This window comes from Rhododendron vialii, chromosome 5a, assembly GCF_030253575.1.
Source record: "Rhododendron vialii isolate Sample 1 chromosome 5a, ASM3025357v1".
In the NCBI taxonomy this organism is placed as follows: Eukaryota; Viridiplantae; Streptophyta; class Magnoliopsida; order Ericales; family Ericaceae; genus Rhododendron; species Rhododendron vialii.
In genome coordinates, this window is record NC_080561.1 from 10,733,524 (window position 1) to 10,858,117 (window position 124,594).

The 124,594-nt window shown below is 39.0% G+C and overlaps 13 protein-coding genes and 2 long non-coding RNA genes across 22 annotated transcripts in view; 8 read left to right on the forward strand and 7 right to left on the reverse strand.

Annotated features, from left to right (window-relative positions):
* The window catches only part of LOC131327290 (probable E3 ubiquitin ligase SUD1), a 9,874-nt gene extending 1,466 nt beyond the window's left edge, over nucleotides 1–8,408 (forward strand). The window contains exons 2-9 of the mRNA XM_058360381.1: nucleotides 1,973–2,662; nucleotides 4,456–5,223; nucleotides 5,310–5,521; nucleotides 5,612–5,938; nucleotides 6,499–6,659; nucleotides 6,745–6,908; nucleotides 6,990–7,136; nucleotides 7,706–8,408. Of these exons, the coding sequence (XP_058216364.1) occupies nucleotides 1,973–2,662; nucleotides 4,456–5,223; nucleotides 5,310–5,521; nucleotides 5,612–5,938; nucleotides 6,499–6,659; nucleotides 6,745–6,908; nucleotides 6,990–7,136; nucleotides 7,706–8,212 (2,976 nt within the window). The 3' untranslated portion in view covers nucleotides 8,213–8,408. The remainder of the gene's footprint in view (nucleotides 1–1,972; nucleotides 2,663–4,455; nucleotides 5,224–5,309; nucleotides 5,522–5,611; nucleotides 5,939–6,498; nucleotides 6,660–6,744; nucleotides 6,909–6,989; nucleotides 7,137–7,705) is intronic.
* Nucleotides 8,409–9,521: 1,113 nt separating this feature from the next.
* LOC131327291 (CBS domain-containing protein CBSX1, chloroplastic-like) lies at nucleotides 9,522–18,109 on the forward strand. The gene is made up of 8 exons (XM_058360382.1): nucleotides 9,522–9,908; nucleotides 9,982–10,072; nucleotides 10,178–10,242; nucleotides 15,387–15,435; nucleotides 15,778–15,830; nucleotides 17,022–17,137; nucleotides 17,512–17,569; nucleotides 17,664–18,109. The coding sequence occupies exons 1-8, from the start codon at nucleotides 9,723–9,725 to the stop codon at nucleotides 17,739–17,741; spliced, it is 696 nt and encodes a 231-aa protein (XP_058216365.1). The 5' UTR covers nucleotides 9,522–9,722; the 3' UTR covers nucleotides 17,742–18,109.
* Nucleotides 18,110–26,583: 8,474 nt separating this feature from the next.
* Nucleotides 26,584–27,895, forward strand: LOC131326956 (protein IRX15-LIKE-like). The gene has a single exon (XM_058359878.1). The coding sequence runs from the start codon at nucleotides 26,841–26,843 to the stop codon at nucleotides 27,792–27,794; it is 954 nt and encodes a 317-aa protein (XP_058215861.1). The 5' UTR covers nucleotides 26,584–26,840; the 3' UTR covers nucleotides 27,795–27,895.
* Nucleotides 27,896–37,805: 9,910 nt separating this feature from the next.
* Nucleotides 37,806–40,052, forward strand: LOC131326755 (probable receptor-like protein kinase At1g11050). Its single transcript, XM_058359622.1, has one exon. It carries the CDS (start codon nucleotides 37,956–37,958, stop codon nucleotides 39,885–39,887), a length of 1,932 nt encoding a protein of 643 aa, XP_058215605.1. The 5' UTR covers nucleotides 37,806–37,955; the 3' UTR covers nucleotides 39,888–40,052.
* Nucleotides 40,053–43,467: 3,415 nt separating this feature from the next.
* Nucleotides 43,468–48,487, forward strand: LOC131326756 (cysteine proteinase mucunain-like). The gene is made up of 5 exons (XM_058359624.1): nucleotides 43,468–44,042; nucleotides 46,183–46,418; nucleotides 46,512–46,652; nucleotides 47,293–47,715; nucleotides 48,114–48,487. Exons 1-5 carry the CDS (start codon nucleotides 43,550–43,552, stop codon nucleotides 48,210–48,212), a joined length of 1,392 nt encoding a protein of 463 aa, XP_058215607.1. The 5' UTR covers nucleotides 43,468–43,549; the 3' UTR covers nucleotides 48,213–48,487.
* A 4,355-nt stretch (nucleotides 48,488–52,842) lies between these two features.
* Nucleotides 52,843–55,916, forward strand: LOC131327555 (uncharacterized). The gene is made up of 2 exons (XM_058360706.1): nucleotides 52,843–53,221; nucleotides 55,163–55,916. The coding sequence occupies exons 1-2, from the start codon at nucleotides 52,941–52,943 to the stop codon at nucleotides 55,914–55,916; spliced, it is 1,035 nt and encodes a 344-aa protein (XP_058216689.1). The 5' UTR covers nucleotides 52,843–52,940.
* Nucleotides 55,917–59,099: 3,183 nt separating this feature from the next.
* LOC131326802 (leucine-rich repeat extensin-like protein 3) lies at nucleotides 59,100–63,714 on the forward strand. 3 transcript variants are annotated; one of them, XM_058359686.1, is made up of 7 exons: nucleotides 59,100–59,502; nucleotides 59,644–59,748; nucleotides 59,883–60,009; nucleotides 60,118–60,189; nucleotides 62,715–62,766; nucleotides 62,915–63,245; nucleotides 63,327–63,714. In XM_058359686.1, the coding sequence occupies exons 1-7, from the start codon at nucleotides 59,415–59,417 to the stop codon at nucleotides 63,362–63,364; spliced, it is 813 nt and encodes a 270-aa protein (XP_058215669.1). In that variant the 5' UTR covers nucleotides 59,100–59,414; the 3' UTR covers nucleotides 63,365–63,714. The 3 variants fall into 3 exon arrangements, with proteins under 3 accessions (XP_058215669.1, XP_058215668.1, XP_058215667.1); XM_058359685.1 differs by having other exon boundaries at nucleotides 59,112–59,502; nucleotides 62,715–62,760; XM_058359684.1 differs by having other exon boundaries at nucleotides 59,112–59,502; nucleotides 62,915–63,714.
* On the reverse strand, nucleotides 59,213–59,681 carry LOC131326808 (uncharacterized). The gene is made up of 2 exons (XR_009200119.1): nucleotides 59,565–59,681; nucleotides 59,213–59,534 (listed from the first exon to the last, which is right to left on the reverse strand). It is a non-coding gene; the product is annotated as an uncharacterized LOC131326808 (long non-coding RNA).
* An 802-nt stretch (nucleotides 63,715–64,516) lies between the features above and the next one.
* Nucleotides 64,517–68,693, reverse strand: LOC131326800 (DNA-directed RNA polymerases II, IV and V subunit 3-like). Its single transcript, XM_058359683.1, has 3 exons — nucleotides 67,486–68,693; nucleotides 65,895–66,132; nucleotides 64,517–65,032 (listed from the first exon to the last, which is right to left on the reverse strand). Exons 1-3 carry the CDS (start codon nucleotides 67,932–67,934, stop codon nucleotides 64,760–64,762), a joined length of 960 nt encoding a protein of 319 aa, XP_058215666.1. The 5' UTR covers nucleotides 67,935–68,693; the 3' UTR covers nucleotides 64,517–64,759.
* A 5,611-nt stretch (nucleotides 68,694–74,304) lies between these two features.
* Nucleotides 74,305–75,907, reverse strand: LOC131326799 (GDSL esterase/lipase At5g03980-like). Its single transcript, XM_058359681.1, has one exon. It carries the CDS (start codon nucleotides 75,474–75,476, stop codon nucleotides 74,436–74,438), a length of 1,041 nt encoding a protein of 346 aa, XP_058215664.1. The 5' UTR covers nucleotides 75,477–75,907; the 3' UTR covers nucleotides 74,305–74,435.
* An 895-nt stretch (nucleotides 75,908–76,802) lies between these two features.
* On the reverse strand, nucleotides 76,803–80,047 carry LOC131326804 (ADP-ribosylation factor 1-like). 4 transcript variants are annotated; one of them, XM_058359691.1, is made up of 6 exons: nucleotides 79,538–79,864; nucleotides 79,180–79,427; nucleotides 78,951–79,021; nucleotides 78,318–78,437; nucleotides 77,936–78,054; nucleotides 76,803–77,249 (listed from the first exon to the last, which is right to left on the reverse strand). In XM_058359691.1, exons 2-6 carry the CDS (start codon nucleotides 79,325–79,327, stop codon nucleotides 77,111–77,113), a joined length of 597 nt encoding a protein of 198 aa, XP_058215674.1. In that variant the 5' UTR covers nucleotides 79,328–79,427; nucleotides 79,538–79,864; the 3' UTR covers nucleotides 76,803–77,110. The 4 variants fall into 4 exon arrangements, with proteins under 4 accessions (XP_058215674.1, XP_058215673.1, XP_058215672.1 ...); XM_058359690.1 differs by lacking the exons at nucleotides 78,951–79,021; nucleotides 79,538–79,864 and adding an exon at nucleotides 79,907–80,047 and having other exon boundaries at nucleotides 78,318–78,441; XM_058359689.1 differs by lacking the exon at nucleotides 78,951–79,021 and having other exon boundaries at nucleotides 78,318–78,441; nucleotides 79,538–79,693.
* Nucleotides 80,042–84,651, reverse strand: LOC131326806 (stress enhanced protein 1, chloroplastic). The gene is made up of 4 exons (XM_058359692.1): nucleotides 84,480–84,651; nucleotides 84,283–84,387; nucleotides 80,565–80,743; nucleotides 80,042–80,329 (listed from the first exon to the last, which is right to left on the reverse strand). The coding sequence occupies exons 1-4, from the start codon at nucleotides 84,523–84,525 to the stop codon at nucleotides 80,225–80,227; spliced, it is 435 nt and encodes a 144-aa protein (XP_058215675.1). The 5' UTR covers nucleotides 84,526–84,651; the 3' UTR covers nucleotides 80,042–80,224.
* Nucleotides 84,652–93,608: 8,957 nt separating this feature from the next.
* Nucleotides 93,609–95,414, reverse strand: LOC131326807 (uncharacterized). Its single transcript, XR_009200118.1, has 3 exons — nucleotides 95,268–95,414; nucleotides 94,154–94,229; nucleotides 93,609–93,849 (listed from the first exon to the last, which is right to left on the reverse strand). It is a non-coding gene; the product is annotated as an uncharacterized LOC131326807 (long non-coding RNA).
* A 1,408-nt stretch (nucleotides 95,415–96,822) lies between these two features.
* LOC131326796 (sodium/proton antiporter 1-like) lies at nucleotides 96,823–109,877 on the forward strand. 3 transcript variants are annotated; one of them, XM_058359677.1, is made up of 10 exons: nucleotides 96,823–97,121; nucleotides 102,471–102,591; nucleotides 102,725–102,853; nucleotides 103,310–103,486; nucleotides 105,211–105,317; nucleotides 105,999–106,119; nucleotides 107,321–107,382; nucleotides 107,490–107,792; nucleotides 108,145–108,439; nucleotides 109,187–109,877. In XM_058359677.1, the coding sequence occupies exons 2-10, from the start codon at nucleotides 102,556–102,558 to the stop codon at nucleotides 109,301–109,303; spliced, it is 1,347 nt and encodes a 448-aa protein (XP_058215660.1). In that variant the 5' UTR covers nucleotides 96,823–97,121; nucleotides 102,471–102,555; the 3' UTR covers nucleotides 109,304–109,877. The 3 variants fall into 3 exon arrangements, with proteins under 3 accessions (XP_058215660.1, XP_058215659.1, XP_058215658.1); XM_058359676.1 differs by lacking the exon at nucleotides 96,823–97,121 and adding an exon at nucleotides 101,062–101,436; XM_058359675.1 differs by lacking the exon at nucleotides 96,823–97,121 and having other exon boundaries at nucleotides 101,062–102,591.
* Nucleotides 109,878–115,474: 5,597 nt separating this feature from the next.
* Nucleotides 115,475–116,061, reverse strand: LOC131327556 (uncharacterized). The gene is made up of 2 exons (XM_058360708.1): nucleotides 115,946–116,061; nucleotides 115,475–115,860 (listed from the first exon to the last, which is right to left on the reverse strand). Exons 1-2 carry the CDS (start codon nucleotides 115,989–115,991, stop codon nucleotides 115,475–115,477), a joined length of 432 nt encoding a protein of 143 aa, XP_058216691.1. The 5' UTR covers nucleotides 115,992–116,061.
* Nucleotides 116,062–124,594: the final 8,533 nt, after the last annotated feature.

Genomic DNA, 124,594 nt, shown 5'->3' on the forward strand with positions numbered 1-124,594 from the left:
CATGACCTAGGTTGAATCGGGTTTAGGGTTTTCCTTTTCTGTTTTGTGGTTTTTGCATAGGTTATTGTGCTTATGAATTATTCAAAACAAATATGGTATCCAGAAATTTGAGCATTTCATTGTATTTATTGTTAAATTGGCTCTGTTTAAACAAATTTACAGTGCAATCGTAGTGTTGGTTCACATGATATAAATTATGGAAGGGATAACTTATAGGAAACTAGAGACTGAAAGAAAGGAGAACCAACACCGGCCCACCCCCCCGCTTCATTCACTTAGTTTTTTGTGTTTGTTCTGGAAGGTAGCAACACTGGGGGTCCGACCTAGTAACTTGGTTTTGCAGTCCTTTTGACTCCTTTCAAGTGAAGGCTGGTTCCCATTATGTATATTCTGACGAGAGAGTTGGACATTTTCAACACCAAGTAAAACTTGTGGACCTTTGACAAAATGAAGGAGGCCATGGATTACAAATGAGTTTGATTTGGTGGAAACAAACTCATACTTTAAGAACCCACTATGTTCAGGTGGCAGTATGAGGAGTTAATTTTGGAGTGTCTTGCTAGGCGCTACCTGAAATGAAGCGGCTGGGATAGAGAATAATCTTCTTAAGTTGGCTGGCTCTGGGGTACATTTTTGGGGAGTGGGTGATTATTTTTATCTGATGTAACATATTGGAATTGTGATGACCATGAAAACTGCCTTTCCCGATGGTGAATGTTTTTGGTGGGTCAGGAAGACAATGTTACTTGGGTGATGTGATGTGGTATGCCCAACCATTTAAAAACAGGCACACAGCATAAGTCTGCCACAGCAGTCCACGTTACAAAACTCTGTTACACGAAAATGTTTTAAGGCAGTAAACTTCTTTAACTGACATTAAATTTTTTAAGCCTATTGTTAAGAAATCTAAATTAGAGTTGCGCCTTCAGAACTTGGAACAATTGAATTGAAAAGCATGACCTTTCAAATTAAACCACAGAACCGTAATGAACGGCTGATGGAGATTAAGGGATATTGAACGGAGATTCATTCGGCAGATGGAAGTGTTTTTTAATGGAATTTCTTCGTGATATAGCAGAGCCATTGTTGAATTTTTTTTGGCAGAAGTGCATTCATACAAAGCTCTGCTCTTTAATGAATCAGTGCGCACTGATTTGTGAAGGAGGGGGAGAGAGAGAAGGGACTGGCCAGATTACGGGACCATCATTGGATTAAATAATTGAAATCCTTGAGGAAGTGTATCTGTATTTGAGGGAGGTACAACGGTCATTTTGGGGGAGGGAAGCGGTGTGTTTGGGTGGATTGTTAGGTAAATTAAATAGAGTTTTTTTTTTTTTTTGGAGGGGGGGCGGTGTGTTTTGGGGGGTTGAGAATGATGGCCACGAATTGGGGATGGTGGGACCAGGTGTATTTTGAACCTTTGGTTTAATGACAAGAGAAGTGAGAGAGGAGAAAGAGTGACGGTTTAACGAAGTTATTGATTGTCAGTTAACAGAGTTCACCACCTGGGAGATTGTGCATGTCATTAAATTGACGTGGCTGTTTTAATGCGATGTATCTGTTTTTAAATGGCTGGGCACACCATGTCAGTTGACTGACAGGGTCTTCTTGGCCTACGGAAGAATTTCTCCTGCCGCTGGAAAAAGAGTTTTCCCAGGACTGGTATTTAGGCTTTGGAGGCTGTACTTCTCCTTTTGGATCTTTTCAAATTGTAAAGTGGACTGCAATCCTCTTCTTCCTTCTTCAAAGGAACACTTAAATGTGGATTGCTCTAAGATTCCAATGATTGAAATGCTATGAAGTCAACACTTTGGTTTGTATGTTTACTTAAATGCAATTCTATACTCTCTGCCACGCTTCTTTTTCTCTTTTTTTTTGCTAAGCCATGCTTCTTTTTCTCTTATCAGTACTTAAATGGTTATTGTTGTACTGCTGGTTTTCCTTAATTAGTTCACTTGTTATAAAATGACAGGTCTGCAAGCATGCATTTTCGTTCTCACCTGTTTATGCTAAGGATGCTCCAGCGAGGCTTCCTTTTCAGGAGATTTTGGTGGGGATGGCCATGAAAGCGTGCCATGTTGTGCAATTTTTGTTGCGCCTTATTTTTGTACTTACAGTTTGGCTCCTTGTCATTCCCTTCATTACATATTGGATCTGGCGATTGTCATTTGTGAAGAGTTTTGGTGAAGCTCAAAGTCTTTTCTTGAGTCATATATCTTCTACAGCCTTTCTGACTGATTGTCTGCATGGGTTCCTACTTTCTGCAAGCATTGTGTTTATTTTTCTTGGAGCCACGTCGTTGAGGGATTATTTCAGGCATTTACGAGAAATTGGAGGGCAGGATGCTGACAGAGAAGATGGAGATAGAAATGGTGCTCGTGCTGCAAGAAGACCTCCTGGACATGCTAATAGGAATTTAGCGGGTGAAGCAAATGGGGAAGATGGTGGTGGGGCACAAGGAGTTGCTGGAGCTGGTCAAATAATCAGAAGGAATGCAGAAAATGTTGCTGCTAGGTTGGAGATGCAGGCAGCTCGTCTTGAGGCTCAAGTCGAACAAATGTTTGATGATTTGGATGATGCTGATGGTGCAGAGGATGTACCCTTCGAGGAGCTAGTTGGGATGCAGGGGCCTGTTTTCCATTTGCTGGAAAACGCACTCACTGTAAGTACAATTTTATGCTTTGCATCTCGGGTAACTTTGTTTCCTTTAGACTTGGATATCTCCAATTAATTGAGATGAGCTAGCAACTGGGGCCTTCCACCTTCAGGTTAAATTTGGGGCAAGTGAAGAGACTTGTTTAATATCAACTCTTTGCCCTATCCTTTGTAGGCTGGTTGTATTTTTGAATGTCCTCAAGTCTCTTTTAACTTCTCATGCATGTTAACATATATGCGGGATTATCCATCAGTGGGAGTTATGAGCTAGGAATATTCACTTCGGTTGATATGGTCAGCCCATGAAATATGGTAGAGACTAGCAAAGTTTTACTCAATCGCCACCCTTCACTCCCAGTTTCTTATACATGGACATGGGTCATTTTATACACTGGCAGTCTTACAACACAAGCAAGACAAATATCAATATCTAAGCATGTTCGGCAACTAGCAGTCATAGTTTGGAGTTCAATATTCGCCATCTTATTAAGTGGATAAACAAGGTTCAGAAAGTAGTTATAGTTATTAAATTTTGATATCATCACTTCTCTCTTTATATTTTCTCCAAATCATAAGACATCTTGTAGAGTTGTAAATGCATGTCTGAGTTTTTTTGTGTCTAGTTTTCTTATTTAGAGGGATACTTCAGGCCAATATTTGTTCATTTGTAGTCTTGGTAGATGTTAAGTTTTAAACACCATTTCATATGAAAGCTTAGGCTCTTAGAGAGAGAACACTCTCTCAAAGCGCCTCCTCATCTTTTCAAGCTTTCCCTCCTAAGCAGGTCAAACACGTACCAATATTATGCAATAGCAGATAAGCGTTGAGGCTCAATCACCTGGTCTGTTGCCTTCTTGGGTACCATCTTTATCCTTGATTGCCACCTCATATGAAGCCTTGTGTTGTTATAATCATAGGATCTTAATGTTTATACTCTCACCAGTGGAATTTGTTCTTCTATGTTTATGATGTCAAATTCTATGGTTGAAGGTATCCTTGGGGATGGGACATAACAGAGGGAGGTTTTGGGTGAATTGGGGTACAAGGGGTAATTTACTCCCTCGATTGGTGTGCTGTATTGATGGAAAGTGTTGTGTGTTTTGTTGCGTGTACACTTACAAGACCTTTGGATTGTGAGAAATGGAGAGAAAAGAAAGGGTTGTGGTTTCTCTCCAAATCTCACCAATGTGATGAGATTTGGTGAGAAAAGAAATGGATCAATAAAGGTTAATCCATTTTTCTTTGTTTTCCATCCTTTTTCCCTATTTCTCATCTCAATAAAGCTTTTCCTTTTTTTTCTTTTCTCACCCTTGCTCCGGGTCCTTGTGGGCTGTCTCCCAAGTGCGCCTTGGGGAGGTTTACAGCTGTTGTCTAGTGGGTTTTACTGAACTGAAGTTCAATGTGTCGGGCAGTTATTCACATTGGTTTACCTGGTGGATTTGCATGGCAGTTTGACTTGATTTTAACTGTCATCCTACCTCACATGTCCTCCTTTTTTGGGCTTGGGGCTGGCAATGTTTATACAAACCTAGAAGAGTTACAAAGTTTCTTTTAATATATTCTTACTTGATTTCTTTTTTGTTTTGATTTCATCATGCCCTCGTGGATATAATCATCATTGCAGTGGCTTTCAATTACTGGAATGCTGCATGGGCTTGCATGCATGGGGAATATATTTTGTTCCTGTTTTTCATTTTAGGTTGTTTCAAATTCACAGGCTTGCCTTTCAAAATAAAAAATAAAAAAATTTACAGGCTTGAGTCAAGAATGGTGTTTACCTGGGGTACTATTTTTCTACAGGTTCTTGTCAGCAACGTGGTATTCCTTGGGTTTGTCATCTATGTGCCCTTTTGGTTGGGACGAATTATACTTCATTATCTGTCATGGGTGTTGTCCTCTGCTACTAGTCCAGTGCTGTCAACGGTATTGCCGCTTATGGAGTCCGCCCTTTCCTTCGCCAATATAACATTGAAGAATGCACTTGCTGCTGTTGCTAATTTGACCCCCGATAACCAAGAAAATAGTTTTCTTGGCCCAGTTGCTGAAATGTTGAATGCAAATTCTACAAGACCACAAGAATCATCGAATAATCTTAGCACATTACTCTCAGCTGATATTATGAGTGGTGCATCTGCTGGAACATCACGGCTTTCTGATGTTGCTACTCTTGCTGTTGGATACATGTTTGTAATCTCTTTGGTCTTTCTCTATCTCGGTATTGTTGCACTGATTCGGTACACTAGGGGTGAGCCCTTGACAATGGGTAGGTTCTATGGTATAGCTTCATTAGCAGAGACAATACCCACCCTATTCAGGCAGTTTGTGGCAGCAATGAGACATTTAATGACCATGATTAAGGTTGCTTTCCTTCTGGTCATTGAACTGGGTGTTTTTCCTCTGATGTGCGGATGGTGGCTGGATATTTGTACCATAAGAATGTTCGGGAAGTCGATTGCTCAAAGAGTTGATTTCTTTTCAGTCTCTCCATTAGCAAGCTCGTTGGTCCATTGGGGTGTAGGAATCGTGTATATGCTACAAATAAGTATCTTTGTCAGCCTTCTTCGAGGGGTATAGATTTTGCAACCTATGTTTTGTTTTCTTATTTCATTTTATTACAATCAACCCTTATGTGCAATTGCTGCATGTTCTAGTAGGTTTTGCGCAAAGGCGTTCTTTACTTTCTTCGAGATCAGACCGATCCAAATTACAACCCCTTCCGTGATCTGATTGATGATCCTGTGCACAAACATGCTCGTAGGGTTTTGCTGTCTGTTGCTGTTTATGGTAGTTTGATAGTGATGCTGGTATTTTTACCCGTTAAAATTGCTGTACGAATGGCACCATCAATTTTCCCGCTGGATGTCTCGTAAGATTGCTCTCCAACTATTTTTATGTTTTGTTTTCCTGTTTGATGTATTGCCACTGTATAGATGAATATTCACACCTGTCATTGCAGTGTATCTGACCCATTCACTGAAATCCCTGCTGATATGCTTCTCTTTCAAATCTGCATTCCATATGCGATTAAGCATTTTAAGTTGCGTGTAACAATCAAGTCCATTCTCCGCTACTGGTTTACCGTAGTTGGATGGGTGCTGGGTATAACAGATTTCTTACTGCCTAGACCTGAGGACAATGGTGGTCTTGAAAACGGAAATGGGGAGCCAGCAAGGCCGGATAGACCAGGAGGACATGCTGCTGATGATTTGAACAGAGGCAGGCTAGTATTAGCAAACACTGATCTTGAAGAAGAGTATGATGGTGATGAACCAGCTGACTCAGAGTAAGTTCTATGACGAAATAGGACATCTTTAGTTTACACTGTGCCTGTGAATTGCATCATTGCAGGAAAACTGTTAGTAATAATTCTCTTCCTTCAACTTTGTGTTTATCATGAATTTTGTCCAAATGTACTTTTGTAGCCCCTCAATCTGTGACCATTGGTTGCCACTTGCTTTTATGTCTCAACTTTTTAGCGTATTATCCTTTTTGTCAGTGCCATACCTGCCACATAAGCTTTGGGAAAACACATGTTTGGTGGTTGAGGGGCTTACAATTACTAATAAGTAATAACCCAAGGCTTGCCACATGAACTCCTAAATTGACACTAGTACTAGTGCTGTTTTCGGATTCGTATTGATTTTTTGTCTCATTACTAGTAAAAGAGTCTTCACCATACTCGTCTTTCATCAAAATGGCACGTTCTACAATACTTCTCTCCAGAACCTTTATATTTTTCAGATGGTGAATAATTATGGGTTATGTTTCGAACTAGTATTCTTCTGAATGCTTCTGACATTTTTTTTTTGTTGCGGTCTTATGTTTTTTGATTTTGTCTTGTAGAAGGTACGTATTTGTGCTTCGGATTGTGCTGTTGTTGGTGATGGCTTGGATGACTCTACTTATAGTTAACTCTGCCTTAGTAGTTGTACCAGTTTCTATTGGACGTACACTTTTCAACCGCATCCCTCTTCTCCCAGTAACTCATGGGGTCAAGTGCAATGGTAATAAGATTGACTCAGATTGGTTCAGCCTTGAGTTCCTTGCTTCCGTGAGGAAAATATTAACTGTTGCTGCTATTTTGTGTAGATTTATATTCTTTTGCCATTGGAGTCTATATTATTTGGACTGCCTTAGCTGGGGCTAGGTATTCCATTGAGCACGTTAAAACAAGGAGGGCTAAAGTTCTGCTAAAACAAATTTGGAAATGGTGTGTCATTATTTTGAAGAGTTCCGCATTGCTGTCAATATGGGTAAGAAAATGCCATCCTGTTTTTGTTTGCGGTAATTCTGTTTACTATCTTCTCAACTCTACGATCACATTTTTGTTCCAGGTTTTTGTCATCCCGGTGTTAATTGGACTGCTCTTTGAACTTTTGGTAATTGTGCCAATGCGGGTGCCTGTGGATGAAAGCCCAGTTTTCCTTTTGTATCAGGACTGGGCTTTGGGACTCATTTTTCTTAAGATCTGGACTAGAATGGTAAGTGTTTAACTTCCGACTTCTGTGAAGGAACTTATATTTTGAAATTTGTGGCAGAATGATTATGAAATAATGTGGTAAGACATTACTTGCAAGTGTAACTATTCCCCAATTAGATATGTCAATACTCAATAGGATTGACGAAATGCGCTAGGAATTTTGCTCCTGTCACCATCGTGCTGTCTATTTTTCCCCAATTTTGTTCAACGTGGCCTATTTTTCCTTTCAATTCTCTGGGTTCTTAGGAATCTCTTGTTTTACTATTATACATGTACCTGAGATTAGGCATTGGTTATTCAGTTTAAATTTCCTACTCTTTCTATTTGGGGTGTCTGAACTCTTGAAATTCATCTCCAGAATTCCAGGCGTGTTCAGACGCCACCTCTGGGCCTGGTCTCTGCTAGATATGGCCAGCTTTGGGATCATTTCCTTTATTTCCGTGGAAAATAGTTGTGATTTCGAGTTTAATCCTTCTATGTTATGACTAGGTTGCAATCTATTTTGCAAAAGACAGGATGTTTTGTTCCAAGTGTCTAAGCACTACTGAGCATTTATTTTCTATTGATCAGGTCATGCTGGAGCAAATGGTGCCTCTGGTGGATGAGGGTTGGCGTGTAAAGTTCGAAAGGGTGAGAGAAGATGGTTTCTCCAGGCTGCAGGGCTTTTGGGTACTGCGTGAGATAGTTCTGCCAATTACTATGAAGCTGCTTACTGCACTGTGTGTTCCCTATGTTTTGGCCCGAGGGGTGTTTCCCGTATTTGGGTACCCATTGTTGGTTAACTCGGCGGTGTATCGATTTGCCTGGCTGGGATGCCTTGGTTTCAGCATTTTGTGCTTTTGCGCCAAGAGGTTCCATGTCTGGTTCACCAACCTCCATAACTCTATTCGCGATGATCGCTATTTGATCGGTCGTAGGCTTCATAACTTTGGAGAGGATTCGGGGAGAAGGCAAAGTGAAACGGGTTCTTTGGAAGCACGAAATTCCGATACCCAGGGGACTGGGTTAATTAGGCAGGACCGCGATGGATTAGATGGAGGGTTGAGACTTAGGCATCTTGACCGGCAAAATGCCTGATTAAGAGATAGGGCTCATTTTATACACCTTTTTAAGAGGGGTTATTTGCTGTCTCTATTTTACTTATTTGTTTAGGTTGTAAATATGATTTGGGAAGGTTTTAATCGCCAGAAGTTAGATACAAAATTTTATTTGTATGTTCACACAAAGGCTCCGTTTTTTTAGACTTAACTTAAACTTAATTTAAATCTGAAAATTTTGTCCATATTTGAATTTTGAGTCTTGATAAACAAATCAAACGAGCCAAGCACGTGATTGATCAAGCTTTGTTTGAAAACTTCACGAGCTTCGAACTTGTTTTTTTTTATAGCTTAGGTTGCTTATGAGACAAGCTAAGCTCAAACGAGCTATAATTAAGCCAAATACAAGTCAATTTCGAGTAGCTTGAATTTTTTTTGTGTTATAAGCTGAATGAGCTGAGTTGTAGTAAGTTTTTCAAACTTGATTTGTCAATGAAATAAATTGATCTAGAAGAAGTTTTTAACAAACGAACACGAGCACGGATTCGAATTCAGAATAGTTTGGTTCGATTAGTAGCCCCATTGACAAGGCCTTGTTCTACTTTCTAATTTATTTCTATCTTTTTCTCAGCAAAAAAGAGGTGGACAATTTACTATTGGTTAAACAGTGGCGTTCCCTATTCCGTACATTATTGGGTCACTTGGTGTCGTGAAAGATTTAAACAGAACTCCTTTATACCAACCACCTATTTTTTCGTCTCATTGAAAAAAGAATACTAGTATCGAATAATATCAATGAAATTGGGTCCACCACCAAATGAGTCATAAACCATTTTCACATGGCAGACACGGGTTGGTCATTTCAGATGAGGGTTATTGTCTTGAATGATAAATTATTTGGTGCTCTTGGATACACTTATCATTTCGGATGAGGGTTATTGTCTTGAATGATAAATTCTCTCTCTCAACTCATTACACTCAGTAACGAGTCGAAATTGACACTCCAAAGTTCGGTTCGGCTCGAAAAAAAGTATGTTCAACTCATTTATGGAGGCTCGTTTAACAAATGAATCAGGCTCTGGCTCATTTAGGCTCGAGCACAATTTTTTGACACGTTTATTAATTCAGCCTAACTAAAACGCAACGCTTGTTTGCAGCCCTCTGGCTCGTGTAGACTTGAGCTCAATTTTTTGAAACCTAACTGTAACACAATAAAATTCGGCTCGTTTGCAACCTTAGCGCCTACCACTTTGACTGCCTGGTTAGGCTCATCAATTTGTACTCCGATATCTCAATTTTCTCGGGTCCCACGTGATCCACTAGTAGGTGCTTGATAGTTGAGTTGAAAACATGCAACTTCCAACCGACGACCTTGGCCGCGCTTTTCCAGTCGTTGGCCGCGCTTTTCCAGTCACGCAGGCCGCACTTTCTCTCTCACACGAAACGCAATTATTCCTCTCCAAACAGCGCCTCCTGCCTGCCCGCCCGCCCGCCCGCTGCATCAACGCACAGTTTCCACCATTCAAAATTTCCCAATCCGAAACGCGACGATGAATTCAATTTCCGTTTCTCTTTCCCCCTTCCCCGCCGTACACCGCCGCCATCGCTCTCAGTTACCGTTCCCCCTCGGCCATCCAATCGCCCCCGCACCACGCCCTTCCTTCATCCCTCTCTGCTCTCGCCGACGCCCGCTCGTCGTTTCCGCCTCCTCCCCCGGCACCACTAATTCCACGCCTGTAATTACCTCTCTCTCTCTCTCTCTTCCTTCTCTCTCTATACATCTCTCTTACTCTGGTCGATGATTTGCAGCCAAGAAGCGCGATTATTTACACGGTGGGTGATTTCATGACGAAGAAGGAAGAGTTGCACGTTGTCAAACCTACGACGACTGTTGATGAAGGTAATTAAGACGCGGAATTTTTATTTTTGTTCCCTCTGTCATTAGGTACTACAGTATTTATTTATGATTACTTCATTATCTTATCACCGATTTTGTTCTCAACAGCTCTAGAGTTTCTTGTGGATAAAAGAATTACCGGCTTTCCTGTGATTGATGACAACTGGAAATTGGTAATTTAAATATTCGCCGAGTCTAATTGTTTTTTTTTTTTTTTTTATCATCGCTGAGTCTAATTGTTTAATCTGTTAAAGACCGTTGGGGGAGCAGAGTTGTCAATCCCTCACAGGCAAATATACCATTTTCTCTATTAGGACGGTACGACTGCGGACCGGTATCGATGCGTTCCAGATTGTCAGCAACATATATTTGATGTATTTTTAATATTTTTTTTTGAATAAGCAAAAACCTTATAAAACAAATTCTAACACTTTAATATGCCTTAACCTTAGTCCTAATAACAAATTAAGATGATCAACATATGATAGACTCCAAGTTTTGTTGACCATCTTAAAATTCAAGCCTTTTTTTAGCAAGGAAAAAAAAATACACAATCTTTTTTGTACCAGCCGAGATTCCGGCACAAGTTGGTACGCCCGGTATCGATCGGCACATATCGGGATTTTGAGCGGCACAGAACCCCTAGGTATGTGTTCTGTTTTGTTGCCGGTGTGGTACGGGATTGACAACAGTGTTGGGAGACCTCCTGTGCTGTTTGTTCTAGAATCTAGACCTTGAATTTTGTGACAGTGCAATATTAAATGTTATGTCATTCATGATGGAGTAACGGTTGACTACTTGTCTGATTATGTTTTAAGTACTTACATCTTGTTACACAATGGAAACAAGTCAAATAGTATTATTCTACAATTGCAGTAGTTAAATCTCCGTGAGCATTTTACTTGTATAAAATAGGGAAGCGCGTGTGCTATGGCTATCGAATTTCGTATTAAAAAACTGAAGCGGTCAATGATTTGAGGAGATAAGAACAGATGTGACGTAAACTCAAAACATTGTAGGATAACTGAAGCAGTTTTTTTTACCCCCATCTTTTTATAGTTAGTGGGAATTAGTAGGATGTTAGTCAACGGAGGATTCAGAGGCTATCCATAGTCTTGAAATCCCAAACACCACCCCTCGGGGGGCTCAAACTCTGGCCACCGCGGAGGGGGGACAAGATCCTACCACCTGCTCTAGAGTGGTAGATCTCTGAAGCAGTTAACAGAGGTTGCAAAGTGAAAACTTGCTATAAAAATTGCGTCATACGGTGTCAATTTTGGGTCTCACTAGGTAAGCGTTCCCTTGACAATGTGGCACTGGTAATTATAAGGGATGTGATGATTGGGGTGTCAATGTGTGCCGCTCTAGTCTCCAATTCAGAACTGTATTTGATTGCATTGTTTGTGAGAAACTGATAACGTACCAAAAAAGGGATAATTTATTACATCATGATGGATATGAAAGGATTATATTGCCTTCCTGTTGCAAGGATAGGTGAATATCTTTTTACAAACACGAATCTCCGGTAGTATCCCGCATTGGCAAGAAAGGTGAAATGGCAGTAAAACACTATGGGAAACTAGAAAGGGATTCATCTTCAGAAAATGAATTTGAACAAGATAATTATTATGGTTGTTTTCCACGAATTAGAAGTTATCCGCTGTAAGGCTACTAATCAAGTGTTAACTTGTATGAGGTTTGGTTTGTTGCTTTCTTCATGTAGATGTCCAACTTACCTAAACCATGCTATTTTTTGCAGTCTGGGATTAAATCAAGTTGTAGAACAAAGTAATACAGCTTGCTACCAACCTATTTCAGAAAATCAGATACTGTTTTGACAATAGGCATTGTACAAAACTTGATTATTGTAAGAGAGGTTCAAATATGAGCCCTAGTACTCCGAATAATTGAAGTGCTGGAGAGGTAAAAATTATTGGCGATTAAAAGAATGGGAGATGGAGTGATCCACGGGGTGAAGAAGAAGGCAAGAGAATACATAATAGACTAAGGGGCTGTTTGATAAAACTGAAAACTGAAAACTGAAAGCTGAAAAATTAAGTACTGGAAACTGAGTGCTGAAATTTTTAAGCTGAAAATCTGTTTGATAAATATATTAAGTACTGAATTAATAAAAATGATGAATTAATTTTGTTCCAATTCTATCTTAATTTACTAATGGTCACAATATACTTTTGGTAATGGTGGTGGAGTGGTGGAGGTAGTAGGAGTGCTGGTAGGGGTGGTGGTGGTGTAGTGATGGTAGTGGTGGTGGAGTGGCGGTGGCGGTGGTGGTGATGGTGGTGGAGTGGTGGAGGTGGTGGTAGGAGTGGTGGTGTGTGGTGGTAGTGGTGGTGGTAGTGGTGGTGGTGGTGGTGTGGTGGTGGTGGTGTAGTGATGGTAGTAGTGGGGGAGTGGCGGTGGTGGTGATGGTGGTGGAGTGGTGGTGGTGGTGGTAAGAGCGGTGGTGGTGGTGGTGTAGTGATGGTAGTGGTGGTGGTGGAGTGGTGGAGCTGGTGGTGGTGATGTGGTTGTGGTGGTGGTGGTGGAGCTGGTGGTGGTGGTGGTGGTGGAGGAAGTGGTGGTGATGTGGTGGTGGTGGAGGAGGAGTGGTGGTAGCGGAGGTGGTGGTGGTGGAGTGGTGGAGGTGGTGGTAGTGGTGGTGGTGGTGGAAGTGGTTGTGGTGGTGGTATGACGGTTGAATGTAAGTACACAAAAATTCAGCCAGAATTAAGTAGCTCAAAGCTACTTAATTTTTTTCAACTTTTTAGCCTATATTTTAAGTGGTACTTAATTTGTTAAGTAATATGAAATGTGGTTATCAAACCTACTGAATCACTTATTACTTAATTGATTCAGTATTAAGTGCTGAATTTAGGTTATCAAACAAGCCCTAAGGCAGTCACTCTGTGTGGGTGATGTTTAATCAGAATTTCTAAGAGAAAGACAATAGAGACATCAGACACCAAGTAAAGGATATTCTCCTTCTTAAGAATCAATGTTCACCAACTTTATCTCTCTAGCAATGTTCTAAAAGTCGCTAGGCGCTAGTCGGGCCGTCGACCACCTTCGAGCGATTAATCGGCGATTAACCGGTGCATATTAATTAGTAATCGGACCTAATCGGATAAGCCCCACCAGGGATTAATTGCCGATTAATCGCCGATTAATTCCTTGTTTTGGAACACTGCTCTCTGGCAGTCTTATCCTCTCTGAGAAATATGAGAGGAATGTCTCATATTTATAGACATGTGGGCGAGTACTCAGGCGCTAGGTGGCTCTGTAAATCATTGGCATGTGTCCCATTCCATAACTCCTGACCACGGGGTGACGACACTCCTTAGGTCCCACGAGTCTCGTGGCGAACCCTTTTCCTTTTGAAGCCACCGTGCCACTAGATCTTCATCTCCCCTACTTTTGTACGGGCAAGGTCATGACTTGCTTAGCCATGCCAATACTGCAACCAAGCTCAGAGGGCCCCTGGGGTCCTGCCTCGTGCCGGAGCAAACATGAACTTGTGTGCATCATATAGGTGTCAATTGACCACTCGTGGTTGTCTGCCCTGCTGCCACTTGTCACGCGGTTGCAATGCTGCGTGTCACACTGGGGTTGGTTAGGCAAACTTCTTGACTTAGCCAAATCTTCCATCGCTTACCTTCCCCACGACTACTAAACTAGTTTAAAAAGTCAGATAGTGTTTTGTGGATTAGGCGTTTTTCGAAGCATGTTTGGCAGAGTTAATAACAATGTTTGTCTTTTCAATACACATTGCATGTATGGTGCATTTGGGTTTGGACTTTGGAGGGAAGAGCTTGCGCCTACGACATCTTTGCCCCTGTTAGATTTTACATGCCATGTACATGCTTGCTCCATATCCCTACTTATTTTATGTCTAGTCATGTTCCCGTTGATTGGGGATTGGTGTAAAGTTCTGACTCTTGAGGTTCCATCTCTGGTCTCCTTCTCTTCTTATTGCCCCGCTTTAAGAAATCTACTGGATATGACCTATGTCCACATGGTAGTCCAGACTGTTGTACTTCCCAATCATTATAGGGGCATATGACTGTAATGCTCTAGGTATGTTCACTTAAGATTTTTGCAAACCTGGGCATCTATACTCCCCATGATTTCTCCCTTTCTTTGTATCAGTTCACTGATGGTCCTTCAAAGCGGGAGCCAGTGCTAGTAAATGATGAGGCTAAGTTTAGTTTTGAGAAAGGAAAACCATTTGAACTGTTTCTTCATTTTACTTGGGACTGTTTTAGAAAATGGGGCTATACGCAAAAGAGGCTCTTTTGATGCAATACTATGACTATTGCGTACATTATTAGAAAGATGATGACTTCATTTAAAATATCTTAAAAAAAGCATTGTGGTAAATTCAAAATCCATTTAGCTCAGTTAGCACCTTAAGTATTTGCTTGATTGACGTAGATGCTGACATTGTAATGGAATCTTGCTAATCTTGCTTTTCTAATTCTAACAATTGCTACTGGAATCAATGACTGCTAATCTTGCTTTTCTGTCAATTTCAACTTGAATCAATTGGTATAAGAGGTAAGGAGATTGTTTTGCTAAATTTAACAACAAATTACTGCTGAGTTCTTAATTACCTTCATTCTTGTCTGGAGTTGTGTGTCACAAAGAAGAATCCACTATTAGTGATTCTCAAGTGCGGAATATTAAGTACGTAATTTGATCACAATTCAGGGTTGTGCACCAACGATGCTATCTAGGGATGAGTAACTAGATTGATGGAGGTTTGGTCTCTTTTATGTTGTACTTATTGCTGTACAGCGCTGAGTCCAAATTTATGAATACCAGACTATTTTTAAGCCTCTTATAGATCAATAGCTAATTGCTGCTGCTATTCATAGCCTAGATGCAATTGGCTGTTCATGTAAAATTATTGTCTCATATTATAATGTTCTCAAACTTTAGGTCTATGCTTTGAGGACCTTTGCAAGTTTATGTGCTAAGTTGACAGGAACCTTTTTTTTTTTTGCAAATGCCATCATCTGTGGCCGTGGATATATTTTTTCTAGCCATGCATTAATCTTCCATCTGGATAGTTTAGATTGATGGTAGTCTTTGTGGAACAAGTCTTTGGGCTTGTTAGGAGACAATATCTTGGTCCTTTGAGGATGTCCTGGTGTTTTTGTTTTTGTTTTGTAGTTTTCAGATGCTACTCTGATATTAGTACCATATGCTGATTCTCCATTTTACTTTCTTTCTTTTTTATTCTTTCTCAACGTATTTCTGCTCCCTGCATGAGATCTTTATAATTATTTAGTGGCAAAAACGAATATTGTGGCTGCAGGTTGGTGTTGTTTCAGATTATGACTTGTTAGCACTTGATTCTATCTCAGGTACTACTTGAGATTTACATTTTGTCCTCGAAAAATTTAGTTATATGGTTATATTTGTTTTATAATATGTTTGGTCCGAAGAATCTTGGTTATTTAAGTGGGGGCATCATTATCAGTATTGTGAGGTGTCTTTCTTATCCATCATATGGCTTTCTGTATCTAGTTTGGTCACAAGAATCCTGGTTATTTAAGTGGGGGCATCATTGTCAGTATTGTGATAGTTAGATTGGTGCAATTACTATTTGATAAACTCACGGAGATTCTTTTTCGGTGAACACTATTATTCAGTTCTTCCCAGTGAATTTTTATTTTTACTTAATGAATCTTGTTTCTGGCTCATAGGTGGTGGTCATTCAGATGCAAACCTGTTCCCTGATGTTGATAGTTCCTGGAAGGTATGTAAGAGAGCTCTTCTCTAATTGATTCTCATGCTCTAATGGTAGTTTTGCCACCTTCCATTATGACTTCCAATCTACTGTTTTGTTGTCGACAAGGCGAGGAAGGTTACAGTTAAAATTATGGTGATATGAATTAGTCACATTTGATTCTCATAATTTTAAGAACACCCTAAGTAACATGGTGCACCTATTGATCTGCTCTCTTTTGCAAGACCATTGGAAATGGAGAGTTTGCAATGGATCTACTCGGAATTATGCTGATTAATTGTAGTTCTGGGTTAGTTAATTTGACAAAAATCATTTTCAATCTGATGGAACTAGATCAAGGAAGCATGAAAACAGAGCAATTAATAATAAGCAACCACAATAGAGGAAGATACAGATGAACTACTCGAACTAGAGAAATAAACAACGGATGGATGGATCTAGGAATAAACAATCAATTTCTACAAAACCTAGACGCTGAAGACTCCACCAACTCAATACCCCATGAGCATTACATAGACAATCTTTCCTACAAATCCTAAAGTCCTTTCCCGATCTTTACTAGCCATGTCAATCTGACATACCATGAAACTAAAAGCTAACTGACAATGCACCTGTAAATATAGTGGATTTGGGTGTCCTTATGAAGTAGCTGATTGGCATGTTCGTGTCATGTCATTTCTTGGATCTTCATGGAGACTAAAATAACTTTTTGCCTGTGAGGCTGTGGAAGTATGCAAACTTAGAAGCTCTAACTAGTTCAACAGTCACAGTTCTACTATGGAAGAAGGTTTTCTTCCTTGTCTGGAAGCCCAGCAAACGCAACCTATACAAAGCGCTCTTTTCAGCCCATACTCTTATCTTAACAAGGGAAAGTTGCCGAGGAAAGCTCAATGGTTTTCCTTCTTGCTCCGTGTTTATTCTCTGGTTGTTTTGGGAGTTTGAGCTTCTTCATTTGCAGTCTATTTTCTAGGGAGAGACTGTATAGTTCTTTTTTTTATCGGCTATGAATATAGTCTATTCATTTCCACGTTTCTAGAGGTTTAAAAACATCACATGACATGAGAATTCTCTACTCTCTAGGCATGGTGGTGGCAACTTCTTAGTAATCTGAACTGATGGCTCTTCTAGTATGTTTCTTGATAAATTGGTTGAAATATTGCATCTCGGGCTATAGCTTACTGGTTATGAACAATATGGCAGGCATTTAATAGGATACAGAGACTGCTTAGTAAAACTAATGGAAAAGTTGTGGGCGATTTGATGACACCTGCTCCTCTTGTTGTCCGTGAAACCACCAATCTTGAGGATGCTGCGAGGTACTTGCTCCTTCTATGCTTCCATTAATCAAAAGTTATTTAAAGGCCAGTTTTTGAACGGTTTTTCATCCTTTACAAGTAGGACAACTCATGTTCCTTGTGAACCTCTTAAAATTTGGCAAAAAGGGGTTTTCCTGGTTCTTTGAAAGCATTAGATTTGGTTGAACCTTATCCTGGAAAGATGTGACGCCAAAAAGTAATTATTATTGTGGACGAATTCTGCTTATTAATGAAATGGTCGTGCTACTAAAAAGAATGGAGAAAATAATAGGAAGAAAATACGTAACCCATGTCACTGTGCATTTGCCGAAAACCACTTTATTCATTTTAAAATGGCGTAATCATGTCCTTTTCACTGATTTTTCTAATTTCAGGTTGTTGCTCGAAACAAAGTACCGTCGTCTGCCTGTTGTAGACAGTGATGGCATGCTGGTAAAATATTTTTCTCTGCTTTCACTTCGTTTGATTTTTCGTGTCCATTCCCCATTGGCAAAACTAGTTTTTCATTGGTCTCTATCTGTAAAAGGTTGGAATCATTACAAGGGGAAATGTCGTTAGAGCTGCTCTTCAGATCAAACATGCTAACGAGAGATACCATAATTGAAGATCATGAATATTTGAAGATCTCAGAGGGTATTTTGTTTGGCCAACTATAGCATCAGAATAGGAGAAGGCAGTTCGAATATCTGAAACGTTTTGCCATATCAATTGCAGCATTTGGAGGTCAGTAATGATAAACCTCCTTCAGTCTATATGTCTTCATTTGTCCTTAATCACTTTCTTTGTGCTTGTGCCTCTAGTCTTAATTAGCATTTCCTCATTGTTTGATGAAATAGAGGAGCTTTGATTGGGATTTCATAGCGTTGATTAAGCAGTCTTGTGTAAAATTTTGAACTGTGATACGTGTATTTGTGTTTGGGGAGCAAAACTATGACAAACTTGAGCTATATATGCATATACATGTTTTGAAAATTGGGTGTCCGAAGCAGCTTACGTGCACCTCATTCAATCCTTAGTTTGAGCACCTCATTCAATCCTTAGTTTGGTGAAGTTAACGGCCAGATAAACTTCTGGTGGCTAATATTTTTATCTTGCAGTGGGAGTTGAACATGCTAGCGTGAGGAAGTGACTCTTTACCTGCTATCATGTTCTCTTCTCCTTTTTTTCTTTGAGCCTCGGGGTATCATGTTCTCACTCGACCAATGTTTGGAATTTCCAACTTGAGCTATATGTTGACCTGCTTTGGCAGTAATTTACTGCATAGAATCTGTGGGGGTAGATTTATGAACCATCCTATTACTCTCCTTACCACCTTTTTGTGTCAAATTTCTAATTTCATTATCTCATTTTTTTTTTAAATTTTATTTTATTTTAGGGAGACTTAAAGAACCATCCTCGAAAAAGGCAAAATGTAGGTATTCATCCCTTGCACTTTGAAAGGTTATGTTTCCATCCCCACCAACTATTTTATCCCCTTTTTGCCCTTTTTTTATATCGTTCCCACCAATTTAGGAGATCCTTGATTATCCTATTAATAGGATAATCAAGGATAATTAATAGGATAATCAAGGATCTCCTAAATTATCCTTCCTTAATTAATAGGATAATCAAGGATCTCCTAAATTGATGGGTGAATTCAAAAAAAAAAAAATAGAAAACACATGGAATCATGAAAAGTTAAAAACATGGAAATCAAAATAAGGAAATATTCATGAAATATTACGAAAAATTCATGGACTATTACGGAATATCATGGTTAATATTCATGAATTTTTTTCCACATCTACCTTCTATTATCATGAAATATTACGGAACATATATGGTGAATACTCATGGAATATTACAAAATATCACGTCTAATATTCATAAAATATTACGGAATATCATGGTTAATATTCATGAAAAATTTACCACATCTACCTTCTATTATCATGAAATATTACGGAACATATACGGTGGAACCGGTCATGTTTTTCTTGATTATTTTTTCCTACATTATCATGAAAGCCATTGCCTCCCATCCACAAACTAAAAAAGAAAAACAACAAAGAAGAAGAAGAAATAAGGAAAACACACATAATCATGGAAGATTAACCATGAAACAAAGGAGTCTTGTGATTTTTCAACCTATTTCCTTCGTCAACAACCATGTAGTTCCAGATCTTCACGATTTCATGGATGTGGCGGCAACATGGGCGACGGCGATCTGCTAGGGGCGGCAATGGCAACCGACTAGGTGCGGCGACGGCTAAGGGCTGATGACAACAAGACTAACGGAGGTGGTCCGATCAATGGGTGGCGGTGGTGATCGATGTACGGCGGTGGGATTTTTCTGGCATAAGGTGGCGGCTATGGTGGACTACGGTTAGGTGTGATTTGTTCTCATCCTAAACAATCCTGAGATCCTGAGAGATATAGAGAGGAGAGAGTTTGTTAATATGATCTCATTAATTAGGTATGTTCATTTCCTAAATAATAGTAACGAATCCCCCTTAATCAGGCTCCCAATTAAAAGATACTAAAGGGTAGTAATGGTATTTCATACAGTGGAAGGATGAGAATTTAACAGTTCAAATTGTCCGGGATGATTACTTACATGAGGTTAGGAAAGAGGATGGATATTTAAAAACTCCAAAAAATGAGTACTTTTCCCTTAGTGGAACGGGACCTTATTCCTTGTCCAACTCAAACCAAAGCATTTGGAGAGTACCTTTTGATAAGTACGAATGGTAACGTATACTATAATAGTAGAAGTTGAGTTTTGTTCACCTTCCACTTAAGAGGTTAAATATTACCATTCTCCTTTTTTGTTAAAACAGTGAGGATTCCACCACAAAGTGATGTTATACTTACTAAAAAGTGTATTACATGGGTGGGACCTACGTAATTTCAAACAATAAAAAATATGGTAATGTTCACACTTTTTTTAAGGAGGAAACAAATTGCACTCTCTACTGGCCAAAGGGTTCTCTTATTGAACCGTAAAGGTGAAGCAAACCGTTGGCTTATTCTTTTGGCAAAAGAAGGTTGGTGATGGGAAATTCCTTTTGCCTGCCACCATTCAAATTTAAATTTGTTATCTTGGACTATTGGCTTTCCTATCAATTGAAAGTATGATTTATCATAATTCTTGTTAGGGAAAAGGGGGATTTCGAATCTTGGACAACTAATGCTTGAATTAGTAGTCAATTATTGATGCAATTCTTGAGTGAAAAGGTTCACATTATCCACCTTTTAGGGCTACATGATGCCCATATTACTCCCATCATGTACCATTACCTTTGAAGTGTGGGGAGCTGCTCAACATGGTGCGTTCAACTCAAATTCTTTCATTAACAAAATTTCCACTAAAAAGGATTTCCTTCGTATTGATGGAAGAAGTGTTTGAGCATTGTAGTTAGAAGACATTTCAGTTAATCCCAAGGGATTCGCCTAGTGAGTCAAGGTCTGAGATTTTAGGGTTTTGCTCTTTTCTAAAGTTTCGGATTGGAAACCTCTTAGCCTCAGCTGCTATTAACCTTTTTTTTTTTTGTGGTCAGTCCAAATAGAGTTTTGTTCTAGTTTTAATTGGGATTCCCGTATGTGGACGCTACTAAAATTTGTATTTCAGAATTAATTAAGATGCGCGTAAGTTGATCCGAAATGGACCACTTAGGAGCCAAACAGACAAAACACAGCAACGGGCAGTCGGGCACACCCAAAAACCGTCAAATGTGCAGTTGATTGTAGCTATCATTTTGCTTAACAACCTTTCACTTTCTCATTGCTACTGTTTAAAAGTCAAATGATTATACCAGTCATTTCGATTCCCTTTCCATTGCTTTATCATAACCAAGTTTTGAGTAGTGCTATCCGGCGTACCAACGGATAGCATACAGAAACTGTACCGATGGCATTGTCGAGTCATCTCCGGTCACCAGACAGTCGATTCGAGCCGTTCAAAAATTTTATAAAAAAAAATGAGGGGGCCCTCGGGAGAAAAAACGGCATCCGATATGTGTAAGGTACTTGATTCAAACACAATATTTTTTGGTGGCCCCACATTTTTTTTAATAGAATTTTTGAACGGCTCGAATTGGCCGTTCGGTGGCCAAAGATGGCCTGACGTTGCCGTCGGTACAGTTTCGGTACGGGACAGTCCCTATAGCTTTATTGCCATGTTTTATAGTACCTTGGACCACAAAATTGTGTACCACAGAATTTTGTAATTCACAGCACAAATATTCTTATGTACTAAGTGAAAATTATCCCAAAAATTTATATTCTTGCGCCGACTTTTAACTTTAGTGCATGCCCGACTTTTGGAACACGAAATTCGTGGGTTGGACCTCAAAAGTTAATATGGATTTGTATATTACTAATAGAGAAAATGGTCACAATTAAGACGGTTTTCTCTCCTATCCATATTTGGACAGGAGAGGATTCGGATCTGGATCCTATAGACAGTAGAGGATCCGGATTCGAATCCAAAAAATAAAGAGCCTACAAATGTGAAGAGAATATAAAGGGGGTAGATGAGAGGCATAAATGCATTAATAATTGCAAATAAAGTAGGGATGCCTCCCTGCCTACTATACAAAATAATGCCCTCTGCCATCCCAATGATCCCATCCCTCCAATATTGCCCACAACCTCCCCTTAACTTCACATCTTTTCCTCTTCGCAACCGACTAAAGTCCCAACAATGCCTACGGCATGGGAAGAATCAAGACTTTGTTCTGTTAACTGAAATAAATATAATAACCTGTTTTATGAAGCGGAAAATTAATATACTTACAAAATAAGAATTTTAGCGGAATGAGATCTAAGAGCATCCACAGTGGAATAAGCAAAACAAAAAATTGTTAAAGTTAGCAATGTTGGATCAAAAAAGTGCTCACATTGGAATAACCAAACTTAGCAACCTTTTAACAACTCATCAAATTTTAACTCTTCAATAATCAAAGTTAGCAATATTTTGTTAATAACCAAATTTTCTCTCAATAAAAGTACATCAATATTACACAAAAACCTTCTCTCTTCCATTCTCTCTCTCTCTCTCAACAACGTTTTCAAAAAATAATTTTAAAAAACTGTAACTTTCAGATTTTTTTTTCTATTTTTTGCAGCAACCTTTTTTTTTTACAAAAAACAATTCTTTCAAAAAATTTACAAACTATAAGTACATAAAGTGTGTTTTTCAAAAATCTGTTTTTGAAATTTCAAAACTCTTTTATAGAAAACTGTTTTTCACACAAAATCTGTTTTTAAAAAACTATATTTATAGTTTTTAAAATTTCAAAACTATTTGTGTAAATATAATTCTTTCAAAATTTCTCAAAATTGTATTTATAGTTTTTAAGTGAACAAAGTGTGTTTTTTGAAAGAACTCATGTATTGTGCTATCATTAATGGGTTGCAGAATGGGGTTGAGGTTGATTTTGTATGGCGACTCTCAAGGCCAATATTTCTGATATGGGACGGTGGTTAAATGACCTTTAATCGAGGGCTTATTCAAGTTTCATTAAACGTAATCTTTTTGTATTGTCTTTTTCTTTTTTGTCTTTTATGGATTTCAATCTTTGAAGTCTGTAATTGGTCCTCTCTCGATGTACCCTCTGGCGAGCTTTTAATAAAATTTTGTTGCCTATCAAAAAAAAAAGTGTATTTTTTGAAAAACTGTTTCTAACATAAGCTGTTTTCTTTTTCCTTCAAAAACCGCTTTTTCAAAAAATGTGTGTGAAATGAAGGGAAAAAGTTTGGAGGGTCCATTGATTTTGATTATGGGCAAAAAAATAACCAATGTGGGATTTGGACATTGCTAACTTTAGCAACCTCTAAATGGATAATCAAAATCTGATGTAGCATGTTTTGATTATTCACATTTGCTTATTCCACTGCTGATGCTCTAACGGCCGTTTGCCAGGCGGGGAAGGGAGGGGATAAGGTGTAAGGACCTTGGGAGGATAAGTTAATTCACTCATATCTTGTGTTTGGTTTTTCATTTGCACCCGGATTGTATATCTAGCGGACAAGTTAAGACCCTGCTGGGGTCTTAGCAAAACTCAACCTACCCTTATATAGGATAACCTTATTTGGGTCGGCGTAATTATCAACGTACCCTCAAATATGTCCAAACCCTTTTTTATTCTCATTATAAGATAATTAAAAGTAAATTCTCAGATTATTATTTTTATTTACTCTTATCTATCCATTTCAAATACTTAACAAATTCATTAATTCCTATCTGCCAGCAAAACGATCCGTTAGGGCCTCACTCGAATTTAGGATCCGAATCTATTGTCTAGTAAACTACCTAGAGATGTACAAACATACATTGAGTAGACATCGATAAATATATGAATAAGTCGTTTCAAATAAACTATTTTGATATAAAAAAAACAAATTCAAATTCTATTAGGCTTCCATCTTATAAACTATGCTTCGTTCACTTGAAGTTCTTAGAACCACTCTCTCTCTCTCAGCACCGTTTTCAATAGATTTTCTCTCTAATTATTACAATCATCTCTGTATTTATCTATCTCCACTTGTTATTCCAAAAATCTCCATGAAAATGTTTACTAAACAACACTAAGATCATGTCCGTTTTGGGTCTCTAGACCCAACCTTTTTTTTCAGCGTATGGTGGTCTCCAATAAAATTTATTTCTAATTACTACTCTCATTTTTCTATCTATCACTTTTCACTCATTACCCAAAAAACTTTCCTTAAGTCTCAAAACCTGCATGGCCTAAATGTCTCCTACGAAAAAGACTTACACTTCAGATAGAAAAGTATTTTCAGACATTTTTTTTCCTAGTATTTCCCAATTCTTTGTACTGAATTGAGAATGAAAGTACATTATTATTCTATCCAAAAATTACACATTTCTTTTTTCAAGGGACTTGAAAAAGTGACGGAGAGTAACACAATTTCACCATCTGCACATACACGCCATAAATTTATTTTTTTAACCCATCTTTAAAAAGGAAAATTTCATCCTCTGCACATCTATGCATATCCCAATTTGTAAAGAGATGCTAGGTGCACAATTATCCAAATACAACACCAAACACAATTTCTCACGTGGGTCTTGTGTTAAATGTGTGTCAAACCCACGTGTATGTGATGAGTTGTATTTGATATTGTTCGAATAATTGTCCATCTAACAATTTTAATTTGTACTATAGTCACCGCACGCATGTTTATTTCCATCTTAAAAAAGGAGAATTTTTTTTGGTGCAAATAGGATATTGCTGAGGTGATGTCGTGCAGCGCAATCTGAACCATCCAAAAATGCAATTAACGGTCCGGATGCAAAGATACTGAATGGATTTATAAAAAGGGAAAAAGAAAATGAAAAGGCTGTTTCACTCCAGATCGTCAATTGCTCAGCTTGGACGCACCGATTGGGTCCATGTGGTACTTGATTTGCAACCAGAAATTTCTCTCAAAAAGAGGTGGTTTGCTGGGTACCACCAGTCACCACCATTTTCTGAAACCAGAGAACACGGTAGTACAAATAATACTCCTACCTTGCTGGTCTACCACCACTGACCACTGACCACCATCATCGGTGATTTACCGTCCGGTCTCACCAACTCGCAAAATCCACATCTGTCCTTCGCCCTTCTACCTCCACCCATATCAACACCGTACAAATAATACCTTGTGATTTGTGACTCTCCGCTCCGCTGGATTTGCACCTTTGGGGTGTGCACGGTAGGACGGGTCGGGTTCGGCCCCGACCCGACTGGTCGGTTATCGATTTTTGGGACCCGAACCCGAACTGAAATAGGGGGGGGGGGGGATACCCGTCCGCATAACCGGTTTTTTTGATCGGGTCGGGTCAAAAAACGAAGTAAACTATATGAATTCATGCCTTTTGGTCGGGTCGGATAAGAAAAAACAGCACCCCGAGCCTCGAACCGAAAACTGATTTTTTTGGAAAAGTGTACCCGTACCCGACCGAACCATATGTTCGGCCCCGTCCGAAACCCTTCGGATCGGGTCCGTCGGGGCTCGGGTTTTTTGTACACCCCGACCTTGACCTGTGTGCTCGATTGTAGGCCAACTAATTGGGAGATGAAAATCCATATCAATAATGTCATGGGCATGTCCAATGGATACCTATCTCAGTCGTTTCTAACTTTTTTTCCGTGGGTATTGGTTCTTTGCAACCAATAAGACCTAAGTGAATTTGTCGACTCATTTGAGTACGAGATACCTCATATCTTCAGTAAAGCTAAGGGGACCGATCATGAGCATATTAATGGGCACGTGAGGCTTATTCTGGGTTTCACACGAATGATTCGAGTCGTTCACTAGTTTTTTAAGAAAAATCGAGTGGGTGCACAAAAAATCAGCTCAATCTGATATGTGCAGGTGATCAATTCAGGCCCCGTTCCGGAACATGACAAAAGTACTTATTTTTTAAGAAGTCAACTTCAAGTTCAAAAATGATAGGCTTATTGAAATTTAAAAATATGCAATATGAATTTTGTTTGAAAATTCTTATTGAGATCTATAATACGATGCAAAAAAAATCAAAAAATTATTTTTCATTTACATTATTTTTTAATTTAAAAATATAAAATAAATATTTATTTTTTTAAAAAGTGTTCAAACGGGCTCTCAATTTTCCATTCTTCTATTCAGATTAATCTCCCGGGCCCACTCATTTTTAAGATCTGTACGTGTAGGCAGGACTTAGGGATGGCAATTCCGACCGCTCCACCCCGCCCCGCCCCGCCCCATTCCCCGCCCCAAATGGATTGGGGATTCGAGGATTTTTCGGGGATCAGGTAGGGGATGGGGATAATTTTTTAAAAAAAATGGGGAACGGGGTAAGGGATGGGTATGAGTCTGTCCCCGTCCCGCCCCGTTTGTGTGTATATATATAAAATAAATAAGTTATATACATAAATGAAAATTATATAGGAGTACTATATATACATAAGTGAGGAAGAAAGAAAGAAACTAAATCTCCCTGTCAATTAACGTAGAAGTAATTGAATTCACTTACTACGGATAGAAGATTAGCAGAAAAAAGAGCTCAAATTGATAGTTCTAGTCAGATAAATATTATTCACGTCGGAAACTCATGAAATAGTGTCGTGTTGAGAGACTAAGAAACGAAGTTTTAAAGAGCTTTGCATGTATTGTTTGTTCTTGGCGTATTGCTGCAGGAGGGATACCGGATTAAGAATACCAGTTTTGCGTGGTTCCAGTTGGATCCTCAATTCCCCACAGGGATCTCCGTTCCCCATCTGGAGAGGGGATGGAGGGAAAAAATAATTTCCCGGTGGGAATCGGGGAGGGGATGGGGATGGATTTAGATTCGGGAATCGGAGACGGGAATAGTGGTATCCATTCCTGCCCGCCCCATTGCCAACCCTAGCAGGACTCTCCAATCTTATCAGTGGGAAAAAAAGAAAAGAAGAAGTATTCTTTCAAATTCTTCTCAAAATTTTTTTTAAAAAACAAGGGAAAAAAGATAAGTACAGTCTAAAGTCCCCACGTCCGTGATTCCTCTGTTCCCCCCTCCTCTCCCACTTTAATTCCGTCTCCTCCCCTGTTTCTAACAGAAACCATTCATTAAAGAATCTCAATATAAATTCCCTCAAAATATCCAAACAAGTCTGCTTCTCACGCAGTAGTAAGTACAATAATCACTCACTCCTGCATTTCTTCATTACTCTCTCTCTCTCTCTCTCTCCAAAAAATGAAGGCCAGCACAAAACTAATCCTGCTCCACCCCTCTTCACTACCCAAACACGGCGGACAAACCGCCGCCAACGCCACCACTCCCCACCGCATCTATCTCCTCCTCTTCGCCTCACTATTCACTTTCTTCTCCCTCTTCACTCTCCTCACCACCAAAACCCGCGCTCCCACCGCCGCCACCACAACCACAACCGCCTCCTCCGCCGCCGACGGCGGCGGCGCCTCCCTACCCGAACCCATCTTCGACGCCCTCCTCCACTACGCCTCCATCTCGAACTCCACCGACGCCAACCGCCTCTCCTCCGCCGAGCTGAAATCCGTCGCCGCCGTCCTCCGCCGCTACCCCAACTGCAACCTCCTCGTCTTCGGCCTGACCCACGAGACCCTCCTCTGGCACGCTCTCAACCGCGGCGGCCGCACCGTCTTCGTCGACGAGAGCGCCTACCTGGTCTCCAAGCTCGAGCAATCCCACCCGGACATCGAGGCCTACGACATCCAGTTCACTACCAAGGTGAGAGACCTCCACGCCCTGGTCAACCACACGAGACGCCAAATCCGACACGAGTGCCGGCCCGTGCAAAACCTCCTGTTCTCCGACTGCAAGCTGGGCATCAACGATTTCCCGAATCACGTGTACGAGGTGGGCTGGGACGTGATCTTGGTCGACGGGCCGCGCGGGTACTTCCCCGCGGCGCCCGGGAGGATGGCGGCGATTTACACCGCCGGCGTGCTGGCTAGGAGTAAGAGAGGAGGAGGAGGGAAAACCCATGTGTTTGTGCACGAGTTTGACAGGGAAGTGGAGAGGGTTTGCAGTGAGGAGTTTCTGTGTGGGGAGAATTTGGTGGAGGTGAAGGACTTGTTGGGGCATTTTGTGGTGGGGAGAATGGAGGCTGATAGGTTTGAGTTCTGCAGCAATTCGGCATCGTTGGAAAATCATAGATTAGATGATTAAATTATACTCCTACTCGAAAGAAGTTGTGAATTACTTGTATAAATTTTCTTATTTTAATTGCCTTTTATTTTAAGATATATGTGTAAGATGGGAATTGGAAATTCTGGAGTGCAAAGCTGCACTATGACCTTCTAGTACGGTTGATTCAGCTGTTCGTTTCGGCACGAGATGATGTCTCAGATCAACCACAATCATATTCTCTCCATCCAGATTTAATTGTTCTTAATTTTATTTTAATCGGTTAAAAAATAGATTATATCTTTGAATCTGTAATGAATTTCATATCGAATATGGATCCTGTTTGATAGATTTCGATTACTTATATAATACAATGTTTTCGAAATCACGTAAAATTTTATAAATTAGAAGATATAATCGATTGAAAAATAACATAAATTTTTTTTAAAAAAAACTATTAAATCAGAGTAGTTTTGAGAGAGCTAGTGATGATGGAATTGTAAAGGAGTCTAGACAAGCTGAGTGTTTCAGTAGTTCAAATCTCGCTTTTGAGCTGAGAAACCTTCCAGATTTCATACGTGCTTTTTCAAGTTTGAGCTGGGAAATCGTTTGGGTTTGTCAACTACCTGGATCTAGATTGATTGCTAATCTAGGCGTTTCGTCGGTCTTAGTAGTTTTGGTTTCTTGTATCATTTGATGTAATCTGTATTGTCTTCGGGCTCTAATATGTTATTGACAGTTTAAAAAAAAATTAGTTGTTCAAATCTCGCCATCATTGAAATCATCATGGGTAGATGATTAGATTTAGAGTTGTGATTACTCATATTTGGCTGCTTAATGGTTTATTCCAGAAATCTTCTTAAAAAATAAACAGTTCATTTCACATTTTCAAACTAAAAAATAAAGTAAATAAAAAATAATTTTTTAATTTTTTTGCATCGTACAAAAGATCTCATCGAGATCTTTCAAACAAGATCTATATTGCATATTTTTAAATTTCAATAAACTCATAATTTTTTAGCTTGAAATTACCTTCTTAAAAAATAAAGACTTATTTTTTGTTCCGGAACAGAGCCTAATTAGCATCTCCAATGGCTTGGTATATGTGTTACTATAGTCTATAGCTATATTATAGCGCAATTTTTTTTTTATCAACAGTCAAGCAATTTTCATTGCAAAAGTCTGGAGGCAAAAGACTATATCATGATAGACAGGAATGAAACCAAAACTACTAGTTTTGGATGGGACTCTCATAATCTCGTGTTGGTTTTCTATATTATAGAGAGCATGAAGCTCCAAATTTTCTTCAACAATGATGAGGTAAAATACATGCTACTATATTTTACGATTTTTAAAGTTATATTTAGCATGCCCTTTTGATTTTGCAACTCTCATCATGGGATCCACGAATAGCAATTCAAATTGATATTTTGGAGAAAATAGAAGAAATTACATATGCCTCATTGGAGAAACATTGCTATATGATAGCAGTTAGAAACTATTCATTGGTATTTATAGCAATAATTATCCAAATAGCAACTCCATCTGCATTCACAGATTTCATCGTTTTCATCGCTTCTTATTCAATAGTTAGGTATGCATTCGACGATGGAGCTCTTAATAAAATTTGTTCTTGACTCAATCTTCTCGAGTCTCTTGATTTTTTTTTTTCGTTCGATTCTATTCTATAGACAGATTCATTTTGTGGTTGGAGATGTTCTTAGTCACTTCTTTTTAAGTTTATAGAATGAAATGTGGAAATTTCGTTGATCATCTAGTTCAGAGTTCTCTTCTTCTTCTTCTTCTTTTGCTAAGCTATTTCAGAGTTCGTTGAATCACACTTCTAAATTTGATTTGTTTAGTTTTGGTGATCACAAGCAAGTTTTTATTGAGTCGATCACGAGCTATAACTTATTATTTTGCTTGCTTTAATTTCTTTGCTATATCCCAATATGGAGAGAATAAAAACTGAGCTCATTAAAAGTATTCAAAAATGCTAAAGCCACCGCCTGGTACGCGGCCCATGAGGCTCACTTCGGATTCCGCACTAAATATCTGAGCCGAGAGTTTGAGTGGCCTAGTGAAAAATGAGGTCAATTGGATAAGTGTACGTGCTCGATCAAATCTTCATATTTTTCATTTAGATTACAGGATCAAGCACCTACACTTATCCAATTGACCTCATTTTTCACTAGGCTATTCCATATTTTTTTTTAAATTATTAAACGACTCGAATTTTCCATACAGGACTTAGATTGGACACCGCATGTCGGTCGGTGCGGTCATAGACGGGTTCAAAAGTATCCGAATATGTATTTGAATTTGGCCTGCTTACATAATTCCGAATCCATCTTAATCTTAAACAATTACTTTGACGTTGAGTGGAGTGACCTTATTCCTAATAAGATTTGAAGATTTTTTTTTTTAATAGTAACATTTGGACAAGATACTCAGATCTAAAATTCTAACACTGCAAGCACGTGCCCCGATTTGCGGGTAGGCATGTATAAACAAACAAATTGAGAAATTTTAATTCGAAAAAGATATACGTACCAATTAGTCTTCCTAAATAAGTGGCTACTTTCTTCTTAAGAAATTGAATAATTTAACGAGTCGAAATCGAGTTGAGCACGGATGATTTAGATTGGTTTAACAGATTTCAGATAATTACATGAAGACTCCGTTCAGTTATCAGAAATATTATATGTGAAACAGATTCCCAATAAAAGTGAAATGAGGTAAAGTATAAGATAATAAAATTTATTTTCTCGTATGCATTTTATTGGCAAAAAATCTTGCAAGAAAACTTTTTCTTTTTTCTTTTGAAAAAATCATTTCTACAGGAAAAAAAATTTCATTGGGAAAGTTAAAAATTGTGGATTCTATGACGACTGAGCACACAGAAAATTACATAAAAAATTGAAAGTGAACGGTGAGATAATTGGGACAGGGTAAAGTAAATGAAGCTCTCTTGAAAAACACGAAATTTTCGGAGTTGATTGCCCCAACTTTCTCACCAACCAAGCAAACAATTATTGAGAGAACTGGGAGTGTGTCGGTGAGTTTCCGAATATAAGAGCGACGGGTGATGGAAGCGATAAGTTTTTGGTGCCGGGTTGGTACCACACACGTGGTTCTTCGTGAGCGATTTCAGTCGTTCAAATGTGTTTTGGACAGTTCGGATTTTATAGAGAGAAAAAAAGAAAGAGTGGTTGGGCAAGGAGAGAGAGAGAAAATAAATCTGAACTGACGGATACCGCCACATAGTATCCGTTCCGCACCCAAAAATTTAATGGAGGGACTGAAATAGAAATAGTGAAGTGGTGGCACTGCAATTGAAATGTCATCTTTGAATGAAGTGCAGATCTTTTGGACACCCCAATGTTTCGGCTCACGCTCACCCGCTCCAACGCCCGCATGTTGGGCCACTCCGTACGGCCTCGGTTTTTGGGCTTCGAAAATCACGCACAAAGACACCAACACTTTAACACAAATTTCTCAGGCGAGCTGCCGTCTTTAAAGGGGCAGCAGCGCCCCAATACGCTGCGTTTTCAGGCACAAACTCTATTCCCCAATTCCAACCCTTAAGCCTCTGTCTGGCCATTAGCTATGGCATGTACTAATTTTTTTTTTAAATTTTTATGGCACTCATTACGGGTTCTACAAAAATGATTAAAATAGCAAAATTATTCTTGAAATATCTTTTATAGCTCCCTGAAAAAATTAGCTCAATCTGAAACAGTCAACAAATTCTGAAACAACTTTTATCGATATCAGATTGTCACCGGCCCCGGCACCCCGAGCTCCTGAGTTTTAAAATTTTGTATTTTGTATATACTTGATTTTTAAAATTATTGATAATTATTCGGGTATAACTACTTATTATCTTAATGATTTTGGTTTGATTTGATAAAAATTAAGTTATTTTACATTCTCAATTTCCTTCATAAATAAAAAATAAGCACGTAACAATTGAAGTAGTATAAAGGAAAAAAATAAAATGATTGGTATATTTTAACTGCATTAGGCTATAATTATTTTAATGTACAAATGTAATCTATTGAAAAACAAAAACTTTATGATATAATAAGCATACATTCCCATAAAAAAAAATACGTCTACTAAGCTGACCTCTCCGAATTCAAAATCTTGGCTCCGCCGATGCTCGAGACGGGGCGTGACTGAGTTTTTTTGTTTTTGAGGGTAGCAAGAGAGAAATTTGAGAAAGGTACTATAAAGGATATAGATGACATGTATGGTCGGTGGAACTCAGCCCTGGAAGGAGTAGGTCTGCTATCCTTTTCTGATCACGTCTTCAAGCTGCATACAATTACAGCCATACATGCACGAGGTAAAAACCAAAAATGCTAGAGGTACCGAAATATAGGGATAGCGATAATGTACAACGGCATTTGGGAATTGGGACCCACTTTTGAATCTCACACTAATAATCCGAAGCGTTCATTAATTTTAAATTATTTTTGTTTGAGTGGCTTTGAAAAAATCAGCTCAATTGAATATGTTTTAGTTATTAATGCGATCTTCCAAGTTTTCATTAAGAACATATTTAATTGAGCTAATTTTTGGTATTGTCACTAAAAGAATTATTTAAAAATTAATGAACGATTTAAATCATTCGTGTGTGACCAGAAATTGAGTCCCGCATGTCGTCGTACATTTTCGGTACTCCTATATTTCGGTACCCATAGTTGAGTCGGGAAAAAACCACGGGAAAGAGAGAGTCCACATCTACATCAGTCAACTGATTTGGGCTGTGGCTGGCCATTTACTAGTTATAGGAAACTGGGGCGATTCTTAAGGCCCAATCAAAAAGGCGAAAAAAACAAATTGGAGTTTTCCTTCATGGAGAAACAAAGGTTAGGCTTTTCCTGTGTCGAAAGGGCAGATGCATGAATTCAACGAGTCGGGTAGTATATTGTTCATCTTCAATTTGAAATATTAATGAATTCTAAAAATGTTCAAGTTTTATTTGTTCATTAGGTGAGCCAATATCAAGGGAACTTTAATCGAGTTGATTTTGGGCGGCTCGAATATTTGCCCATATGATAAGTCAGGTGAGCAGTAGCTTGTCCAAGCTTGGTTGGTTTAAGTATTAAAGCAATCTCAAATGATATTTTAATAAGCTAAACACGAGCTTGTAATCGAGTAGCTTGATTTGCTTACCAACTTGGGGAAAATTATATTTTCGGCTGGTTTAGTAAACCAGCCGGGTGCAGCTCGGCTCGTTAAGGGAGGCTCAGCTTGATTAAATACACTCGTTTAGTAAATGATTAAGTTAGGGCTCGAGCTGAGCTCTAGCTCAAATTTTTGAATCGTTTAGTAAACAAGCCGAGCTCGAACTCAACAAAGCTTGGCACGGTTCGACTCGTTTACAGGGTTAATTGTAAGAAGTTCGAAACAAGTTTTTAACTAAGGGCCAGGCCCAAAAATCTTCTTCCACAATGACTTGTTTACCAAATTGGGCTATCTGCAGTGTCTCCATCATTAGAATCCGGTTTGGCTAAAAACAATAAGGCCTTTTTAATTTGAAGAGGCAATTCCATATATTTCAAAATCCCAAAGACATTACAGATTTTATCACAAGATAAAGGAGTGAACCGAAACTACCAAAATCTAAACATGAGCACATGCACCAGTCGCAAGCTCAATGGCACCTATTGCAGAAGGAAGCCGACGAGAACGTGGTACGTAAGAACCAGTTACAGAAAAGGTAGTAAAGAATTTTTTCTGCGAAAAGGCAGTAGTTTGCTTGGTTTGGAACGGGATAAGACTTATTATCCCTTGTGTAATCCGATGCACAAACAAATATGGGATATGAAGGATTATTTTTCCAAATAGTCCTCCGATTATTTATAGTCTTCTCACTGATAAGAATCTTCACTACAATTCTGTTTAATCGTATCCCTCCAATCAAACGAGCTCTCAATACTCAATTGGTCAGCTGGTACAAAGTGCGCCACAGCCCATTTGATTTGTCACCTTTCCAAACCAAGCTGACGTGACCAAAGTATCGAGGCAGCAATCAATCATCAAAAGCAGCAGAAAGCGAGGCAATTATCCAAACAGTAATGCAACGATGACAACAAAAATTTACAACATCTTTACAATATTTGTCACGTCATCAGTGGGACCCACAATTTCACCCAATACAAAAAAAAAATTTGAAAAAAAAGAAAAATAAAAAAACCCATATCAAATCTGAAAAACGAATGGAGAGTGAGGAAGAGAGAGGGTGAGAGGGAGGAGGACTAGAGGAGCACCACCACCGGCGACATCCACCAACACCGGCGACCACCACCAACACCGGCTCCACTTCCGTCATCTTATGGGTTTAATTCCATAATTTTTTTCTCCGGATTATTCTTGGTTTGCCATGGGTTTCTCTTTCGCTAAATCTATAGAAACAGACGAGATGTATTGTTGTCTAATTTTCATCCCGGCCTTGCAGATTAAACAAAAAAGCAAACAATTAAAGTCCTTAGATTCGTGGGTCGGAAGAAGAGATGACTGAGGAATTTGAGACAGGATAGACTGAGACTAGGGAGATGCATTAATCAACTGTTGGGTGGAGCCCGTGGTGGAGGTCGCCGGTGGTGGTGGGAGTTGCCGGTGGTAATGGGTGTCGCCGGTGGTGGTGCTCCTCCAGTCCTCCTCCCTCTTACTCTCTCTCTCCCTCACTCTCCGTTGGTTTTCAGATCTGGTATTGGTTTCTTTGTTTTCCTTTTATTCTTAATTTTTTTATTGTGTTGGGTGAAATTGTGGGTCCCACTGATGACTTGGCAAATGTTGTAAAGATATTGTAAATTTTTTGTTGTCATCGTAGCATTATTGTTATCCAAAACCAAAAGTATCTGCCATTAGACCATGAGAGACATGACACAAACTTAAATAATGTCTTATAGAGTTCTTTCAATTGAGGATTTTTACGCTAGTGATTAACTTATGTAAAATAATTTTTTGGTTTTATTTATTTATTTATTTATTTTGCATTTTATTAGTTTTACAGCAAATTTTTATGTGATATGGGTGAGTAAAGACGAGAGTTGTCGAAAAAGTAAAAAATTTTAACTTTTACACAAGTATTTTGAAAAATATCTAGAGAAAAGCTCAAAAAGTCAATTTTTAAATTTTTTTCTTGATTAGTTTTCAAAAAAGTAAAAAAAAAAAAAAAAAAACTGAAAACAGAAGGGTTATCAAACGCCCCCTTACCAAATGCCCCCTTAATTTTTTTGTTTGGACACCCTAGAAACTGTTACACATAACACTTGCAAAGAAAGTTGGAGTACAAAAAGACAAAAAGAAATGAAATTGATTTCCATTCGTTTTAAAATAGATATGTTAACAATATATAATTGATTTCAATTTAATCCAGCTTTCACAAATTGTTCCTCCCTTTGTTTATTTTGTGAGCCCTTTTATGGGTACAAAACTCGTGCTACACTATTTGTACATCAAATTGATTGAAAATTATTTTGGGGTCTCAAATTAATGATCGGAGCCATTTACTTAATTTACAATGTCAATCTAAGAGTCTTTGTAAAAAAATCAGATCATATAAGTGCTTCATCCATTCAGTCGATCAAGTCTTTACCGATATCCGAATAAGTTAAATTTTTATATAAGAATTTTCAAAAATATGTTTTAAGCAAATTGTACAACTTTGATAATTTATGTGGGATGCAACATTTGATGGATACCATAAATTCGGCGTAACACCCCATATTGTATAGATATTGTATTTAAGCCAAAAAGGGTAGAAAAAAAAAAAAGAGAAGGAGAAATAGAGGATTAATGATGAAGTAAATGGTCTAGTTTGTCACTAGTGTGCCTTTGGACTTTAGTTAGGGAAACGTGTAACCATGGGAAGAATTTAGCATCCAAGCTGTAGAAATTTTGTAAGCTTATTCATGCATGGGGTTTCACGTGGCTTTGGCTGGGTCATGCATAGTACAGTTTGTATATAAGCATTTCTCCTTCAGTTGGTTGCCTTTTGAAGAGTAATTAGTAAGGTTCTTTGAGAGGAAAACCGAGAGAAGAATTGATCGGCGAAGGAATCCAACGTTATTATGGGATCTGAGTGTCGGTGAGTGTGAGATACATGTTTTTTTGTAGAATATTAATGTTAGGTTCTTGTTGGATGTGTTATGTGCGATAACTGTATATCGTAGAATTGTTTGATATGTGACGGGGGTGATTAGGCTAATACGCTATGTCAAAAGATATGTTGGCCAATATCAAACTGTACATGTTATTATGTCTCACACACTTCTGGGATCCTTTGAACTCCAGCTTGCAAATTAGTTAGCGGGCCAGCTGCTGTTAGTACGAGCTTATCTGAGTTGCTGCGAGAGTGGGTTGTTGTTTATTTACTTTAAAGATAGTTGTAAATTATATAGTTTTTGGAATAAAGAACAAATTGTGGTCTTTTTAATATCGTGGTGCTTGAGGATCCAGATTGTTACATTCGGTGTACATTTGATGTGCACTAAATTGTGTACCTATAATTTTTTTTTTGTTATTTTCTCGATGTCACTTTGTGATAATTAAGCATCTCCAAGACTCCAATTTGAAAAATGATTCAGATGAAAATGACAAGGAAAAAAATAGTACGACGAACCGAGCCTTTGGGTTTTTTTAAAATTTTTTTATTTAGGTTTTATCTTGGATATTTTCAAAAATATTTGAGTAAAATTCATAATTTTTTATTTTTCCGATTCATCTTGACGAGATGAATCAAAAAACCAAAAAAGTGAGACGTAAAACTAACAAAAGTAATTTTTTTTTTATAAGAATAAGAGAAGAAAAAGTCCAAAAATACAAAAAGTGCTACCAAGCTACCGAGCATTAAAAAATGGCAGTTTGATGGGTTGCACTTTGTCGTCTTCTGTGAAGCTTTTTATAATGATCAATTCCCCAAAAATTGTCCACATCATTCATTTGGTAAGCTGTGAACATCATTCGTTTGGTCCCTGTGAACAACATTTTTTTTATACCGGGGATATCAATATTTGGTAAGCTGTGAATATCATTCGTTTGGTCCCTGTGAACAACATTTTTTTTATACCGGGGATATCAATGGTAGCGGTATCCCTTCAGTCTGTTTTCTATTTTTCGATTACATTTGGATGATTTCGTTCTTTTTGTAGAGTTCAACGAGAACTTTAATTATACCAAAAAATGCGGACTTTAATAGATACATGATCGGCACACGTAAAAATTGTAAGCAAAACAAAATTGGGTCCGATTCAGTGTGGTTTTGGATCCAGTTTTGGTTTTCTTCAACTTTCACGTGTTCCAATGATATATCTACAAAAATCCGATGAACACGATTTTTGGTATATTTATAGTTCTTGCCAAACTCTATAAAATGAATGGAGCTGATCATCTAAGTGTGATCGGAAAATGGCCAAAAAGAATTAAAAACGGATTGGAGGGGATACCACCACCATTGGTATCCTCGGTATAAAAAAAATCTCTCTCTCTCTCTCTCTCTCTCTCTTTCTAGTATTTGGCCAGTCACAAGCCCCCGTTCGGCTAAATAAGTCAATTGATTTTTTTTATTCTTATTCAATTTTTTTTCGTATTTGTTAGTTTTTCGTCAATTTTTTAGGGATTATTGCATCGACATGACGAGAAGAATCTAAAAAGTAAAAATCTATTATTGAAATCCAATTTTTTTGAACAAAGACGAAAAAATTGGTTTATTTTTGTCTTTATTAAAAAAAAATAGGTTTCGATCGTAATTTTTTTACTTTTTAAATTCTTCTCGTCATGACGATGCAATACTATCCAAAAAATTGACGAAAAAATAATACATACCAAAATTTTTTAAATAAAAATAAAAAAATAAACGAGTTCGATTATTTAGCCGAATGAAACAGCTTGGACAGAGATTTCAGCCTCTTTCAACCTTGGATCCTCTTCCAAAATATCTTTCATATCTTGTAGACTTGAGAAAACGTTCTTCAAATCCTTAACTGCCCCGGCGTGCACTCTTCAAATATCCTAGGAATCAAAAGTCCCCCCTGTTGGAGTACTTTTTTCCTCTCTCTCCCTTCTTTTTCCCACAAGGATATTTCTTGGAAATGGATAAAACCCCAATTTTCCACCTTCCAAATCCCCAACGTACCTTAAATTATTGAGAAGACCCAACTCACTCTCTCTCCTCTTCCCCCAAACAAGATGAGTTTTCAACTGGCAATTCTATCAGTACTCTCTCTCTCCACCCTCTCTCTCTCCTCACTTTCATCACCCGCATGCCCCATGGACCTAGACTATGTCCTTACAATCCAGTGGGACTCCTCTGCTTGCAACCAAACAGCACTTTCAGATTCCCCCAGCACCTGTTGCCAAACACTCCTCAGCCTCTATGGTGTAGCCCTATCCCAATACCTCAAGGACACCTCCCTCTTCAGGCTCCCTGACCTACCCACCTCCACCTCTTGCCTCTCTCTCCTCCAATCCAAGCTCACCCTTCTCTCTCTACCCCCCCACCTCACCTCCATATGTTTCCACCCCCAAACTTACACCAACTCCACCGACGCGTGTGCCAACATCCAGACCCGAGAGGACTTTGCCGCCCTGATAGGATCGCCCAGTCCCCTCGTCCCCGCCTGCCGGCACGACCTATCCGATCTCACCTCGTGCGACGCGTGCGTGCAAGCCGGGTTCAAAGCCCACGCCCGGTTGGTTTCCGTCGATGGGAATTTCTCCCGCACCAAGGGTTGCTACTACTACACTGTTTTGTATGCTGCAGGTGTTGTGAATGAGTTCGGCCCCAAGAGTACGGGTGCTCTTTCGTGCATCTTTGGGCTTCCAATGCGATCTCCAAAGGTTTCAGAGACAGAAAGTGGTATGAGCCAACAAGCCCTGGTTTATGGGTCAGCTCAAGCTGGTGGAGCTGTTCTAGGCCTTTGTTGCTTGTTGGGCTTGTGCTTCTGGTGGAGGAATATAAATCGCAACTCTTCGAAAGAACTTTCAAGTTTCGGGTTTGGGTTAGGTTCAGATGAAGGCCGGAAGTGGCGGCCCACGGCAGGAGCGGTTTGGTTCAAAATTCAAGATTTAGAGAAGGCGACCGGCGATTTTTCTCTGGAGAATTTGATTGGAAGAGGGCAATTTGGGGTTGTGTATAAAGGGATTTTGCCTGATGGAACAACGGTGGCTGTGAAGAGGGTTATAGAATCTGAAATTCAAGGAGATTCTGAATTCTTAAATGAAGTTGAGATCATTAGTACTTTGAAGCACCGGAATCTGGTGCCACTTAGAGGGTGTTGCGTGACCGGGAGAGACGAGAATTGTGGAGATGGAGGAGGTCGGAAATACCTTGTCTACGATTACATGCCCAATGGAAGCCTCAATGACCGTTTGTTTTTTCGCCAAAGATCCTCTATCCCTGGAACACATGAATCTCAAGACACGATGAGACAAGGTGACATGAATTTCGGAGAAAGTGGAGCTTGTGCCTCTTTTTTATCACCAAAAGATCCATTGACTTGGCCTCAAAGAAAGAACATAATTCTGGATGTGGCAAAGGCTCTGGCTTACTTGCATTATGGAGTGAACCCTGCAATTTACCATAGAGACATCAAGCCCACAAATATACTGTTGGATGCAAATATGAGGGCTAGAGTAGCTGATTTTGGACTAGTCAAGCAAAACACAGAAGGAAATTCCCGTCTTACAACCAGAGTGGCTGGGACACATGGATACTTAGCCCCAGAATACGCATTATACGGGCAACTGACAGAGAAGAGTGATGTTTATAGCTTCGGAGTGGTAGTTTTGGAAACGATGAGTGGGAGGAAGGCACTTGACTTGTCGTCCTCAGGGTCACCGCGGTCCTTTCTTATCACCGATTGGGCTTGGGAGTTGGTGAAAGCGGGAAGAGTGGAAGAGGTTTTTGATGATTCGTTGGTTAGTGATGGGGAATTCTTGTATAGGAGAAATCCGAGGGAGATAATGGAAAGGTTTGTGCTTGTGGGTATTTTGTGTGCTCATGTGATGGTGGCTTTGAGGCCTACTATTTTGGAGGCCTTGAAAATGTTGGAAGGAGATATTGAGATTCCTATGATACCAGATAGACCAATTTATGGGGACGGGTTGTCTAATGCATAAAGGAATTGAATCGAACCCAATTAGATATTGATTACAGACTCAGTGCAGAAGAAAGCAAGTGTTGTAGATACTTTTTTTTGGTTTCTGCAGCTTTGGTGAAGTTGCTTCTAAGCTCTAAGCAATGGTTTTTGAATGAAAGGACTAATATTAATGCTACAATTTTGTGGAGGCTTGTGTTTTCGTCGAAACAATCACCTTGAACATTGCGACCCCTTCTTCGAAAAAAGTTAGAGGGTTATTTTTTGAGTTCACTGTAGAGTAAGGTACATTGAGCAAATTCAAAGATGGTGTGACGTGGCAAACCGAGAAAAAAAAAACCTGTCAATAGATTGCATTTTGAGGTACTTTTAGAGGCAAATTATATGAGCATGAAGTCATTCTGTTCATCAAATTTAGACGCAAAGAAATCCTAGTGTAACTTCAGTCTGTTGGTATAGAAAAGCTTCTTTTTCTTTTTTTCTTTTCTTTCCAACACAAAACGGAAAGCCGCCCATACGTTCCACGCATTCCCTGTATACTCATCCCCTATAAATCTTTTAAGACTGTCTATCTTAAATTGAAGATTTGGCCCAACATAGGGCAATACCGAATAGTGCATTGCAAGTAGATACATCATGTAATCTGAATGACCTTTGGACATGTCCCTATTTTGCTTCCACGACGAGGAATTGTATTCCAGAGGGATCATCTTCATCACCTGCAGCATCCCATTCCATTTCTAAATGGTAGCATGTTTCTGTTGCGACATGCAAATGAACGATTCTCCAGTGAAACCCCTGGTAACTATCACTTTCTATATCGCCCAAATGTCAGCCACTTGATCAACGTCGAAATTAAGAAACTCTTCACATATATAGAGAAGGATGTACATAACTACTAGTGTAGTCGTTTAGATATCTATAACCAAACCCGTCGATAACCGAGCAGATCAAACTGCCCCATCGTATTAGACAAGTTTTCCAATAACCGAGCTGATCAAACTGCCCCATCATATTAGACCAGTTTTTTCCCTTATTGAAAAGCCATGGAAATCTTATCGTACATAACCACACCCGCCGATAACCGAGCAAATCAAACTGCCCCATCGCATCAAACCAGTTTTTCCCCTTGTTGAAAAGCCATGGAAATCTTATCACCCATAAATTCTCCTCTACCTTGTTTAATTAGCCAAAGCATCATCCACTTGGAAGAAAATATTAGTAGAATGGCTGCATAAGTCTCCAAAGCTAGAGTTCCTACTATTAATACCCCTGTGATCGCAATATCAATCACATCTTCTTCTTCCCTTAACTTGAAATGTACAATCCCAAAGATTAATCACACTGACACAGTCACCGTACATCCAAAACTGATACAACACAAAATACAACCTCTCACGCACTGTATACTTTGGTTGCCTTTGTATATCACAAATCATATAGGAATCCCATTTCAATCTGCACTGCATCACACAAGCCCAAAATGTCAACTTTGACATTAAGATCTACCCGAATGTCAAAATCATAACTGTAAAACGCCAAATAAATCACCAAGAAACTTCATGAGCCAGAACTAAAGCACGATTGTATTCATGATCACTTGTTCTATAATAATATCCAAGATTGCCGAAGGGTAAAATAAACCTGTATTTATCATCACTACTCACTGACTCGAGACATATATCCAGTGTGCAAGAGTTTGTTTTTGTCAGCCCCGTTAAAAGAGGGTGAATAATTTCCTCACTCTTATTAGTTGAAATGTGTGGAGTTCGCGGAACTAACAAATTTTTTAATATGGATAGATAGAAATTAGTGTTTGGCGCTCCAACTTATGTGTGTAGCCATTGTTTAACCTTATTTAACGAGTGAAAAAAGTCACTCTTAACTATATACACAACACAATTCTCAAAACTTACTGGTAGCAAATGAGTTTTTAGAGGGTGTTTATGACAAAGAAGAGTACAAAAATTGTTTGCTACAAAACATAATTAGTTGGGAAAAACATAGACTCAACTCAATATGGGAAGTGGTTTCACTTAAAGAAATGGGGTACTAATTTCCCTATGCCGAGGGAAACATTTTCTGGAGCTATTGCATAAATGACTGGAAAGTATAAGAGCGATGTTACGGACACAGACGTTTAGCACAGATCTGAACATAGACGTGTGAAAAACCGTTTGATGCACGTGAGTTAGATACAATAAATGTGGAGTCCACATGCATTGAATAATTGCAAACAGTGTCCGGATCTGTCTCCGTCACGTTTTTTTTTTTATATCCCCAACTTATGGTACGTGTATCCCATTATGGCAAAAAGCTAAGGCAAAAGCCGCCTTTAGCTTTCCATTTTGACTTCCGACATGTGTTAAACAGACGGCGGCGAAGGAGCAGCCCATTGTGGCCTTTTATAATGCTTATCATTTCTTGTCTGCAGAGAAATTTATTCACGTTATTCACGGCTCCATGCAATCTCAGCTGTCTAAAAGTGTTTGAATAGTCAAGATTAGCCGTCGTAAACTTTATTTACGTGAGGTCCCGTTAAAAAGTTTTATTTTCTCTTTTTGTTTTCGAACAACAATGCTTATCAAATGAGTAAAAGATACACAATTGTATTGTATGTCCAAAATTCACACACGGGATGTTAAAAGTAAAAGGCCAGATGGTTTTAGTTGGCCAAAACATATATGCGAGGTTCAATGTCCAAATGATCTTACGATCACAGAGCGATAGCCTAGTGATAAATAACTTATTACATTCACGTTTGTAGTAAAAAAATTGCAATTTTAGACGGCATAAAGCCGATCCTCATACCTTGGAGTTTGATGTAACCGACTAGCTCTCGATGGGGCGATAGAATATGAGAGTGCTCATGTTCATTTGCCTAGAAGATCAACTGATTCCCATGGGAGAATTTTGCCTTGCTTCAACCTCAAATGATTTATCCCTCACGGATTCATCGTGGGTCTAAAATCCCTTAGATCATGCCCATGCAAAGTTGTCATAGTTGGTCACCTTTTTTGGCCATATTTTTTCTTGGCAAACCAAAATGTGGATCTTGAGTGATCTAGCAATGGTAAAATTTCATGCTCCATTCATTTTCTACGTTATTGAAGTTCGAACACCCTCGTTAAGAAAAAAAAGTAAAAAAATGTGCTAACAATATTAATGTTAGTTAACATTATCATTATACAAAGTGCAAGATTGATCTCGAGGTTAGGGCTGTAAATGAATCGAGCAACTCGCGCTCGAGAGTAAACGAGCCAAGTAGAGTTCGACTCGTTCAAAAAAAGCTCGACTTGGTAAGAAAGGCTCGGCTCGATTAAAGAGGTCCATTTAATAAATGACTAAACTCGGCTCATTAAAAGCTCCAGCTCAAAATTTTGACTCGTTTAATAACCAAGCCGAGTTCAAACTCGACAAAGCTTGGCTCGACTTGTTTATAGTCCTACTTGAGGGCATAGCCGTATAGGTTGACTTATACAAACATGCTCAATCAAAGACCAGTCCAACCTGGCGTCCACCTCCAGTCCATCTCCCTCCTCTTTCCCTCTCGAATCTCCACTTATAAATACCCCCACACACTTCTTGACGACCTTGTCTCTATCCCCATTAATACATTCCCTCTCCACCAATCACAATCACAAAAACATCAAAGGAGAAAACAACAAAAACCAATCCCCAAAAATGGCCTTAGAATCCTTTTCCATCCCCTGTTTCCTCTTCCTCTGCTTCTCCCTCCTCTTCTCCTCCTCTGCTCTCGACACCTCCATCATCACCTACGACCAAACCCACCTCAAGACGCCGCGGTTTCCCCTAACCGACCTCGAGTTAGCTTCTCTTTACGAGAACTGGCTCGTCGGTCACGGGAAAACGTACAATGCCGCGGGGGAGAAGGAGAGGCGGTTCGAGATATTTAAAGATAATCTCCGGTTTATTGAAGAGCATAATTCCGTGAACCGGAGTTACAACGTTGGATTGAACCGGTTTGCTGATCTGACCAATGAAGAGTACCGATCGATGTTTTTGAGCGGGACGATGAAGAGGGTGAAGTTGAACCGGATGCCGGGTCGGAACAATAGCAACCGGTATGTGGTTCGGGTCGGGGAGACATTGCCGAAGCGGGTGGATTGGAGGGAGAGGGGGGCTGTTAATTCCGTTAAGGATCAAGGCCAGTGTGGTAAGTCTATTTGTGTACTTCCTCTGTACCGATTTATTTGTCCACTTTTTGATTTTTAAGTGTTCCAAAATATTTGTCTATTGAACTTCTAATTGGATCGATTTTCCCTTTTTGCTTTTTTTTTAGTGGAATAAAGTAACTTTTTTGAAAAAATTGAGGATAAATATAGAAAGTTGAATCTTTTTAGGTGTAATCATTATGTTCCCTAAAAAAATTGAATTTTTGAGGTTGGACAAATAAATTGGGACGGAGAGAATATTTATGTGTTTATTTGTATCTTTTATTTTTCGTTTGGGTAAATCAACTTGAAATATTTGTCTTTTGTTGATACATTGTTAAGCATAAAAAATGCATAGTAGGCTACTAGCCTAAAAGATGTGTTCGAACTTTGTTTGATTCGAACCAAGCTTGAGATGTAATTTTTTTTTTTTACTGTATTCTCTTGTCAAGCAAAATACTTCCCCAAACGTATTTGATAGCCTAACGAGCTTACAAAAAGGTGCGTTTTCGCAAAAATAAGTCACTTGGTTTTTTTTTTTTTGTATTTATTCAAATATTTTCATATTTTTTTTTTCGTAATTTTTTTGTGAATTATTGTACCGTCTTGACGGGAAGCGGGGGCTTGGGGCAGCAGCCAGCAGCGTGCTGCTGTCCCCCGTTTTTGCGCCCACCTCGGTCTCGCTCCGATGATCGGAAGCGTTCACTTTGTAGAGCTCATCGAGTAGAACAACTATGCAAAAAATTAGCTTAATTGGATATCATTAAGTGCCTAATCGGAGCCCATATAACTCTCGGTCCATGAGTTACAATGGATTTGATCCAGTGTTTCGGATCCATTCTTTTCAAGATAAAAAGGTTTCGATTAGGCACTTAATGATATCCAATTAAGCTGATTTTTTGCATAGTTATTCTACTCGACGAGCTCTACAAAGTGAACGCTTCCGATCATCGGAGCGAGATCGGGGTGGGCCCACAAACTGGGGACAGCAGCCCCCCCCCCCCCCCCCGCTTCCGTCTTGACGAGGGGAGTCGCAAAATTAAAAAATTATGATTCAAACTCAAAAAGTCGGGGTCTTGTTCGTTTAGCATATTTACTTTGTTTTCCAATCATTACCCTATATCTTTCTTCAATCATTACCCTATTTCTTCAATTATTAATTTCATTTCTCTCTTTATCTCTCTCCACTCATTACCCCTCTCTCCAATCATTACTTTGCTTATTTTTTGTCTTTATTTTCAAAACTAAAAAATGCAAATTTTTTTTGAATAAAGAAAAACACACCCCCCCCCCCCCCCCCCGCTTATTTTGGCCAAAACACCCCAAAGTGTTTGAATTCAGCTTGTTTTTCATTTTTCAAATGAGATAGCTAGCCAGCCAAGCACAAATAGAGCTCAAGAAGCTACCCAAATTGTAAATCTTATGAATTGAGAGGCACATATTTTGACGACAAATAGAGCTCAAGAAGCTACCCAAATTATAAATCTTATGAATTGAGAGCCACATATTTTGACGTGGGATTGGAATATGGTTTTTCACAAGAATCTGGCTTGTCCCACTTCTGGATTGTGTTTACGTGATCACAACCGTCCAAAAGTGTTTATAAAGATCCATATTTACTTAAAATATCCTACAAGTATGAAATTTTTGCAATCCAGATCATTAATTATAGAGATTGACGACCACGATTGACCTGCACCGGCTTCTATGCAGTTGGACTCCTGAGAAGCCGGATCCTTTTCCAAAAGGTTTTCTTCTTCTCTGTTTGTAACTCACTAGATGTGCAAATAAGCTATTTTACATATCGGTCAGTATTGTCCTCAACATAACGCGTAGCCATCCAAAGGAACACACGGTACTTGTGTTTGCAACCGAAGCTAACATCCCATCGCGTGGTAAGAACTCTAAAGAATATATTTAGCCCCACCAAACAGCTAGGAAGGCAAAAACTATCTTGTCTGTTTTGCTCTCCTTCAAAATTACTGAATCTCTCCCCCATGTTTCCACCCCAGCACATATTGTGATTTAACAACATCTCTGTGTTCTGTTTTTTTATTAATTTACTCAAAATCCTTGTACATTTGAACTCTATCTACTCCATATTTCTGTCTCTGATCGAGTCGATTAACTGCTGTAATGAAGGGAGTTGCTGGGCTTTCTCCACTATTGCTGCAGTGGAAGGCATAAACCAGATTGTAACAGGAAATCTGGTCTCGTTGTCGGAGCAGGAGCTGGTGGATTGCGATAGATCGTGGAATAACGGGTGCAATGGAGGTAATGTGGACTACGGCTTTCGGTTCATCATCAACAATGGTGGCATCAACGCCGAGAAAGATTATCCTTACCGTGCCATTGATGGCACATGTGACCAGAACCGGGTTCGTCGCATATATACAAATCCATCTCCAAAGAAGAAAATAAATTTGTCTTTGGTTGTTGCTAATGGTTTGATATGTATTTTGAACTTTCAGAGAAACAGGAGAGTTGTTAGCATTGACGGATACGAAGATGTACCAGCGAATGACGAGAATTCACTGAGGAAGGCCGTGGCCAACCAACCCGTTAGTGTTTCCATCGAATCCTCCGGAAGGGATTTCCAGCTTTACGAATCGGTATGACTTCTTTTTTTTATCTATAAAAAACACTTTTCAACCAAATACAAAGTACGCACGCAATTCTGCAGTCTAGTGTGTGGCTGGCCTTGGGGCTGAGCTAGAATTTGTATTTAGTGGCCCTGGCCAACCAACCCGTTAGGCGTTAGCGTTTGCGTTTCCATCGAATCCTCTGGAAGGGGATTTCCAACTTTAAGAATTGGTATGACTTTATTTGTCTAAAACACTTTTCAACCGGACACAAAGTATGCACGCAATTTTGCAGTCTAGTGTGTGGGTTGGCCTTAGGGCGGAGCTAGGATTTGTATTTAGTGGGGTCAAATACCTAGACTTGTTGGGAATTTGATCGAGTCTGGTAATAATAAAGGGCAAAACTTGATTCTTAATAAATCTATTGAGGTGTTTTTTGATATAGGTGGGGTCAATTATGTCAAAATCTGGTCAATTTAATTAGTAACTATTTCATGTGATTTCTTATACTTTTCCTTCCTCCGCCCTTGTGGGTTGAGTATTTGTATAATTGTGTTTGGTTGTAGCATTGTTGTTATTTGTCGCATAGCGAAACTACGATTAAAGAATCTTGAAACACTTTTTTTAGGTTAAAAACTTCACTTGCCATGTTCCTATCAACTTTTTTCAGGGTGTATTCACCGGATCCTGCGGGACAAGTCTTGACCATGGAGTCGTCGTAGTTGGGTACGGTTCGGAAAACGGCATCGACTATTGGATTGTAAGAAACTCGTGGGGTCCTAATTGGGGAGAGAAAGGATACATCAGGATGCAACGCAACATAAATACTCCTAGCGGTAAGTGTGGGATCACACTAACGGCATCATACCCGACCAAGACCAGTGTGAAACCTAGTCCGCCTCCGGTTAAGCCCTCCACGGCTTGCGACCACTACTCCAGTTGCCCCAAGGGCACCACATGTTGCTGTCTCTCTGGAAATAGTGGTGCTTGTAAGAGTTGGGGATGTTGTCCCTTTGAATCTGCTATCTGCTGCAAGGATTCAACCTGTTGCCCCCATGACTATCCAATTTGCAATGGCAGCACCTGCCTAATGGTAATTTAAACTATTTTATTTAATTATCTCGGCAAATAAATTCCATTCATCATAAACGATAAAAAATGAAATCGAGTACAATAGGAATTGAAATGCATTAAAAAGCTACGAAAAGTATAAATGTACTTTTCTAGTGTTGCTACTCAAAAAACACAACCTACTTCTCGCCTCACGGTTTAAATAACAAGAAGGCAAGATACATGCGAACTAAAGTGTAAGTATCAATTTTAGATCCACATAATAGAATCTTTTCCACCGTTTGAGAAATATAATTCTTAACTATAGTTGTAGTTCCTTCAATTTCCTCCCCTATCATGCATATTTATCAATGAAATCTTTCCTACTGGACAAAGATTCAGGCTCTGTTCTTTGACTGATACTCTATGAGTTGTAAACAGCGGAAGGAAATCCCGTTCGGAATAAAAGCGTTGGAACGAGGTCCTGTTACGGCAAACTGGGGTCACAGGCAGTCGGGAACGATCATCGGTAACGCTTGAGAAGCAGCGTTGCGTTGATCTCTGTGGGGAGGGAGGGAGGGAAAATTAAGATTTTTTATCATTGAATAAGTGGCTCATGCTCTGATTATCAGGCCAGAAGAAGCAGGAGAAAGTTGTAGGGAACAAATGTTTTTGTTGCTTGAGAAGCTATCTGGGCAGTGTAAGAATGTTGTAATTTTGCTTATTTTTTCTTTCCCAAATGCTGAGCTTTGTAAACAACTAGCGGATGTTCGTGTCTAAAAGCGCATTGGAAATGTGACATAGTTTCAGCTTAAACAAATTATCCGTTCTGCCAACTACTCTATGCGATAGTTGTAATCACCACAAATGTCAACTACCATCTTAATTTATGTATCAAAAAACTAATATCTTAGCTTAGTTGGTACGCATCCCTCAGTGGAGGCATGGTTCGAGCTCCGCGAGGGCGGTTTGGAATTCAAGGCTGTGAACAGCCTCTGAATTCTCCGTGAATTAACATACTACCATCTCGCTAACTCCGCTGATGTATACAATATTGGCCAAAAAAGAAATATCTAACCACAAAAATAATTTTATTTTGGGATGTTCCAAAATAAATGTTCACTTTTTAAAAATTACCATTAAAACATATCAAACGGTATCCAAATGGATAGATCGGATACCGTTTTAAATGGGTTGGAATCATGTGTTGCACATTTTTTTTTTAACATGGATCAATATATTTCAAAATCATATCAAAACGGAATCCGGTCAATTTAATTTTTGACATAGTTTATGTTCTCGGCAAGCTCTGACAATTAAACGATTGGATGGAGAGGAACTGGATGGGATGGGAGCCGAGTCCCCAGTTGAGGTCCATGGGCAATGGCAGTTAGAAATTGAGCCTCGTCATCTCTATTGGCGCCGCTCACTACAGTCGGAAGAATGAACGACAATGGGGTCACTACACAACGGAAGCATAGTTATCCGTACTCACTCAGTCGGTACCATTCGGTTCCGATATCCTCTGTCCCGGAAACCCATATGTCTCTGTGTTGTTGATGTGTTTTTCGGCCGTTGGATTATGTGATTTTAACACTTTGTTCTTTAACAAGTTTTCAAAAAAATTTACTCCCTACACGATTCTCAATAAATTTTTTTCTACCTATTTCTCTCCACTCATTACATCAAAAAATTCTAAAAAACAAATATATTTTAAATTCAACGGCTAAGAAACCCCTCTACATAGAAACACTGGAGTTTTCGGCACATAAAATTCTGTCTCGTATCTACGCGTGCGGAAAGATGATTGGAACGGGGACTATGCCGGATGGCCTTTACTATTTTTCAACCTCAAGGGGAGCTATTTGTCAGGTAGTTGAATTATCCTCTTCTCAATTGTGGCATTGCCGACTCGGGGTATCTATCCAAAAGCCAGAACATTTCTATTATAATAAGCAAATGAGTGTGAATAGGCAAAATTAACAACAATGTTCAAAAAACATCCTACATTGTAATAAACAAAGTTACAAGTCTTTTAGTAAGTAGCTAAATTTCATCCATTTCATAACCAAACTTAACAACTTTTATCAATAACCAAAACTCAATAACTCAAAAACACTCCACATTGAATCATCTCATCGAGACGAATAATTTGGTGTGGTCGGATGCGTGATTGGAACTCGTTTGCGATTGGACATATGTGCATTATGTATTGTGGGGTTATTTTTTGTTAGGGATGCAAAAATAACCAATGTGAAAGTAGGTTGTTAAGTTTGATTATAAACTAAATAGATAATCAAATACCGACGTAACATATTTTGATTGTTAGTTTTGATTATTCTCATTGCGGATAGAACCACTTTCTAAGAACATTTAAGATATTGATTCCTCTGATTTTGATGAGTGCTTATAGTCTATCCTTTAGCAAAACAAAAAAAGACTTCCATTTTCTTCCAGTACAAGTTCATCCGTCTAGGGACAGCAACGGGGTGGATCGGAGGTAGATATTGCAATATCCGAATTCGAACCCTCCATCCGCCCCCTGGATCTGTCTCGAACTCCGAACGGATATATATTTTGATCCTCCGTCCCCGCTCTGAACGGAAAACGAAGATCTGATTGGATATCCGAAAATCCAAAGTATCAACAATAAAAAAATAAAGAGAGAATCGGGAATCCTTTGGTTTTAAAGCTAAAAGTACTCGTACTAGAACCACCGCCAGTACCGCCGCCGTAGGCCATATCCTCCGACCAGCCATAGCTTTATTCGCCAAAAAAGGATTTGGTTTTTTTTTTGGGTGACAGTTGTTTTTTGTGTGTGAGATTTGGGGGTAATTCAAAAGCTTGTGACGGAAGAAGCTGGTAATGATGATTTCGTTGATGTGGGAAGGGTGGGAACAACGGCTGTGGTTCACATCTATCATCATGCACCTTTCCACCTGAGCGCTGCTATTGGTACATACAATGTACATATAGATTTTGTGAAACCCAATTTGGGTTTACAAAAATGATCCGAACCGCTCATTATTTTTAAAACATCTTTTTATGGAGCTCTGTAAAAAATCAGCTCAATCCGATATCGGTAATGATTTTTTCTGAATTTGTAGAGGCGAAACTAAGCAGTTGAGTAGTTTCGCCTCCACAAATTAAGAAAATATCCTTACCGATATCGGGTTGTGCTGATTTTTTACAGGCTTCAGAAAAAAATGTTTGAAAAATAATGGGTGGTTTGAATCATCTTTATGGGACCCAAGGTGGGCCCCACAAAATTGATATGTACATAATATGTACATTTCATATGTACCCCTATCATTTTTGTTTCCACCTCATAGTCACGAACACAATCACAAGAAGAACTGAAGAAGGAGAGAGATAGTGGGGTGGGAGGGAGGGGGTGGGTTAGTCTAGGATCGGTTCATAAGTTTTAGAGATCGGAAGTGAACTTTTTGAATGAGGTCTTTCTATATTTTCATACAAAAGTGGTCTACAAAGAGTCTCATAAAAAAAATCATTACAAAATGGAAGCATATATATAATTATCCCCCCAAAAAATGCAACTATTACAATACCTCAAAATCCATCATTTCAAAATTAGTCTTCTCGCACTTTTTACTGCAAATGTACTAATTAAGTCTCCATAATCAAGCTGCTTCAACAACTCCTTCTCGATAGACAATATAGCCAATCCATTTAATATTTAGTGATACATGATTGACCGAAGATAATTTTTGATCAAGGAATTCTGTATGCAAGTATTTTTCGTCCACTGTCGTCGGTCGTTGTTTTCCCTTCCCTTCGACTCCTCAAGCGTGAAGCATGAAGCATTTGTAACTTACTGCGTTTCTTTCTTCCTCTTTTTTGAATCAGCGCAATATATTCTTTCGGCCATCCCTTATTTACTATTTTTTTAATGCCTTAGTGTTTCTAATTATTAATTCCATCATTTGAGTCTATTTTGTGGCTTTGAAATTTCAATTGGGCATATTTTGTGTAAAGGAGGCTAGTGCAATTTTTTTTTAGGCTCTATATATATATATATAAATATATCGGGATCCTAAAATTTTAGAAGCCCTTATTTTAAATTTTTTTTAGGGGCTGAAAGCGCATGCTTCTCCTGCCTTTGTCATAAGCTGGCCCTGGGTTAGTCCACTGAAGTGGAGCGCAGGAGGCGGAGGGGCTGGGATTTGGTAATGACCTAAGGGGTCGTTTGGATGAGGGACTCTGAAGGTGTATTAGTAATACCCCTTTTATATATATATATATATATATCCGAGCCCATCACTTAAGCCATGGTTTGGGAACCAAAGAACGAGGGGTATTAGCTTAAAAGCCCCTCTTCTCTTAGAGCATCCCCAATGGGGATGTATTTTAGAAGAGGTTGTATAGTTATTTTAGATGTAAAAAGTGGTTAAAAGTTGGTTAGATGTAAAATAGAACCTATGCCTTTCCAATTGCGAAATGTAAAAAAAAGATGGATAATTAACTAACTTTTCATCCTCCTTAATTTTTCTCAACTTTCTTAATCCTAATTTAAGTACTACTTCCGTTGAAAAATAATTTTGGTATCCGGTGAAAAATAATTTTGGTATCCGGTAATCAAGAACTTTAAAAAAAAAAAATACTTTCGTCCCATATTTTTGTTTTTACTTATCATCCACTTCAGTTACATAATTTACTTCATCCATTTACTCCCATCAATTCTCAACCACGTCATTTAATTGATACATTTACTCCCCACTCTCAACTGCACCATTTACTATAGTCATTTACTCATATCTACTCTCAACTACATCATTTACTCTCATCTACTCTCACCTACATCATCTACTCTCATCTACTCTCACCGACACTATTTACTTCAGTCATTTACTCTTATCTACTCTCAACTACACCATTTACTTACCATTTATATATACTATCCTCCTCATTATTCATTCTCACACTCAAATCTATATACAGTCTCCTCTTTCCAAAAAAATCATCATGAGCAGTTTAACCCACAGAATATTACTGGGAGAATTTGACGGATCTTCCTCCGATGATGATGAGATTGCAATGGCGCAATTGATCATGGCCAGGCAATATCAAAAATTTCAAAGAAGACGCCAACAAGGAGGTCATGCTGGTTCTACAAGTGGTCATGTTGGTTCTACAAGTGGTCGAGCCTGGATCCCCCATGACAGAGTTGCTGCCGACCAACGACTCAATGCTGATTACTTTTGTGAGTATCCGCTCTATGACGAAAAGTTGTTTCAGCAACGTTTTCGAATGAGTCGACCCTTATTTCACAAGATCTTGGGCAAACTTCAACAACATGACGTGACGTTCGTCCAAAGGAATGATGCGACAGGAGCTGCAGGTCTTTCTGGTATCCAAAAGATGACAACAGCTCTAAGGATGATGGCATACAGGACGCCTGCTGATAGTCTTGATGAGTATCTCAAGATTGGGGGAAGTACAGCAGTTGACTCTCTTCAAAGCTTCTGTAGAGGCGTTATCTCTATTTTTGAAGCAGAATACCTGAGAAAACCAAATGAAGCAGATACTACAAGACGCCCATTCGGTAGTCGTTGAAATTTACCAAACGACTGTCAAATTCAATTATTTATTAACCGGACTACAACTAAAGATTTGCATAGTATAGCGAGAAAGTCCGAGTCGATCCACAGGGAGCTCGAATATAGCTTGTTCGGATTGTAGATGTAAGGGTTTCCGGCGTTTAGACGGCCAACTTTTGGTTTTCCTTTGAAAGGTGGAGAAACACTCTTATGGAAAAGACTAGAAATGAGTTTTAACTAAGAATTAAAAGCGGCAAGGCAATGGAGTTACTAACGCCCGTAACTTAAGCCATCTAACAATTCTCAACGAAAACACGGTTGAAACGCACGACGTAGGCTATCAACCGGAAGATTTAGCTATTATAATAGTTAGACTTGATATAGAGTTTGAATAACAAGCTAAACACAAGGCGTGACATCGCTCTCGGAACCATGTGAGCGAGCACATGATCACCGAAGATTAACAACGCCAAGACTTGCATTCAAACTAAATATCAAGGTCAAGAACTAGAAGCATGGTTTGGAAAGCGAGCAAGTTTTTTGGTTCTTTTGGCAAACACGAGGCGAGACATAGCTCACAGAACCATATGTGCAAGCATATGATCACCGAAGGTTAACATCGACAAGTTTTGTTACATAAAAGGCGAACCACTCACAATTCCAAACCAAACCTCAAGTCTTAAGTTGAGAAAGACAAGATTAACCAAAGTCACAAGGGGTTATTCACCCATGGCCAAGCCTTATTGACTACTCACACATAGCTAAAAGTGGTAAGAAAACGGAGCAACAAGATTTAACCGAAGAAAACGAAAATAAACTTGATTTATGCAAAGATCCAAAGCATGGCTACAACATTAATAAACGAGAAATTAACATAAAACAAATACTTACTTGAATTCTAAGGAAATTACAAAAGGAAAAGCATGAACAACAATGGAGGTATCTCCTAGAGAGAGAACTAAAGCTAGAACATAAAGTCAATTTTTTACTAAAGTGAGAGAGAATGGTATTTATACAACTCAACTTCTCTCCCAACAAATATCCTATAAACATACCAAAAGTAGCAACTATTTCATAAATGGAAGGTCCAAAAAGCAGCAAATATCTGGCCAAAGGCTCTCCGTATCGATACAAAATAAGCTAAGTATCGATACCATGCTGATAAGTCAAAATGGACCATCTCCCGTAGCTCACGCGTATCGATACGACCCTTATTCCGTATCGATACGGAAGTCTCTGACTTCCCACGAAGCCAATGCGTATCGATACAGAATAAGGCTGTATCGATACGGGAAGGTTATCTCCAGTCTTCAGGCCAGCCTTCAAAACTTGGCACCCGACGGCTCCCAGCAGCTTCCACAGCTTCACAACACCTTATTTTCATTCTCTAAACTTAAGTAAAGACTACATTTTAAACCTTTCTTTTACCTTTTCTTTACTTTAATTTATTTAATGAAAATAAGAAAGTACCCCCCATTTGAAAACAATGGCATTACCAGAATTTCAAGATTCGAATTAAATCAAAATGTCAACCCCCCACTTTTAGTGTAAAATGGAAAACTGCGCATTTTTCTCAAGAGAAAATGGATCAAAACATGACCTTGCTCTTCAAATAAAACCTTATAACTTTGTAGTTACTCTTAGAAAAATTCAAGGATCAATTACCGTCATTTTTAATCTCGAAAATCGATACTTTTTCAGAAAGTCATTTTTTCATACTTAGACAGATTTTAAGGGGCCGACAGGGTCTTCGGGTACTTGGAAGCACTTGGGCCATCCATGGCGTTGAAATGCGCCTTATTTGCACGTTTTACCTGAAAACACTAAAAACACACCTTACGTGCAATATCAAATAAAAGCTAGATAAATGCAAGTTAAAACAACATAAAATGGGACTAGTCGCACCAAATATCTACAATATTGGGTGCTCATCAGGCTCCTACATGTGGGCAATCAACGTGATTTTCCTGGAATGCTAGGCAGCTTAGATTGTATGCATTGGCAGTGGGACAAATGTCCAACTGCTTACCATGGCTTCTTCAATGGCCGCAGCGGAAAATCCACTATCGTACTTGAAGCAGTTGCATCGTATGATTTGTGGATTTGGCATGCTTTCTTTGGCATGCTTGGGTCATTCAACGATATCAACGTGCTTAATCAATCTCATCTCTTTGATGATCTCAGTGCCGGTTGTGCCCCTCCAGCCCATTTTGTTGTTAACGGGAGTCAGTACGACATGGGGTACTACCTTGCTGATGGGATCTATCCAAAATGGGCGACTCTCGTCCAAACCATTTCTCAACCACAAGGAAGAAAGAAGCAACACTTTATGAGGATGCAGGAGGCATGTCGCAAAGATGTTGAAAGGGCATTTGGCGTACTCCAAGCACGCTGGGCAATTGTGAGAGGACCGGCGCGATTCTGGAATGAGGACGATCTAGGCTGCATCATGAAAACATGTGTTATTTTACATAACATGATAATTGAAGACCAACGTGATCACGATGCTAGTGATGAAATTACTGAACTTTTTTCTTTCAACCCAAATCAAGTATCGAGAGATATCACTCCTGCATTGGTTGATTTCTTTAAAAATAACCGCAGGATTCGATCAAATGAGGCACATCATTCGCTCCGCAATGATCTTATTGAACAACTATGGGCCCGTAATGGAGATGAAGAATGAGGTTCCCGTGTCTTGTATTTCATTTTCGAGTCTTGTATTTCATTTTTTGAGTCTTGTATTTCATTATCGAGTCTTGTACTTCATTAGCTAAATAAAATGCATTTTATTATCGAATAGTACTCAACGATTACATCAAAGTCAAGATTATTACATAATTACTAAAGACTATTACATATGACAATAAAAAATTATTACAATCAATAATATGGAAAACCAGAAAAATAACCGTTCGAATTTGAGCTAGCCGTCCATTTAGCCAAGATTTCACCCTTGCGATACTGGTAATAAGCCTTTATTTGGGGGTCTTGAACTAAATCCAAGTCCATTTGCATAATCCTATCTTCCATCTCTTTTTCCTTCATTGCTGCCTTCCTCTCCTCAAACGCCACCCTCGTCTCATCATTTGCAGTAGTCCTTTCCAAAGCCGTGACTCTTCTTGCTTCCATTTTAGCTCTCCTACCTTCCTTGTCAAATGTAGTTTGGTTGAATTTTTTCATCAAATTTATCCATTCACGTTCCTCATTTTCTGTTTTTTTGGTTTTCAATAATTTTGCCTTTGATGCTTTACATCCAAGAGGCCTCTTTCTTGGAGACTGAACACTACCTCCACTCGTAGGATTGCTATCTTCCAATGTAGTCGCTGTGTTTGGAACTTGAGAGAAATCAGGAGACTCTAAGTTTTGATTTTGAGAGAAATCAGGAGATAGATGGACCGAACTCGTATCCATTTGTGAAGATCTTGGGTCAGACTGGGGTTGGGTTAAATCCGCCCACTTCATACTGTGTTCTAATATTGCCCAGCAACAATCCAAATTGGCGAAAGGTTTATTCTCATCTTTGTAATGTCTCTTCGCTAGATCAATCTATACACATGATAATAAAATTATTTAATTTATTATCAAAATAATAATATTAACAAAATTCTTATGAAAATATTAACTTGAAAGAAGCAAAATAATACCTCATTTTGTTATGAAAATAAATTCTTATGAAAACAAAATAATAATATTAACAAAATAATAATACCTCATTTTGTTCTGTCATTCCATTTTGATGTTGCCTTTGAGTTTGCCTTAAAATTCCACGATATTTATTGCAAGCCTGCTGGATGACTTGCCATCGAGACTTGATAGAAGCATCCGAACGTACATCGCCTCCTGTGAATTTGGTGTATTTTTTTGCAATCCGATCCCATAATTTAGATCGTGCTTGGTTGGTACCGACAATCGGGTCTTGACTAATGCATAAGTAAGCATTACAAATTGCTTCATCTTGATCGGAGGTGAACAATTTTCCTCTCGCACTACGACTTCCATCTGCCATAATTGATTTTTTTTTTTTTTGGAGGGTGTTTGTGGAGAATGGAGAAATTTTTTGTAGTGAAAATCATGTTAAAAACACCCATTTATAGGTAAGGGAAAAAAAAGCCCGTTGCTGAATTGATCCGTTGATCAACGGTCATAAGATCCGTTGGCTGATTGATCAACGGTCAACTAAAATGAACATACCCTCTCAACTTTACTCTCTCTCTCTGTCTCAACTTTACTCTCTTTCTCTCTCTGTCTCTACGAAACCAGTCGGTGGAAACCCACCCCCTCTCTCTCTCTCTGAACCAAAGGAGATGAAACCTCCCTCCCTTCTCTCTCTCTCTCTCGCACGCGTTGATATCTCTGTCTCTTACCGACTGTTCCCGTTGAATACCGAGATGAAACCCTAACTCCCCTATGTTGATGATCACCGACTGTTCCCGTTGATATCTCTGTCTCTCATTGGCGAGATCCCTCTCTCTCCCTCTCTCACCTCTCTCTCTCTCTCTCTCTCTCTCTCACTCGATTCTGGCATTTTTTGGTCACTCCGACGAATATTTGCAGAAACCGGCGATGAGGAACAAATTCCGGCCAACTATTCGGCGAATACAGGTAATTCCATTCGTCCATTTTTCTGGTATTGCAGTTGGATTTGATGATGTTTGATGACCTGTAATTTATAGCTGTAGCCAAAAAGGGATGGAAATATACATCTCCCTTTTTATCTATGCCATTTTACATCCAGATTTATGCTATTTTACATCCCCATTGGAGGGATTTTTTTTGCATCCAGGTTCTATTATAAGTATACAACCCAGTTTTACATCCCCATTGGGGATGCTCTTAGAGTGAATTCCAGAACGGAAAAAAAACCTCTTATTTTTTAATAACGTAATTTTAAGCTCAAAAATTATGAGTTTATTGAAATCTAAAAATATGTAATATGGATCTTGTTTGAAAGATCTCATTGAGATCTTTTATACGATGCAAAAAAAATTAAAAAATTATTTTTTATTTACATTATATTTGAATTTGAAAATATGAAATAAACTGTTTATTTTTTAATAAGGTTTTTGGAACGGGGCCTTATATACCCCTTAGGCTCCGTTCCAGAAATCAAAATAAGTCCTTATTTTTTAAGAAGGCAATTTCAAGCTCAAAAATTATGGTTTTATTGAAATCTAAAAATATGCAATATGGATCTTGTATGGAAGATCTTGATGAGATCTTTTATACGATGCAAAAAAATTTGAAAAATTATTTTTCATTTACTTTATTTTTGAGTTTGAAAATATGAAATAAGCTGCTTATTTTTTAAGAAAGTTTCTAAAACGGAGCCTTAATACCCCCGGCGGGAGAATTATTTGTGGGGAGGTTTTGGAGTGGTATTAAATAATACCCCCTCCTCTTCCATTTCAATCACAAAAAATAACCTTATCCCACGTTTTATCCCTCATCCAAACTAAGTACTCCACTATTTAATCCTCGTTTTCTAGTATCTCATCCAAGCCAACTACTTTTTAAACTCTTATCACATCAACGTGGGTTCATCATTCTTACATAATATCCCTTACTATCTTATCCATTTTCTTAATTAATACCCTCAATTCTTTCCTCGCATCCAAACGGGCCCTAATAGTGAAAACCCTAAAATGAAACTACATATATAGTCGGATATTCGGGGCGAATTGGAGATCGGATTGAGTTGGGGACAGACTTACCTCCAAATCCAACATGATACTTGAAATTTTTAAAAAAATAAAATCCGAATCCGTCCCAATATGTGAAAAATCTGATGCATTAGGAATGAATAACGGATCAATACGGACGGATAGGCTAAGATGGCCATCCCTACATCTGTCTCACATTTTGAGTTATTGCACATGGTAGGGCGTCGTATCTACGCGTGCCGTAGGAACCACCCACGCGCTCTCTCCTTCATTTCCTCTTTATTACCCCCAGCAACTTCCATTTTCTTTTTTTTTCTTGTTTTTATCGGCAAAAGAATCCTTTTTGTGTGAATCAGGACTAGCAAATTGGTCGTCAACGTCAACGACCGGGCGAATATCTGAAATTCCATTGGAGAAACCAGAGAATTCTTTGGAGACAAACCCAAATGGAGAGAGAATCTTCGTGAAGCTTCTTCTCTTGTTATCATCAAAGGGGTTCTTGTAGGGGTAGAGTTCAAATTATGCACCAATTGCCAACTCAATCCCATTGTTCTGCCTATCCTTCCATGTCGATCTCCGGTATTCAGGGCCAACTCCTCGAAGTCACCGGTATTCCTCTCTCTCTCTCTCTCTCTCTCTCTCTCTCTCTCTCTCTCTCTCTCTCTCTAAACATATATGTATCTATATATTCTTTTAATCGCATCTCAATCAACAATTTTTAACCAGTTATTCGTATTAATTGGATTACAGTGGTTGGTTGCAACAAATTGAAGGACACAGAATGGATTTCGAGGCAAGACCCCTACGTTTGCCTCGAATACGGTAGCGCCAAGTTCCGTACCCGCACTTGCACAGGTTCGTACGCATGTGTGTGGGTGTGTGCGAGAGTTTTCAGATCTGATGTGTCTTTTGTTTTTTGAATTTTTTATTTGTGAATTTTGGAGAAATAGGTGTTGAATTTTGTACTATTTTGTTTGTGGAAATCATAGACGGAGGCAAAAACCCTACGTTTCAAGAGAAATTCACGTTCACGCTGATCGAAGGGCTTCGGGAACTGAACGTTTTTGTTTGGAACAGCAATACCCTCACCTACGACGATTTCATTGGCAGTGGAAAGTTAGTTAATTGCTCTTTGCTTACGATTTATCAGCTCTTTTTTTTTTTTTTTTTGGCTAGGTTTAATCTTGAATTGGCTGATCACTCTTTTGCTGTGGGTACCAAAAGGGTTCAATTGCAAAAGGTGCTTTCTGAGGGATACGACGACAACTCTTCGCCGCTACAAACTAAAACCGGCAGGTGGAAAACCTCTCTTCTCGGTTGCCATGTTTTCAATGATTTACAAGTATCAACTGGCTTAAGAGGTGTTTTGTTTGTTCGTTTTGGGAAGGAATGGAATGGGCATAAAGTCACCCAAATCGGTAAAGGATGATTCTATATTATCGATGCTCGTTAGTTGTGAAGTCCCTCAAAGGTCAAACCTGAGCTTAGTAGCTTGAAGCGGGGGCGAAAGCAGGAACGGGCGCGGGGAAGCGGAGACACCTAGAAGCTCCTTAGGTTGGGAGTGCCTAAGGAGTGTATATAGATTATATAAAAAAATATATCTAAAATACCTTTAAATACTTAACCATTAATGGAAAAGTGATACTTATTGAAAATTTTTCCGATCTTAAAGTGTAATTATTGGAAGTTATATGTTCTCAATTTCGGATCAAAAAAAAAAAAATGTTCTCAATTTGCAAAACTTCTAGACTAATATGATTCTCATATTCTTATTTCCGCAATGACATAACTCCCTTAAAAGTAAGAGAATAACTGCCTTAACGGCCTGAAAAGCTCCCATCTTTGTTAGGAGCGAGCTCCTGTCTTGAGGGGAGTGAGCTCCCGTCAAGCTCCCATCTTGGGAGTGCCGATTCAAGCTCCCATCTAGGGAGCACAGCCATTTGAGAAGGATCCTGCAACTAAGAACCTGAGGGTCCATTAATTAAGCTAAGCATTAGTTACTGTGTATGAGGTGAGCAGGAGTTGACAGCCATCGCACTGAATTATGAAAATCGCTAAACAAGTAAATAAGGATGAGCATTGCAAAGTGTTACCAAAAGACCAATATAGCAGGGCGAGGGATTCACCGAAACCATAAAGAGCAGATTGATTCCCGATAGAGCTTACATAAACGAAGTGTCCCGGAAGAGCTAGTAGTGTTTAGGAGTATTGCTACTTTGATTCAAAAAGTTAAGTACATTCTTTCAGTTGTTAGCGACCCGAACACAGGAGCATTTTTGATACCAAAGTAACCAAACACTGTCTAATAGGTTTTGGTGATTGTTGTGACCATATGTCAGTGCTTTAATAAGGTGTGTTCTGAGATTGTATAAGAGGTTGCCATGGGAATTGGCTGTAAAGGGTGGGGATTTGTGTTTCCAAAAGGACCTAAAAGAAGCAAGAATAAGGACAATTGTTGGCGTGCATACGCAGTGACCCATTGAACACACCAACAAATACAATTTTGGGAACTTTTATGAGGTAGAGATTGTGTTTACAAGTTCGGTATGCTTTTTTAGTCAGGATGGCTTCATCTATGGTTCCTGGATGAGATAAGGTTCTTTTGCACTCCTTTGATCTTGTATTATTACACCATGCGACATTAATCTGACACTAAGTTGGGGGGGTGTTATTCAGGGAAAGAATATGGAAAATAAACAGTACTCATAGCTTCTAAAGTGCTTCACCTAGTGCTTGTGGAGTTTTTTGCCCATTTGGTGGTTGAAATTAAGCAACTACCTTAACTTGTTGAACTTTGCTCAAATTTAGTCTCGCATATGCTGGGAGAGCTGATAACATAAGGTTAACACAATTAGAGCTATGAATGAGAGCAAACAAAGAGCCGGTTCAAATAATTGGGTCACTAGGTAGTATATTCATAAAACTATTTAGATGTCATATCCCCTCAAACTCACTTAATAGGAATGGGTATTGTGTTTGTAATATAGGTATTTTATTAGTGACAGCCGGCTCAGTTCCAAGGTTTTCCAGCCAATTTGACCTATGACCTTGGTGTATAGTCGTCATGGCTTGCTCCGGAGGACAATTGACTCCTTTCAATAGCCCATTTCACTCCTTTCGATATCCCATTTCAATGATCAGAATATTTTTTCAGTGGTGTCATTGAAGAGCTTTTCAGAGACAAATAGTCTGGTGACTTACTGCATGTCACTTAAACGATTTGTGGAAGTGGTGAAAGATTCAAAAACATTATAGCCTCATAGGTGATAGGCCGTAGTGCCAGGGTATGACATGCATGATTTACAGGAGAGTCTCTAATTACAGAATTTTGGTTAGATGTCTGAGCAATAGCTCTACAGAAGAGTCTCTACTGTGTAACCAGATGTGATATGCCAACAATTTCGAGTTGGAGGTGGTAAGCATAAGATGGGAATATTAGCTAAATACTGCAGCACATAGTTTCTGATAAGAGAATTAAAACTTAAGCTAAACAGTCAATGGAAAGAGTAGAAGAAAGGCCTTCCCCTCGTAGCTAGTACAGGGTATGTCTTCAGAAGGAGATCGTGTTGGAAGCTGGGTCTGTAAATTTCAGAAGGAGAAATGGCCTTCCCACCATCTTTATTCTTTCATTGTGAGGGAAGGGAGGAGCATGTTGTTGGGGTATGGTAGGCTTCATTTGCTTCCTGAAATCTCTCGAACTGAGGAGTTCTATTCTGACAATATTCTGACTTCCTAAAAGACATGTCATGATATCTGGATTTTGGCCTATTTGGATTAGGAACATTTTATACACATTCTAATGCTTCTTTCCTCCTTGACAGGCATGCAGGAGAAGTTAGACTCATCTTGCATTATGCCAATGCCAATGCCAATGTAAGCTCCATCTTGTATACTTTATTCTTGTTAATTATGTACGATTTCCATTACCCAATTGTGAATTTAATAGTTCTCTGGTCAGGAACGTTATAATGAAGGTTCTTTATGTGCTTAGTCTAACTTGGGCACTTTTATGTTGTTGCAGAAGCCAGCAACAAGCTATGCTCCATCAGCTCCACCATATGTAGCACCATCTGCCCCCCAAGTCTCTATGTACTCCACACCACCACCAGCATCTTCAGGTTTTTATCCACCACGAGCTACTGCTTACCCACCACCACCGTCAGCGTATGCTTCATACCCACCAAAGTCAAGCCCTTATCCATCAACACCTTACGCTCCTCCTCAGCCATCTGCTTATCCTCCACCATACCCACCGCCTTCAGCTTATCCCCCTCCATACCCAGCGCCTTCAGCTTATCCCCCTCCACCATATCCGCCACCCCCGCATAGCTCGCCCTATCCTCCTCCTCCTGGTAACTCTTCTTTTCTTAAAATCATTCTTACTCTATCTACCATGTCATGATTTACCCAATCTTTAATTTTCTTTCAAACAGGTCCGTTTCCTGGAATCTATCCTCCACCACCCTACTGAGGCAAAGCTCCAATCTATCCAGATTTTGTGATGGTTGACTTCCCATCCTCTCAAACCCCGAGGTTGCAACGCTCCTCTTGACAAAGTCTTCTGGGGCTTGTTAATGTCATCCCTGATATATTGTAGTTTTAGTATGGTGACGTGTGTTTCCCCTTGGTGGTTATTTCAATTGCCCTTGTTGCAAGGGCATTTCATTTTAATTTTGCCGGCAAGGTGTGGTGATATTAAATGGTGGTCAATGCTCACTAGGTTGAGTTGTTTGTAAACACCCTTTGTTTAAGCTTGGTTTGTGGAAACACATAAAACTTGAATGTCTGGTTGCAGATTGGTAAGTGGTTTGTCATTATTCATCTCTATAGCGTATCTTGTCCCATTTTTTAGTATGAAAAAGAGGAACAACAATACCTCCTCATGCTTTGAAGAGCAAGAAGACTCCTTTTTGTTCAAGTTTGGATGTGCATAATTGGATTCTCGAGTCGTCTAACTCTCATTGGAAGTACTTGAACCGGACAGATATTCACACTGATGGAGGAGTTAAGTTTATTTGGTTTGTGTGAAAATGCCTTGATGAGAAGTAGAGGTTATTTCCGCAAGAAAGCATGATTCAATATCCTTGTGGACATAATGGCCCACAAACGAGCATAGCAAAACATTTCTCAAAAGACAAGCATGTTAATAATCTTATGTATTCTGATAATGAGTACTGAAGAATAGAGCACCAAAAAATTCTTTCCTTTCTGTTGAGTAGGGTTTGGAATTGGATTTTGAGTCTAACCCTAACCAGACACTGTCCAGAGGCCAATGGAGCAACATTCTAACAAAAGGGAGAAAACAACTAATGTTAGTAATTCCATGTGCCTCCAGAGGAGGGGCACAAATGAAGAAAGTTGAGCTATGCAAGGTTAAAAAAAATGACCAAAAAATAGCAAACAAACGTCGCACAAGTGCCCAACAATACAATTCTAAAACCTAAGGGATACGCAACCAACAATACAAAAAGTAACCCATTCATTCAAGTAATGCATCAAGTGAACCAGAACATGAAATACCAAGGGCAGCACAAGATGGTCTAAACAGAGCCTGCATTAAGACAATATCCTAGGTAAATGCACTCCTGCTGCTGCTGCTGCTTTTTTTTTTGGAACAGAGAAATGGGTAAATGCACTTCAAGCGAGCTTAATTCAAAAGCATGAAACACGTTCAGCTAGACAAGTGCAATAAGTTAATTGTTACCATAAGTTTGAAAACAGAATACAGACGATAAAATTAGTATCCTTAACTACTCACGAACTTGCAGGGAGCAGCGAGCCACAACGATTCAAGCACATCTCAGAAAAGAAAAGGAAGTAATTTGAATATCCTAAACCAACCAAGGATTCTGGTCAGACAAACAGATTACCCTCCTCGCATATGTGCACCCAGCTCACCAAACTGTTCATCCGCTTCTACGGTATCCTCCGATAGGCGTACTGCATCCAGCTTTTGTTTGAGAATATCTATTGCATTGGACACCAGCTGAGAAGCTTTGATAGCGCCAGTTGATTCCACCGTGAATATAAAACTGTCTTCTTTGGCATATATCTCTACTAATCCTGGCTTCCCCATCGCCTCTGCTTTCTTGATCACTTCATCATCGTATGCATATGCCTCAGGATCAACGACTACAACCTGGCAGAAAACAAAAATTATCAACAGTTCCTGTCAGGCCGTCACTTGGGTTGGAAAGCAACATTCAAAAACAAATGCATTTGAAAAACAGAATCCACAGAAACAGGTATTTGTAGCATCCACAGAAAATGTTAAGGAAACAAGTTGTTTCTTATGTACATGAGTTGTTGTTTGTTCCATGGAGATGCAGTTGGATGAGCATCAATTCGTTTAACTGCCATTCCTAACAGTGCAGACAGCCAGACACAACAAGATTGTTGCAATGTTGAAATCCTTCCAACCGATAAGATAGGACAAAATGTAGTAGTCCTGTACTCATGTTCAATAGAAAAGCCAACATAATAACTGGTTTTGAGATAATCATATCACACATACACACTGACACATGAATACCCAGGATTAAGAAAGCATCCAAATGACCTTCTAAATAATTAGGAGAATGTTTTCCTCTCTTATATGAAATTACTGATGGAAATAAGTTTGACAAGACTGCCCATGTCACATAAGTAGGTTGCACCATTCAATACTCCAAGCTAAAATACAACCCCAGGGTAAAATTAACAGAAATGTTTGGTCACGTTACCATAAATTACATTGCATGTCTAAAGTAATAGAACAAATATGAGAAATAAATTTCCATCCGCCTAAGCAATCATCAAACCAGTGAGCACAGTGTGGAGCTTAGAAAGTTAGAAACATTAAAATACTGATTACTCAAAGGGGAGAACACAATGTTAGACCCAATAACCCTAAAAATCAGTTGTAAGAACCCAACTGATAAATGCCAAACCGTGCAATTAGTCTCAGGGGCATTGAAATGTTACTGTTGCAACAACATAAGCACAATGAAATTTCAAACAACCTGCTGAGAGGGTGCATCAATGTCAAACACTTTGGTTGGACTACTGTCAACCCAACCCTGTTTCTCCTCCAGTGTTAAAGTATCCATCATATCTTCATTGATATGAATCTCCGGCTCATACATAAAAGTAACAGTTGCTGCAGGTGACCATTTGGCATGGTCTTTTCCAATGCCTTTTCTGGCTATGGCTCTCAGCCTCAGTTCTTGCCCACGGCGTAATTTCACGATGATAATTCCCCTGCATAAACAGTATACAAGTAAATTAGTAATTACTCAGTCCTCCCAGAGTACCACTCCTACCATGTAATCCCAAGTCCTCCCAGCAACTAATATGGAGGGTGGGATGCAATGACTCACTTTTGTTGGGTAGTGGGGAGACAAGGGGTGACCATTTAGTGTGAGTGGCGATCATTCGTTTGTCAAGAATAGCATGTAGGCAAACATTGTACTGCGGGCATTGTCTACTTGTTACTCCTGCAGCTGTTAATAATTTTCCTGACTATAAAACTACTCTCAAGTTTGACCATTCAGAATTCTGTTGAAAATTGCATAGTTGGATAAAGCCTATGAGTTGATCACAACGAAATCTAAGAAACCTGACAACAACGAAGATCTCTGAGAAAAAAATCAAAGAAAACACATAGGAAAAATATTTTGAGGTAGTTTAGGATCGCAAAAACGAAGTACGCCACGATTCAAAAATGAATTCCATAATATAAATGGCTAGTGGACTGTTTGTTCTGAGTGATTTGGTGACAAACAATAAGAAACGAAGGGCAAAAAATTAACCCTCTCCCATGTTTAGATTCTGAATTAGGTGGAATCTGGTAAGAAAGGAGGGAATTACACATTTCTTATCTACCAGGTTTGTTTTTCACTATTTTTTGTGAGAAATAAGGTCTGTATGTTTACAAGTACTAAACTGCCCATGAAAATACATGTATCCTATCTCTCAATGCACGCATTGCTTTCCACAATCCGTTATTCAAGTCTTTTCTCATGCATCGCTAAACTACCCAGCAAAATACAAGTGAAGAAAGGAAATGCCACATCTATCCCTTCCTCTCATGCATTACTATCTAGCTCATCCAAACTTAAGAAAACACAAAAACAGTGAGAAAGGGAGAGAAACAATGTAGGGATTTCAAACCAAATGGTGAGAAACCTAAATGGACCAACAAAATTCGCTTTTCCTCCATTTGTCATCCTTTCTCCCCATTTCTCACTTCTTTTAGTTATCCAAACAAGTGATAGGCTTCAAAGTTGTAAGCTTTCTGATAACACCAATAAGGCAATCATATACATACAACTTCTATTCCATTATGCTACCATTGAATTTTTAACTCCAGCTATGCCGTGCTTAGAGTCTTTATCTTTTTTACAGCCGGTCCCAAGCCCAGATAAAGGAGGTGGGTTGTGTGTTAGATCCTTATGACATGAATCCTAATATGAATACAAGAGCCATCATCCCAATAGGTTCGGTTTGGTTTGGTTTTTATTGAATTTTTCTGTGGCATTTTAAAGATATTGCTCGAATATCATTAAGAAAGCAGCGCATGAACTCCAAATCCAAAGAAAAAAACATGGGTACCTCTGTTCAGAATTCTCAATACCAGATCCAGAATCCGAGAAATCGACAGGAACAACCGTATGGTCGGAGCTGTACAAGTCCTTGCTCGTGACGTCTAGGGTTTGGTCGTTGATGCACTTGGCCCTGAGGTGGAACTCGACGGAGCAGAACTCGCACTGGCCGTCGCCGTCGCAGGCGTCGCAGTCGCGGGAGAAGCGCATGGACATGGCGCGGTCGCTGGTGAGGGGGATGAGGCCGAGGCGGTGGGCGATGAACTCGTCGTTGAGGACGGAGGAGTTGACCTCGATCTCGACGAGGTCGATGGCCACGGTGGGGACCTCCGCGATCATCACGCGCCGGAGGGCGTTGGCCAGGGAGGCGTCGGTGGAGTGGAGCTCGAACTTGCAATAGTCGTCTTTCAGCTCGCGGATTTTTACTGTGGGGAATCGCTGGTATGATGCGCCCTCCATTGCTTCGTCCCTCCCTCTCTCTCTCTCTCTCTCTCTCTCCACTGTGGCCTGTGAAGTCTAAACCCTTGGTTTTGGGGGGATTGGGGTTTTTGTTTGTGCTACCTAGACCCAAACAAACTCACACGGTTTGTGTCGGGTTTTTTTTTTATAGAAAATTAGAGGCCGCCCTTGTTTTTTAGCATCGGTTTGAACTCAATCCTGAATATTATTTTCGAACCTTATTTCCGAACCTGCATAGGCTCGGATATGTTATATACTTTTTTGCCCTTTTTATTCCGCCTCTTGACTAAATATCTCCATCATCAACAAATCCTCTCTCTCTCATCTCGATCTCACCACCACCACCACTGATACCAGATTCCCATTCAAGAATAGATTATCCGACGGCCGTTCAAGAACAGATCGTTCAAGAATGGACGTGAAGTTGAACTCTTTTTTTCTCTCATTCGAACGAACAGTAGAAAAGTTGAATAGCACTCAAACAATGAGGCTTCAAATCGTTCGCCAAGCCGAAGCGAGCTCAACCGCCGACAAAGTGCCGGAGAACCCCTCGATGGGGATGTGGCAATTTGGATCCGAGACGGCGGAGGAGTTGCTGCATGCCATGACAGTCGTCTCGATCGAAGTCGGTGCACAATATTTCTCTAAACTCAGAGATGATGTTCGTTTCAAACTCTAAACTCACCTGCATTCTCTCTCTCTCTCTCTCTCTCTCTTTATGTTCAAGAAGGAGACAGAGTAGATGAACAATTATCAAACCCAAACCAAGAAAAGCAAACGAATTGAAAAAGTTTTTGTGGACTTTATTAGGTAGGTACAGAGAAATGGTGGCGGAGGATTTTCTCTATTTTCTTTTAAATATTTTAATTTTTGGCCTTAGTTTTTTATTATTATTACTACACTTGGTTAGATTTTAGCTGAGTGTTACGAATTTGTTTAATTTTTTGGTACTTCTCAAAATTGTTTAATTTTTGTTTATGTGTGTATTTTCTATGAGAATTATTTATTTTCCATGAGATTTGTGTATTTGTCCATAAGAATTATGTATTTTTCATGAGAGCAGTGCATTTTCTATGAGAATTGTATATTTTCTGAGAGAATTGTCTATGAGAATTGTGTATTTTAGATGAGAACTGCATATTTTCTATGGAAACATTGTATTTTTCTATGAGAACTATGTATTATCCACAAGAACTGTGTATTTGTCTATGAGAATTGTGTATTTTCTATGAGAACTGTGTATTTTCTATGAGAACTGTGTACTTTTCTATAAGAACCGTGTATTGTTCATGAGAACTATTTATGTGAACTGTGTATTTTCTTTCAGAACTGTGTATTTTTCTTTGAAAATTGTTTATGAGAATTATGTATTTTCTATGAGAACTATGTATTATCTATGATAATTGTGTATTTTCTATGAGAACTATGTGTTTTCTTTGAGAAATGTGTATTTTAGTGTGTGATGAGACTATGTGAACTGTGTATTTTCTATGAGAATTGTGTATTTTATGTGAGAGCTGTCTATGAGAATTGTATATTTTCTATGAGAACTGTGTATTATTCATGAGAACCATTTATTTTTCTATGGGAACTGTATATTTTTCTATGAGAACTGCGTATTTTTCTATGAGAACTGTGTATTGTCCATGAGAATTGTCGATTAAAATAGTGTATTTTCTATGAGAACTATATATTTTTTATGAGAACTGTGTATTTCAGTGTGTAATAAGACTATTTGAACTGTACATAATTCAGTTCACATAATTCAGTTCTCATAATCAGATCACAAAGTTAGTTCTCTATGAGAACAGTCACTTCTTATAGCCAATTCTCATAAAACTGAGTATGAAAACTGACAGTTCTCATAGAATTGACTATGAGAATTGATAGTTCACATAATCAGTTCTTATAGCTCAGTTCACATAACGAGTTCTCGTAGAACTAACTATGAGACTTGACAATTCTTATAGCCAATTCACATAGCCAAGGGTATTTTTGTCCGAAATAATATAATTCAGGAATTGATTCTAAAAATATAACTCTCATAGCCTCAGTTCTCATAGCCATAGTTCAAAAGTATTTTTGTCTAAAATAATATGTTAACTTGGGCTATGTGAATTGGCGGGGATATTTTTGTTCGAAATATTATGTTAACTGGCTATGAGAATTGGCAGTTCTCATAGCCAATTCACATAGCCAAGGGTATTTTTGTCCGAAATAATATAGGTCAGGAATTGATTTTAAAAATATAAATTTTATTAAAAATGGACATGTACACAAAAAGTTAAAAAGAATGGGCAAAATAGTAAAAATGCATGAAAAGTAAAAAAAATGACTGAAATAAAGAAGGAATATTTTTGTCAGGACTAAATTAAGTCAGAACCTACTTTTTAGGGCCGGCCTGAAAATTCCCCCTTTTTTTTTTTAACGAAATTGATATGCATAAATGTCACCTTAAAAATAGCGAAAATCCTATGTGTACCGACCATTTTGGACCGAAACCGTACCGACGGCCGCGCGCGGCCGTCTCCGGCCACCGGACGGCCGATCCGAGCCGTCCAAAAGTTTTTTTTTTTAAAATTTTTGGACGGCTCGGATCGGCCGTCCGGTGGCCGGAGACGGCCGCGCGCGGCCGTCGGTACGGTTTCGGTCCAAAATGGTCGGTGTATATAGCAGTACTCTAAAAATAGTAGGAATAATTTAAAACTTGTCAGTTTTTTTTTTTTTTTTTCATAACTTAGGGCTTGCTTACGTGTATCCTTGTGCTAGTTATGGAGGCATAATTTTTCCGCTCACTTGTGAGATTCCATTTAAAAGCGGAGCATAGTTCTGTATGGGCTAATCTCATGTTTCCGGACTAACTGATGTTCAACTTCTACTAGTCTTGAGAGCCTAATTATACCACTCATTTGTGGAGAGTCTAGTTAAAATCAAAGCAAATCTCTGTACGAATTAGCCTCAGGTGTCTGATCCGGCTTTCCCTCACCTTTTACTAGTCTTGAGGGCCTAATTTCACCTCTCACCTGCGGAGAGTCCGGTTCAAATTGAAGCAAAACTCCATACCGAGTGGCTGAATTAACTCCATACGAAGTGACTAAATTAATTCAAATATTGGAATGAAAATACCGAAGGTATTATATGTTTAGGAATTTTATTCTTAATAATCATATTCTTATTCCTATTCAAGAAAATTCCTAGAAATTATATTCCTAACAATCATATTCATATTCGTACCGAAGATTTCAATCATCCAAACATAGTAGTTTAGAGATGTAATTCAAAGACGTTCACTTTTGCGCTCCAATTCATGCACCGCTCGCAAATTATATGACTTGGGCTTTGACCGAACATTTTTCTTTGGTATAACCTGGCCGGACAGGCTATACCATGTTTACACGGGCTGGATAGCCCGGGCTGAACAACGCGAGTTGAAGCCCACCCACTCAAACTTCCCAGTTTGCTACGAACACCAATTCTCGCCTGCGAGCGCGCGCTCTCTCTCTCTAGTGAACCCATGATGGGATGGTTGCGCACCAATGCACCGTCATTTAGTTGTGTAGTAGAGAGAAAGGTGCACAAGTCCGAAAGATCGGAATCAAGGCCCTGTAGTGCAATCTGTAAACTGCATCTGAACCGTTCATCTCGACAATCAATAATTCATATATGTTTATTTACTCTTTTCATCCAAATATTTTGATGCCTCACTTAATTACAAACTCACGTTTAACAATTGTTTGCACCAATGGGAAAGACTAGCTGAAAGGTAAGATTTGTTCAAGAATTCTTTACGTTTTCTTTCTCGCTACAAACATTTCCCATAGATACGGCACACTACATTTTCCATTCTTATTATGCTGGTGTTTTCAATAGATCTTGTCGTAATTGAAATAAATGCACCAATTTTATTTGGATATTGCGATTGGGCTGGTTTGTGAGGACGCTGGGGGGCTGCTGTCCCTGAATTCAGGCCCACTCCGGTCTCGCTCCGATGATCGGAAGCGTTTACTTCGTAGAGCTCATCGAGTAGAAGAACTATGCAAAAAATCAGCTTAATTGAATATCATTAAGTACCTGATCGGAACCTATATAACTCTCGGTCCATGGGTTACTGTGGATTTGATCCAGTGTTTCGGATCCATTCTTTTCAAAATAAAAAGGTTCCGATCATGCACTTAATGATATCCAATTAAGCTGATTTTTTGCATAGTTGTTCTACTTGATGAGCTCTACGAAGTGAATGTTTCCGATCATCGGAGTGAGGCCGGAGTGGGCCCCGAATTCGGGGACAGCAGCCCCCCAGCTTTCGGTTTGTGAGGTGCCAACCCTTTGAATAATTTCTAAATGCATGTTTACTGCATTCTTATTTAAAGCAAGCCCGTTTCGCTAACTCAAATAAATACTTATTTTTATTTTTAAATTAAAAAGTGATATATTGTGAGAGAATGATCTGTCTCGTAAAGCGAGAAATAAATATGTAGTACCAAACACACACACACACACGATATGCGAATAGAAAACAGTAAAGAATCAACGCATAGAATTTACGTGATTCTCCAAACCCGGGTATATCGATCCATGAGAGCGAGAGTAGCTTCTGTTTATTATCAATCAGTCTGAAACAGGATTTACAATATAGACTATTTATACCTACTATATTCTAATCACAATTCAGTATTTGGCTTGTATCCTAAAAATATCCCTATACCATACCGCGGGGGGCCCGCACCCCCAACCCATTTTGCTGGACCCGTGATGGGCCAATTGCCCTCACTCTACTTCGCTCCACTCCGCTCCGTTCAGGCAACTGGCCTATTTTGAGAATTCTTCTGTATCTCTTCATACTTAACATATGGGCTACAGTTAACAAAGTACTTAAAAAATAAGAATTTTAGCGGAATAGGTCTCAAAAGCTTGTTATAACTTTTACTTGTTTTCCCAAAAGAAAGAAACATTTTTGGCTTCATCCCAAGAGACTATCATTATGGTGAGAACTTCAACTTCTCCATCTGTTGATGTTGAAATTCTACGGATAAATATCCCTTGTTTTAGATGAATAATTTTGATAGTGCTTTTTGTTGGAAACTTCTCTATTGCTACTACTATCATTTATCAAGGAATGGTGCTAAATGCAGGGAGTCTAGTGCTTGAACTCCTATTTCAATTTGATTTTCAGTCTTCTTACAATTACGATTTTGTTCTCCTTCAACATTTTTTTTCAATCTATTTCCATTCGTTATAAGGGCAAGTACGTTTTTATTTTTTATTTTTATTGGCATAAGGACGTTTCCTACGGCTATTCCCATTCTTTCATGGTTGTACGTACTTTCTATTCATCATGATATGGCAAATAAATGCGAGTCCTAAAGGTTATGTCTTTACCATCTTAAAGATATGGGTTCACCTTGCCCTAATGGCTATTTGTAGTTAAGGGATGATATAAGTGATGCCTTCCATTTTTTTCTGTTCCTTATTCGTGTGAACTTCGATTGACGTCTGTACTAGATTTTCACCTGCGAACACACGCATGGACTTGGGTCGCATACATTCAGGCTGGAATGTTAGTGATCAATACAGCAGACCACTTGTTTTTGCAGAAACCGACAAGGGTCCAATGTCCGCGAATGAATCTTTCCGTGTCTCAACAGTTTGATAGCTGGGAGGATATGGAGAAGGAACTTGGAACCGCGCATATGAAAAGCTTGTTCCATGCAAATAAATATGGAGACCATGCCCTTCTGTAAGTAACACTTTATTTATTTCATTCTTTGTGGTTCAGGAGCATGAACCAAAAGCTCACTTGCCTTGATGAAAATTTGGCCACAACATCTGCCTATGGCTTCCATGTTTTGGTTGCTCACACCCTGTTGTTTTGGTTGCTCACACCCTGTTTCATTCGCTAGACAGTTGTAAGTTTTAGTTCCAGAATTTTTGGAAAAAACATTGATGCACTCGAGATACCATGGAAAGAGAGTAATTTCACGAACAGTCTTCGTTGCTTCTTCTTGTCAAAATTACTATTATTTGTGTTACGTTTGAGTTTCAAGCTTATGTATGGCAAAAACGCACGACACAATTTCAGTATAGTACTGGTCCACCATATATTGCGAAAAGATGTCTCAGTTGACAACACGATAAGCACAATTGATTACTTTTCCTGTTTCTTTTCTCTCTTTAATTCATTCGTCATCTTCCTCGTAAGGTAGCAGTCTTATTGTTCTTGATCAAAAATCATGTACCGAGGAAATTATACCGTCACTGAGAAATCTGTGTCTAGCCTAAAAGAGATGCATTTCAAGAACTCTCTTTCTTTTTCTCAAATGGATACCAAATGGGGGCTCCCTTTCTTCAAGAAAAATATTTTTCATTGCTGCATAATAATCATATCCACAAACATCGTAAATCAGTATCCACAATTGTTACTAAAATTTACAAGTTTTGTCAATCAAATTCTATCTGACACTAAAACTCAGCGAAAGGTCAATTAGAACATCTCTTCACCAGCTACTTCATTGTGCAATGCATAACCTCTGGAAACTTGAACTCAGGATACACAAAACCTCTTCCAGCCACGAACGCTTCCACTACGTGCTTCGACGCCTCTTGAGTAAGATGAAACCCGTCCCAATGCACGTACTCTGCAGGATTCGAGCACACGTTAACGCCTTGATTTGTGCACGTCTCCTTCGGATGAAAATTGTAAGGATCCCCGAATCCACAGCAAGCCTTCGTCAACGTTTCCTTTCTGAACCCCAAAAGCACACGATTCCGAAGCAGAGCCATGAATGCCTTGTAGTAGTCGCCGTACACAATCTGAACCTGAGGGAACTCCAGCCTTAGCTCCATCAGTGCTTGTCGGAGATGATCGTTGTGGAGCCTTGAGAATGCATCGAGCCCTCTGAGGCAGTTGTTCGAATCGTACTGCATCCGGTCTTTGTTTCGTAGCAATGTCAAGTAGCCGGGGAGACACCCCATCGGTGAAACTCCGGTGACAAACAGATGGGTCGCTCCGGCATTCATCAGTTTCCTCATAGTGTTCTTGATACCCTCAACCACCTTCGGTACATAACGGGATACCTCATCTATGGATTTCCCTTGTAAGAATGCAAGCTTGTAGTCATTAGCACCGAGTTGTTCCAGGAACAAGATAGCCCTCTGAAGATCCTCCTTGGTTGCGAAAAAGTTTTTAATCTGTGTGTGTAGGGATTGCATCAGAGGATGCCGGGGGAACTGAATGTCTCTCTCCACAAAGAAGTAGGTGCTCATGACGGTGGCTCCGGCGGTTGCGAAGGATGCGCCCTGGGTGGATTCAGTACCGGAAGATCCGCTCGCGTAGGATTTGGGAGATGGTAAATGGAAAGCCGCAGCGAGGTGATCGGACATGGTTGAACTGTCGGACGTGGAGGAGTCTCCATCGCCAAAGGTGTATATGGAGGTGAAGGGGCAGCCTTTTACTTGAGCGGTGGATGGAACAGGGAGGGAAGACAGTAGTAGGGTCACAACGAGGAGACAACGGAGGAGGGTGGTGGTGGTGGTGGAAGCCATTGGATTGGAAGCAGAAACCCAAGAACGACAGATATCACAACTAGAGAGAATGAATGAAGAAAGGGAACAATGATAATAAAGAGTACCTTCGAAGTTGTTGAGAGAGAGAGAGAGAGAGCAGATGAGTTGAATGAAACTTTGGAGGCTAAAATAGGGTTTGTGGGTTAGCTTCACTGTATTTATAGAGACATGAAAGCGTGTTTTTGGAGCGGTGTCGAAGCTATGGTTGTAACAGACAGTGGCAATCCTAAGCAGAGTATACTTGCTTTGGCGGCTGTTTTACTTGATCCCCAATTTTCAGCCTTTTTTTTTAATTTTATTTTTCGTTCTCTACAAAAGCAAATCAAAATCACTGAATACGAAAAAAAATAAGGAATTCATTTTCATATGAAAAAAGCTTGCCAAACATATGGCATTGAAAAACTTTTAGTAAATTCAAATTTTTTTAAATTTTTTTGTGTTCAATTAGCAAAAAAGTTATGGAACCCACAATGTTTTTTTTTTTTTTTAAATGTTAATTTATCCACTGGAAACAAATCCTTGCCAAAAATGAAGATTTTAAATTTTCTTGCAAAACTCTTTGTCAAGAGAATGCACATAGGGAAACAAAAAAAATTTCCTTGAGGAAACATTTTCCACTTAACATTTCGGACAACCAAATAGAGCCTTATGAGCTCTAGATTTCCTTCACATTAATAACAGTACTATTTCCACATGGATACCATATACGGATTAATTAGTTTTCATCCTGCCAAAGGAAGCAAATCAGTTGAGAACAGTTCTTTACTACCCTACTTTCTGGCTAGACCCGTTGGCTGCCATCATCAACACTTGCACTGCACACAAAACTGTTGCCGATAAACAGAATGAAAGAACATTTAAGAAGGCAAAAAAGAGGAAGCCTAAAGCTTCACCTGGGCCTCAATCCATAGTGATCTGGTTGTAAGATTCTGGTTGAGTCATTTTTAATTGTTGCAACCGTCTCTTGCTGTTTTTGTTGTTCCGTATAATAGGTTTGTGAACATGCACGGTTGGTAAATGAGCCGGAAAAGTTGAGTCAATCTTAATAAGATTTAATCGAACTGATCTCAAGTAGTTAAAAAAATTTAATTGTCACAAGCTGAACGCGACAAGTAATAGCTTGTTTAGGCAAAATTTGGGGACTTAAACAAATTTCAATAAACATTCTCGCTTGGATTGTTTTACGAAACAAACCGAACTCAAATGAGCTTTTAAAAGAGCTCAAGTAGCTTGGTTCATTTTATGCCCTACATGTTGTGAACAAGAATTCCCTGTGATGTTGCTTCCAATTATGACGTCACCCACTAAATAAATAAAACAGGGGAAATAAGGGCTTCTTATACTCAATTAGTATTTCCAAGTTCAACATGACCTCAGTACCCATTAAGCATCTGTACTTGCCTTGATTACTATTATGTTTAAAAAGCACAAAAATATATTGCAACAAGTAGAATGCCTAGTTAGACAACGCCTGATGGGGAGAAAATGGACGGCGAAGAACTGTAGGTCTGATCTCGCCCACATTATGCACGAGGGATCCTTGAATGAGTCTCAAGTCCATTCTAGTGCTCTCATGCAAAGGTGGCCATGGGTTGATAAGGTTTTCTGATTTATTAGTCCCTTCCATTTTGAAAAGCAGCAGTGGAAGAGCATAGGCAGGCTGTTGGTGCTGTGTAGGGGATGTTGGTGACAAGCCAATCAAGACCCTCATAAAGCCCTTGGCCAGAGGTAGCTGAAGTACCCTGGATATACCTGTCCAGAAAATGCTTGATCAATCCAGCAATCCAACCCTATATGCCTAAACTACAACACAGGAGAAAGAAGGAAACCCAAACATGAGGCGGTGTTTGGATCGTGAATTTGTCGGAGGGCTTTAACATGGACAGAATTAAAATAATAATGTCTTTTATTCTTATCTTTTTCGTTTACCTTCTCCTTTCCTTTTCCGTTATTACAGCTGTGTTGAAGAAGTAAATTAAAAGCAACAGCCTACTAATTTCCATGGAACATTGGCTGAATTTTATGAAGTGTCAAGCAAGGAATGTGTCCCCAAAGCACCCAAATCAGTTCGTCTAGAGTTTTACAATAAGAATGAAATCATGTGAAATTCAACCATGAAACCGAAGAGAAACGATAATCCCTCTTTGCATGAGGTCACTATCTCCAGAGCTTCATCTCAAGTTGGTCATCCAAATTACATGCATTATGTTTCACCACAGCTATTGTCACTTTTAGTATATCATAGAGGTTTGATCAATAGCATCTCACACATCATACCAGCTGGCCGTACGGCACAAGTCAAGCAATACGGAAATAACTAGACATAATCACAGATTAAAGTTACTGTAGTAGTTAACAAGTTAAGCAGAATATAAAACTTGAAACAGAAAAGTCAAGGCACAAAAACATGAAATTAAGAGGGATGCTGTACTACTCACCACCGTTGCTGACGAAGCGAATGCAGGCAAAGTTTGTCAGCAACCTCAGAAGCACACATAGCATCCGGAAGGTCTTGCTTGTTCGCAAAAACAAGTAGGGTTGCATCGTGTAGTTCGCCCTGCATCACAATTGAAAAAATCTATACTTATATATGAGTGCATAACATCTACAGACCTTGATTGTACTAGTACCAACAGGTCCTTGATGACAGGGATGATAGCAAATGCCCCAGAAGACCTCTGACCTGTCCCAACCCCTCATGGAAATGCCACACCTCGTGCAGCTCCAAAAGGGACTAGGAGCCTAGGAAACATGATCCCACCCCTTGATATTTTGTGCCTTTCAGAAGATAGTACTCAAAACCATGAGATGATCACCCACCTCACCCAGAATCTGATGCAGCTCATTTCGAGCTTCTGAGATTCTTCCTCTATCATTGCTGTCCACCACGAAAATGAGTCCCTGGGTATTCCTAAAGTAATGTCTCCACAATGGCCGAATCTATCTAGCAGCAGCAAAACACACTTAGTTGATGTTCAGTAGACAACAAGAAAAGGGGCAAGTGTTTTCCATTTTTATATAGGTTTTCTTTCATAAGTAGCATTTTTCTTAGTGCTTTTTTCTTTACGCAGTAATAGGAAAATGACTTCAATATTTGGACAATGGAAGGGCCAATACAAGCAAAATAGAAGTCTTTGCAGAATAAGGGAAAAGAATAAAGAAAAAAATCCATTGAGAAGTTCTAGATTCATCACATAAAAGGTGCAGATTGTTGAAGAAGTCGGGAGGCCATTGGACATCATGGGAATGTATATATGATGTATGCTTCATGTCTCCAGCTCTTTTTCTTGGTTGTTCCTAAGTCATGGCTCCAGGATTTGATCAGCTTTCTTAGTAATTGGTATTGCCTTAAAATTCAATTTCCTTTCTCTTACGGACACCAATTTTCAAAATCATTCAGTCCCTTAGCTAAAACAGAAATGAACAAAGTCAACAATTTCCTTGACTTTGTACCTTATCTTGTCCTCCTACATCCCACACTGTAAAGCTGATATTTTTGTACTCCACAGCTTCTACATTAAAACCTGTGCATCAAACCCAATTGTTGTCACATGCTATAAATAACTAATTTGATATTTGCGTCAAACAAAAGGTGTCATCGAACAGATGATCTCAATACTAAAACATAATCTGTAAAATACATGCCAAAAAATGTTTGCAACCTTCTCAGAATCACACATACCAGTTGTGGGTACAGCTGCAACAACATCACCCAGCTTTAACTTGTACAGGATGGTTGTCTTCCCTGAAGCATCAAGACCCAGCATCAGAATTTTCATATCACGCTTTGCAAGAAACCACTTTAGCTTTCGAGAGATGGAAGCACCCATGCTAGATCAATGTAACCAAAACAAATTTACGGCAATTGAGGACATTATATGTGAACAAGAGAAGTTTCATCTGCAGGATGAACCTCCACCTACAAAAGAACTTATGAAGAGAGCAAAGATGTTTTAGTAGAAACAAACATATGAAAGGAAATTTCTTCTATTCTAAGCAATCAAACAGACAAAAAAAGCAATGGGGAATGAGATTCTTACCAGGAGAAGAGACAAACAACAGACAGGATATTATTCCGAAGTACCAAAAAAAAAAACAACAGACAGGGAAGTTGTTTTCCTTTACTTCCAATACTACTTTCTGTCATTCCAGGAGAGAGATGAAAATATATTTGTGGAGATAGCCAAAACCCTGATTCCTGGTAACTTGAATTACAAGGCATAATATGTTTGGGCTTTGAAAAGATGCATGTCCACTTGCCAACATGTTGTCATTGTGAGCTACAAGATCCTCCTCAATAAGGATGAAATGATGCTCCTTCTAGAAGAAGTTGTCATTGCTACCAGATCCCTACGCCCCAGCTAATACATGAACCTAACTATGGAAGAATCATACTATGCCATGCCTACCATTGTTCCAAGAGCATTCTTGACCCTGAAGTAGCAATCTCGATATTGTAAGCGGAGCTAGAGAACCGTTCAGTATTCTTTCAGCTGCATATGCTCCTGGGTCTTAAAAATTAAAACCAACAATGTACAGCTGAATTCTGACAGAAATCACCTCGCATGGACAAGACATTACATGAATCATGAACGATGTCAATGTGTCACATTCTAAACGGTTGTAATTTTTGTGGGTAATCAAACAAAATTACATATATCAACAAGAATGTAACAAAGAAAGTATTCCAAAAGCTTCACGAGCACCAAGCAAAATCTTCGAAGTGATCAACCCTTAGAGGCAGATTGGAAGATAAATATTGCAGTCAAAACTCCCACCAATGCTGTAACTCCCAGTGCCACTGTTGGCAACGGGGATGTGAGCCCAAAATTCTGCAACATCAAAATTAAAATGGGTTGATAAGATGGTGACCTCAAGGTGTGCTACTTTTTGGAATGAGTGTGTTAGTGTGTTGGAGACAGAAGGAGAAGGATCCATCCGCGGAAAGAACCAATCAAGAGACCAAAACATGTACTCAATTTTAGTGTTCTTTCTTTCCCCCGCCTAAAGATGGTAGAGTTTGTATCTGGATTATACTAATAAACCATGAAATTTTTTGTGCTATACCTCCAGAAGTCCTTTTCCAGTTACTATTTCAACACTAATAGCTGTTGCAAAGCCAATCATCGCCACCCGCCCTAGCCATACATCCAAACCATTGCCATCCTTGGTGCTCAGATCACACCTGATGGAAAATGGTGTAGCTTTGCATGCAGTCTTCCTTTGACCAGCAATTCTCGACATCGCTGGAAAGGAAACATCAGCTATCACTAGGCCAACTCACAATTACAAATAACTTTTGACAGGACTATTTTGGAAAAGAAACCACTGTTCATTATATTAAGATATGTTATGGAACTATGCTAAGAAAGCTGAAAATTCTGAAACCAAAATCTTGCATTACTAATGGTAAGCCTTTATGTTTTGAAAGAGGATTCACATCTGGTTAATGAGTCAAACGAGTGATTTTGGTCAGTTGTGCCAAATTTCCCAGCTGTATTAGTATCCTAACGATGTAAAAAGTATGATGTTATATTCATCACCCTAGAAAATATGTTATTCAATTCTAATAACACTCAAGCTACTGAAAATAGATCAAAGAAAGATCAGCAACATTCCTTTGAAAGATAATTTCGATTCTGGTGTTAGGACCTATAACACCCCCCACCCCTAGCGTGAGAATTGTTGGGTTTTTGCTCATGTGATAATGGTTTGGAAAAGAAGAAAATAACAACAATGGGTGGCTGTGCATTTAATTGGCTCAAGATAATTTGCTCATTGGAAATACTCAAGTGATCAGTCAATAGCCGGCTGTTGTTCCAAGAGCCTTTGATGCTCGGCTCCAAAAGCATCTCGGCAGCACGAGTTTTTTTGGTGCTCCTTTTTTTCTTAGCATAAATGCCCATATATGTGGGGTTTGTGTGGTGAACGGGTGTGTGCCATGTGTGTTAAAGAAAAGTGTGTGAGGAGGCAGTCCATTTGGGGATTGTCGGGTACACCGGCCGTGAGGTGAGAGGAGAGTAGATGTGAGGGAAAAATAGAGATAGGGGGGTTAGTGAAAAACATTGTATTGAGCCATGGTGTTAGGAGCTCGATGGTGGGTTTTCATATCACAATGTAATCTCCTATTTTCCAAATAGTGGAATATCTCTCCCGTGGAGTAGGCATCGGGGACAAACCATGTAACTCTCGTTTGTTCTTTATGCATGTTTATTGTTTCTTTGTTATGTTTTCATTGCTGGTGTGGGATCAAGGTTTATCCCGAAAATTGGTATCTGATGGTTGACGACCTTTTGGGCAGACTCACACCAATTTGTTGGGCTAGCACGAAAACTCTCGATGGAGCAGAAAAATCTCAGGTGAATATTGATGGAGCAAGGATGTGGGCAGATAGGTAATGCCCACAACGTGGAGGCTCTCGATGGAGTAAGGTGGATGGCTCTCGATCGATGGAGTGGTGCGGTGAAGAGGCCTTGTTTGAAACTGGTGTTTGAGTGATACTGCACACACAAGATGAAAAGAAAAAAACAATGAGCAGGTGACCAGGCAAGTCACGGATGACTAGACGTTCTTGTGAAAGCTCCGGGTCATACAAGAAATGGAGGCTGATGATGGTAATGGTGCACAAAGCCGATTCTTTTCTACAACATTCCTATTCGTGGTGGTGTAGACACCTTGGGAGCTAGGTATGGATCTCTTGTTTAAGTTCAAGTATGAGAAAGAAAGTCACGATAGGCACGCGGTGAGGGGTGTGAGGCACCCGAGCATGGGGTGCATTTTCACAAATGCAAAAGGGGGTGTTTGTTGGGTTTTTGCCCATGTGATAATGGTTTGGAAAAGAAGAAAATAACAATAGTGGGCGGTTGTGTATTTAATTGGCTCAAGATAATTTGGTCATTGGAAATACTCAAGTGATTGGTCAATAGCCGGCTGTTGTTCCAAGAGCATTTGATGCTCGGCTCCAAAAGCATCTCGGCAGCTCAAGAGTTTTTTTGGTGCTCCTTTTTTGCTTAGTGTAAATGCCTATATATATGGGGTTTGCGTGATGAACGGGTGTGTACCGTGTGTGTTAAAGAAAAGTGTGTGAGGAGGCAGTCTCTTTGGGGATTGTCAGGCACATCAATCGTGAGGTGAGAGAGGAGAGTAGATTTGAGAGAAAATAGAGATATAGGGTGAGTGAAAAACTTTGTATTGAGCCATGGTGTTAGGAGCTCGAGGGTGGTTTTTTAATTTTCTTTTGGCACCAGTTAATATGGAACTTTACCCAGCTTTAATAGGACAACCCCAAGGAAATAAAGAAAAATGATTCTTGCATCAAGGAATTAAAAGCTATTTTGTCAAACATTGTCACTCATTGATTGAATCCATACCAAATATATGAACAAAGCCCGTATACCGTTCGATGATAGGATACCCTCATAAAAATCCCATATCATAGAGCATTTGTATCCCATGTGTTGTGCAGCGGGCCCCCGAAGGACCCAACCACAACCCAACGATCATTGATGGTCATGATATTGGGAAAACAACAAACCAAACATATCCGAAAAACAAACGGAGAAACCAAACCAAACAAAGAAAATGAATAACAGAGACCAAGATATACGTGGTTCGGCTTACGGATGTAAACTTACTCCACGGACAAGCGAAAAAGAGATGATTCCACTATGTGAAGAGAATGATGCTCCGAAGAGGTACAATGGTGACAAACAAAGCCCTCACAAAAAGACTCTCACCAACCCCAAAATACAAGTTCTCTCACCAAATAAAAAACTCGATTAGAATCTCTCACAAAATACAGACTCTCTCTCATCAAGTCCCACAAAATCCCTAGAGTTTTTAACCAAGAGACACAGACATGACCAGATGTCACACAAAAACAGATGAATCTCATGAAACCCTTTCAACTAGAAAGAATCGCCGAAATGGATGATCTTCCAGATGGCTTTGGCCTACAGAACCCACCATAGAGGGGGCAACCAGATGCAGATGTAGATCGAATGGTAGAACCCAAAGGTTCTACAGATGACACCCCCTAGGGGCCTCTCAGAGAGATTCACTCAAGAAGTCCTAACCCTAATGAGAGAGCAATGCTATATTAATAGTCACAGAATGCTTCCTAAAGTCAAAATCCTTGCCAGATTATATTTCCTTTGCATAGAGTCCAATTCTAATAAGGAAACTCCAAAACCAATCTTCAGGAAATCCAGAATATAACCAAAATCGGCCAAACCACGTGATTTCTGCCTTCTGCCTGGGCGGGATTTTCAGAGAGCACTGAGTTCAAAACCTGATTCGACCTCCTGGGCGGCCTTGAATCCCGCCCGGGCAGGATTTCCAGAGAACACACATATTGAGCAGAAAATCCCACACCATGAACATGTTCTTGACTAGTAAGAATAAACCTTCTCCTTGTATCTTATGAACAAAATTCATGCGTAAATTTGTTTGACAGTGGAGTGGAAGACAAGCCCAAGGGTTCATCTGGTTGGTTGGTTGGTGGGTTTGCTTCCCACACAATTGACTAGGGTTCAATTCTTGGGTCATGCCCAAGAAAGTAATTCCTTGCGACTTCCCTAGACATGGCATGGATGACTTACCTTTGACCGGACCAAGAGGGGACTAGTTGAGGTGCGCCTAAGCTGGTCCAACCATCGAACCAAAACAAAAGGAGCGAAAGACAGGGACAATTCGGTGGAAAAACATAGAGTATAAAATATTCCATTGGAACCTTGAATTAAAAATGTACACAGAGGAATATAGAGCTAGCAGTAAGAAAGCTCACAGAGCGGAGAACCAGTGGCGAAAGAATTCCCCATTCGAGCCACGTTCACCACGGTACGCCGAGTGATAGCACCAGGGATTTTTGCTGACCTCGACGCGAAAATTCCTGCAAAACAAATGAAATTCCAATAGATGTAAAGCTTATGGACGTGCACATACTATACTAATTTATATAATTTGAGGGAGAGAGAGAGAGACCATGGATGGAAGTATAGAGAGAGGAAGAAGCTTGAGTGACAGACATGGTTAGCTGAGAGAGAGAGAGAGAGAGGCGGGGTGGGGGTGTGGGGGGTTTACAGAAGAAGAAGCAACAGCTTTGGGACGATGACGCGGCGACGCCTCGCCTATCAATTTCTATCTCTCGAGCTTTCTATCCTGATTCATTACATCCACCCCCATTTATGCTCCTTCCACGCACTTTCAGGGGATCGATCAGTCACATTCACTTTGTTTGGTTTACATTTTAAAAAGTTATTTTAGATGTAATAAGCGATAATGAGTGGAGAAAGATAGTGAGAGATTTATTGAAAATTGTGCCGAGAGTAAAAAGTTACTCTAAACAATGGAAACCAAGTGGAGTGATTGAAATTCTTCAAACAATAATTCTAACACCAAACTCATTTACACACTCATTCACATGCAGGGGCAGAGGGATTAAGAGTCAAGAGAGGGTAGCTGACTCCGCTGCCTCCCCAAATTTTTTTAGAGATCGGTATAATTTTCACCAAATTTTTACTCATTTGACCCCCCTTTAAAATTCATTTTTGCCCCAACCCATATATTAGGGTTTTGTACTTAGGAAAAAAAAGAGTCAAAATAGAATTTCCACCCACAAAAATCTCCAAAACGTGAATAGCGTTTCATTCGTCCTTGCTCTTTGAAGAAAAAAATTAGGTTTCTCCGTTTCTGGAGAACGGAGAGATCTCTACGCTGTCGCGTCAACTCTTCTTCATCGTCTAAACAGGTACTAGTCTTCTTCTTCATACATGATTCAAATTTTCGACCCCACTTATCGAAAATTCTGGCTCCGTTTCTGTTCACACACCTATACTCACAATAAGAGTGGCCCACATGAGTGTGGGCCCACTCTTGTTGTGAGTGTGGATGTATAAATGGATGTGGTGGTAGAATGACTCTTCTTCAAAACGTCTTGCACTTTTGCTCTCAATTTTTTCACTGCGTTTGCTTTTTTTTTTTTTGTCAAACAATAGCAGATAATATTATAATTCCAACAAAAGATTACGTTACGTGAAAACTCGTTCTTAGACAAAAGATCAAGACAGCGGGGGTTTATCCCATAGACTATACACAAACCAACTTAACCATTCTCGCTGATTTTAATAATTTGAGATATGATTCAAACATCTCTTTATGCTTGCGAACGCAAATTATGTGAACTATGGCCGAAAATAGCCATCCTCATTTTATGTTGGCGTTAAAGTTTAAACATCGATCTATGTACTAAACTGGAGTAATTGAATTTTGTATACTTCTTTTTTTTTATTTCATCAACAATTGTAAATTACTTTACGTCCTAGATAGTATGAATTTATTCATTCCATTCCAATAATGTAAAAACATCAAGAGAGGCCTCCATCCTAACCCCGTTCGGGATGTCTCCTTGCCAGATAATAAGTTGGACTAAAGATAGGACGTACTTAGTTACCATGTGAGTCATTCTCTAACAAGAACGTGGAACAAAATTAAAAGAGTGAAAACAAGTCCCATCGATAATGCTTGGAAATAAAGACCAAAATACCCTTGAAATGGCAAGACATGGCACGGCTTGTGCTTATCACAGCTAGACAAAGTCACAAGGCATGGCACGGCTTGTGCCTGACAAAACAAAGAGTGTCGCGTGAGTGAGTGGCACAGCTCCACCCGTAGGATATCTCCTTTTCGTGTGACCGTGACAAAGGCACCGTCAATCTTGGTCTTCAGCATACATACCCGGATTTGGCGGAATCCATAGCTCCAATCATGTGTCTGGAACTGCAAGCTACTGCACCTTATCTTTCTTGTTTACTCGATTGTTCATATTCATTAGCATGCAGCTTCAACAGCCATGGCCGCAATACGAGATTCTCAAACCTAGTACTGTAAACGAATCGAGCAGCTTGTTGGTTTGGCTCGACTCATTTGACCAAAGTTCTACTCGTTAAGTGTGACTCGGCTCAATTAAAGAGGTTCATTTAGTAAATGACTCAGCTGATCAGCTCAGCTTGATAAGGGCTCGGCTCGTTACGGTTCGAGCTCGAATTTTTAGCTCATTTAGTAAACGAGTCAAGCTCGAACTCGACAAAGCTCGGCTTGATAATGGTCCTACTCCAATTAACCACTCCTTCTTGAAAACTGATAAGCACCCCGACAATGCAATAAAGTGTGCGCTAAATCTCTATTTAGTTTAAGTTAATTCTTTAATTAGTTGTTTTTAATTACTATAGCTCGTAAGGTAGTTTAGTTTCGTTTTGTAGAAAAATTGTTCAAAACAGGAGTTTTAAAGCTCAAGGCTGGCCCAAGATATTCAAAGTTCAAAAAAAGAACAAGAACGGAGTCATCGGAATCCAATGACAAAGATTCAAGGACCCGAAGGTGATCCGTCGGCTCGAGAATGGTCTAGGCAAAGAGCAAGACCAAGTGCTGGAAGAAAAGCTCTCGGCATCGATAGGAAGTAAGAAGTTCAATCGGTACTGAGCTTCTCCCAACTGCAACCTCAATCCGCTCGGCATTGAAGGACATCAAATGTATTCAATCGGCACCGAGGTCCTTACGCCAACAGTTATCATGCTCGGCATCGGTAGAACCATATATTTCCCATCGGTAGCGAGGCCTTTAGCACAGAAACTTAAGGCCTTCGCAATCGATACCGAGGGCTTGAGGAGGGGATTTTCGGAGCATTTTGAGAATATTCCATGCGCGTACCTTGGAGAATATAAAAGCCTGTGATGTCACTTATACAAACAACTTTTTGTATTGTATAATTTTAGATTTAGTCTAGATTTACTTGCTTATTGAATTGTTCTTCATTTTTCAGCACTTTAATTTTAATTTTCTGCTTTAGTTAATTAGTTTTTGCTACGTTAACCTTCATTAAAGTTGTAGACAATCTTCCGATCTATCAGTTAATCTAGTCTTCTTCAAGTGTTGTTATTTCAAATATGCTAGCTAGATTTTTGCTCGCTTTTATCTTTGTAAATATGAGTGAGTAGTTTTCCAAGGCTAGGTCATGGGGTGATTAGCACCTCATGGCTCGAGAAAAATTGTGTTTTTTGCCGTAAAGCTTTAATCTTTGGTTTGAAAATTGATGTGTAGTTTAGATTTATTTGTCAAATTGCTAAGGTGTTAACCTCCTTGATCATGTGTAGGTAAGAGTATCGCCTACTTACCACAGATGATGCTTGGAGCTCTGTCGCTCGAGGTTTTTGCTAAATAAGTTATAGAGCTAGCTTGGTAATTGAACCATCTTATTTTCCGGTTTAAGAACCTTAGTTGAATATCTTAAACCGTGTAATCGGGTGGAAAATGTAGTTTTACTTGAGTCATGGGTGTTAGTAATTCCTAAACCTAATATGCTTTTTATCCTAATTAATTCGCTTTTAATTTAGCCTTTTTACTTTCCACCGTATACGTAAAACAAAGTTGGCTGCCTAAAAGCCGAAAATCTTGCTTACTTCTACAAATCCATCCAAGCCGTACTAATTATTCCCGTGGGTACGATCCCGGTCTTCCGGATTTTTATGCTTCAATTAGACGCTTATATCCTACCCTTGGGGTGATCTTATTTGATATATCGACCAACGAAGCAAAAACCCATGTGTTCCTAACCGTCCATATGTGCCAACTAAGTGTCGCAATCATTCATGGCGTAGCCCATTTCTCTCTACCTTTTCCAACTTCTCTTTGATCGTCCAAGGCTCCCCTAGTTGACAATTAACCAAGGCCCCCATTTCTCTAAGCTTTTTATTTTTTGTTTTACGAGACAAGTTATTCTCTTACAATACATCACCTTTAATTCAAAAAATAAGTAATTATTTTCCTTAGCGAAACGGAGCCTTCTCTTGACTGGAAGCGAAATGGAGATAAAATCTAAATGCAGATAGCCCTTTTGCACCTTAAAAGCATGTGTGAAACCGTCTCCTGTTCTAGCATTGGGCATATATCCTAATATCCTCCACTGCGATTTGCTTCCTCACCAAAACACCATTCACGTACACATTGTTAAGTATCTTTCTTTTGGTCTAAAGTAGTTTGGTACAAGCACGTAGTTCCTAGGTGAGCTATTGTGCAATGGTTGGTTATCCTGTGTACACTTTCCACAAAGGACAGGTGTGGGGTGTTTTGGTGGAAAACCAATGTTTGTTGTGTTCAAATGCTATGGAATCTCATAAACATCTGTTTTTTCAGTGTCCTTTTTCATCTCAAAGTTACTGTTAAAGCATCCAATTCCAAACCAATTGGCAAAGAGTGGAGAGGCCGCCTAAGCTCATATACTAGTTTTGGAGGAGATGTTTAACCGATGTGGGATAAATCCCAATACTCCCTCGCACGTGCGACCCTTGACTAGCACGTGGGGAGGTCAACAAAGGATCCGGAACACACGGATCACAATAAAATAAAGTGCAACTATGGTATAAACAAAGGGGAAAAGCCTTCGAAACTCTAGCTCTGATACCATGTTAAAGCATCCAACTCCAAACCAATTGGCAAAGAGTGGAGAGTCCGCCTAAGCTCATATACTAGTTTTGGAGGAGATGTTTAACCGATGTGGGATAAATCCCAATAGTTACATTGGCTTTGTTCGGTTCACCGTTTAGTTTTAGTTTTGTTTTTGTTGTAACGAACGCTATGAATGCAAGCTAAGAACGAGAAATTGAAAACTAAACAAGAAATCACAAAGACACAAGATATACGTGGTTCCCCAAGATGGGTACGTCCACGGGCGATGAGAGAGAGATTCACTAACCAACGTGAAGAAGAGATACAAAGAGCCGGCTATAATCCGTAACTCTAGAAAGACCACAATATGAAAGCCCAAAAGATAATTCCTAAAAGTCCCCCAAAAGCCCTATTTATAATAGGCTAAACGGGAACAACTTAATTAACCAATGTGGGACTAAAGAATGCAAGGCATTCCTAACAATTCTCCACCTTGACTTGAATTTCACTGAACCAAATCACCAAATATAGCTATCCCCTTCTAACCTCTCACTCGCCAAATGCCCCCGAGGGGCGATCAACTGCAAATACCAAGCAAGCCCAAGCAATGCTTGAACTTGGCAACCGGAACCGGTTTAGTCATCATATCTGCTGGGTTATCTGCCGTGCCCACTTTCTTCACCTCAAGCTCGCCATGCAAAAATGCAGTTTTGACATCAAGTTGCTCTAACTCAAGATCATAACATGCAACAATAGCAAGTAAAGTGCGAATGGAACTATGTTTTACAACTGGTGAAAATACCTCATTGTAGTCAACACCCTCCTTCTGGTTGTATTCTTTCGCCACTAGCCGAGCTTTGAACCGAGCATCTTCTACCTCTGGAATACCTGGTTTGCGCTTGAAGACCCACTTGCACCCAACAATCCTCTTCCCTTTCAGCGGTTCTACTAACTCCCATGTTTGATTCTTCTGAAGAGACTCAATCTCCTCATTCATAGCAACAAACCACTATGCAGACTCAGCACTCAAAACAGCTTCTGTATAGCTTGAAGGCTCCTCATACTCAACTGTTTCAGCAACTGATAAAGCATAGGCCACCATCTCAGAATAAGCTGAATACCTTTCAGGAGGCCGAATCTCCCTCCTTGGCCTATCCTTAGCAATAGTGTGTGGTTGCTCAACTAATGCATCAACCTCTGTGTCTGAACTCTTGAATTCCTCTTCAATTGGCTGTTCAATGTGCTTCTTCCCTGAGTCGGAAGATTCACTCAAAAACTCCACCTGCTTTCGAACACTCTGTTCTTGAACTGTATCATCAACCTGCTTAGACCCCTTCATTAGATAATTTTCATCAAAAGTCACATCCCTACTGATAAAAAACTTCAAATCATCAGAGCACCATAATCTGTACCCTTTGACACCTGCTGCATAACCCAAGAAAATACACTTCTTGGCCCGTGGCTCCAATTTACCCTCATTCACATGAGCGTAAGCTGGACACCCAAAAACACGCAACACAGAATAATCAGCTGGATGACCTGACCATACCTCAAATGGAGTCTTACACTCAATAGCAGTCGACGGAGACCTGTTCACCAAATAGCATGTTGTGGAAACGGCTTCAGCCCAAAATTCTTTGCCCAATCCGGAATTGGACAACATACAACGTGCCTTCTCCAAAAGAGTCCTGTTTATTCGTTCAGCCACACCATTCTGGTGAGGGGTTTTTCTCACTGTGTGATGCCTCACAATGCCCTCATCACTGCAGAACCTATCAAACTCGCTAAGACAAAACTCCATACCATTATCAGTTCTCAAACGTTTTATTTTCTTACCAGTCTGATTCTCAATCAAAGTTTTAAACTGTTTGAATGTATTAAAGGCGTCACTCTTATGTTTCAACATATACACCCAAACTTTACGAGAGAAATCATCTATAATACTCATAAAATATCGAAAACCACCTTTAGAAGTTACCTCTGCGGGACCCGAAAGATCCGAGTGAAAATAATCCACCGTGCCTTTGGTGCGATGAACAGTTGTACTGAATTTTACCCTGCACTGCTTGCCGTAAACACAATGCTCACAGAAATCCAGCTTTTCAATTTTCTGGCCACATAGCAAATCTTGTTTGCTCAAAACTGTCATCCCCCTCTCGCTCATATGCCCAAGGCGCATATGCCACAAACGAGTCAAGTCTGAATCTGAAACCTTAGATGAAGCAACCGTTGCTGCAGCACCTATAACTGTACTGCCCTGGAGTGTATAGAGGTTACCACGCTTCTGACCCTTCATCAGCACTAATGCACCCCCTTGAGACTTTCAAAACTCCACCTTCACCGAGGAATTTGCAACCATGAGAATCAAGAGCACCCAGGGATATAAGATTTTTCTTCAAATCAACATGTCGAACCTCAGATAAAGTCCTAACAATACCGTCATGCATCCTAAGCTGAATCATTCCGGAACCAACAGTCTTACAGGCCATGTTGTTGCCCATCAAAACTGTACTACCATTGACCGCCTCATAAGTAGAAAACCACTCTCTATGTGGACACATGTGGTATGAACATCTAGAATCTAGAACCCACTCGGTATTAGAGCGAGAATCGCCCTCTGTAACTGATAACACATTATCTGACTCATCTGAACTTTCAGCAATTCCAGCAATTACTTTACCCCCTTTCTGGTTTTCTTTTTCCTTCTCCTTGAGTTTTAAACAGTCACTTTTCCAGTGCCCGGGTTTCTTGCAATAATTGCACTTTCCCTTCTTCTTACCTAATGATCTGGATCTTCCCCTATTACTCGACTCCACCCTTTCTGTTGTTCTTCCCCTAACAAACAAACCCTCCGCATGTGCATCACCCTCACCTGACACTTTTTTTCTCAATTCTTTCGAATATAGGCTGGCCTTAACATCCTCCATGGATATCGTGTCTTTGCCATACAATAGGGTTGTAACAAAGTGCTCATACGAAAGTGGTAAAGAACATAGCAAAATTAGGGCTTGGTCCTCATCCTCAATTTTACTATCAATATTTTTCAGATCCATAATAATACGGTTGAACTCGTCTAAATGATCTTTAACAGGTATACCTTCTCGCATACGAAACGTATAAAGACGTTGTTTGGGATATAACCTATTGGTGAGCGACTTCGTCATATATATGCCTTCCAACTTCAGCCAAATTCCTGCTGCTGTAGTTTCTTCTTCCACCTCGCGAAGATCATCTGCCAGACTTAACTGAATAGAACTCAGAGCTTTGGCATCCGTATCATCCCAATCTTCCTCTTTGATTCCAGAACTAGTCTTGCCTAACAAAGCCTTGTGCAATCCTTGTTGGGTTAACAGAGCCTTCATCTTTACTCTCCAAAGACTGAAACTGCTGCTCTGCCCATCAAACTTCGCAATCTCGAATTTAGCCGCCATAGCCACAATCGGAAACGAAACCCTAGTTTTTGCAACCTAAGGCTCTGATACCAGTTTGTTGTAACGAACGCTATGAATGCAAGCTAAGAACGAGAAATTGAAAACTAAACAAGAAATCACAAAGACACAAGATATACGTGGTTTCCCAAGATGGGTACGTCCACGGGCGATGAGAGAGAGGATTCACTAACCAACGTGAAGAAGAGATACAAAGAGCCGGCTATAATCCGTAACTCTAGAAAGGCCACAATATGAAAGCCCAAAAGATAATTCCTAGAAGTTCCCCAAAAGCCCTATTTATAATAGGCTACAAAAACGGGAACAACTTAATTAACCAATGTGGAACTAAAGAATGCAAGGCATTCCTAACAGTTTTCAATCATTACCCTATTTCTTTCTCCAATCATTACCCTATTTTTTCAATTATTACTTTCTCATCTCTTTCTACCTCTTTCCAATCATTACTCTATTTCTCTCTCCACCCACTACCAAAACTTAACTAAACAATGGTATTGTAATTCAAACTTATAATGATAAATTGGAGATTTGATTGAACGGTATACATGTGCGTGTAGGTGGATAACCCATAACGTGTTGACGACGAGCGGAAAACGAAAAAAAGAATGAAAAGGGATACGAGGAAGGATAGGATAAAACTGAAAAATATCCTCCTCTCCTTCACTACGTTGCACATGGTTTTGTCTGATCAAATAATTGTATACATCGAAAGCATGGTTCAACCGTTTGTGCATTTGACAGTCCAATTAAATCATTAAGCACAATCTTAGCGAAACTTACTTTTTGGCTAGATGTCTCAATGCGTACAAGTATGTGTAAATACATCAAAATGTCGTCTCTCGCGGTGCTAAGACTGAGATGCCCATTGTTGTTTACCGGAATTAATATTCATGGAAATAGTTACTGATGTTGCGAAATGTTCATTATTGGTTTACTTTTGTTTTATGAACTGGTTGTTTTCTTTTGTTTCATTAACTGGTTTCGAGAAAAACCAAGGTGCACGTGTGTGTGTTGTGCCGAGAATGAGGGGGAGAAGTAGGAGGGAAATTTCCTCTTGTACCTTGGCATATTTCCCTTGTACAAACCCTAGGATTGGGTTGTGTTGTGTTTTTTTTTTGATAAGTCAGTCTGTCAAGCCCCGTTCCGGAATAGCACCTCATCGGCCTATCCCGATACGACACGTGACAACCAGCTACTAGCAAATCCAAGAATAACGAACAACTACAGTTCAACAGCCACATTTTATTTACATCAAAAAAAAAATATTTTTCATTTACAAACTACAGCGGAAGTCTGTCAAGAAATAAACTTTACATAACCAACTATTATCCAAAACTAAACTAAGCAAACTCATCTACGGGCCAGGAGACAAAGACTCCCACAGGCCTCAACTACGCACTTCTCGAGCGAGTCACAAAATGCAAAACGCGACCTGTAGTGGACACCGACCTATACCTGCAAAACTGGAACCCCAAACGAGTTCCAGGAGTGTATATGAGACATGGATGTTGTTCAATATAGGCAATAAATCCAAGTTCATCATTAATTAAGCATTAAGCAAATAATCGACACAAAATCTTTAATCCGACACAAAGTCACTAGCTCGACACAAAGTCATAATTTTGGCATAAAGCCATTGAATCGACACAAAGTCAAAGGCACGACACAAAGTCCGGCCGTTGGCCGTTGTTGCCCACCGACACGAAGTCACTGTCCAATATTTCAAATTCAATCCAATTGAAGAACATCTATGAATCGAACACTCACCTCGGTCTCCAACAAAAAGAAAACCAACGCAGTCACTCCCTACGTGGAGCTGCGGTACTCGTTGTCGTCTCCGAACCTAACAAATATTCCGCACATATGAGCTCAAAGTTTAATTCCAAAAGCAAAGAAGTAAATTCATCAATTTGTACCTCAAAGCCAAAAATCTCACAAACACACACTTTCTAGCAGAACCATTGATTGAATTCTGACTATAGCATTCTATAGGTTTCAAAGAATACTACAAGACCATCACCACAGGCAGGAAGACTTCTAGTACATCAATCTAGATATAAAATTTGCCCAAATTGGACTCCGAATGACTAAGATATGCTCAATTGAAATTACACATCTAAAACAGAAACTACAGACCCGGCAGAACCGTCTGCGATCGAATGCTCATTAAAAATCACATACTCAATATTTTCCAATAATTCCAACACCAAAACTTCACCAATTGATCAATGTTTAAGACTCAGTAGCATCCATAGTCAGTGAGCATATTCAACTATGACAAAATTGATGAAGGACACAGCCACAAAACCTGCCCAGAATTTCAGAATCACCAAACTATTAACTTCAGAACCAAAACTGCTTTTTCTCAGACCAAACTAAGGCACAATCTTTACAGATTCAGAAAGATATACAAGTCTAGTTTCAGAATCAAGAAACGGTGCGTAAAACCGATACCCGAGCAAGAAGTTATGCCCGTTTTTCCAACATGCGTCTGGGCTGTCAGCACAGACGCGAATCTGACTGCAGTCCGGTTCAAGATTTTTATCTTTTTCCAGGTTTCTCAGAAAATTCTGAAATTTTTACAGCATAAACTACACACAAAGACGCATCTACAGTAAAAATACCAGAAAATAACATGATCTGTATGTCAATGGTAAAAATTCGTCAAAAACAGGACAGGCTCAACTCTGCTCAAAACACAGTTATGCATATTCATATATTATACACGAATTTTCAGGAATAAACTCAACTCCAAGCTCAAAACCCTTCTGCTATGGATTCAATCCATCTCTAATTACTTCAATCAAGTACATGCTAGATGTAAAACATGAAACCTAACATGAAAAACATGAAATTCAGCCTTGAAGGAGATGGAAATCACCTAATTAAGCTTCAATCAACCTAACTCTAATTTTCTTCTTCTTTTCTCCTTCTTCTTCCTCTTCTCCACGCTGCTCTTTCACTCACTCTCTCTCTCTCTCTCTCTCTCTCTCACACGTTGGAACAACCTGATGGATTTTCTTGTTTTTGTTTTATTTTTCTTTTCTTTGTTTTGAAGAAACCCACACACACTCAACACATCAGCACACACACACGGCACACATGCACAATTTAAAAAAAATTGCACTTTAGCCCTTAAGTTATTAAATTTAACATTTAAGCACCTCAAAGATAAAAGGATGTTACACAGTCAATTTCATTTCATTAAAAGTGCCCATCTGGCAAATACAGGAATCCACCGAAAATACAGAGATACAAGCTAAACATGAACATCAGGTAGGAACCTAAACTCTACCACCGAGAAATAAGCACATAGTGCAAAGCAGAGCCGACACACGAAGTTCGACCAATAGAGCCGTTCACCGTAATAGAGATTAAGCACCTACGGGAACGGAACCTAATCACTGAATAAGCAAGAAAACAGGGGATCCCTTTTCATCAAACTAATCTTAACCCCGAAAACAGCCACCGGAGCAAGATGACCATAATCAACCCACCATCGTCGGACAATCCTCAGTAGGCGTCGGATTATTTGCCCACCATCCCTTCCACACCGGATCTAAAAAAAACAGACCGGTACTTACTCCGGACTGGACTGGGGAGACCAGCCGGGAAACCCGTAAAAACCGGTAAAAAAAACAGAAAAAAAATCCTAACTCCATCACACCATTATTACCTCGCCACCGGCCATTAACCGCCGGATCTGAGAAGACAAGGCAGGGTCTGGTCGAGTCAAGCCCACAGAACACCGGCCAGTGGTCCGATCATTCGAAACTTTGTTGCCTGAAACACACCAACGCTCGCCATACCATACCGGAGAGAGAGATACATCGGAGGGTCGAGAGAGACTGGAGGAGGGGAAAGGGAGAGGAGGGTGGAGGGGGTGGCAACCCCCTCCCCCAAATCTGAAATCTGTGGGTTTGGTTTTTAGAGAGAGAAAGTAGAGAGAAGGAGGAGCGGTGCTGGAAAATCCTTTTTGACTTTAACTTAAACTTAACTTAAATATGGAAATTTTGTCCATATTTGAAATTTTTTTGCATTTGTTGGTTTTGCACCAAACTTTTGTAGGTTATTGATTCATCTCGACGAGAGGAATCGGAAAAGTTTATTGCTTATTTCTTAAAATATTTTGGTAAAAGTAAAACAAATTTACGTTTTTGATTCTTCTCATCGAAACGAATTAATAACTTACAAAAATTTGGCGCAAAGCCAACAAATGTGAAAAAAATTTAAATAAAAACAAAATTTCTAGATTTAAATTAAGGCCAAAAGAACGCATAGCCTAAACCCTGTAGATTTTCTCCTAGGAAATTAATTAGGGTGAGAGAAAGAGAGTTAGAGAGAGACGGCTTGAGGGAGAGAAAGAGAGGCCTTGGTTCTCCTATAAATACTCACCACACTCTCATTTTTCCACACCCCTCCACACTTCATTTCCTTCCTTTGTTCTTGCATTGTTGTAGGGTTTTTTTTTTTTGTTTGTGAGAGAGAAAGTGAAGGAGACCGGTTGAGAGGGAGAGAAAAAAGGAAGAAATTCTTGCTCCCAAGCACCACCACTTTGCCACCATTCCACCACCACTCAAAACCACCCTTCGATTTTAGTTTTCAAAATTTCTAGAAGTATTTGTGTTTCCGGAATTCTTTTTATTTTAATTTTTTTCGATCGAGCGGAAGCGATATTACTCCGCCCACATTTCCATCCGACGTACTCATAGCCGCTCTACCGCCAAGAAGAATGGTAGAAACCTCTTACCTACTCACGTACCTAAGTATAATGTTGATGTGTTATATGTTTAAATATTGAAAAATTATGACTTTTATGATATCGCATGCTAAAGTTTATATATTGATTTTAGCATTTAAATGTTGAATACCGTTACTATCGTAAAAATGATTGCAAGGTAGAAACCTCCTATTTACTTACCTAAGTATATCGTTGTTGTAATATCGAAACTAGATTTCTATGTTAGTTGCTTGTAAAAAGAAACATAGTTACCTGGGAAATTAAAAAAAAAAAAAAAAAGTTAGCTATGAAGCGGTAAAAAAAGAGAGATAATAATAAAAATAAAGGTATTATGTTGAATTAGGGAAGTATGCTTAATATGTTGCTGTACTGTTATTTTTTTAAAAGCATGAATTAGATTTGATTGTTAAAATTAAAATGTAAATGTTATATGTATGATCGCTGTGATGTTAGTGGGGAGGGGGAAAAAAATTAATGTGAACATCAATAAAAAGTCAGTAATGATCATGTATAAAAAAAAAGGTATAAAATAAAAGAAGCATGAACCTAAAAAGAAAAATGGATTTTGTTTGCATGAAGGAGATGTCCTCAATTTGCCAAGGGTACTGATATTTGTTTTTGGTTTAGTTAATGGAAATTGAATCCAATTGTTGTTCCTATATTACATGTTGCTGCGTTATGTGATTGGTAGTAGGAAAGGCATGGAGATTAGATTTAATTATTATCTACTTCTTTTTTTGGTCTCGGAGATTTAATTATTATCATACTCCACTTAATTTTTGGCGAACGCGAGAAATGATGAATGTTTACGAGACACGAGAAATGATTACAAATGGAAATGAGAAACTGAAATGAGAAAAGATTAATAATTATGTGAGCATAAGAACCCCATGGAATCTGAAAGAATGGTTGGTGGAATTATGGCTCAGGTGTGCGTGCGTAAAATCTGAGAGCTCGAACCAGCGGAACCAGTGTTTGTGTGTGTAAAGCTTGGTCGACCGTCATTCTGAAAGAGGGAGTAAACGGAACCAATGCTTTAGGCCCGTCATTCTGAAAGAGGGAGCAAACAGAGCCTGGGTGGCAAAATCTGAAATTAGCTTGGGAGCCCGATGAAATCTGAAAGATGGTTAGCGAAACTAGTGCTAGAGGAAAGTTACTGGAAAGTGAAATTGATACTTGATAAATGATGACACGAATTACGAAAACGTTGTAATAACTCTGAAAAGGCACCGACACCTCTATATATCTTTGTGATGTTAAATTTTTGTGAAAATGATAAACTATTACAATATATGCTATTTTTGTTAGTGTATGGAACATAGAGGTAGGAGTTAGCTACTGAGCTTAAAAAAAGCTCATGGTGCTACTTTGTGGCTCTGGCATTTTAAGCCAGACCTAGGTGACGAACATGGACAATTTTTCCAGTTGGAGGAGTATGGTGTTGAACAGAGACTTGTTGAGGAAGAAGAACGACGCGAGGAGTAGATTTACCCTCGTGCCCTTCCTATCATATTTGCTAAATGTAATTCGAATTTAAGGAGAATTTAGTTTGTAATGACATTATATTTAATAAATGCTAAAATTTTATTAATGTTTCTAAAAATCGGGACGTTACAAACCCAAAAAAAAAATTGAGCAATAAACATAGAGGTAGCAAATGGGTGGGTTTGAGCGGATTGAAACGGGCCACGGGTCGAATAGTAGGCGGTTGAAATGGATCGGGTCGGCTACGGGTCAAGCCAAGCCTGACCCGACCCGTTTTTGTTTGTTTGTTTGTTCCCCTCCTTCTTTTCAGGAAATTCAGTTTAGGCTTTAAAAAAAATGTCGAATTGGCTTGAAAATGTCAAAATTCAGTTTAGGCTTAAAAATGTCGAAATTCAATTTTACTTTAATTTTTGTCCCGTATTTTTTGGGAACGAAAGAAGTATTGAAGTAATTAGAGGCTAAAAAAGCTTATAGTATCAGGTTTTTTTTTTTTTTTTTTTCCATTTTCAAACAGTAATGTAACTTCGACGAAGAGTCAAAGGCTGTGTCGGAGAATTGTCTGGAAGGCGATGATTGCATCGGCCACCGATTGTACAATTTCGGTCTTCATTGCGTCCGCCGAAACCACTGTCTGGGTTCGGATTAAAAATTTAAGTGACTTATTATTATTATTTTTTTGTTTCTATTCAAATTTTTTTGTATTTGATTGTTTTGTATCAAACTTTTGTGACTTATTGATTTGTCTTGCTGAGAGGAATCGAAAAAGTAAAAAATTATGATCGAAACTTATAATTTTTTGAATAAAGACGAAAATAATTCAAAACGACAGTTTTTTTTTGAATTATTTGTCTTTTTAAAAAAATTATGAGTTTTGATCAAGTTTTTTTTTATTACTTTTTTTATTCCTCTCGATAAGACAAATTAATAAATTATAAAAATTTGACGCAAAATTATCAAATATGAATTTTTTTTAAATACATAAAAAAAAAATCATTTTCACTTATTAAAGCCAAATATTACGGAGTCAAAATCCGGTGGACTGATAGTTATGGAGGGGGAGAGAGGGAGAGAGTCTGTGAGCTGATCGAATAATTTTTTTTTTTTAATCAGTCAATTCATTTCAAGTCCGAAGGTAAAGATTACATTACAAAATACAGGAGTGCACCAAACTACTTACTCTGGGATTACAGAACACCCTGCAAAAGCAAATCAGCACTAGTTGCCGATAAGAGAATTCCATCCGGAACTAGGCAAAGAGAAATCAAACAAAATCCCAGTACAAATCAGTAAACAATAATAACGGATGTAATTAAAACAACAAACAGATCACAAGCGAAGGAAGAAATCTAATCTCGTGCCGGAGACCGAACACTGCTTCACGCCTAAAACTGCCGTTGACGACTTAGAACAAGGAAACAACGCCGGTGAACAAACAGGCCAGAGCTGCTACCGAAAAACCCCAACAACGGTGTCACTGCTACCACTGTTGATCGAATAATGAAGACCCAAAATTGGTTTTGTACTGGTACAGGAGGCGGGATAGCGTAACAGGAGTTCAATTTTGCGCACGGAATGAATCTTTTGATTTAAACCCATGTTTTGAATTATCTAAACCCACTTGAATTATCTAAACCGGCTTATTCAGACAGAATTATCTAAACCCACGTGAATGTGAATGTGAATATGGATTCAACCCATTTCGAATTGTTGTACTCCCTCCGTCTCAAAATGTTTGTCCGGTCCGTAAAACGGGGTGTTAAAAATAATACAATTTTTGCAAGAAAAAATCAAAAGTTTTTTAACAACTTACTAGATATCAATGAGTATTTTCAATTTGTGAAAAAAGTTTGAATTTTTTCTTGAAAAAATTGCATTATTTTTATCACTTCGTTTTGCGGACCGGACAATCATTTTGGGACGGAGAAAGTACTTTAAATTCTGTCCGGCTTATTCTGACGGAATTATCTAAACCCATGTGAATGCGAATATGGATTCAACCCATTTCGAATTGATGTACTTTAAATTCTGTCCGACTTATCAGGACAGAGGGGTTTTCTGCCAGCCTCCCATGGGTCCATTTCGCACATTTATTTGGTAATTTAAACTGTGCATTTTATAAGGTGTGTAAAAATAACGTATTCATGTAAAAAATTAGTTTGTCCGGACATTAATTAATATATCAAAAGTTGAGTTATAAATGAAAAAATAGACCGCCTGAATCTATTAACTGTTTTTTTAAGTTAAATTGTCTATAACCGTTCATTTTTTCGTTTAAAACTTAATTTTTGACATATCTATCGATGTCCGGACAAATTAATTTTTTTCATGAATATATTATTTCACATGCTCTACAAAGCTCCAAAAGATGTACAATTTAAATTACCAAAAAAATGCACATAACTGTCTGTTCAAAAAAAAAAATTACTCATCACTGTCCGAAAACACAAAGCCGCCACCGCCGGCCGCCCTCCTCCTCCTCCTCCGCCGCCTCCTCCGCCACGACCACCACCACCAGCACCTCCTCCTTCTCAGATCAGGTCATTTCGAAACCCTAACTTTGATGTCAACTCTAATCCAATTCAGAACTCACTGCCTCTCGCCACCGCTCCAATTAAAGAAACGCGCACTTCTCCCTCCGCCTCTCGCGTCCTTTCTATCTCATCCTTGTTCGGATTTCTCCCTCCCGAAATTGAGAGGTCAACGAATCCTCCACAGCAATGGCGTTCTCGCTCCTGCCGAAGACAAGGCCCGAAACTCCTCCTCACCGTCATCTCCTTCGTCGAGTCAACGGACCCAAGCAACTGACTCCGAGAAAAAAATTCAGGTTTTTTTGTCATTCCTTTCAATGAATTTTCAATACTATTCTTCAAGTTAATTCCTGTAGATGGACATGAATTTGATTCTTTGCGAAATCAATTCCTACCTCCGTCCCAAAAATTGTCTGTTCAGCAAAACAACAACATTACTATAATGAATTTTTCGTCAAAATAATTCCTTTTTTCTGCAAGTTAGAAGTTAGAAGTTTATTTTGCATAAAATTCTTCTTCCTAAGTTCTCGTATTGCGGACCTGAAGGAGTAGTTGCTTTAGTGAGCTTTGGTTTACAGATGCAGATTATTGAAGACTAGAATGTTTCGTTCGAATTTGGGAAGATTGTGGAAGTCGGTTATCTAAGCATGTTTAGTTAATTTGGTAGTTTCATCTCTACATGATAAGGTTTGGGGGCTAGCGTAGTCTCATGTTTTAACAAATGTTAAGTTGTAGGGTTTTGATGAGACTTGTGAAAGATGCATGGTTCTCTAGGTTCTAGATTATGCATTGGTTTGCAGTGTGTGTGGGCCCCACCTCTCTTGTGAGTGTGCATGTAAGTGTTTGTGTGCTTTTTAGAATTTTTGATCATACACTTTAGGGTGATAAGCCAACAAAACAAAATTCTCCAACTCTTTAAGGAATGCTTAATTGTCCCTTTTTTGTGTGTGAAATATTAACCCCATTGAAGGCAGATTCTTTTTAGTCGGGAGCCAACTTGAAAAAAGAAATGCGATCATTTTAGAGGACTAGGCGTTGCTTATCATTGAGATTCTTCATTTCGTCGGCTGAATTACTGAGTTGTTAATTCTGGAATATGCAACTAAAAACAAGGAGCTATGCATATAAAGTGAATGATAAGTTATGAACTTATGGTTGAATGACCCAATTGCTAGTACTAGCAAATGGCCCATCTCAAAGTTCTTATGACTTTAGTTACAAACAGAAACTTCCTTGAACATACTGTCTTCGTTTTATTTAAGCAACTTCTAGTGACTTTTGTCCATATTATTCAACCCATGTATATCACATGTTCTGTCGATGAAACAAGCTCACAAGATTTTGAAGCCACTTATCAGCCGAAAACTGATATATTGAAAGCTCTAGCGATTCTTGGAGCAGCTGCAATAGGAACCATGGCAATTAATCAATCCTGGGTTGCTGCTAATCAGGTCCTTTTCATCTCGTGGCTTTATCCTATCGCTTCCAAGTTTTGGTGATAAATTTCATAAACTGAGGAGGATACTGTCATAGATGTATACGGATGGAACAGGCAAACAGGTCATCTGGTTTTCCATGTTACAGGATGTTGTTATGGCCCTGCTCTTTGTAATAGGATATGCAGCCATTATTTTTGAAGAATATATGGCGTTTAATAAAAGTGGAGTGGGATTATTAATGGCAGTGAGTTTGTGGGTAGTACGAAGCATTGGGGTAAGATTTAGACTCATTCCTTGCCTACTTGTTGACAGTTGCTTCAGCTCTGACTTTGTTGAGTTGACTCTGATATTATTTATCAATTTATTTCTTAAGATGGTCAACTAATGTCCTCATATATTCAAGTGGGACAGACCTTTTTTTTTAAAAAAAAAATTGCTCGTGCTGTTCTTTTGCACATAAACACTGTTTTTCAAACTTTAGACATCAACAAATGTTCAACCTCTCTTTTCCTTTATCATCTCGCCTTGATCATTGGATGCAAGTTATAGTGTTCAAGATCTGCTGAACTCCAGCTAATTTGTTCCTAATTCAAAATGTTTTGCTATCGTTGTGGTATTGTTGCCGTACAATCATTCTTGATATTGAGATTAGGGACTCAAAATCGTGGAAAATGACATACGGTTAGTATTATACAAGTTGACCTGTAAGTTCACGCACTATTTGGTGCAGGCTCCCTCAACGGAGGTTGCTGTTTCAGAGTTGACACATGCATCTGCTGAAGTCAGTGAAATAGTATTTTTCTTGTTGGGTGCAATGACCATTGTGGAGATAGTTGATGCCCATCAAGGATTTAAGTTGGTTACCGACAACATAATTACTCGAAAGCCAAGGACTCTGCTTTGGTTGGTTAGTGCTCCATTCATCTATTATACTCAAGTCATTGATCCTTCTTATTGGCATATTGGATTAAATTACTCTTGGGTGTGTTAAAAGAATCTGATTCTTCAAATAGCAGTAGTGTTTTTTTCTTCTTCTCTCTCTTGAAGGGCTCCACTATGAACCTGAGATTTCAGTCAGTTATAGGGTCTTAACAAGAAAATTCCTATTTTCCTTTTTCTGGGGATGGGGGTAGGGGTGGGGTTGGGGTGAAGGACACCATCTTCGTTTTCCCTCTGAAAGCCGAATTCTCATGCAAAGATGCTCCTCTGAAGCTGAAATAAGGAATTGTCCCCCTGGTTCAAGAGTATAAACATCATTTCTTGATGAAAAGAAAAGAAACATATCCCTTGCACCTATTCTATCCTTATTCAGTGTTGTTTCTTTCACAATAGCCTTCTTAATATTGTCATCATGCCAATTTGGCTCGTGCTCTAATCTTTTTCATCCACATGCGTCTCAGTTTTCCCTTTATCCTTTCTCTCTTTTTCTGGGGTAATTCGAGTTTTCTGACTGCCATCCCCTCCCTGTTGTAGGGAAAATAACTGGGTCAAGGAGATCTCCATGTCAAAAGTCGTTTGCTAATGGATTAACGTATAACAGAGAGAGAAGTGATCGTGTTTATGTTTTGTTCTTCTTTATAGTGACATCAATATCCTGAAAACAAATCGAAAAAATGACTTTAACAACCGAAAAGTTCCTCAATGTCTTGCTCAATTTACCACTTTTCGAATTCTCTCTCTGTTTTCTCAAAGTTCCTTTCCTCTCTCGGCATCTATGATCTGGCAAATAATTTACAGAACCCCCACCGATACCGCGTCCCCCTTTACAGGAGTTGCGAATTGCAACCTTTCACCTTTTTTTTCTGTTCACCATCTGGTGACAAACAGAATGATACCTAAAAATGCATTTTGGAACCCAAAATCATCAAAAGTTGCCCACTGGAAATTCAATTGTCAATGGCTAACGAAACCTGTTTACAAAGACCCACCCAAGCATATGCTTATCTCCATTTTCATTCACAATAAATCATCCACTACTTGGACAAGATGAACAACCACCATCACTTCTGTCGACAACCAAAATGAAGTCTCACTAGTTAAGAAGCTCTTAACATGCTACCATAGCTCACATCCAACAACCACCAATCATTTACTGACATCTAAATTTTGTTGACGAAGCCATACTAAATTCTTTATCTTTTATGTAGTAACGTATATTTTGTAATGTATATTGTGACCTTAAAGACCTTATTGTAGTCTTGCAGAGATTATTTAGAAGTATGTCATAGGGATCTATGTAGAAACATGCAATTTGTGATTGTAACGAATTCAGGAAAACATGTAGTTGCACAAAGTGGTAGACGAGAGTCACGGGACCCATTTACTCCTTTTTCTCGGGGTTCACAACAATAGTTGTTTAGAACTATAATTTTTTTACATGACTTAGATCCCCCTTACTTGGTCTAAGTACTTTCGGTTTAGGGTGGGATCTATTAGCATATGAGATTGTTGCCCATGTGTAGATGGCATGCAATTTGACAATATGGATTGGTTCTTGTTATTTATTCTTTTATAAAGAATTTGGTGGTCAACTTTTGTTTGGATCTAGAGTCGGAGGACAGCTCTTCATATTTTACTTTTAGATTCCCTTATATCTTTACCTTAATTTGTTGTGTCTGATGATTAATGCAGGTTGGCTTAATGACTTTTCTCCTCAGTTCAATCCTTGACAACCTGACCTCCACTGTTGTCATGATTTCCTTATTGAGGAAACTCGTACCTCCATCAGAATACCGCAAGTAGGTATCCATTATTGAACAATGTTTTTCCATGCCGAACGCTCGGGATGTTGCTGTTATAGTTCTACCATGTCAACGAGTAGTTGTGGCATAATTAGCCTCTAATATGATGCTACTTCGGTGGTGGTGATGTTCAGGTCTCTACATGGGGGTTTACAAAACCTTAAAATATTAAATCCTACTTGAGTTTCATGTTCATTTGATTGACTAACATTGGGGCTGAAGGGCAATTTGAAAGGCTTATGTAAGAAGGCATTTCCAGTTCGTTATGCACCTTTATATCTACTGGTGGCATGATACACTGACTTGAGTGATTCACAATTGTTCACAGTCAATCTAATTGTTGTGGTGGTTTCATATTGCGTTGTATCTTGTGGAATATTGTCATGCAGTAACTTGATAAACCTTTATAAGTAGTCTAAGTGTATGTCGCCAAGACTTGACTTATCTATTATTAAAGTGCTTTGTTTCCTCTATGCAAGGTAGTTTTGCACATAAACTTCGTAGATAACTACAACTGTTAGAATTTCTATTTTTATAATCAGTAACTAAGGTTCAGCATTATTTATTCAGCAATTTAAGTTTCCATCAAGTAACATTAGTCCAACATTTTCCATTTAATTTACAATTCAGTCGGTAAAGCTTCTTCAAAGTGATAGTATTTGTCTCTGTGATTTACAGGCTTCTAGGGGCTGTTGTTGTGATAGCAGCAAATGCTGGTGGTGCATGGACTCCTATTGGTGATGTAACCACCACTGTGCTGTGGACACATGGTCAAATATCTACTTTGCCAACAATGAAGGTATCCGCATTGTTCCAACATTTTGATCCCTGTTGTTAATGTGTTTTGTTGCATTCATGTTTCAATCCCACTATCCTATGGGATCCATGCATGTTACGTAGTAGTTGTCTATTATACATTTACGGCTTGTGGACTGAGGGATCTCTTGTACTTCTATAATTTGTTCATTAATGTTTTTTATGCATACTTGAACTGCCTTTTCGCAAACAAAGTAGATGCAGGGATAGTTAATACATGAAGGCTTAAAAGGAACACCTGGATAAGTGTTGTCTTCTCTGGTATGTTGTCCGCCAAATGGACGACACAGACATCGAGCATTTTGGGATTACACATTCCTATCTATTGGGTTGCAATAGTAACGCATATGATCAACTGAAAGAATAGTATGAATGATCTGTATGCAATAAGGTAGTTATAGGATATGGAAAATCTAGAAAGATGGCCAATGGGTTATTATACAAGGTTGCCAACAATTAGTATAACATGTAGGTTGAGGCAACAAGAAAAGATGTGGCAAGGATTTAGCAGAGGGTACGACCAAATAGAGATGAATGTCAAAGAGGAACTCCTGTCACCAACCACCATCAACCTTGAATTCACACGAAGTCTCAGCTGAAAAGAAGTCAACTTAAGGACTTATCCTATAATATAATGAACTGATCATACCACACATATTCGGGTTCGAAGAAGTTGCAGTCACAAGATTACATGAAGTACTTTTTAATTTATGTCTGAACTTGTAGAGTGTAGAGTGGTGGAGGGACTTCTTCATATTTTCAGAAGTTTGACTTGATGTAAGTCTCGGGCATTCCTTCATGTCACTAATTCAACACTGTTTTTGGCTTATGGCAAGTTATTCAACCAAATCATTTTGAAATCCAATTAGGACAAGATCACCTAACAAGGAAGCTTAAGGAAACTTTTAAGATCATGTTTTGAGCAAGTGGGAAATTTTACAAACTGGATTGTATCAAATCATGTAATACTGATGGAATATGGCCTAAACAAATCCTTGACTGGGATTTTTTAAATTGGAGTATGCCAGTGCCCAGTTGTGGAGCAGGAATCCTTGTTTGAGACCGGAGGCTTAGAGAACACTCGTATTGATAACATTAGACTAATTGCCTTTGGAAATTTTTTGCTGGTGTAGTAATCAGGGAAAGAAGGTTTTCTGTAACTATTCATTTCTCATTTTTTGCAGGCCTTAATTGTACCTTCTGTAGTTTCCTTGGCTGTCCCATTGGCTCTTCTGTCACTTACTAGGTACAGTTCTTATACTGTGAAACTGATATTGTAGAATATTGAGTTTGAAGAGTAAATTCAATATAGTGAACTATTAATCATAGTGAGAGATTTGATTTTTCAACCAGTGAAGTTAATGGAACGGTACTAGACTCTCCGAATGTTTTGTCATCCGAACAAATGGCCCCTCGAGGACTGCTTGTTTTCTCTGTTGGGATTGGAGTAGTGGTGTTTGTCCCTGTGTTCAAGGCTTTAACAGGTTTACCACCTTTCATGGGTATGTTGCTTGGACTTGGAGTTCTTTGGATTTTGACAGACGCCATTCATTACGGTGAATCGGATAGGCAAAAGTTGAAGGTACCCCAGGCTTTATCACGAATTGACACCCAAGGAGCCCTTTTCTTCCTTGGGATCCTTTTGTCTGTCAGCAGGTATCCTTATGCATCATATGAATTTTGCAATTGCTTTGTAGTGTGGGTTTAATTGTCCTCAAGAAAGTATAACAAATCTTATGCCCCTTTAGTAACACTTTAGCATGTCAAGTTAGTAATCAAGGTAGAGAAACCACACTTCAATTTGTGAAGTCATCAAGTCTGCGATAGTGATGACTATAATGTTCTTTCAGTCTACCAATCTTAATTACTAGGCCTAAAAATTATTACTCCAATTTCATGGATGAGGCATCTATTTTGCAAGTTTTGCTTGTGACATCAGTATCACGTTACAATTTAGCTGAAGTCATACTTCATCTCTTAAGTTTGACATCTGAAATATATAATATAGCCTGGAGGCAGCAGGGATACTTCGAGAACTGGCAAATTACCTTAATGCCCACATTCCAAATATTGAACTGATTGCGAGTGCAATAGGGGTTGTATCAGCAATTATAGACAACGTTCCATTAGTTGCTGCAACAATGGGAATGTATGATCTCAGTTCCTTCCCCCAAGATTCCGAATTCTGGCAATTGGTTGCGTATTGTGCCAGTACAGGTGGATCCATGTTGATTATCGGCTCGGCTGCGGGAGTTGCATTTATGGGAATGGAGAATGTGGATTTTTGTTGGTACTTGTGGAAGGTATTACACCCATCTTATTGTAGAAAAATTCTTTGTCACTGATTTATTTCACTGCTTAAGTGGTGTTTGATAAAAACGAAACTGAAAGCTGAAAAAATAAATACTGAAAGTTATATGCTGAATTTTTTAAGCTAAAAACTTATTTGATAAAAAACGTAAGCACTGAATTAAAAAAAATGATAAATTTGTTTTAGTTTCATTAGTTATAGTGATTCTCTTTTAATTTTACTAATGGAGTGTGGTAGTGGTAATGGTGGCGATGGTGATGGTGGTGGTGGTCATGGTAGTAGTGGTGGTGGAGTGATAGTAGTAGTGGTGGCGTCGGCGGTGGCAATGATAGTGGTGGCGGTGTGGACTATAAATTTCGTCACATAAATTCAGTCAAAATTAAGTAGTTCAAAGTTATTTAATTTTTATTACCTTTTTAGCTTACATTTTAAGTGGCACTTAATCTTTTAAGTAATGTAAAATGTGGTTATCAAACCAACTTTGTCGCTTATTACTTAATTCATTCAGTTTTAAGTGCTGAATTTGTGTTATCAAACAACTTCTTAGTTAGATGCTTGTGATTGGTTCCATGTAAGGGAAAGGATTCAGACTACGGATCAAGACGAATCATACCTTGTTCTGTATATGTGAAATAAGACTGTGAAAAACACTTGGTGATATATAGCAGCTGTTTTCACATATATTCTTCTATTCAAAACTTGTATTTTAGGTGTAATTAGAGTGGTATATTTTATGTAGGTATCCGGAGTTGCTTTCGTTGGATATGCTGCTGGAATTGCTGCATATTTAGCGATTCACAATCTCCATCTCTCTCCCTACGACGTAGCTCAGGTCCCTTTCCTTTCTGGTTCATAAGCTAATTATTCTCAACCTTTAGTCCCGTCATGACTAGTAAGGGAATACATTTCATGTAATACTGATGTTGTCGATCATTATAAATTTGCACCAACTGGCGGTGCATGAAGGGTTCGTGGAAAATAATATCTGGAGGAAGTACGAAGACAATTGGAAAAAATAATTACTAGTTCTGGTGAGAAGTATGCAAAAGTAGTTGGGACACCAGCCTTGTAGAGTATAATTATAGTTGTAGAAGGTGTGTAATGTCCTTGATGCTTACATTGTTTAGACTTATGTTTGATATTTTGGCACTTTCCGGGATTGTTCAAAACCTTTATTGGTGTCTTTGTTATATCGACTACGTTTGATTGTAATGGGTAGGCCATGAAGGGTTCGTGGAAAATAATATTTGGAGGAAGTACAGAGACAATTGGAAGAAAGAATTACCAGTTCTAGTGAGAAGTATGCAAAAGTAGTTGGGACACTGGCCTTGTAGCGTATAATTATAGTTGTAGAAGGTGTATAATGTCCTTGATGCTTACATTGTTTGGACTTATGTTAGATATTTTGGCACTTTTTGGGTTGTTCAAAACCTCTATTGGCGTCTTTGCTATATCGACTCCGTTTGATTGTAATGGATAGGTTAATTAGGGGGTAGTTTCTCGCTTGATACTCCTCCCATTATCTGCACCAAGTTGACCGCTGTGAAATTGATCCAATTGTGTTAGAGGTAATAGCATTAGCACATCATGCATATTATTTTCGAGATTCGAAAATTTATTTCTTCACGTTTCCCTTTCCTATAAAACTCTCCGAAAATTCGTTTTCCATATTCACATAATTATCATTACTGAGATTTTCTTTTTAGAGTAAAACAAATTTACTCGTTTGTCTTTTGGAAAAAGTTCTTTGAAAATTTACTTTCCATACTTGCATTATTAAAAGGTTCTCGGTCGAGAGAAAATTCAAGTATAAAAGGAGTTCAACCATACGAGGCACAAAACCGAATCGAGTCTTTTGTTTTGGCAGCAACCCTTGTTTTATTACGTTCTTGAGGTTGTGGTTTTCGGTGGAGGCGAGAGATTGTGCTCATATAAAAAGAAAGAAAGGGGTGCACAGCGTCGGCTGATTTTGGTGCGGCAGCCCGTGTTCCATTTTTGTTCGTTCTTGCGTCTTGCATCTTCGAGCATTTTTCTTGGGTTGTCTAGATCACGCTTCTCATCATATCATTCATCCATTAACTGTTTGTGGTTCTTTGTGCCGTTTGCTGCTGTGGCCGAATCTTTTGGAGATTGATTTGGAGCCGGTTGAATTCGGAGATCGGATGTGAAGTCTGTGGTGCATCTACTGGATCTTGAAAAAGCTCTGGCAGCATCGGAGATTGGGCAAGAATAGGTAAAGGCTTGAGTAAGGTTTTTACTATTTCGCAACCTGTACTTCTTTTTTATTAATAGAATAAATCAGTAGTGTTAGGCTGTGGTTTTGGCTTAGGGTTAAGTTTTTCCACATAAATCGTGCGTCTTTTGTCTCTATTTTATTCTACTGCACTACTTGAGTTTTGGTTTGGATTAATCGAAATAATCAACCCATTCATCTCTATTAATTTTTAATCTGTTAATCTTTATTCAAATTGGTAATTTTTTTAACAAAATTCCTATTCAACCCACCCCGGAGTAAATTGAACGCTTTCGCATAATTTCAACTTCTACAAGAAATGTAACTTTGATCATAGTTCAATAAAATTCTTGATTAATATAGCACATGTTCTAGTAAAGCTGAAATTGCTACTTAACAAGTGACAGAACTTAAATTCATCAAATCCACAGATGGGTCTTAGGCTCCGTTCCGGAAATCTTCTTAAAAAATAAGTACTTATTTTGCCACTTCTAATTCAAAAATAAGAAGGGGCATTTCACAAAATCTTTCTTAAAAAGTTCATTTTACATTTTCAAATTCAAAAATAATGTAAATGAAAAAAAAAATTCAATTTTTTTTCACCGTATTAAAGATCTCAATGAGATCTATCAGACAAGATCCATAGTGGTAGAAAAATTATTTGCGTAAACACATTTTTGAGCTTAAAGTTGCCTTATACAAAAAATAAGACTGTTGCTATGATAATGGGCGCCGGCGGAGGGAAATCGTACCTGCGGCCTCTCTGGGCCGTCTCCGGCCACCGGACGGCCGATCCGAGCCGTCCAAAAATTCTAAAAAAAAAAAACCGAGGGGGCCTAAGCGAGAATCAATGGCATCCGAGGTGTGTAGGGTGCTTGATCCGAGATGTGTAGGGTGCTTGATCCGAGCACCCCTTTTCTGTGTATATATGAATATACACAGAAAAGGGGTGCTCGGATCAAGCACCCTACACATCTCGGATGCCATTGATTCTCGCGTTGGGCCCCCTCGGGTTTTTTTTTAGAATTTTTGGACGGCTCGGATCGGCCGTCCGGTGGTCAGAGACGGCCCAGAGAGGCCACAGGTACGATTTCCCTCCCGACGCTCATTGGTACCTATATAAATTCTACCAAAATAATTACTACCCTTCTTATTTGCCGGAACAACCCTTCTTATTCAACAAAAAATAAGTTTTTAATTCCTTTCTGGAACACAGCCTTAAGCACCCATGTTTGTTTCTTCCTTGTCACACTCACAAGGCCACAAGGGTGTCCAAGACTTCAATCCGTCCGTACATAATCACTCCTCGCCCCTCGCGTCCTTGATCGCTTTGTTCGCCATGTGCGAGATAAATGGATTCGGGGACCCTGTAGTGAGCAAAGTTGCTACTGGGTTGTAGTAAATATCTTAGCTGTCTATCAAAGCAATCAACGGTTCGGATTCAAAAAGAAAAAAAAATAGCTCTTCCAAAGAAGAGTGTTTTTTTTTTTTTAAATCCGAACTATTGGAAAACACTTTTGGACAGCTAATCGCTACAAATTTATAGTGATATTACTCACTACAGGGTCCCTAGATCCCAAGGTAAGTATCAAATCTCAAAGGGCTAAGAATGAATAGACTGAGAGTAATGATTAGAGTATGAAGCATCTACTCTTGGCATGGATCTACTCCTGACATGGATGACTTACCTTTAAGTTAGATAAATGAAACAAACTATTCGAGTCCAAGTTCGTGTTCACTCGTTAAAAGCTTGTTGCTGTGAGAACAAAACTACACCGTTTGCACACAATTAGGCTCCTTAGTTCCTTTTCCCTTATCCCCGTTTGGCACCTGCAAATGAGTGAAGGTTAATTACTACTTTTTTTCCACTTTTTTTTAATCCTCGTATAGGTGAATGACTAATCCAAGCACGCGCATCTAGATCTAATTAACCTTCGCTATGAGTGTCATTTTAAATTTCTTTCACTCTGTGTTTTTGTTTTACCTAATTATAGGGTTACAAATAATCGAGAGCGAGCCCCCATCTCTCTAAGTTTCTTATTTTTCGCTTTATGAGATAGATCATTCTTTCACAATACAACATTTTTAATTCAAAAAAATAAGTAGTTATTTCCCTTGGTGAAACGGGGCCTTCTCCTGACTGGAAGTGAAATGGAGATAAAATCCAAATGCAGATAGCCCTTTTCAAAGACCGAAGGTAATATGGGCCAAGCATCTCAATTTTTGCCGGCCCTTTTTGGCATCAATTTTCCAATCAAGCCCCTCAATGGGAGAGGCTGCAGTGTATTACCCATGGGCATTTGCGTCTTTTCTCTTGTTTTGTGGTGGGCCTAGGCACTGTTTGGCGAATTTCCAAATGACGAATTGGGTTTTCTGACCGTGCAACAATTTCGCTTGTGTCTCCAAAAGGTATGCTATTTTGTCTTTATACGCAGGGCCATCCCTTAGGCAATGCCCAAGAGGCCCAGGCCTGGAGCCTCAAAAAACAGCCCAAAAAAGGGCCCCCACAATATTTTTGCTAGTTAGGTTTGGTAGTAGTCTTTTTTAGTCCAATTTGGCTGGTCTAAGACCTTTAAAGGGTCCAAAATCAATTAATTCATTGAGCCCAATAACTTTTTATAGGCCCATTTGTTGGCTTATTGGGTGGGTCCCTTAACAAAACTTCAAAACCCTCCCTTTGCACGCAGCACCGAAAAGGCGAAAACAGATTATCACTTTTTACTTTACTGTTCAAGACAGCTTTAGTGCCTGTTTGGGCGCCTATTTTTCACCTTTCCAACTTATCCTTTTTTAGTTTTGGGTGTTTGGCGGGTGGGGAAGAAAATGAGTTTTGGCAAAATGATTTTTTCAATTTTAAAAATTCAAAGCAAAAGTCAAAAAGAAGGCCAGAGGTCCTTTTCCACTTTTGATGAGCTAAGAGGAGAAAAGACCAAATTACCCTCTATATTTGGTTTTACGACTCTCTTACGGTGCTCATTGAAAGGTTTTAGAGTCAAAAATTTATTATGATCATTTAGAATAAAATGATCAGAAAAATAAAATCTTCACATCGGTTCAAACGGATTGAAAATTTGAAAAATTAATTTTTAATCACATTTTTTAATATACAAAGGGTGTAAAAGGCTTTTTTATTTTTTTTAGGAAAAATGTGTAAAAAGTTTTACGTCATGGTGATGCACATGCTCGAGGGCCTTGTATGCCTGAGGATGAGGGTTACATTCCAAGCGTAGTACATCGTCGCTCCGAGATATACCGAGCAACACCTTGTCGACTGTCGGAGCTCTCTTGAGACATCGCCCTGTACTATGCTCTAGCAGGCGCTAGGGATCAACCCCGAGGTGTGCAATAGCTAGGGCTGTAAATGAGCTGAGCAGCTTGTGAGTTCGGCTCGGTAAGGGCTCGTTCAGCTCAATTCGAAGGATAAACGAGCCGAGCTCGAGCTCGATTTTTTGGCTCGTTTGATAAACGAGCAGAGCTCGAACCTAGCAGGGCTCGGCTTGAACAGGTTCGTCTCGGCTCGAAATATATAGGTTCGGCTCGGCTCGGCTTGAACATGCCAATATATAGGTTCGCGAACAGGTTTGTCTCTGCTCAAAATATATAGGCTCTGCTCGGCTCGGCTCGAATATGCCAATATTTGGTTCGACTCGGCTCGTTTAGCCAATTTTTCAATATCAAGGCCAAAAAGTTGACGAATTCGAGCCGAGCCGGCTCGTTTATTCCAGACTGAATACTAACGAGCCGAGCTCGAGCTTTGTACATGTTTGTCGAGCTGAGCTCGAGCCGAACTTTTCCGGCTCGATTCGAACTCGAGCCAAGCTCGAGCTAGGCGAATTCTGATTAAACCGAGCTCGAATATGCCAATATTCGGTTCGACTCGGCTCGTTTAGCCAATTTTTCAATATCAAAGCCAAAAGTTGACGAATTCGAGCTTGAATTCGAGCCGAGCTCGAGCTTTGTACATGTTTGTCGAGCTGAGCTCGAGCCGAACTTTTCCGGCTCGATTCGAACTCGAGCCGAGCTCGAGCCAGACGAATTCTGATAGAGTCGAGCTCGAACATGCCGATATTTGGTTCGATTCAGCTCGTTTACACCCCTAGCAACACCAAATGCCTTGAAGTCGGCCTGAGCCCGCTAGGGACCAACCCCGAGGTGTGCAACAGCAAATGCCTCGGAGTCGGCCTGAGCCCGCTTATTCCAGGCTACTACAAAGGAATTAAAAGCTATTTTGTCAATGAGTTCTGCTACACACACAGCAATTTGTGTACAGATTGTGCACAGATTTTGTTGTGGGGCTCACCACGGGTCCCACACAAATCATTCGGGCCATTCATTAAATGTAAAACATTTTTTCAAAGGGTCCCCGTAAAAATAAGCTCAATCCAATACCTATAGGTGCTTCATCCAACCATCTAACTTTTCATTCAGATTTCCGGATAATGAAAAGTTTTATGATTGGATCGGACACCTAAAGGTATCGGATTGAGATTATTTTTTACAGGGACCCTTGAAAAAATATTTTACGTTTAATGAACGTCTCGAATGATTTGTGTGAAATCCGTGGTGGGCCCCACAATAAAATCTGTGCACAAATTGTATGTGTGTGTAGACTTTCTGTTTGTCAACATTGCCTCTCTTTGATTGAACCCACACCAAATACATGAACAAAGCCCGTACACCGTTCGATGATACGATACCCTCATAAAAAGCCCATATCACAGAGCATCATCTGTACCCCATGGACATGTTCTCGACTGGTAAGAATAAACCTTATCCTTTATCTTATGAACAAATTCATGAGCAAATTTGTTTTGACAGTTGAGTGAAGACAAGCCGAAGGATTGTTCCGGTTGGTTGGTGGTTTCGCTTCTCACATAATTGATTAGGTTCGATTCTTGGGGTCTTGCCCAAGAAAGTAATTTCTTGTGACTTCTCTAGTCTCGGCATGGATAACCTATCTTTAACCGGACCGGAACTAGTTGAGGTGTACGTAAGCTGGCCCGACCATCGAACCAAAACAAAAGGAGCGTAAGACAGGGACATTTCGGTGGAAAACATAGAGTATGAAAGCTTACAGAGCGGAGAACCAGTGGTGAAAGAATTCCCCATTCGAGCCACGTTCACCACGGTACGCCGAGTGATAGAAGCAGGGATTTTTGCTGACCTCGGCGCGAAAATTCCTGCAACATATATGAAATTCCAATAGATGTAAAGCTTATGGACGTGCATATACAATTTTATATAATTTGAGAGGGAGAGAGAGACCATGGATGGAAGTATAGAGAGAGGAAGAAGCTTGAGCGACAGACATGGTTAGCTGAGAGAGAGAGAGAGAAGAAGCAGCTGCCTTGCTTCTCAATTTCTATCTCTGGAGCTTTCTATCTCACGTAGTAGTTCATTACATCCACTCCCATTTATGCTCCTTCCACGCAAATTCGGCTATATTCTTTTTGGGGTCTTAAAATTTCTGGGCACGGTCTCAAAATTTCTTTTTTTTTCAAAAACTTCCCTCAAAATCCAAACTGAAAAGGGTAATTCTTCAAAGCGCCTTGCACTTTTGCTCTCAATTTTCGCACTGTGTTCGGTTTCTCAATCCTCCCTCTCACAAAATTTTAATAATTGGATATGTGATTAAAAGACGCCATTACGCTCGTGAACGCAAATTATGTGAACTATGACCGAAAATAGCCATCCCTGTTTTATGTTGGCGTTAAAGTTTAAAACTTCATCAACAATTGTAAATTACTGACTGCACACATCATACGTGTTTTTTTTGCGCCCCCCCCCCCCCCCCCCCCCCCCCAAGACAGTATGAATTTATTCATTCCAATAATGAAGAAACATCCAGAAACATCCAGAGAGGCCTCTATCGTATCCCCGTTCGGGATGTCCCTTTGCCAGGTAGTAGGTTGGGCTAAAGATAGGACACACTTAGCTATCATATGAGCCACCCTATTACAAGAAAGTGCAAAGAAATTAAAAGAGTGAAAACACCTTTAATCGATAATGCCCGAAAAAAGACCAAATTACCCCTAACATGGCAAGGCATGGCACGGCTTGTACTTATTACCTGCTAGGCAAGGCATGACAAGACGTGTGCTTGTCACAAGGGCAAGGCATGGCACGGCTTGTGCCTGTCACTGAACTAAATGAAGAGTGTCTCTAATGATAACATCCAAGCATGATTTGGCATTAGTGACTCCTAGCTTGCAGCATCCCGCACAATTGTTTGAGCATCCCCTCCCGGATCCCATGGTTTTGCAGCATTTAGCAGCCAAGCGAAAACCCATTGCCTCAATCATCTCTGCCGAACTTGCAGACGTGAGTGGCACGGCTTCCACCCGTAGGATATCTCCTTTATCATCTCTGAATACCAGCCCAATCCCTCCTTTTCGTGTGACCATGCCAAAGGCACCATCAATGTTGATCTTCAGCATGCCCGGATTTGGTGGAATCCATACCTCCAACTGAGGGTCTGGAACTGCTAGCTACTGCACCTGCCCTTTCTTGTTTACTCGCTTGTTCATAATCATTGGCAGCTTCAACAGCCATGGCCGTTATACGAGATTCCTCCAAACACTCCTTTTTGAAAACCTAGGCGTTCCTAGCCATCTATAGGTGCCAACAAAGTGTCGCAAACATTCCCAGCATAGTCCATTGCTCTCTACCTTATCCAACTTCTCCTAATATAGTCCAAAGCTCACCTAGTTGATAGTTAACCCAGGTCTTGTCTCTCTAAGTTTCTTATTTTTTAAATACTTATTAATTTCTCATTTAGACAAGTTATTCTTTCACAATATATCGTATTTAATTTAAAAAATAAGTACTTATTTCACTTAGCGAAACAAAACCACGAAATAGAGATATAATCCATATGCAGATAGTAGCTCTTTTGCACCTAAAAAGCATGTGTTAGACCGTCTCCTGTTATAGCCACAGATTAGGCGTACATCCTCCACTGGGATTTGCTTCCTCGCCAAAACACCATTCACTAGGGGTGTGGACGGGTTGAGCGGGTCGGGTAACAAAATTATTGGCCCGCAAACCGAACCGAACCGAACAGGTGGTAAGAACAGTCCGCGAGTTCGATTCTTTACGTCGGGTCGGGTCCGACAAAAACCCAAATTAACCTTTATGAATTGGTCGGGTTGGGTAAGAAACGCACCTCCCCGAACCGAAATATGATTTTTTACAAAAATTGAATCCGCACCCGTCTGAACCACATGTTCGACCCCGCCCGAGACCCTTTAGATTGGGTCGGGTCGGGTCCGCGGGTGGACGGATTTTTTGCACAGGCTTACCATTCACAAATCGTACTTTAAGGGAGTATCTTTTTTTTTTTTTTTTGGAACCCAAGTATCTTATATATTTAAACCTATTGAATCCAACCGTTGAAATTTGATCAATTTATTTAGTATCAAAAAGTATACCGTATGATTATTTTTGATTGGCGCTAATGCCACGATGGTTCTTTCTAATGCCATGACATTTAATTTGGTTTCACGATATTGCCCTCGCTGGTCAAACCCACAGTCTTCTCTCTCTCTTTCTGGCAGCTAGCAGAAGAAACCCACTTTGATCACTTTTCCCCTCAGTTCTCATCCTCTTCCGATTTTCGCCCACCCATCAAGTCCCCAAAACTGACCCACCACCAAATAAATTTTCCACCACCAGATCCACCTCCCCGCTGCCGTCAATTGCAAATTGCATCTCTCTCTCTCTCTCTCTCTCTCTCTCTCTCTCTCTCTCATACGGAGTAATAGTTATACAGATACCCCGTCTCCTAACGTAAATAAACACTCTTCTTATTTTACATCAACACTCGATTTTTCTATCCCAATTAGGAAGACAAGGAGAGCATCACGACATCTTCTGGTTTTATCTCATTTTTCAAATCCTCTATTTTCATGTGATATACATCTATGTACAGATGCAAAGAGAAAAATTAGAGTTTGGTTACATTTTTTCTTAATTCGAATTTCACTGGGGATGATGCGAATAAGGCTAAAGATGAGGTGTTCTTCTACAAGTTATAGTTGGGACCAGATTTAGGAATTTGGTTGAAGAGGCAGATGCGAAAGAAGAGTGAGAATCCTCATCTTGGTAGTGGCCATAGGTGGAACAGTGTATTGTGGAGAGAGAGAGAGAGAGAGAGAGAGAGAGAGAGAGAGAGAGAGAGAGAGAGAGAGAGAGAGAGAGATGTTAAGCCGAGGAGTAGACCTGTAATCGGAGACAAATGGGGTCGTGGGTGACCCTGTGGTGGACAACATAAAGTGGTGAGGGAAAGAAAGAGAGATACAAACTTAGAGGGTAAAAGAGTCATATAGGCATGATTATCGTGGCACTAAACAAACCGATCGTGGCATTAGCAATTACCTTATTTTTAATGCAGGGTGTTTCAGCCCAATTTACGTGCACCTCAAATTAATGTCTACAATTTTCTCTACAATCGTTTCACACACTTATGTCTAGAATGAGGCGGCCTAAAAAATTACTAATAAGAATAATCGAACATAAAACTTTAGAATAAAGCAAACTAAGTCTCAACATACCATTCGATGTTTACAAGATGGAGTATTAAGTTTCAACTTTATAAATATACGCATAGAATATATGCACTATAACTCATTTCAAAAAACCTTCTCAATTTAAATTCGTCCATGTGATGTTAGTTTCGTCTCAATTTTTTATGAGCTATTAATTTATCTCAAAGAAAGGAATTTATAAAGTAGAACAATATGAATTTTTTTTAAAAAATTTAATAAAGACAAAAGTAATCTAAAAAATTACAGTTTGGTTCATATTTTTCTATGTTTCTGATTTCTTTGGTCTAGAAGAATCAATGTTTTATAAAATGAAATTGATTTTCACACCTCTCTTTTGTCCAAGTGCATTCCATTTTTTTGTCTTTATTTATGTAGAATTACAAAACTATTCTTCATACATTTTTCCCTTCACACATAAAAAAGGTAATTATGTAATTTCACATTATTACAAAACTTGGATTGTAACAACCCGAAAATTTTATGGATAATAATATCATTTAATTAGTGTTATTAATAATGAAATTAATTCTTTTCCTCAATAAGATAAATACAAATAAGAAATTTTCTATTATAATTATCCTATTTTAATTATTTTCAATTACATACATGCATGCATACAAATTTCCTTCCATCTCTCCCTTTTCTACTCAGTCTCTACTTCTTCCTTAATCCTATTTTTCATCCATATTCCGTCTATCTCAAAGCCAAGAGTTAGAATTCCATTAAAACACAATTTTATCACCCTTATCAAAAAAATTCTCTTATATATACCCCATAACTCTGACCCTAAGGCACACCACGCCACTCCCCACATCCCACCAGTCCAGAAGAGAGAGAGAGAATTCGGAGAAAGCGAAGCTCCAATCTATGGAGTTTTAGAGAGAGAAGGAAAGAGAGAGAAAAGTGGGTTTCATAGCCACGACCAACCGAGACCCGAATTGATCATTCCAATCACTTCCCTCAACCCCAAGCATCCCTAAGCATCATTCAATTCGAGCCCAAGGCCCCCCGATCGCCAAAACCAAAGTTGTCTTCTCCAAAAACTCAAGATTCGTTTTAAAATCAATTCGATCCAAACCAAGGTATTATGATCCATTCCAAACACTCCTCCAAGTATATTAAGTGTTTTTACGCGTAACCCAATAGCCCGAACGAACCCATGCATCGAAACCATGACGAAAAAATAAAAAAACGGATTCTGGACGCGACCTTGCGGCCGCAAGGTTCAGGCCGCAAGAACCAGGCTGGACTTTGCGGCTGACTGCTCCACAACAAGGTCAAACGGTCAGACCTTGCGGTTTGACCTGTTTTGTTTCGAATCGACTTTTCAACATCCTGAACATTGTTTTTGACCTCCGAACTATTTTTCCTAGATTTTTCACATCTCAAAGATCATACCTTGTTAATATCATAATTTATTTATTTATTTAGATATTTATTAATTATTTATTCGTTATATTTCAAGGTTTTATAAACGAAAAATATTTGCGACCTTCCAAACAATATTTTTAACACCTAAACTATTTTTCCTAGATTCCTCACACCTCAAAGATGTTATCTTGTTAATTTCATACTTTTTTATTTAATTTACTATTTATTATTATTTTTACAGTGTTTCCAATTAAAATTACCTTACGACCTTATAAACCTTATTATAACTTCTCGAATAATTTTATTTAGACTCCTTACCTTCCAAAGATGAAACGTTGTTAACTTCGACCTGTCTTATTTATTAAATAATTTATTATCTATTTATTTTATTTTCGATAACTTTTGTTAATCTCTTTATTTAAAATAATTTCGCGACCCTCCGAACTTAACTTTTGGCACTCAACTGATTGCATATGACCTTTAGGACTCTTATTAAGGTCATGATAAATATTCTAATATTTTTATCTAATTAATGTATTTAATTAGTTTTTAATTAATCTATTATCTTAGAATTAATTAATAAGAGCCCAGAAATTTTTTCCTTTTAATTTCTTTTAAAATTCTTACTTTATTATTAACATTGTGACCATACAAGATTAAGGGCAACGGCCCGTTCATAATAAGTTGCGTGATTATATTGTTTATTAATTGTTTTAATTATTATTGATTTGTTATATATTGCACCATTGCTTGATTGAATGCTAGATTGGACCCTAGAGACATGGGGTGGTATGTGAATAGAGTTCACTTAGACGATGCTAGGTAATGGATGAATTGAAAAGTTTTGTTTTCTTTAGAATGCCTGCAGGTGGGATTTTGAGATGTGATGAGTTGGATGTGATGGTTTAAAACTGGCAAAGTAAGCATAGTGTTGATTGATGAATTGAGACTGGCAAAGTAAGCCCAGTGATGATTGTGGTGATTGTGAAGTGGTGCATAAGATATGCGAACCCTAGTTAAGATTCGGGCATGATAAGCTTTCTTTTGTTGTAATGAAAGGGATACACGCTAGGTACATAACTGAGGTGCAATCCGCGACAATAAAAGAAAGTGATCTCATGGGACAGGGCATGGCTAGCGGTTGGGGAGGAAAGATCCCGCGGAGGAGATCTTAGATTACACGTCAAGTTAATGGATAGTAATAAACTGTTTATGTGGAACAAACTCTGTTTTACTTTTTCGCACTACTATTATCCTGCTGCTTGCTATGTAACGCCCCGATTTTTGAAAATAAAATCGGAGGTTTTAAATATTGATTTCTAAAAATTTATTGAATTAAAATTCAAAATCCAAACCGGATAATACCCTAAAGTTTCGTCTATTACAAATTATCGTAGAAATATTGAAAATAGTCTTTGTGGTAATAAACTAAACAACAGAGTCATCTTCTAAGTTTGATACGGATCTCAAGCATATTCTGGCTCAGCTCCCACCTCTGAGTTCTCTTCAGTATAAAACTGTTCACCTTCAGGATTTGGTGTCTCTTCTTGATTATCTGCAAAATCTGGCACAGAAGCCAGGCAATCCGTACCTGAGTGAATAAGTTCACCCCGTAATATAATCCAACCCAACTACCCTTCTTACTTTACAGTTAGCATGCAACAGGATAATAATAGTGCGAAAAAGTAATACAGAGTTTGTTCCACATAAATCAGTTTATTACTATCCATTAACTTGACGTGTAATCTAAGATCTCCTTCGCGGGATCTTTCCTCCCCAACCGCTAGCTATGCCCTGTCCCATGAGCTCACTTTCTTTTGTTGTCGTGGATTGCACTTCAGTTATGTACCTAGCGTGTATCCCTCTCATTACAACAAAAGAAAGCTTATCATGCCCGAATCATAACTAGGGTTCGCTTATCTTATATACCACTTCACAATCATCACTGGGCTTACTTTGCCAGTATCAATACATCATTCATCATTGGCCTTACTTTGCCAATCATCATTCATCAATCAACAGTGGGCTTACTTTGCCAGTTTCAAACCATCACATCCAACTCATCACATCTCAAAATCCCGCCTGCAGGCATTCTAAAGAAAACAAAACTTTCCAATTCATCCATTACCTAGCATCGTCTAAGTGAACTCTATTCGCATACCACCCTGTGTCTCTAGGGTCCATTCTAACATTCAAATCAAGTAATAGTGCAATATACAATTAAAACGAATAATAATTAAAACAACCTTCAAGCAAAATAATCACACAACCTTTTATGAATGGGTCGTTGCCCTTAATTTTGTATGATCACAATGACAATAATAAAGTAAGATGTTTAAAAGAAATTAAAAGGAAAATTTTCTGGGCTCTTATTAATTAATTCTAAGATAATAGATTAATTAAAAACTAATTTAATACATTAATTAGATAAAAATATTAGGATATTTATCATGACCTTAAATAAGAATCCTAAAGGTCCTATGCAACCAGTTGAGTGTCAAAAGTTGGGTTCGGAGGGTCACGAGATTAATTTAAATAAAGACGTTAAATAAAGTGGCCGAAAATGGAGTAAATAGATAATAAATAATTTACAAATTAAAATATGTTACGGTTAACGAAATTTCATCTTCAGAAAGTAGAGAGTCTAAATAAAATTATTCAGGCATTTATAATAAGGTTTATAAGGTCGTAAAGAATTTTTGATTGGAAACGCTATAAAAATAACAATAAATAGTAAATTAAATAAAAAAAATATTAATTTAACAAGATATCATCTTTAAGATGCAAGAAGTCTAGAAAAAATTAGTTTGTGTGTTAAAACATTGTTTGGAAGGTCGCAAAGATTTTTCGTTAGTAAACTTGATAGATAACTAATAAATGATTCAATAAATAGATAATTAAATAAAAAAAATATGATCTTAACAAGTTATGATCTTCCAGGTGTAAAAAATCTAGGAAAAATAATTCAGGGGTCAAAAACGATGTTCGGAAGGTCGAAAAGTTGTTTCGAAACATTTAAAACCAACTCAATCTACCAGATAAATTAAACTGATATAATTAATACGTTTTATACTAAGTTGATATTACATTGTAAGAAAATAATATCAGATCAGTAGTTTGTTATGATATTAATATCAGAAGGATTGTAAAAATAAATATCAGAAAGGTCATCTTCTTCGTAAATAATTACAAATAAAATATCGGGCTCAAAAATAATATAAAATAAATACGGCAGAAAACTCACGGTAAACTATATTTTTTTCGTTCGGGACATAAGATTAAGCATATAAACACTTAATATACTTAGAGAAGAGGTTGGATAGGATTATAGTACCTTGAATTGATTTAAAAACCGAAACTTGAACTTTTGGGGAAGATGACTTCGGTTTTGGCGATCGGGGGACCTTGGGCTCGAATTGAACGATGCTCGGGGGTGCTTGGGGTCGAGGGAAGTGATTGAAATGATCAATTCGGGTTTCGGGTGGCTTTGGAATGCAAACCCACTTTTCTCTCTCTTTCTTTCTCTCTTTAGAACTCCATTGATTGGAGCTCCGTTTTCTCCGAATTCTCTCTCTCTTCTGGACTGGTGGAATATGGGGAGTGACGTGGTGTGCCCTAGGGTCGGGGTTATAGGGTATATATAAGGGAATTCTTTTGGTAAGGGGAAATAAAATTGTGTTTTAACGGGATTCTAACTCTTGGCTTGAGATGGACGAAATAAGGGTGGAGATGATCAGGGAGAGGGAGTAGAGTCTGAGTAGGAGAGGGAGAGGTGGAAAGAAATTCGTAATATGCATGCATGCAAATAACAAAAAAATGAAATAGGATAATTAGATTAGAATAATTATGTTTGTATATATATATCCTATTAAAGAAATAATAAATTTTATTATCAATATTACTAATTATATGATATTGTTATTAATAAAAATATCGGGTTGTTACATGCTAACTGTAAAGTAAGAGGGGTAGTTGGGTTGGATTATACTACGGGGTG

Bases quoted from the DNA above. Each gene is read 5' to 3' on its own strand.
- LOC131327556 (XM_058360708.1), bottom strand. From the start codon at position 115,991: ATGTCTGTCGCTCAAGCTTCTTCCTCTCTCTATACTTCCATCCATG. The intron at 115,861-115,945 runs GTCTCTCTCTCC...TATATGTTGCAG, and splicing joins TCTCTATACTTCCATCCATG to GAATTTTCGCGCCGAGGTCA.
- LOC131327555 (XM_058360706.1), top strand. From the start codon at position 52,941: ATGAGTCGACCCTTATTTCACAAGATCTTGGGCAAACTTCAACAACAT. The intron at 53,222-55,162 runs AAGACGCCCATT...TTGGGTGCTCAT, and splicing joins CCAAATGAAGCAGATACTAC to CAGGCTCCTACATGTGGGCA.
- LOC131326802 (XM_058359684.1), top strand. From the start codon at position 59,415: ATGCACCAATTGCCAACTCAATCCCATTGTTCTGCCTATCCTTCCATG. The intron at 60,190-62,714 runs GTGGAAAACCTC...CCTCCTTGACAG, and splicing joins CTACAAACTAAAACCGGCAG to GCATGCAGGAGAAGTTAGAC. The intron at 62,767-62,914 runs GTAAGCTCCATC...ATGTTGTTGCAG, and splicing joins ATGCCAATGCCAATGCCAAT to AAGCCAGCAACAAGCTATGC.
- LOC131326756 (XM_058359624.1), top strand. From the start codon at position 43,550: ATGGCCTTAGAATCCTTTTCCATCCCCTGTTTCCTCTTCCTCTGCTTC. The intron at 44,043-46,182 runs GTAAGTCTATTT...GCTGTAATGAAG, and splicing joins TAAGGATCAAGGCCAGTGTG to GGAGTTGCTGGGCTTTCTCC. The intron at 46,419-46,511 runs GTTCGTCGCATA...TTGAACTTTCAG, and splicing joins GCACATGTGACCAGAACCGG to AGAAACAGGAGAGTTGTTAG.
- LOC131326806 (XM_058359692.1), bottom strand. From the start codon at position 84,525: ATGTCTGTCACTCAAGCTTCTTCCTCTCTCTATACTTCCATCCATG. The intron at 84,388-84,479 runs GTCTCTCTCTCT...TTTGTTTTGCAG, and splicing joins TCTCTATACTTCCATCCATG to GAATTTTCGCGTCGAGGTCA. The intron at 80,330-80,564 runs GTATAGCACAAA...TTGATGTTGCAG, and splicing joins CTGGAAAAGGACTTCTGGAG to AATTTTGGGCTCACATCCCC.
- LOC131326800 (XM_058359683.1), bottom strand. From the start codon at position 67,934: ATGGAGGGCGCATCATACCAGCGATTCCCCACAGTAAAAATCCGCGAG. The intron at 66,133-67,485 runs GTACCCATGTTT...CTGTTTATGCAG, and splicing joins ATTGAGAATTCTGAACAGAG to GGGAATTATCATCGTGAAAT. The intron at 65,033-65,894 runs GTTGTTTGAAAT...GTTTTCTGCCAG, and splicing joins TTGATGCACCCTCTCAGCAG to GTTGTAGTCGTTGATCCTGA.
- LOC131326956 (XM_058359878.1), top strand. From the start codon at position 26,841: ATGAAGGCCAGCACAAAACTAATCCTGCTCCACCCCTCTTCACTACCC.
- LOC131326755 (XM_058359622.1), top strand. From the start codon at position 37,956: ATGAGTTTTCAACTGGCAATTCTATCAGTACTCTCTCTCTCCACCCTC.
- LOC131326804 (XM_058359690.1), bottom strand. From the start codon at position 79,327: ATGGGTGCTTCCATCTCTCGAAAGCTAAAGTGGTTTCTTGCAAAGCGT. The intron at 78,442-79,179 runs GTATGTGTGATT...TGCTGCTGCTAG, and splicing joins TGCAGCTGTACCCACAACTG to ATAGATTCGGCCATTGTGGA. The intron at 78,055-78,317 runs GTGGGTGATCAT...ATTGTGATGCAG, and splicing joins TGCATCAGATTCTGGGTGAG to GGCGAACTACACGATGCAAC.
- LOC131326796 (XM_058359675.1), top strand. From the start codon at position 102,325: ATGGCCCATCTCAAAGTTCTTATGACTTTAGTTACAAACAGAAACTTC. The intron at 107,383-107,489 runs GTACAGTTCTTA...TTTTTCAACCAG, and splicing joins GCTCTTCTGTCACTTACTAG to TGAAGTTAATGGAACGGTAC. The intron at 107,793-108,144 runs GTATCCTTATGC...TATATAATATAG, and splicing joins ATCCTTTTGTCTGTCAGCAG to CCTGGAGGCAGCAGGGATAC.
- LOC131327291 (XM_058360382.1), top strand. From the start codon at position 9,723: ATGAATTCAATTTCCGTTTCTCTTTCCCCCTTCCCCGCCGTACACCGC. The intron at 15,831-17,021 runs GTATGTAAGAGA...ACAATATGGCAG, and splicing joins ATGTTGATAGTTCCTGGAAG to GCATTTAATAGGATACAGAG. The intron at 17,570-17,663 runs GTAAAATATTTT...TATCTGTAAAAG, and splicing joins TAGACAGTGATGGCATGCTG to GTTGGAATCATTACAAGGGG.
- LOC131326799 (XM_058359681.1), bottom strand. From the start codon at position 75,476: ATGGCTTCCACCACCACCACCACCCTCCTCCGTTGTCTCCTCGTTGTG.